Source organism: Macaca fascicularis, chromosome 4 (assembly GCF_037993035.2).
Source record: "Macaca fascicularis isolate 582-1 chromosome 4, T2T-MFA8v1.1".
Classification (NCBI taxonomy): domain Eukaryota; kingdom Metazoa; phylum Chordata; class Mammalia; order Primates; family Cercopithecidae; genus Macaca; species Macaca fascicularis.
This window is the reverse complement of record NC_088378.1, coordinates 31,064,625-31,208,803: the sequence shown is the minus strand read 5'-3', so window position 1 is coordinate 31,208,803 and position 144,179 is coordinate 31,064,625. Positions and strand designations below refer to the sequence as shown.

The 144,179-nt window shown below is 36.7% G+C and overlaps 1 protein-coding gene and 1 long non-coding RNA gene across 2 annotated transcripts; one reads left to right on the top strand and one right to left on the bottom strand.

Moving 5' to 3' along the window:
- Window positions 1–60,097: 60,097 nt before the first annotated feature.
- Window positions 60,098–136,070, bottom strand: RSPO3 (R-spondin 3). Its single transcript, XM_005551754.4, has 5 exons — window positions 135,447–136,070; window positions 106,133–106,324; window positions 104,367–104,513; window positions 99,451–99,648; window positions 60,098–61,324 (listed from the first exon to the last, which is right to left on the bottom strand). The coding sequence occupies exons 1-5, from the start codon at window positions 135,541–135,543 to the stop codon at window positions 61,137–61,139; spliced, it is 822 nt and encodes a 273-aa protein (XP_005551811.3). The 5' UTR covers window positions 135,544–136,070; the 3' UTR covers window positions 60,098–61,136.
- On the top strand, window positions 101,723–128,958 carry LOC135970534 (uncharacterized). The gene is made up of 3 exons (XR_010586228.2): window positions 101,723–101,852; window positions 104,356–104,441; window positions 128,820–128,958. It is a non-coding gene; the product is annotated as an uncharacterized lncRNA (long non-coding RNA).
- Window positions 136,071–144,179: the final 8,109 nt, after the last annotated feature.

The window sequence follows — 144,179 nt, the reverse complement described above, 5'->3', positions numbered from 1 at the left end:
TTTCTCTTGCCTGACTGTCCTAGCCAGAACTTCCAACACTGTGTTGAATAAGAATGGTGAGAGAGGGCATCCCTGTCTTGTGCCAGTTTTCCAAGGCAATGCTTCCAGTTTTTGCCCATTCAGGATGATATTGGCTGTGGGTTTGTCATAAATAGCTCTTATTATTTTGAGACACATTCTATCAATACCTAGTTTATTGAGAAATTTAGCCTGAAAGGCTGTTGAATTTTGTCAAAGGTCTTTTCTGCATCTATTGAGATAATCATGTGGTTTTTGTCATTGGTTCTGTTTATGTGATGGATTACATTTATTGATTTGCATGTGTTGAAACAGCCTTGCATCCCAGGGATGAAACCAACTTGATTGTGGTGGATAAGCTTTTTGATGTGCTGCTAGATTCGGTTTGCCAGTATTTTATTGGGGATTTTGCATCGATGTTCATCAGGGATATTGGTCTAAAATGCTCTTTTGTGTGTGTGTGTGTCTCTGCCAGGCTTTGGTATCAGGATGATGCTGGCTTCATAAAATGAGTTAGGGAGGAGTCCACTTTTTCTGTTGATTGGAATAGTTTCAGAAGGAATGGTATCAGCTCCTCTTTGTACCTCTGGTAGAATTCGGCTGTGAATCTGTCTGGTCATGGACTTTTTTTAGTTGGTAGGCTATTAATTATTGTCTCAACTTCAGAGCCTATTATTGGTCTATTCAGAGATTCATCTTCTTCCTGGTTTATTCTTAGGAGCATGTATGTGTCCAGGAATTTATCCATTTCTTCTAGATTTTCTAGTTTATTTGTGTAGAGGTGTTTATAGTATTCTTTGATGGTAGTTTGTATTTCTGTGGGATTGGTGGTGATATCCCCTTTATCATTTTTTATTGGACCTATTTGATTCTTCTCTCTTTTCTTCTTTATTAGTCTTGCTAGCAGTCTATCAATTTTGTTGATCTTTTCAAAAAACCAGCTCCTGGATTCATTGGTTTTTTTTTTTTTTTTTTTTTTTTGAAGGGTTTTTTGTGTCTCTATCTCCTTCAGTTCTGCTCTGATCTTAGTTATTTCTTGCCTTCTGCTAGCTTTTGAATGTGTTTGCTCTTGCTTCTCTAGTTCTTTTAATTGTGATGTTAGGGTATCAATTTTAAATCTTTCCTGCTTTCTCTTGTGGGCATTTAGTGCTCTAAATTTCCCTCTACACACTGCTTTAAATGTGTCCCAGAGATTCTGGTATGCTGTGTCTTTGTTCTCATTGGTTTCAAAGAACATCTTTATTTCTGCCTTCATTTCATTATTTACCCAGTAGTCACTCAGGAGCAGATTGTTTAGTTTCCGTGTACTTGTGTGGTTTCAAGTGAGTTTCTTAATCCTGAGTTCTAATTTGATTACACTGTGGTCTGACAGTTTGTTGTGATTTTTGTTCTTTTACATTTGCTGAGGAGTGCTTTACTTCCAACCATGTGGTCAATTTTGGAATAAGTGTGATGTGGTGCTGAGAAGAATGTATATTCTGTTGATTTGGGGTGGAGAGTTCTGTATATGTCTATTAGGTCTGCTTCATGCAGAGCTCAGTTCAAGTCCTGGATATCTTTGTTAACCTTCTGTCTCGTTGATCTGTGTGATATTGACAGTGGGTTGTTAAAGTCTCCAATTATTTTTGTTTGAGAGTCTCAGTCTCTTTGTAGGTCTCTAAGGACTTGCTTTATGAATCTGGGTCCTCCTGTATTGGGTGCATATATATTTAAGATAGTTAGCTCTTCTTGTTGAATTGATCCCTTTACCATTACATAATGGCCTTCTTTGTCTCTTTTGAACTTTGTTCGTTTAAAGTCTGTTTTATCAGAGACTAGGATTGCAACCCCTGCATTTTTTTTGCTTTCCATTTGCTTGGTAGATCTTCCTCCATCCCTTTATTTCGAGCCTATGTGTGTCTTTGCACATGAGGTGGGTCTCCTGAATACCGCACACTGATCGGTCTTGACTCTTTATCCAACTCGCCCATCTGTGTCTTTTAATTGGGGCATTTAGTCCATTTACATTTAAGTTTAATATTGTTATATGCTAATTTGATCCTGTCATCATGATGTTAGCTGATTATTTTGCCTGTTAGTTGATGCAGTTTCTTCCTAGCATCGATGGTCTTTATAATTTGGCATGTTTTTGCAGTGGCTGGTACCAGTTGTTGCTTTGCATGTTTAGTGCTTCCTTCAGGAGCTCTTGTAAGATAGGCCTGGTGGTGACAGAATCTCTCAGCATTTGCTTGTCTGTAAAGGATTTTATTTCTCCTTCACTTATGAAGCTTAGTTTGGCTGGTTACGAAATTCTGGGTTGTAAATTCTTTTCTTTAAGAATGTTGAATATTGGCCCCCACTCTCTTCTGACTTGTAGAGTTTCTGCCGAGAGATCTGCTGTTAGTCTGATGGGCTTCCCTTTGTGGTTAAGCTGACCTTTCTCTCTGGCTGCCCTTAAGATTTTTTCCTTTATTTCCAACCTTGGTGAATCTGACAATTACATGTCTTGGGGTTGCTCTTCTCAAGGAATATCTTTGTGATATTCTCTGTATTTCCTGAATTTGAATGTTGGCCTGCCTTGCTAGGTTGGGGAAGTTCTCCTGGATAATATTCTGAAGAGTGTTTTCCAACTTGGTTCCACTCTCCCTATCACTTTCAGGTACACCAATCAAATGTAGATTTGGTCTTTCACATAGTCCTATATTTCTTGGAGGCTTTGTTCATTTTTTTTCCTCTTTTTTCTCTAAACTTCTCTTCTCACTTTATTTCATTAAGTTGATCTTCAGTCACTGATACCCTTTCTTCCACTTGATCCAATCAGCTATTGAAGCTTGTGCATGCATCCCATAGTTCTCATGCCACGGTTTTCTGCTCCAGCAGGTCATTTAAGGTCTTCTCTACACTGTTTATTCTAGTTAGCCATTCGTCTAATCTTTTATCAAGGTTTTTAGCTTCCTTGCTATGGCTTCTAACATCATCCTTTAGCTTGGAGAAGTTTGTTATTACTAACCTTCTGAAGCCTACTTCTGTCAACTCGCCAAAGTCATTCTCCGTCCAGCTTTATTCCATTGCTGCCTAGGAGCTGCAATCCTTTGGAGAAGAAGAGGCACTCTGGTTTTTAGAATTTTCAACTTTTCTGCTCTAGTTTCTCCCCATCTTTGTGATTTTATCTACTTTTGGTCTTTGATGATGGTGACCTACAGGTAGGGTTTTGGTGTGGATGTTCTTTTTGTTGATGTTAATGCTATTCCTTTCTGTTTGTTAATTTTCCTTCTGTCAGTCAGGTCTCTCAGCTGCAGGTCTGTTGGAGTTTGCTGGAAGTCCACTTCAGACCCTGTTTGCCTGAGTATCACCAGTGGAGGCTGCAGAACAGCAAATATTGCAGAACAGCCAATATTGCTGCCTGATCCTTCCTCTGGAAGCTTCATCCCAGAGGGGCACCCGCTTGTATGAGTTGTCAGTCGGCCCCTACTGGGAGGTGTCTCCCATTTAGTCTACACAGGTGTCAAGGACCCACTTGAGGAGGCAGTGTGTCCATTCTCGGAGCTCAAACACTGTACTGGGATAACCACTGCTCTCTTCAGAGCTGTCAGACAGGGATGTTTAAGTCTGCAGAAGTTTCTGCTGCCTTTTGTTCAGCTATTCCCTGCCGCCAGAGTTGGAGTCTGCAGAGGCAGCAGGCCTTGCTGAGCTGCAGTGGGTTCTGCCCAGTTTGAGCTTCCCTGGCCACTTTGTTTACCTACTCAAGCCTCAACAATGGTGGATGCTCCTCCTCCTGCCAGGCTGCTGCCTTGCAGGTCAAGCTCAGACTGCTACACTGGCAGTGAGCAAGGCTCTGTGGGTGTGGGACCTGCTGAGCCAGGCATGGTATATAATCTCCTGGTGTGCCGTTTCTAAGACCATTGGAAAAGTGCAGTATTTGGGCAGGAATGTCCATTATTCCACGTACAGTCTGTCACAGCTTCCCTTGGCTAGGAAAGAGAAATCCCCCAACTCCTTGTGCTTCCCGGGTGAGGCGATGCTCCGCCCTGCTTAGGCTCACCCTCTGTGGGCTGCACCCACTGTCCAACCCGTCCCAGTGAGATGAACCAGGTACATCAGTTGAAAATGCAGAAATCACCCATCTTCTGCGTTGACCACGGTGGGAGCTGCAGACTGGAGCTGTTTCTATTCAGCCATCTTGGAATGGACAGGTAAATTATTTTCTAAACTGAAACATAATTTCCCAAGAAATATAAATTTAAAATCCGTATCTTTTTTTTTTGAGACAGAGCCTCACTGTGTTGTCTAGACGGGAATGCAATGGCACAATCTTGTTTCACTGCAACCTCTGCCTCGCGAGTTCAAGCGATTCTCCTTCCCCAGCCTCCCAAGTAGCTGGGATTACAAGTACCCTCCACCACACCTGGCTAATTTTTGTATTTTTTTTTTTTTTTTTTGAGACGGAGTCTCGCTCTGTCGCCCAGGCTGGAGTGCAGTGGCGCGATCTCGGCTCACTGCAAGCTCCGCCTCCTGGGTTTACGCCATTCTCCTGCCTCAGCCTCCTGAGTAGCTGGGACTACAGGCGCCCGCCACCGCGCCCGGCTAATTTTTTGTATTTTTAGTAGAGACGGGGTTTCACCGTGGTCTCGATCTCCTGACCTTGTGATCCGCCCGCCTCGGCCTCCCAAAGTGCTGGGATTACAGGCGTGAGCCACCGCGCCCGGCCTCTAATTTTTGTATTTTTACTAGAGACAGGTTTTGTCATGTCAGCCAGGCTAGTCTAGATCTCCTGGCCTCAGGTGATCTGCCTGACTCGGCCTCCCAAAGTGCTGGGATTACAGGCATGAGCCACGGAGCCCGGCCTTTTTCTTTTCTTTCTGTTCTCTCCTCCTTCTTTTTTTTTTTTTTTTTTTTTTTTTAGTAAAATCCATATCTAATTTCTTGACATTTTCAATAATATAGGTTATACATTTTAGTTTCATAAATAAGATTTCATAAATGAGATTTAAGCCTTAGGAATTATATTGTTTATGATGCATTTTCAATATAGAAAGTTTTAATTTTAATTCTGTTAATTCCAGTTTGGGGAAGATTCTTTAGGAGTAACTATTGTCTCTCTGCAGTCAGGGAAAACTAAAAATAAACTTTATTTTGCATAATATGGAATGCTCATAAACAGAATTGTCATGGTAATCCACCCTTAAACTTTGTCATTATTATTTTTAGACAACATTAGCTATTGTGACAGAATTAAGGAAATAATCACCTTTGATGTAATCTTGGCTCATGCTAGAGATTTTCAGATTTAACTTGTGCTATTGCTATTCTAGGGCAATATTTCCTTCCCCCACCCCTGGGAAAATATCTTTTTGAAATGCATGACTCAAGTAAATGTTGGACCTGATGCAATTATAGGACTGCACACATCCTTGTAGCAGGGAAGGTAATAGTGTATCATTAAATAACAAATATGTGTAACCTGCAGCTTTTGCTGTCTTCTTATTTTTTAAGATGCTCAAATTTTTGGATGAGTCAAGCTTTATTCCAAATTACTGCAGACTGGATATTATCAGTTTTCTTGAAGTAATAGGAAGATTTTTGTTGTTGTTGTTTTTGTTGTTTTTATTTTTTTGAGTCAGAGTCTCACTCTGTCACCCAGGCTGGAGTGCAACAGTGTGATCTCGGCTCACTGCAACCTCCGCCTCCTGGGTTCAAGCAATTCTGCTGCCTCAGCCTCCCGAGTAGCTGGGATTACAGGCATCTGCCACCACGCCTGGCTAATTTTTGTATTTTTAGTAGCGATGGGGTTTTACCATGTTGGCCAGGCTGGTCTTGAACTCCTGACCTCAGGTGATCCACCCCACTCAGCCTCCCAAAGTTCTGGGATTACAGGCGTGAGCCACCACGCCTGGCCAGTAATAGGTAGATTTAATTTTGCTCAACAGAGTCGGATCCTTAACAAGAAAAAAAAAAAAAAAAGCTTTTAAGTAGTATTGGTACTCTCTAGTTTCTGTCCTGGTCTGTTTCAGTTATGATCACCCTGCAATTTTTAACATCTATAGTATTCTAAATATGAAGTTCCTTAAAATTCAGGACTTTGATGACTTTCTTCTCTATTTAACTTCAGAGGCCCATGCCCAGGGATCTAGGAATTTTTTTTTTTTTTTTTTAAGACGGAGTCTTACTCTGTTGCCAGGCTCAGGCTGGAGTGCAGTGGCATGACCTTGTCTCACTGCAACCTCCACCTCCTCGGTTCAAGCAATTCTCCTCGCTTTGCCTCCATAGTAACTGGGACTACAGGCGTGCACTACCACATCCAGCTAATTTTTGTATCTTTATTAGAGACAGGGTTTCACCATGTTGGCCAAGATGGTCTCGATCTCCTGACCTGATAGTCCACCTGCCTTGGCCTCCCAAAGTACTTGGATTACAGGCCACCACACTCTGCCAGACCTAGGAATTTTCTATTCCTCTGACTAAAATTTGGTTTTTCCCTCTTCTCTTCCCTATTGTGAAAGTTAATTGAATATGTCAACTCTCCTGGCTAATGAATGACCACATAGCTGGTATAACATTATTTCTGAGTGTGTCTGTGAGGGTATTTCCAGAAGAGATTAGCATTTGGATCAGTAGATTGAATAAAGAAGATCACCCTCACCAATGCAGATGGGCATCATATAATCTGTTGTGGGCCTGAACAAAAAGGTGGAAGAAGGGCAAATCCACTCTCTCCTCTTGAGTGAGGACATTAATTTTCTCCTGCCTGATGGCATTGGTGCTTATGGTTCTTGGGCCTTCAGACATGACTGGGACTTACATCATTGGCTTTCCTGGTTCTCGGACTTTTGGGGTTAGATTGAAACTACACTGCTGGCTTCCAGGGCCTCCAGCTTGCAGATGGCAGATGGTGGGACTCATAATTGTATGAGCCACTCCCTCATAATAAATCTTTTTCTATATATGTATTTATAGCCATTTTGTTCTGTTTTCTGAAGAACCCTGACTAATGCACCAGTTGTCCCTGACTTCCATTGAGGGGCCATGACATTCTGGGAAACAGTACTTCATTCTTGTAAGTGGAGCATGTGAAATAGATGAAGCCAGTGAGTGCATACCAACCCCTGGGCTAGTGACTATAAAGATGTGACCATTTGACCTCTGTTACCATATGAAATTCCCGAACTTTTGTAAATAATTTGGGATACAGACTCTCTTCTCCTCTGGTTAGCAGCAAGTGCAGGTGTCACACCTGGAGCTGGCTCATTCGTATTGCTACTGTGAAGAACGCCACTTGAAGTTGAAACTGATACATGAAGAACAGCGGGACTAAGAGAATGGGGAGGCCTCAGTAAAGCACAATTAAAAGCTGTCTTTTCTCTGAACTTCTCAATTATGTGAGCTTATACAGCCTCAATATTGTTTAAGTCAGTTTGAGTTAGCTTTTCATGTAGTATTCACAACACAAAACATCCTTATACATGTTACAGGTCCTAGGTCTGGCTACAAATAGTTTCATACTCTAGCTACAAACTTTCACATTTCTGGCTTTCCTACTTTCTGAGTCCTAGCAGACTGTTAAAAATATAAAAAACATTTGAAGAAAAAAAATTTGGGGCAACTGATGCATCTCTCAACCTTTGTTAGATTAAATAAGTGATAAAAAAGATAATGACAAGAAGAAATTGCATGATTATATAAGGATAAATCAATAGATACATGAGAAGCTTTAAAGCTTTATATCCACAAGAGAAGACTATAACTTATTTAGATGCCCATGAAATACCAAAAAGAGACAGAAAAAAATAAACTCATGTACTTAGACTGAAAGAAATACTTCAATACATTTCTCAAATCAAAAATTCATATTTTCTGACCATGATAGAATTAACTGGATATTAATTTAAAAGTATTAGATGGGAATAAAATATCATTTAAACGTTCAAAGCAAAATCTCCTATCTTAGACAATGATAAAAATAATATAATCTGAGACAATTTTGAAACAAGAATAGAAAGAATACAAAGAATACAAGGCATTAGCCTTTTTTTTTTTTTTTTTTTTTTTTTTTGAGTGTGGACTAAACTTACCTCAGGGAATATTGGTAGTAAAAAAAAAAAGTTTATTACTAAAAATAAAAAGAGTTTTAAATAGGAAGCAAAAATAGAGGGAAAAAATCTAAATATAAAAATGAAAGTGGAATTGATAATCCAAAACTTTTAATTTAAAAATAAACGCGTAATGTAGCAGCTATATCATAGGCGCATTTTATTAAGAATGATGTCAAAGACAAGCATTATTAAGGATGGAAAAAAGAAAAGACATGGAGGAAGTTAACAGTATTAAATTATGTTGTACTAATAAGTCTGAAAATTCTGGTCACATGGGTAACTTGGAGCATGCCAATCTTTGTATACAAATAAATTTTTCCCGCAGTCTGGACTAACTGTGCTTTCTACATGGAATCTCTTTCCTTGGATTTTTGATGGTTCCTTCTTGTCAGTGATGTCTCAGCTTAAAAGTCACTTTCTCAGAGAGGTTTTTGTTTTGTCTACCCATAGCTTCTCAAAATCCCTCAGCCTGCCACTCAGCATAATATCACACTCTTTTAATTTCACCTGGGCATTTATCATTAGCTGATATTTTAAAATTTTATGTGTTAGTTTATTATCTGTCTTCTGAGAATATGTTTCTTTCATATATAAGGACATACAGAGGATTCTGTGTGTCTTTATTACCCAATGCACATAGAACAATGACACATAGTTGGTATCAATAAAGGTCTTAAGTAAATAGTTTTTTAGGAAAATAAACATGAGAAGAATCAAAAAAAAAATATATCCAATAATCATGGTATTACCTCAAAAAAATAGTTCCAGGCATGACAGTTTGCTGTCAAACACTTTCAAGCTTTCTATAACTCAAAACTCTTCATGTTATGTAAAATGTTCCATAGCCCAGAAAATGGGCTATCAATTGATCAGATAATTATATGCTTAGAAAACCTAAAATAATACATTTTAAAATTCTTAAAACCAGAAGAAATGTAAGTCAAACATTCAGATACAAAATAAATAAAAAGAAATTTATATATTAGCAATAACCATTTAGGAAATAAAATTTCAATTAACATATCAAAGGATATTGTTGAAGATGCACAAGATTATTCTTAAATTTACTTAAGTGTACGGGAAAGAAAAATTTGTAAAACAATACCAGTGGAGAGCTGCTGGTTTTTAAATGGATGAGGATTTTTTCGTAGTTTTAAAAATGCTTCCAAAAATAGTAATAGTTAAAATTGTGGAATTTGTTATGAAAATAATATGGAAGTGGTGGAAGAATATACTTATTAGTAGGACAGTTGCTAGTATACAAGTATACAGTGTTTGGTGGTGGAAGGATAAGATCTTAACGAGAAAGACTGTTTCCAACAATTTTGGGGAAATATTGCCTACTTGGAGATAAAAATATATCTGTTACATTCACCTCTTATACTGTAAACCAAAGATTGCAAACTGGTGACCACGCTTGTACTATAACTGGGCCACAAATGTATATGGTTTGTTGCATCGTATTATAACACTCAAAAAAATTTAACACAAACTATAAATTTTTTTTTTTTTGTTTTCTGTTTTTTAATGTGGGAGGAAAAAGTAAAACAGAAGATACAACAACACTGGACTCACATTCCCAGATGGCAGCATTTGGCAAGAACAGAGGAGTGACAGCTCCCCTGGTGCTCTGCAATTTGGCACAATTCTTCCCACCTCCTGTTTTATGCCGGTTTGCCTCACACATTTATGTGAATGGCTCCATTCCCATAGCCATTTGAGATTCAAAACTTCAGGTGGGTCAAGAGTTGGCTACAAAAGATAAAACTCAGAAATAAGTGAGAAGAAGATACAGGTGAATATTTAACTCATTCTCATGAAATGGTGTAAGCCAATTCAATCTTGTATAACTCTTAGGTTATTTTTTAAAAATTAGTAGTAGCCTCCAATGTTCAGAGGTGGATGAAGTTCAACTACTTCCCCACAACCTATCAGGTTATAAAGAAAGCAATTGCAGATCAAATTCTGCCACCCATACATCCATTAGAAAGCATGCAAAAAAATCTTACTAGGGATCACGGCTTGGTGCCATCCTTAAGTGAGTAGGATATGACTCTCTGAATGCTTGTGGAAGTGTCTCTGAAATCTTTTATTCAATATATGTATCTCCCATACCATTAATTTCATCAATAAGCACCAATTTCATCAAAGATAAATTAGATGCAGTACATATAGTCTTTGAAATGTGGCCTTTCTGATTAAATGCTAAATAATTACCTTTTGTATGAGCATTCCTGATTAGGGCAAATGATCTCATATAAAGCATAAGTTAAATCAATTGTCCCTTAAATAATAGCACATTACCTATGCCAAAGTTTAAAAAATAAATTATAGAGACCACAACATTGGTGTTTTGAACAAAAGTACTTTCTAAACATAGAAGAAATGGAAGAAATTACAAACGAAAAGGATAACGTTTTTGACGTCACAAAATTGGCAAGCTTTTGCACATCAAAAATACCTTAAACAAATAAAAAGGGAATAAAAAATTGTTTGAAAATATTAGTAGCAAATATTTCCTAAGCAAAATTTCTCTCTTGTTCTATTATATACAATAAAACACGATTCAAAACTTTATATATGTGTGTACATATATGTGTGTATGTATGTGTATATATAAACAAAAGATTGCAAACTGGCCACCACCCTTGTACTATTATTTATATATATATATACACACACACACACGCATATATGTATCTGTTTTCCTCTTAGTGTTTTTGTATGTTACCTTATTATACAAGAATGGTTAAATGGATTTTCACTGAATATGTAGAATTTAGAAGTTGCTCTGGAAGAAGTGCTTTCTTTCACTCTAGCACTCTCATCTTGCATCTATGCTGTGTTACTGTGGCTGCTGATTCTCTTGAAGGTTACTCTGCTGACCAGATTGTCCCCTGATCACCAGTAGTGAAAACTCATCTTGATCTTGGGCAACAGAAACTTTCTCCTGCAGTGCAAGTGACTATTTTTCTGTTTTGTTTTTTGATGGGAAGGGCAGTGTTTTTTGTTTTTCGTTTTTTCTTTTTTGGGGTGTGGGGAGCAGCATGCATCAGTTAGCCACCACTCACTGAGAGGCACCTTTTCTTGACATAGGAGGATGCCACAAACACTGGAATGAATACTGGAAGCTCCTAAAAGTAGCTTATCTTTCTTCATGGTTGGTGTTGTTGCTACTTGCACAGTGAACAGAGGTGCTCAGCAGCCACCATGGTCAGGGGTAGCTTTACAATAACATCTTGGTGTCAGCACAATGCCTCCAGCCCCAGAGAGTGAAGGAAGACCCTTCCTCCCCCAGAGAAAGACCCACCTCATTTCTTAATCTACTACTAACCACTTCCCAGAATGTTTCATCTTGAGAGAATTCTTTCTTTTATCAAAAAAGAGGGGTTCTGCACCAAGGTTCAACTGGTAATCATAAGATTGCTCTACATGGATGCATTTCCCAAAATCTGTGTTATTCAGTCATGCAGTGGACATCTGTTGTTTATGCCTGCCAAAAATTCATTTCCCTTTCTTTTGAAATGATGCCCTGAACTTGTACTGGAAAAGCTACTTCTTCACTATTGGCAGCCATAGAACTGCCAATCAAGATGTCCCCATTTCTCCCAGCCAAGGGATAGACATGTGACCCAAGTGATACCATCAGATGCTTTTCTCTCCTTGAAATTTGGAGCTCATGTGAAATGCAGAAAAAGATGGAAAAAGCAGTTTGTGATGATTAATCCCAGCTGGCCGTGACTGTCCATTAGTTTCTCCTCTCCCCAGAGATACTTTGGCTCATGACTTCTTCAAGACTGACCCTAAGACTGTGTAAAGGTGTCCTATATTCTCCACTCCTCTTATGCATTCCTATGTGCTTGTTAGGCCGAGGTGGTTTCTGTTTCTTTCACCTAAGGAATCCTAACTGATACAAGTTCTACCCATGATTGCACTTTTATGTAAGTATATTATTTTCCCAAATTTCCTGTTACTAGTTTTCACCTATCTACCAGGATAGAACTGTAAAATAATTCTACCATCTTACCAATATCATCTGTCTACCTGGTTTACTTTTCTCATGAGATGTTGGATGTAATACCAGCGTAGGGAATAGCACAGGATCACACCTGAAATGTGGTTATTGAGGTGAAATGACTGCCATGATTCGTTTTCAATCAAAATGAGTAGTTTTATTTTTGTATTTTATTGCATCAACTTGAAAGCACTCTGATTCCTTGACAGAAAGAGAAGAGAATATGAATTAAAGAAAGAACCAGTGACATGGGGGTTCTCCTTTCCCCTCTTGTTGCAACCTGGAAGGAATCAATAGGCCAATGCAGTTATAAACAGAGCTAAGGTTTCTGAGTTCTGGGGTAAAACATTGAATTTATCTTTGAGAAAGATACTCCTCTGTTTGGGGTTAGACTTCTTAGAAGTGTCTCTTTAAACATACAGGTCTAAGCCAAAAAACTACCCATTATTCTTGGAAAAGTAATTTTCATATTTTTACGTTACATGCCTTACTCTTCCATGTGAATTTTAGAATTATTTTTAAATTCTACAAAAAATTATGTTGGGATTGTACTGAATTGATAGATTAATTTAGCATAGAGTTGCCCAATAAAATACAGGATGCCCAGTTAAATTGAAGTACAGGTAAACACATTTTATATACACTCCTGTGCCACATAATGACATTTCAGTCAATGACATATTGCGTACACAAGAACAGTCCCATAAGATTATAATACCGTATTTTACTGTATCTTTTCTATGCTTAGACACACAAATACATACCACTGTGTTACAATTGCTGGCAATATTTAATACAGTGACATGCTGTGCAGACGTGTAGCCTAGAAGCAAAAGGTTATGTTGCATGGCTTATGTGTGTAGTAGGCTATACCATCTAGGTTCATGTAAGTACATTGTATGATGTCCACAAGATGATGTAATCACCTAATGATGCATTTCTCAGGATGTATCCCTGTTGTTATGTGACACGTGACTGTGTATCTGTATATTTATATCTAACTATCTCCATCTCTATTATCTATCTATCTATTTATCTATCTATCTATCTATCTGCCTGTTTATCCTATGTCATAATTTTTTATTCAACAGTATGCAGTAATGTTTGGGACACACTTATATCGAAAAATTATTATTCATGTATTTGAACTTAAGAGTTAACTGGCTTTTCTATATTTTTATTTGCCAAATATGGCAATTCTAGCTTAGGAAGAAATAACAGCTTTCAAATATTGAGTCATCCTTTTCACAAACATGATGTACTCTCTATTTATTTAGGGTTTATATCACTAAATAATTTGAATTATATATCTTGCTTATTTTGTTAGATTTATTCCCAAGTGACTTAACATTTCTAAAATTATTGTGAATGAGATCTATTGCTATTGCAAAGGAACCCTATTCATTTTTATAGTGATCTCATAGCAACCTTATTGTACTTAATTTGTTCATCAGGTCTTAAAATTTTTGTATTCACAACAATATAACAAAAATAATAAGTTTATATTTCTTCCTTCCTATTCCATATTCATTTTGTTTGTTTTTATTATTTTACTATACAGATTACAACCTTTAGTACAATGCTGAATACAAGTGGTAATGGCAGATATCTTGTCTTATTCTTAACTTAAAAGGAACATATTATAATTTCCTTAAAGATATTATATTTATTGAAAGTTTTAATATATAGTTTTGGTCAGACTAATACTTTTCTATTTCTAGTTTGCTAAGAGTTTACAATTGCTATTAGCATCATGAATGATTATTAAAACTTATCAAAAATACATTCTGTACCTATAGACGTTATCATATCATTTTTCTCTTTTAATTTGTTAATGTGGAAATTACAGTAATAGATTTACTGATACAAAAAAAAATCTTTTGATGTAGATGTTTCCAACTTAGTTATGGTATACTCAGATGGAGGCATACAGACAAACATTGAAGGTTCCATTTGCTGATTTTATTTAGAAGCCTTTGTGACATCAACTTAAAATTTTCCTTTCTTATAGTATTTACGTCTGATTCTGGGGTAAAGGCTACCTTGGCCTGACAAAATGAGATCACTACAGAGAAATTTCTTCTTTTCATATCCTCTAAATCATTTGTATAATTTGGGGTTGATCTTTTCTTTCAAATAGTAATTCCAGTACAAAAAAAGAGCAATAAATTAGCTGGGTGTGGTAGTGCATGGCTGTAGTTACAGCTACTTGGGAGGCTGAGGCAGGAGATTCGCTTGAACCCAGGAGGCGGAGGTTGCAGTGAGCTGAGAGTGCACCATTGCACTCTAGCCTGGGTGACAGACCAAGACTCCTTCTCAAAAATAAATAAATAAATAAATAAAATAAAATAAAATAAAAATTAGGTTACACTCATTTTAAAAATCTGGTGGGCCCATTTGTTTTGCTTGTTTTGTTATGTTAAGTAATTGATGTATTTTAAACTGTTAATTCACTATCTTTACTATTTAAGCTATTGATTCACTATCTTAATGATCTGGTTTTTTAAAACAGTTTTTTAAATTGGCACATATTTATGTGCCAATAGGTAATAATTGTACATATTTATAGGTACATAGCAATGTTGTGATACATATAATAAATAGTGACCAGATCAAGGTAATTAGCTTATCCATCATCTTAAACATTTATCATTTCTTTGTGTTGAGAACATTCAATATCCTCCTCCTAGCTATTTGAAACTATATAATATATTATTCTTAATTATAGTCATTCTACAGTGCTACAGGACACTAAAACTTATTCTTCCTATCTAGCTGTAATTTTGTTTTTGTCATGTTTCCTTTGGGGTCTATTTTGGTAAGTTACATTTCTCTAAGAAATTGTCCATTTTGTCCAAGTTTTCATTTATATTGACAGAGTTATTCAGAATATTCTTATAATATTTTAAATTTTTATTCCACTGGCTCCTGTTTTTCCATTCTAATATTTTTTCTTTGTGATCTTTCCAGTGGTGTGCTGGAGCTGACTTGTTCCAGCTGCCAAGAGCCAAGTGTCTATGAATCTCTTCCCAATTTGCATTCAGTGGCATCATGTTGGTAGATTAAAATCAGCATTGGTTGCAGGATCTACACCATGGAAATCAGAGACCCCTATGAATAGGAACCAATTCCCACCCTAGAGAGAGCTGGTTTACCAGCACAACTCTACTGCTCTCTATTTCTGTCCTTCCCTTCTTCTTGCATTGTCTTCCTCTCTTTCTCTTTCTCATCAAACGTGTTATAGATTTTTCTATTATATTACTTTGTTCAAAAACAATTTTTGGTTTATTTTATTCTTTGTTTTGTATCTTTGTTTTTAATATTAATTGATAATTGATTTTAGTTTTATTCTCTTTGTTCTATTTCTAGGATTTACTCTTATTATTTTTAGTTATTGGGTGAATTATTCATTAATTCTTAGTTTTTCTTATTTTGTAATATGTGCATTTTAAGACTATACATTTTTCTTTAAAAACTGTCTTAATTACATTGCACAAGTTTTGCTATTTGAGAGTTTAATTGTAATTCATGACTTAATGTTTAATAATAATCACTGTCCATATGATTTCTTCTTTGATTCATGGCCTGTCCAGAACTTTGCTCTTTTAAATGCCCACATGTTTTCCACTAAGATGTTGGTTTACTTGTTTTTTAAGGCTATCTTTTCATTAGTACTTTTATTTTAGAGCCAAGTACTTATAAAATGTGGTATATACCTTAATAGCTTTTCGGCATACACTGAGACTACTTTGTGGCTTAGAACCTGGTCAACTTTAAAAAATGTCTCATTTGAGCTCGAAAAGAATGTGCATTCCCTAATTGTTCTCTAAATTATAAATTTTGTTGCTCAAAACTTCTTATCCTTAAAAAATTTACCTGCTTTGACTATCACTTTGTGAGAGAAGTGTGTAAAGATTTTTCACTGTTTTGATACCTTGTCATACTTCAGTCAGCTTGTTTGACTTAGAATCCCAGGCCCTACTGAAATACCTGGTTGAATACTCCATGGGCCACGATATTAGCTTCATCTTCCTTCCCTATAATTGTTTTACTTCATTTATCGCTCCTGGAGTCTTTCAAGTTAAGAGTTGTATTAAGCCATTTAAAAAATTATTTCTTCCACAATTTTCTGTTTATAGTCAGAGAGAAGCACCTGTACCAGCTCTGCTGGCTGTATTTGCTCATGCTCTTCTCGTGTTTTCCAATTCTGCCATTTCATTCTTTTGCTGAGATAAAAATTCCAACTTTTAGCTTTCTTAATTCCTTTCATCTGTATCTTTATTTTCTTTTTATTTATTTTCTTATTTTCCCTATACTTAATGCTCAGCATCTTTCTTATTTTTCATTTGCTATTCCTTTTTTCTAATTTCTTAGATGTAAACCCTTATTTTCTTGTTCTTTGTTTATTTATTTATTTATTTATTTATGAGATGGAGTCTTGCTCTGTCACCTGGGGTAGAGTGCGGGGGCACGATCTCAGCTCACTGTAACCTCCGCCTCCCAGGTTGAAACGATTCTCCTGCCTCAGCCTCCTGAGTAGCTGGGATTACAGGCACACACCACCACACCAGGCTAATTTTTATATTTTTAGTAGAGACGAGGTTTTGCCATGTTGGCCAGGCTGGTCTGAAACTCCTGGTCTTAAATGATCTGCCCACCTCAGCTTCCCAAAGTGCTGGGATTACAGGTGTGAGCCACCATGCCCAACCTTGTATTTAACTTAATAAAGGCACTTAAGACTATTGATTTCTCTTTAAATAATTTTTTAAATGAGTGGCATATGTTTTGAATATCATTTGCTTAGTGTCACATTATTCTATGTCTATTCTGTACCAATTTTTCATTCTGTTAAGGTTTTGCTTATGCAAAATCCTGCATTCAAAATTTTTTTTCATATTACAAAGATACTTGAAAAGGCAGTGTAATTTCTGCAGAATTTAATCAATACATAGCTATTAAATGAGTCTTATTTATAAACTTATTCAGGTATACCCTATACTCATAATGTTTGATCTAATTGACCATTGATGACTTAAGAATGACATGATGCATTTATTAACTCCTTTTGTACTTCTAAAAATTTATTATTTAATTTTAACTATTTTTTGCATTATATATTTAATGGTACTTAAACAAACAGTATTTATTCAAATGGTAGTTAGATATATTAGTTAAAAAGTGGAATACCATGAAATACTATGCAGCCATAAACATGGATGGATCTGTTGGTCATTATCCTTAGAAAACTAATGCAGGAACAGAAAATCAAATACCACATGTTCTCACTTATAAGAGTGAGCAAAATGATGAGAACACATTACACGTAGAGGGGAATAGCAGACACGGGGGCCTATCAGAGGGTGGGAGGATGGAGAGGATCAGGAAAAATAACTAACAGTTACTAGGCTTAGTACTGCGTGATGAAATAATCTGTACAACAAACCCCCATGACACAAGTTTACCTGTATAACAAACCTGCATATGCACCCCTGAACTTAAAAGTTAAAAAAAAAGTGGTATGGTATGTAAGAGATGCAGTGGTATGTAAAGTTACATTACTATTAAGTAGTCATTGGAGCTTTTACTCTTTATCACATACATCACCCTTTTTCTATTTACTTTTTGTTGCTTGAATTATGATATAATTTATTTATAGAATTCAAGATTCTATAAATAAATAAAAATTGCATCCTTTATATTTTCTACATTACCCACTTACATATTCTATTTACATTGTCCATGCTGGTTAAGATGATCAATTCTGGAAACAGAGAAACCATATACACATATGAAGTACCGTGATATATTTATGGTGTATATTTGTGTATGCCTTTAACTGTCTATTTACTCAACTGTAAAATGGAGATGGATATAGAATCTACTATACAGAGTTGTATTAAAATTAACATTTTATTACATGTAAAGTACTGTAACATATATAACCTATATTATATGTGTAAGGTATAATATGCATATGTAATATATAGTGTTATATATATTACGTATGACATATACTATATATTACACATATATATTACAGATGCGTATTATAATATATAAAAGTGAGAAGAATTATCCCTTAAAGCAGCATTCAAATACTGACAAGTAGATGTTTAAAAATAGGAAGCTAATCATATTTTAGTTTAATACCATTAAATCTGTGACCTTCACTACTAGCAGAAATAAGTTAGAAACACATTCTGTAGGGTTTTGAATTGTAGGCAGAATGTAATACTAGTAGTAGATAACATTTGTTTTATGGTATAGGTTATAAGGCAGCTCAAATTTTTTAAAGTTTTGATTTAATGATGTAAGCATTAGAAAACTATCAGTTTTGAGCAGGATAGTATTATGGTGAAGATAGTGATAAATAACAATCTGTTTGGCATTGATGAGCAAGAGATTGAAAATAGGGTCGAGAACGGAAATAGATTAGATAATCCAGTGATATACGATGACAAAAGATCTGCAAGATGGAATTGAGAAAAAATGGGAAGCATTGCTCAGGAACAACAAATACATCTTAGTGAAAATTGAGTTTCTAGGGTTTCAAAGTAAACCTTTAAGACTAGGTCCTTCATACATCTATAAATATCTCAGCATTCCTTCAAAGGGAATTAGCTTTCATTTCTATTTGAAAAATAAACATTTAGAGGCCGGGAGCGGTGGCTCATGCCTGTAATCCCAGCACTTTGGGAGGCTGAGGCGGGAGGATCACGAGGTCAGGAGATCGAGACCACCCTGGCTAACACAGTGAAACCCCGTCTCTACTAAAAATACAAAAAATTAGCTGGGCATGGTGGCGGGCGCCTGTAGTCCCAGCTACTCGGGAGGCTGAGGCAGGAGAATGGCGTGAACCTGGTAGGCGGAGCTTGCAGTGAGCTGAGATCGTGCCACTGCACTCCAGCCTGGGGAGTGAGACTCCAGAGCGAGACTCCGTCTCGGAAAAAAAAAAAAAGAAAGAAAAAAGAAAGAAAAAACATTTAAAAAGATTTACGAGCAAACAAATATTTGTTTAAAAATGCACTTAAAATTTTTAATTTAGAACTTTTCTGGTGATTTGAATTTGTTCAATATTAACTAATAGGTACCAGATTTTACCCACATCTATTGCCTTAAACAACTACAAAAATAGATACACGGGGCACAGAAGTTTTTAGAAATTGGACAAGAAAACAGCACAGTACTGTGATTCCTGAAAGAAGGGAAATAAAGTGAGCCCTATGATTTTACCAAGAGGCAGTTTTCATGCTGTTGTGCAGGTATAGACACCGAAACAGAGCCTAGTGGTCTTGCTAAGTTGAAAAGAAAAAAAAAAAAAAAAATCTGAGCTTGGGGAGGGTGAGCTGGCTAGAATTTGCTAGTGAGATTACTAACAGAAAACTGCACAAAAAGAGTTCCAGAGATTTTTAGAGGGGTCCCTTGAGTCTTTAGCTAAGTGATCTACACATGAGTGAAAAGAAAACTACCTGAGGATCACAGAAAGATTTTCCATAAAGGGGTAGGCAGAATAATTTCTACAATTCATGCAGAATTGAGAGCTGTTCATGGTCCTAGCAGTGGATGTGTAAAGATCATGTAAAACGAAGTGCATCAGATAGAATTATTGAAAGGGTATCACTTTAGTGGTGCAGCATTGGTCTCAGATGGAGGGCTGCTTTTGACACTGTTTTGATGACCTTCTACTCACCCCACTGGTAAAGAAGGGATTTCTCACCCTAAATAGTATAAGATGACTGAACACAGGATACCTAACAATGGACAGAAAGAGCTTGGCAGTTTATTGGTCACATATACTCACAGCATGGGAGTGGATCCTGTGAGGCTCAAAGATATAAAGACAACACTTGAAACTTTAGTTTTTATACTACAGACACACTGTAATAAAGTTTAAAAGAAGACTCAAAATGATACAACTAATTATAAGTAACTTATCTCTTAGATAATTAAAATTTTCCAAGTAACATGCCAAAACAAAACTCAACATTATTTAAAGGAAAAATAACAAAACAGAGCAATTGATAATATAAAATCCACAATGCCCATTACCAATCAAAACTAAAATTAAAATGTTCAGCAAAAGAGCACAAAAATAAGACCGATAACTAACAGAAAAATCAATTAATAGAAATTGGTCCAGAAATAATAGCAATGATGAAATTATCAACAATGTATAAATACTCTTACAAACAAAATTCACATGTTTAACGATGTAGAGCAAAACATAAAATGATAAGAAAAAATAGATATAAAAACATTTCACATGGAACTTTTAGAGGTGAAAAATATAATAACTACAATAAAAAACACCATATGGAATTAAGAACACACTAGACATCATAAAAGAAAAGATTAATTATCTTGAAGACATAGCAATAGAAACTGTATACAATAAAGCAAACAGAGAGAACAAAATCCTGATTTATAAAAAAAACAAAAAGATTCAAGATCCTTGGGACAATATCTACTAGCTAATACATGTATAATTGAAATCTCAGAGGAAAGGGGGTGGAGGGAACTCACTGATCCAGGAAGTTCGGTAAAAATCATTAAGAAAGAATGCCAGGTCACATCATAATCAAATTATAGAAAATCAGAGAAAATCTTAATATCAGTCAGAGAAAAAGTCACATTACAAAGAATAAGTTTAAGAATAACAACAGACTTCTGTTAAGCCAGCAAAGAGTAGAGTAACAGCTTCAAATATTTGAAAGAAAATATGGTCAATATAGAATTCCTTATCCAGTGAAAAGATGTTTCAAATAACAAAGCAAAATAGAACTTTTTTTCAGACTAATAAACCTGAAAAAATTATTGCCAGCAGACATATACAACAGGAAATATTAAACAAACTCCTTTAAGCAGATGAAAAATGATATCAGAAGGAAATTTAAATGTAAACTAATCAATGAAAAGCATCTGAAAGAAAAGATAGATAAAAATGAATATCAGACTTTTAACTCATTTTTTAATTTTTAAAAAAGATGATGTTTTAAGCAAAAATAATATCAATGTGTTGTGAAGTTTAAAGTTCTCAGAAAAAACATTACAAAAATAGTAGAATAAAATATATGACAAGGAACAGGAGGGAGAAACGGAGGCATATAATTATATGGTTGCTAGACTATATACAAGTTTAAAAAATATTATTTGAAGGTGGATTGTGATGTTATTGAGGTATATTGCAAACTCTAAAGCAATCATTGAACAATGAAATAAAAAGGAGTAGATAATAAGTCAATAGTAGAAATAAAATGTAATAAAAATAATACTTAATCCAAAAGAAGGCAGAAAAAAACTAAGTTGCAGAAAAGACAATTAGAAAACAAATACCAAGATGGTAGATTTACATTAATATATACTAATGATTATATTAAATGTAAATAGCCTAACATGCCACATAAAAGGCAGAGATGGTCAGATGGAATTTTGTTTTTCTTCAAGGCAGACTCAACTGTATACTTAATATAAGAAATGAAGTTTAAATAGAAAAGACAAAGCAGATAGATTAAAAGTAAAAGCCTGGGAAAAGATATACCATACATCGGATAATATATACCATGCAAAGGCCAATGAAAGGCATGATGTATAACTTTCACTTTTAGTGAAAATTAAGAAGCAGGGATACCCATGCATATAAGACAAATTTAAAATGTATAAGTATTATGAAATAATAATTTTAATCCATTTTACATAAGGCAACAAGAACAATAATTTCTGAGAGATGGGAAACAAATGGGGCAGCCCTATAATCACCTTAGTTTAATGCCTTGAGAGAATTTCCAGGCCATGAATCATTGAAAGACATTAAATATCAAAGCTCACTCAAAAAGAAATAGGTAATCTGAATACACCTATATTTGTTAAAGAACTTGAAATTGTAGTATTGTAGTTATAAAACTTCCTATAGCAGAGGGGGTAGGGAGTGGGAAAAAAGCAAAAACAAAACAAACAAAAACTTCCCACAAAGATAACTCTAGGCTGATTGCTTACCTGGTGAGCTCTAACAAATATTTAATAGGAAAACAATATCAATTTCACATAGACTGTTTCAAAAATTAATAAATCAGGAATACTTTTCAGTTTGTTCTATGAGGCTACTATTAAACTAACATCAAAACCAGGCAAGGGAATTCCAAGGAAAAAACAAACAAACAAACAAAAAACCAAGAACATCGACTGATTTGTATTTCTCATAAACATTTGTACAAAAATTTCAAACATATTAGCAAATTGAGCACAAAATAGATTGAATGGATAATACATCATAAGCAAGTGGGCTTTATTCCAAAAATATAGGGTTGGTTTAGCAGAAAATATATCAATGTATTCACAATGTTACAAGCTAAAAAAGAAAAATCATATTAAAAAGTTATTGCAGTGAACTTGCAAAATTATCTCTTGTAGCACTTACAAAATCCTCCATCTATTCCAGAAAAAAATTCTCAGCAAAGAAAGAACACGAGGATACTCTCTCAATCTGATAAAGGGAATCTATAAAAGTCTATGGTAAGCATATTTCTTCATTGTAAAAGAACTAATGTTCTCCCTCTAAGGTCAGGAATAAGTCACATGTCTGATCTTCCCAAATTCATCATTGGCAGGAAGGACTTCCTCATAACAGACTTACACATCTGGAGTGAAATTTCCCTATGTATAGCTGTGTGTATGCGCAATGCCTACGTGCATCATGTGCTCAGTGATGGGGTGAAGAGAAAGGTCATACTCGGCATGATTTCTTCCCAGCAGCCAAAGACTACAAAATTTCCATTCTTCTTTTTAATTCAATAACTTTTGGTTAATTTGACAATTTGCAATATGTGATAACTATATTTTGGATCCCAAATTGCACCTAGTATTAACTCAAATTCCATTTAGTATTAATTCAAAATCATTTTGTTTCGACTATTGAAGGGAAGAGAGCCCAGGCTTGGGATCAGGAGTTCTAGTTGGGATCTCAGATCTGCCACGTAGACATGAACCTTATCCCTTTCTAATCTCAGTTTCTCATCCAGTTGAAAAAGGACTAGACTAAAAGACCCCCAGATTTTTTCTAGCTTCGAGATTTCATATGTATCTAGATTAATATCTCAACATTTAGCATACATCAGAATCACCTGGTGAGTTTGTTAAACGACACATTCCTAACTCCTGTGAGAGAGTCAGGAATTGTAGAGATTTGCATTCTGTAGATCTCAGGTGGAACCAGATGATTACATTTCTAAATAGCTCCCACATCCTAATGATGCTGCTGGTCCTCAGACTGTACTTGGAGTAGCACTGGTTTAAAAACTAAAGATTATACCAGTTGCAATTCTCTTTTAAGATACTAGATGATGTATTTTTCGATTAAAACTAGTTGGAAATACTCTAGTATGGCTAAATGATTTTAAAAGCCCAACATAAGAAATATTTGTGTTTGTATAAAAAGCTAGTATTTGTTGTTTCATCTATCTATCTATCTATCTATCTATCTATCTATCTATCTATCTATCTATCTATAATACTTTAAGTTCTGGGATACATGTGCAGGTTTGTTGCATAGATATACATGTGCCATGGTGGTTTGCTGTACCCATCAACCCGTCATCTACATTAGATATTTCTCCTAATGCTATCCCTCCCATAGTCTCTCACCCCCTGAGAGGTCCCAGTATGTAATGTTCCCCTCCCTGTGTCCATGTGTTCTCATTGTTCGACTCCCACTTATGAGTGAGAACATGTGGTGTGTGGTTTTCTGTTCTTGTATTAGTTTGCTGAGAATGATGGTTTCCAGCTTCATCCATGTCGCTGCAAAGGGCATGAACTCATCCTTTTTTATGGCTGCATAGTATTCCATGGTATATATGTGCCACATTTTCTTTATCCAGTCTATCATTGATTGGCATTTGGGTTGGTTCCAAGTCTTTGCTTTTGTGAACAGTGCTGCAGTGAACATATGTGTGCATGTGTCTTTATAGTAGAATTATTTTTAATCCTTCAGGTATACAACCAGTAATAGGATTGCTGGGTCAAATGGTATTTCTGGCTCTAGATCCTTGAGGAATCACCGCACCGTCTTCCACAATGGTTGAACTAATTTACACTCCCAAAAACAGTGTAAAAGTGTTCCCATTTCTCCACATCCTCTCCAGCATTTGTTGTTTCCTGATTTTTTAATGATCGCCATTCTAACTGGCATGAGATGGTATCTCATGGTGGTTTTGATTTGCATTTCTCTAATGACCAGTGATGATGAGCTTTTTTTTCATGTTTTTTGACTGCATAAATGTCTTCTTTTGATAAGTGTCTGCTCATATCCTTCTCCCACTTTTTAGTGGGGTTGTTTGTTTTTTTTCTTGTAAATTTATTTAAGTTCCTTGTAGATTCTGGATATTAGTCCTTTGTCAGATGGATAGACTACAAAATTTTTCTCCCATTCTATAGTTTGCTTGTTCACTCTGATGGTAGTTTCTTTTGCTGTGCAGAAGCTCTTTAGTTTAATTAGATCCCATTTGTCAATTTTGGCTTTTGTTGCCATTGCTTTTGCTGTTTTAGTCATGAAGTCTTTGCCCATGCCTATGTCCTGAATGGTATTGCCTAGGTTTTCTTCTAGGGTTTTTATGGTTTTAGGTCTTATGTTTAAGTCTTTAATCCATCTTGAGTTAATTTTTGTATAAGGTGTAAGGAAGGGGTCCAGTTTCAGTTTTCTGCATATGTCTAGTCAGTTTTTCCAACATCATTTATAAAATAGGGAATCCTTTCCACATTGCTTGTTTTTGTCAGGTTTATCAAAGATCAGATGGTTGTAGATGTGTGTCCTTATATCTGAGGCCTCTGTTCTGTTCCATTGGTCTATATATCTGTTTTGGTAGAAGTACCATGCTGTTTGGGTTACTGTAGCCTTGTAGTACAGTTTGAAGTCAGGTGGCGTGATGCCTACAGCTTTGTTCTTTTTGCTTAGGATTGTCTTGGCTATATGGGCTCTTTTTTGGTTCCATATGAAATGTCAAGTTTTTTTTTTTAATTCTGTGAAGAAAGCCAATGATGTCTTGATAAGGATAGCATTGAATCTATAAATTACTTTGGGCAGTATGGCCATTTTCACAATATTGATTCTTTCTATCCATGAGCATGGAATGTTTTCCATTTGTTTGTATCCTCTCTTATTTCCTTGAGCAGCGGTTTGTAGTTCTCCTTGAAAACGTCCTTCACATCCCTTATAAGTTGTATTCCTAGGTATTTTATTATCTTTGTAGCAATTGTGAATGGGAGTTCACTCATGATTTGGCTCTCTGTTTGGTCATTATTGGTGTATAGAAATGCTTGTGATTTTTGCACATTGATTTTGTATCCTGAGATTTACTGAAGTTGCTTATCAGCTTAAGGACATTTTGGGCTGAGATGATGGAGTTTTCTAAATATTCAATCATGTAATCTGCAGACAGAGACAATTTGGCTTTCTCTCTTCCTATTTGAATATGCTTTATATCTTTCTCTTGCTCAATTGCCCTGGCCAGAACTTCCAATACTGTGTTGAATAGGAGTGGTGAGAGAGGACATCCTTGTCTTGCACTGGTTTTCAAAGGCAATGCTTCCAGCTTTTGCCCATTCAGTATGATATTGGCTGTGAGTTTGTCATAAATAACTCTTATTATTTTGAGATATGTTCCATCAATACCTAGTTTATTGAGAGTTTTTAAACATGAAGTGGTGTTGAATTTTATTGAAGGCCTTTTCTGCATCTATTGAGATAATCATATATTTTTCATCATTGTTTCCCTTTATGTGATGGATTACATTTATTGATTTGTGTATATTGAACCAGCCTTGCATCCCAGGGATGAAGCCAACTTGATCGTGGTGGATAAACTTTTTGATGTGCTGCTGAATTGGGTTTGCCAGTATTTTATTGAGGATTTTCACACTGATATTCATCAGTGATATTGGCCTCAAATTCTCTTTTTTTGTTGTGTCTCTGGCAGGTTTGGTATCAGGATGATGCTGGCCTCTTAAAATGAGTTGGGGAGGAGGCTGTCTTTCTCTATTGTTTGGGAAAATTTCAGAAGGAATGGTACCTGCTCTTCTTTGTACTTCTTGTAGAATTTGGATGTGAATGTATCTGGTCCTGGGCTTTCTTTTTTTTTTTTTTTTGGTTGGTAGGCTGTTAATTACTGCCTGGATTTCAGAACTTGTTATTGGTCTATTCAGGGATTCTGCTTCTTCCTGATTTAGTCTTGGGAGTGTGTACATGTCCAGGAATTTATCCATTTCTTCTAGATTTTCTAGTTTATTTGCATAGAGGTGTTTATAGTATTCTCTGATGGTAGTTTGTATTTCTGTGGTATCAGTGGTGATATCTCCTTTATCATTTTTTATTGTGTCTATTTGATTCTTCTCTCTTTTCTTCTTTATTAGTCTGGCTAGTGGTCTATCTATTTTGTTAATCTTTTCAAAAAAACCATCTCCTGAATTCACTGATGTTTTGAAGGGGTTTTCATGCCTCTGTTTCCTTCATTTCTGCTCTGATCTTAGTTGTTTCTTGTCTTCCACTGGCATTTGAATTTGTTTGCTCTTGCTTTTTTGTTATTTTAATTGTGATGTTAGGGTGTCGATTTTAGATCTTTCCTGCTTTCTCCTGTGGGCATTTAATGCTATAAATTTCCCTGTAAACACTGCTTTAGCTGTGTCCCAGAGACTCTGGTATGTTGTATCTTTGTTCTCATTGATTTCAAATAACTTATCTATTTCTGCCTTAATTTCCTTATTTATCCAGTAGTCATTTGGTAGCAGGTTGTTCAGCTTCCATGTAGGTGTCCAGTTTTTAGTGAGTTTCTTAATCCTGAGTTCTAATTTGGTTGCATTGTGGTCTGAGACACTGTCTCTTTGTAGGTCTCTAAGAACTTGCTTTATGAATCTGGGTGCTCCTGTATTGGGTGCATATATATTTATAATAGTTAGCTCTTCTTGTTGCATTGATCCCTTTGCCATTATGTAATGCCCTTCTTTGTCTTTTTTGATCTTTGTTGGTTTAAAGTATGTTTTATCAGAGACTAGGATTTCAACCCCTGCTTACTTTTTTTTTTTTTTTGCTTTATTTGCTTGGTAAATATTCTTCCATCCCTTTCTTTTGAGCCTATGTCTGTCTTTGCACATGAGCTTGGTCTCCTGAATACAGCACACTGATGGGTCTTGACTCCTTATCCAACTTGCCAGTCTGTGTCTTTTAATGGGGGGATTTAGCCCATTTATATTTAAGGTTAATATTGTTATGTGTGAATTTGATCCTGTCGTTATGATGCTAGCTGGTTATTTTGCCCATTAGTTGATACAGTTTCTTCATAGAGTCAATGATCTTTACAATTTGGTATGTTTTTGCAGTGGCTGGTACCAGTTGTTACTTCCCATAGTTAGTGCTTCCTTCAGGAGCTCTTGTAAGATAGACCTGGTGTTGACAAAATCTCTCAGCATTTGTTGGTCCACAAAGGATTTTATATCTCTTTTGCTTATGAAGCTTATTTTAGCTGGACATGAAATTCTGGATTGAAAATTCTTTTCTTTAAGAATGTTGGATATTGTCCCCCACTGTCTTCTGGCTTGTGCGGTTTCTGCAGAGAGATTTGCTGTTAGTCTGATGGGCTTCCCTTTGTGGGTAACCCAACCTTTCTTCCTGGCTACCCTTAACATTTTTTTCCTTCTTTTCAACTTTGGTGAATCTAATGATTATGTGTTTTGGAGTTTCTATTCTCGAGGAGAATCTTTGTGGTGTTCCTGGTATTTCCTGAATTTGAATGTTGGCCTGCCTTGCTAGGCTGGGGATGTTCTCCTGGTTAATATCCTCAAGACTATTTTCCAACTTGGTTCCACTCTCCCCATCACTTTCAGGTACACCAATCAAACATAGGTTTGGTCTTTTCACATAGTCCCATATTTCTTGAAGGCTTTGTTCGTTCCTTTTCATTCTTTTTCTCTAATCTTGTCTTCATGCTTTATTTCATTAAATTGACCTTCAATCTCTGATATACTTTCTTTCGCTTGATCGATTTGGCCATTGATATTTGTGTATGCTTCATGAAGTTCCCATGCTGTGTTTTTTCAGCTTCATCAGGTCATTTATGTTCTTCTCTAAACTAGTTATTCTGGTTAGCAATTCCTTTAGCCTTTTTTTCAAGGTTCTTAGCTTCCCTGCATTGGGTTAAAACATACTCCTTTAGCTCAGAGGAGTTTGTTGTTACCCACCTTTTGAAGCCTGCTTCTGACAATTCGTCAAACTCATTCTCCATCCAGTTTCATTTCCTTGCTGGTGGGGAGCTGTGATCCTTTGCAGGAGAAGAGGCATTCTGGTTTTTGGAATTTTCAGCCCTTTTCCACTGTTTTTTTCTCATCTTTGTGGATTTATCTACCTTTGGTCTTTGATGTTGGTGACCTTCAGATGAGGTTTCTGTGTGAACATCCTTTTTGTTGATGTTGATCCTATTCCTTTCTGTTTGTTAATTTTCCTTCCAACAGTCAAGTACCTCTGCTGCAGGTCTGCTGGAGTTTGCTGGAGGTCCACTCCAGACCTTGCTTACCTGGGTGTCACCAATGGAGGCTGCAGAACAGCAAAGATTGCTCCCTGTTCCTTCATCTGGAAGCTTCGTCCTAGGGGGCACCCACCAGATGCCAGCTGGAGCTCTATTGTATGAGCTGTCTGTCGACCCCTGCTGGGAGGTATCTCCCAGTCAGGAGGCACAAGGGTCAGGGACCCACTTGAAGAGGCAGTCTGTCCCTTAGCAGAGCTCGAGCACCGTGCTGGGAGATCTGCTGCTCTCTTCAGAGCTGGCAGGCAGGAACTTTTAAGTCTGCTGAAGCTGCATCCACAGCCACCCCTTCCCCTAGGTGCTCTGTCCCAGGGAGATGGGAGTTTTATCTATAAGCCCCTGACTGGGGCTGCTGCCTATTTTTCAGCGATGCCCTTCCCAAAGAGGAGAAATCTAGAAAGTCTGGCTACAGTGACTTTGCCTACCTGCAGTGGGCTCCACCCAGTTTGAACTTCCTGGCAGCTTTGTTCACACTGCTCACTTTGTTCACACTACTCAAGCCTCAGTAATGGTGGTTGCCACTCTCCCTACCAACCTCGAGCATTCCAGATCAACCAGACTGCTGTTCTGGCAGCAAGAATTTCAAGCCAGTGGATCTTAGCTTGCTGGGCTCTGTAGGGGTTGGATCAGCTGAGCTAGACCACTTGGCTCCCTGGCTTTAGCCCCTCTTTCCAGGGGAGTGAATGGTTCTATCTCGCTGGCATTCCAGGCATCAGTGGGGTATGGAAAATAAAATTCTGCAGTTAGCTCAGTGTCTTCCCAAATGGCTGCCCAGTTTTGTGCTTGAAACCCAGGGCCCTGGTGGCGTAGGCTCCTGAGGGAATCTCCTGGTCTGCAGGTTGCAAGGAAAAGTGGAGTATCTGGGTTGGGGTGCACCATTCCTCATGGCGCAGTGCCTCATTGTTTCCCTTGGCTAGGGGAAGGAGTTCCCCTACCCCTTGCACTTCCTGGGTCAGGTGATGCCGCACCCTTCTTCGGCTTGCCCTCCCTGGGCTGCACCCACTGTCTAACCAGTCCCAGTGAGAGGAGCCAGGTACCTCAGTTGGAAATGCAGAAATCACCTGCCTTCTGCATTGATCTCGCTGGGAGCTGCAGACCAGACCTGTTCCTGTTTGGCCATCTTGCCAACCCTATTGTTTTATATTATTACCAGTGTCTGGTTGGGTAATGAAGTACATGATTGGTTTATGTGTGTGCATTAGTAAATTTAACCTTTTTTATTGAATATCTTTTATGTATAAAGCTTTCTGGTTTGTATTTTGGGGACATGCGGTTAGTTTTCTTCTTTTCATGAGTTCATAATCAAGTATGGGAGACAAACATAAACACAAACGACTCTTAAATAAAGCACCAAATTAAAATGCCAAAATAGTTCTTAAAGAAGACTAGGTGCCTTTGGGAGGCTGAGGCGGGAGGATCATTTGAGGTCAGGAGTTTGAGACCTGCCTGACCAACATGGTGAAACCCATCTCTATTAAAAATACAAAAATTAGCTGGATGTGGTGGCAGGTGCCTGTAATCCCAGTGACTTGGGAAGCCGAGGCAGGAGAATTGCTTGAACCTGGGAGGTGTAGGTTGCAGTGAGCCGAGATCACGCCACTGCACTCCAGCCTGGGTGACCAAGCTTTATTTCCGTCTTAAAAATAAATAAATAAATAAAAATAAAAAATAAAAAATTCTTACAGAAAAAAACACAACATACTCCCCTTAAAAACAAATAATTCTGAGGGAGAGATTAATTATACTTGCGTGGTCTACATGTAGAGTTTTGAGGATACCTGCAGAGAGAGAGAAGAAAAACAGAACTAGCAACCAAATTCTGGAGATATAGCAAAGAGAAAATGCCAGACTAAGGGAATATAAAAAAAGAGATATAAAGGTCATTTTTAAGTATTCTTCTGTTTTAGAAGACAACCAACTTATTGGAAACTTTCTTTTGTAGTACTACTTGCATTTTTAAGTAATATTAGTTTTATGTTGTGGAGAATCATTTAAAAATAATTATCTAAAGAATATGCTTAGTCACAAAAACTGTCATTGGAACCATAAAGTATTTTACTTTTCAATCTATTCTATTAACTTTTAAATTCTATTCATCTTTAAATTCATTCTATTTCTATTAACAATAATATCTTCTAATGTTCACGTACATGAAAAATGTGTAAGCAAACAGAAAATTTTCAAGTCAAACACTGGTCAAATCAAATCCACAAGAGAGCAAACACTACTTCTAAAACTAAATTTTGGTAAAAACCATAATGTAACATGTATCTTCATATTTAATGACAATATATAACCATATGAGTAACGTATGGATATTATATTATTATTTGTTTTAGAAATTAAAGTTCTGGAACACAGATATTTAACCAGATTCATGTGCTGTATATATGGGATTTTGTATTTTATTATAGTTCCCTACTTGCATTATATTATAGTTGAAATAATATTCATAATAATTATTATGATTTATTGAATAGCTCTTATGTGCTATCTACATGTTATACCTTTTCTCAGATGATCCTAACAACCCTAGAAAAGAAGTAGTACTAACTTCATATTAAGTATGACTTAAACAAGTTATGCACCTTGCAAATGGTATGGCAGATTTCTGCTTGACCACACAGTGAATGCTTTACCCATACCACCTATTTTGCTTTGAACTATTCTGTTTTGGCCTGGGAAGGGGAATTACTGATGATATGATTGTTTAATGGTTAGACCTACTACATGAGGCTTGTATCCATTGCTACCTTTTTGTATGTCTCTGAATTATCAGATAGAACAGGAGCCTCCTGATTGAGACTATGTACTATTAATGGATCATATGTATCCAGATATATTTACAGATGGGAGACATTTCAGAAACATAAAGGACAATAAAAAATAGCAGAATTTACAATCTTAAAAACATGGTTGCAGAAGCAGAATGGGAAAATCATGTAGGCAGTCAAGACAATACACACAATGGAAACATGTCATCTAGGACATGAAGAAAACGTTTTGGGCCAAGTAGTACAGCATGTTTCGTTAGATCTAAACAAATGTGCATGTCTACAACCCCAAATCTGTCATCTCATTTCTTTCCTTTTCCACAATTATCCAATCTTCAGTTTTGCCAGTAGTATCAGAGACATTTTCTGCTCTTAAACTCTAGCTTTCCGTGACACTTCCTTCTGGAAAGTGTCCAAAGCGTGATCCCTCTCTAGTTTCTCACACATCTGTGCATTATTAGCCTGTTTCTGGTTAAATCGTGTGGCAGATGAACTACAGCCACAAATTCTTTGACATTCTTCCTATAGGGAGGTGGGGCCTATTTGCCATCTCCTTTAATCTGGACTGCCATTAATCTGTTTCCACTAATGGAGTGCAGTGACAGGGATTATGACAGTTCTAGACCTTATTTCTATGAGGTTGGCAGCTTCTACTTCAGTCTCCTAAAGCCCCCAGGGACAGAATAAGAAGTCAGATCACACTGCTGGAGAGACCACATGGAGAGTATTGAGAATATGTGGAGAGAGACAGAAGAATCTAGCTGAGCCCAGTCTTCCAATTGACCACAGCAAGACATAATGCATGGAAGTAAAAGCACCTTGGATCCTTGAGCCCAGCCCAGCTTCCAGGTGAAAACTAGTGAGTCAGCACCCTGTGGAGCAAAACAATTGCCCAGCTGAGTATGCCATATATATATATGAATATTCTGCCTTGCTTTGCATGTTGGTCTATTTTTATAAAATATGCATGTCCTTTTTTGCATATGGATCTCTGTCTGTAATTATGTTACAATGAGACTCTCTTTATATCAGTTTCCCATTGCCTCTGTGGGATGTGTCTGTGTTTATCTCGTTGATTCCTTTCTGCCTGATCTTTATGTTTATATGAGTCAGTTTTGCCTATTTAGTTAACTTTCTATTTCCCTTTTCTTTCCTCTTCACTGTCTCTTTCTAATAATTTCTCTCACTTTCTCCCAGTACAGGTAGTGAATTAGAACACAGATACTGGAGCCCAATTGCCTGGGACCAGACTTCAGCTCTGCCATTTACTGTGGGATGACTTCGAGCAAACTTTTTCATATCTTAGTGTTGTTGGGGTTTTCTCATCAGAAATATGAAGGTATAATAGTCTTCACCTTATAGAATTGTTGTGTGGATAAATTAATATCTAGATAAATACATGTGTGTATATATGTACATGTATGTCTATGTACACACATATATATGCGTGTATTAGAATGATAGCCCTAAGCGTTAAATATCATTTATAAGTTCTAATTCTCACTGTGTTTCCTTGTCTCTATTCCTTGTCTTTTTCTCTTCTACTTCTCACATTTCTCTGGAAAGTAACTGACATGAAAATGTTATTTTCTGAGTAAATCAGTAGAATTCAACACTCCCATTATTAATTTTAAAAAATGAGTAGATTGTAATACACTTCTCTCTCTTAAAAAATTCCTCAATTTAGGCTGGGCACAGTGGCTCATGCCTGTAATCCCAGCACATTGGGAAACCGAGGTGGGCAGATCACCTGAGGTCGGGAGTTCAAGACCAGCCTGACCAACATGGAGAAACCCTGTCACTACTAAAAATGCTAAATTAGCTGGGCATGGTGTTGCATGCCTGTAATCCTAGCTACTCAGGAGGCTGAGGCAGGAGAATTTCTGGAATCTAGGAGGTGGAGGTTGCAGTGAGCCGAGATCATGCCGTTGCACTCCAGCCTGGAATTAGAACTTATAAATGATATTTAACGCTTAGGGCTATCATTCTAATACACACATATATATGTGTGTACATAGACATACATGTACATATATACACACATGTATTTATCTAGATATTTATTAATTTATCCACACAACAATTCTATAAGGTGAAGACTATTATACCTTCATATTGTACTCCAGCCTGGGCAACAAGAACAAAACTCTGTCTAAAAAAAAAAAAAAAAAAAAAAAAAAAAAAAATTCCACAGTTTATATAATAATCTTTAAACTTGTATAGACATTGACTTTAAAATTTTTCACTCCTGAAGTGCAATATATGAAAAGATTCCTCATCTAGGCTTAGTATAGGGAAGAATTTCAATCCTTTTTTTTCTGGAGTGGCACACCTGACAGATGACATTCTTAGGAGGGACAATTCTGAGTGAAATTGGGAGGTATAGTAGTCTGTTCTTATGTGGCTAATAAAGGCATGCTGGAGTCTGGGTAATTTATAAAGGAAAGGGGTTTAATTGACTCACAGATCATGATGGCTGGGGAGGTCTCAGCAAAGTTACCATCATGGCAGAAGGGGAACTAAACATGTTCTTCTTCATGTGATGGCAAGAAGGGGAAGTATCGATCAAAAGGGGGGAAAGCCCCTTATAAAACCATCAGATCTTGTAAGAACTCGCTATCGTGAGAACAGCATGGAAGTAACCACTCCCATGATTCAATTACCTCCCACCAAGTCCTTCCCATGACACGTGGGGATTATGAGAACTACAGTTCAAGATGATATGGTTTGGACACAGCCAAACCATATCAGGGTCTTGTGCAATTTCTGACAGAACATCTCTAAGTTTCTCATTTCTCTTCTATTCAAGACAATATATTGCCTTAGGTAAATTTTCTCAGCAACATATCAACCCTGAGACAAGAATGTGTGTGTGTACAAGTGATTTGTAAAGAAAGTACTTGCAGGAGATTCCAGGAAGGAAATAGTGTCAGCAGGACAATAATACAGGAGAAGTCAGGTAAGAGCCTCAACCTGATTTTGTGGAAACATTAAATTCTCTGAAATGTAAAATTCACCACAGCATTTTCCTGATTGAAGAAGGAAGAAGACCAAGCTTTCATATTTTTGCATCAGTAAGTAATCATCCAAGGACTGGGGATGTGGGAGGTACATAAGCTCCCAGGAACTTTCAGCTCCTTTGCTCTTAGCCTGTAGTCAAAATAGCTTCAGCTGTCTTCAGGCAGTTTTTGTAAGAGTCTGAGGTATAGGCCAGAAACTGGAGGAGGGCTGCTCAGGAATGGTAAGGTCAATCCAAAGAGATCTAGACAGAACGCTGAGACTCTCCTGGCCCTACATATGTCAAAATGCAAGAATGGGAGTAATAACAATTTAAGAATAAAATTTGAATCTGTTCAAGTTTACTTTCTAAAAACAAGTCACTCACAAGTGTTGGTACTTTAACATCTAGCAGGTGGCATCCTCCCTATCTGGTGGCTACCTTTTGTGTCACAACATGGTTATATCTAACTAGCTAGAACTTAATTTCTCTTTCTTTTTAGATTAGTAACATATTTATGCCTTAATTCAAACTCAGTTTTTCTGTGATTGTATTTGCAAGTTAGCACAAGTACCAATGACATAAGAGAATAAGAGTCATTTCAAAGTGAATACAATCACAGTTTAATTAACCTTTTCAGGTCAGCATGGCTTCTAAATTAGGTGTGAAGAGTTGACTTCTGATACTATTGGGCTATTCGAGGTGACCCAGGCCATCCTGAAAAAAATCAAGAGAGAGACAATTTCTTACGGATTCCCTGATTTCATAGGTGCCAAATGGACCCTTAAGTCCTCTCCTAAGCCCTGCAAAGCCTTTCCCTGAAGGGTGTCTAAAGCACAGAAAAGGCCAACTGAGGGCAAGGCATGAGGCACAGAAGTAGGGAAGCTCGTATTTGGCAGCCACGGTCTCTCTTTTGTTTGAGTCTCTTTTTGCCCCCTCTGGGTGTCTTGTAAATGTTTGCCTCACCTCTGTGCTTCTTCTCTACCAAAAAAGAAGAAAACTAATACGGAGTTTTAACTACGTTCACCATAAACTCTATGGTGCTATGTGTAAAATGGTTAAATAGATACACACTCAACTGCTGTAGTCAGTGTTGGCATAGGATGTGTCATACATGATATTCATACTTTAGTCAATGTAAAAGTTGTTATTACCCCTCCAGAGACAACTGCTCTTGCCCAAATTTGTGCAACATAATACCAATGCTCTCTTGAGAAGTTTCTTCTCTTCCTCCCTGCTTCCTTCCCTTCTTTCCTTTCTTCCACCCATCCATCCATCTTAGAAAGAAACAGATAAACAGGGAAAGGGAGGCGGGAGAGAGTAAAAGAGAGAGAGAGAGAGAGAGAGTGAGATCATGCACACACAAGCACACACGAACATTTCAAGGTTAAGAAATAAGGCAGGCTGAAATTATTTTGTGGCACAAATTAGAAGAGTCAACTCTCTGTAGAAATCAGATGATTAGTGAAATTTAAGCATTTGTAGATACAAAAATGAAAGCCAGTCTGAAAATAGTAATGAGGGCTTTTAAATAAGAAAGACACAAATCCCAGGGTAGGTGGCCTGATAAAAACTATCAGGGCAATAAATGTGAATATAAGAGGATTTCAGACAGGAGCAGTACAGATACCAGCTATCTTCATTCAAACTGGCTAAGGAGGTTTCATAAGCTCCTTAGTAAAATATAGCTAAAAGTCTATTTTAGAGCCCTGCTATATGAGTTCATCAACTTCCATATGTATATGTTTGTATTTAGTTATGACAAAATAGATGAATGTCTGATTATGTATACATATATACATGTAAACTGCAAGAGATTTTATGGAAAGAGATACGGCTATGACTAGTCAGGATAGGGCATCTCAATCACCTTAATTTGATTCTTAACAGGTACAATACCCACGAATCCAGGAAAAAATATATATAGAGAAAACAAAACCAAATAAAATAATATTTTATTACTATCTGGGGTTGGCTCCACACTCGCATGGAGATCTTGGGTGGGATGAGCTTAGATTAACCATTCACTGATTCTTTTGGCTTGGTTGATTGGACCTATGTAGTCTAGGATAAAAGTTGAGTGGAAGACCTACTTGCTTTCTTTGCTTCTACTCCAAAGTTTAAATCTGAATTCTCAATGTCAACACTCATCGAGTCAATGAAAGCACACCTCTAACAACAAGCAGTGGAGGAAAGCACTGAAGGCTAAGATAGTATTTGGCTCAAAGAGTAGGGCAGAGCTGGTTGGATTCCCATCCTCTGTGTTTTTTGGGTTGGCTATGAGGGGACCTCAGGGGAGCTTCTTTGGCTGTTCTTATGCAGCTGGGCGGAAAACTAGCCAGGGTTATACAACATGCACCAGACACAGCTTAGCTCAGTTATATAAGGCCAGAGATATAAAGTACATAAAGTTGATATTTTTTCTCTAAAACCGAACAAAATGAACCCCTCCTTTTAATCAAGAATGTCCTCTGTTCCCACAAAAGAAGTCCCTTAAATGGATTTTACCCTCAAATTATTCCTGACTAAACATTGAAATTCTATAATGGTACAGGAACATAGATTTTCTTTTTGCCTCTTTTCCTGCTGTTGGAACTGTTGTTCAGGACTTCCAAAGTGTTAGTATGTCAGCTCCAGATTTAGAAGAGCTCTGATGAATTTATTTGTTCAGTAGCTTTCCCCCTTCTTCATGTGCAGCTCTCATTCATTTGTATTTTCATCCACCTGGTTCAGATGGGAGCTGACAGTCATTTGCCCGTGGATGGGAATATTCCCCAAACTGAGCAAACCAGAATTTCTTTCCAGGAAGTGAATCTCTTTCTATTTCCAGGAAGTGAATCTCTTTCTATTTCTTCTCTAATCAAGAACCTTGGGATGTTCCCCTTGATTAGTTAGTTAGGAGGCATTCCACATATTTACTGTATTGCAAAATTTAGGAAAATAAAGCTGTCACCATCCAGTTCCCCAAAGTAATAGAAATGATGAGAGGTAGGGGGAACGTCCCAAGAATATTACCATATTTAGAAGATGCCTTCAATATCTGTTTTATCCCTGAGGCTAGTTCAATACTTGTTCTCCCAGAGTTTTGGTTGTTTGGTAATTTTCTAAGTTCTGAAAATGAGACAAATATCTTCGCAAAAAAAAAAAAAATCTTCCTTTTTTCTTAAGCTAGTTCAAGGTGGGTTTCTGTCACATATGTCAGATACCAAGACTTACATTTGTTTTATTTTATCCCATGAATACATTGCTACACCATTTCTAACTGGGGCTTCAGCTGCAAACTTTATATTGGGAATTCTAGTTGATGAGACTGGGCCTTCAGATTGGGTTAGAATGAGTGACCTATTTATAAAACTTGCCAAAAGTTGTGGACTTTTCTTACTCCACTAAAATCTACCTCGGGGTTTTTATTGCACGGCAGGGACTGCTAGTGGTTTGCCATAGTTTGCATTCTAATTTTCTTTCTTGTAATTAAAACTGTGGATTTTAGCTGGACATTTGGTTCCCTGGAAATAAGGCTTTCTTTTCTAATCTTCCTTGTGGCTAGGTATGGCCATGTGACTAAGTTCTGGTCAACAAGACATAAGCATAAGTTTTTGGATTTTTGTTTATAGTTTCACAAAACCCTCTGTAATGGTCATCTGACATATGCCTTTTGCTTCCTTGCTTTTTCAGCTGGCTGTAATGCAGTCCAGATGGAACTTGACCAGTTTTCTTAGGTCATGAGGTGGAAGTCATGAGCTAAGGTTGATGTAGCTGGGTCTACTCTTCTTTGCCTCATCAATTAAAATGCCGTATGCATACTCTCAACTCCTAAATATATATCTCTAGCCCAGACCTCTCTCAATGGATAGAATTTAATATCTGAATGCCATCAACATCTCCACTTGAATGTCTAAAATGTCTCAAACTGAACTCCTGATTCTTGCCCCAAATCTCTCTGTACTCATAGTTTTCTCCATCTTAGTGGATGACTACTCCCATTTTCTGGCTAGTTAGACCAAACACCTTAGAGTCACATTTCCACATTCACTCTATCAGGAAATCTTGTTGTCCCTACCCTTCAAAACAAATCTCAGTCTAACCACTTCTCACTGATACTGCAGCCACCATTTTAGTCTTAGCTGCAATGTCTCTTGCCTCAGTTACATGGTAGCCTTTTGAAATCTACATCAGGGCATGCCATGGCTCTACTCAAAACCCTCCAATGGTAGCCCATTGTCCTCAAAGGGAGAGCCTGACATAAGCTGGCTCCACTGTGACCTCTATGACCTCATTATCCTATTCCTCTACCCCAGCTCAGTCCTGAAGCATAGCTCAGTCCCATACAGGCCCTGTAGTGCATATCTTTAGGTTTTTTTTTTTTTTTTTTTTTTTTTTTACAAAAAACATGAGAATGAAATAAACTTCATTCTAGTTTAAGTCACTGTTACTTTGTTTATAGCCAAACTAACCATAAGTGATAAAATATTCTGGTTGGAAAAAATTCCAGTTGAAGTCACATCCAATAGCAAGAAGACTCAGAGAATAATTTAAGGGTCTTCAGTGACTAGAAAGCCCTACAATGACTGAAAGCTCTTAGCACAGTTAGCAAATATTGTGCCTATTTGTTTCTTTAGTTGTTTGGGGTTTTTTTTTTAGTCATCTTATTCTTCCTACTGAATTATATGCTCTGCAAAGGCTGAGACCATGACTATCTTATCATCAGTGTCTACCACTGTGCCTGGCACAGAGTAGAGAGCCAACACATATTTGTTAAGTGAATGAGAAGGATATGAATGAATTTAGGAAAAAAAAATCGAGAATTTGAGAAATCATTGAGGTAATACTATTTCATAATGGTTCCTAGACTGAATTGATTATTATAGTTAAGATTCTGATGTTCAAAAAAAGATTACACAAAGTAGCACTTCTTATAAAATCTTGTTTTAATTGTTCTATTTATAGAGCGTGGGTGGCATGGTATGCTACATATAATGAGCAGAATTCTACGATGACTCTCAATGATCTATTTCTTTGTATTACTCCCAACCATTGAGTGTGGGTAAAACTGTGAATATGATATCACTTGCATGATTAGATTACTAATTTGTTAATCTCAAAATGGAAGTTATCCTCAATGAGCTTGACCTGATTAGATAAGCTCTTAAATAAGAAGTATCAGCAGATACATTCCTGCTGGCCTGGAAGAAAGCAAAGAGCTAGATTGTGCACTGTCGGTGGAAAGCACATGATAAAGAACTGCGGGTGGTCTCTAGAAACTCAGAATGGTCACCAGCCAATAGTCGGAAAGAAAATTGGGGCCCCAGTTTTACAACTGCAAGGGACCAAATTCTTCCCGTCACCTGAATGATCTTGAAAGAGAACACTGAGCTTTGAAGAAGAACGACAGTATGGCCAACACCTTGATTGCAGGTTTGTGAGACCCTGAACAGAGGATCCAGCTAAGCCGTGACCAGACTGCTGACCCACAGAGATGATTTAGCCTCTAAGTTTGTGGTAGTATTGTTAAGTAGCAATAGAAAATGAATATGAACACTTTCACATACACTATATTATTTATTATTATTATAATATAAGACTTACATTTGAGTTTAGGAAGGTTAAACAACTTGCTAAAGTTTATCCACCTAGTAAGTTACATAGAAGAATAGGGAGGCCAGGCACGGTCACTCATGTCTGTAATCCCATAAATTTGGAAGGCCAAGGTGGGAGAATCACTGGAGCCCAGAAGTTTAAGACAAGCCTGGGTAACACAGTGAGACACTCACTTCTAAAAAAAATATAAATATTAGCCAAGGTGGCATGTGCCTGTAGTCTCAGCTGCTCAGGAGGCTGAGGCAGGAGGAATTGCTTGAGCCTAGGAATTTGAGGCTGCAGTAAGTTATGATTGTGCCACTACACTGCAGCAGCCTGGGAGACAGAACAAGATCTTTCTACTAAAAATACAAAAAGAATGAAAGAAAAAGGAGAGTAGAGAGACTTTTATGAAGACCATATTACAGGTGGTATAACTGTGTTCTCATGTGGTCAAAGGATGGAATAGACCAAGAAGTGAGACTGCAAACACTTCCATAATGTGGTACCATTGCTTTCTATTCAGCTAACAGTGGTGACTGGATACTATAATTCTAACCAAAATATGATAACCTAGGCTGAAATTTTCAACTTTTAATTGCCTAGAAATCTCCATAGGTGCTTTTAAGCCTATGTCTTTCTACTCTTGGCTTTCTACATCTACTTTTCAGGTTCTTATTATTTTATTGGATACATTCTTATTGAACTCTCTCAAATACTATGTGGCATAAGGTATAATGGAAGGAAGGGAGGAAGAAAAGAAGAAAAGGAGAGGGAAGAGGAGATGGAGGGAGGGAAAGGAAGAGAGAATGAAAGTAAAGATGAAAGGAAGGAAAATAAACAGGAAGAAAAGAAGGCAAAAACTACATAATGATGCCTTAGAAGTGAGGGAGCTATGATTCAGAGAGGTTATGTGACTTGCCCCAAATCACTCAGTTTGCAGGCTATAAAGCATAGTTTTCAAGTCTTCTGACTTTAAAATTTATGCAGCTTTTCAGGCTGACATAAATTTTTGATTATCTTTATCCTGAGGCTTTCTATTTTTAAAGCAATGTGTGTATTTCGTTCAGGCAAATCACGAGGCAAGCACCTACTCCACCTACGCACAATGAGAGATGCACCAGTGCCCTTCTGTTACCAATTAGGCTTCATAGTAGATTTGGGTCTTTTTGCAATGCTAATAGGAAGAGGCTGATTGAAATAAAACATGATGGATTTAGATGAGCTCTACTCCACACATGCTCCAGAAATCACACTTTAACTTCAGGAAAAAACTGATGTCTTAAAAATTTAATGGCCTACAGAGCAACTAAGAAAAAAAAATGCATTTTAGAAAGAAGAAAAAAGAATAAGCAGAAGGTAATAGAAAAAGAAGGAGGAGGAAAAGGAAAAGGAAGGTTATAAAACAAAAACTAAAGAAAAATAGAGTTTTCAAAAATAAACCTTAAAATCCACTCTGTTATTTTTATTGTACTTTTTCAAGTCTTAAACAGTCCATGTTTGGGACTCATTTATTATGGATGCAGTCTGAATTCTACTATTCTTTAGACCATATGGAATATCAGAGTATCTAGAATACACTGATCCATCCAACTTGTCATCACTATATTTCATAGTAAAATTTGATTGCTGGGTTCAGATTACTCTTTTCTCCAGGAATCAATATTTTTTTTTGAAGTTTTGATGTACACTAACAATTTCTGTTCATTGAGGAGGAAGGTTAAGCTTAAACAGAAATAATAAACCCTAAGACCTCACCAAAAGCCTTTCTATCACAGTTAATGGCCACTCCACCCTTTTAGTTGTTCAGACCAAAAAACATTGAAGTCATCCCTCATCCTTCTCTTTTGTTCACATCCTACTCATAACCTATGAGCAAATCTGGTAGCTTTATTTTCAAAATAGTTCCAGAATCTGACCTTCTATTACCAGTTCTACTGCATCCACTCTATTCTGTAATACCATCTTTCTTCAACTGCTTCCTTTGCTCTTTGTCCCCTAAAGTTGATTTTCAACCTGGAGGCTAGAGTGATTCGGTTAAATATTAGTCCAATCGTAGAATTCCTCTGCTCAAATTCTCTAATGGCTCCCCATCTACCTCAGAGCAAAATCTCAAACTCACTCAAGTGGCACCTCCCTAAAGTCTTCTCTGTCCACTCTGTTTAAAATTGCCACAACATTTTGGGGTCTTATAACCACAAGCCTCTATCTTATTAATGACCAGCAGATGTAGGATGAAGTTTCTAATGGTGTGCAAAGTAAGAAGGCGCTAATTGGTTAAAAATCTGGGTGTTTGGGCTATTCAAAAATAATTGGATATATACACATTTGAGTTTGGTGCTGGCGGACTTTTGATTTAATGGGTTTCAGCCTGCAGTGATGAAATAACCTAGAGACCAAGATACAGAGGCCGTCTTTGGCTCAGTTATATAATAGCCATTATGAGCACACTTTTGCTAGTCAGAAAGTCTCTTGGTCAAATTCTGGCTTTGCTACTTCTATTCATTATTTAATCTTGGGTATCAAATTATTCTGACCCCATTTATTTTTACTTTAAGGATTATTTTTAGCATTAATGTAAATGGCATATAAAAAGTTACTATACAGGGTAAGTACTGGATAATTTTGTTTAAAGTAATGGCAAACAATGGGGAAAATTTTTGATTGGGTGGATACCTGGCAGCAGTGGGATGATGAGTATTGCTCCAGTGGCTTTTAGCAGATACAAGGAGGAGGCTTTTGTAGAAAACTACACAGAGAGCCAAACTTGAAACAGTAATCATAGAATAATAATAACAAAAGACTGGATTTAAGGATTATTGAGGGAAAAACATAATAGGACTCAGTCAATAGATTGAATGCAATTTTTGGCTTGAGAAAACGGCTGGGAAGTAGTACTGGTTGCCAACATAGGAAAAACAGGAGATGAGCAAATTTCAAGGTACGAAAGAGATGGTGAGTTCAATTTAGGATATAATATGTTTGAAATGTGATATGACATTCAAGTCAAGAAGTAAGTTAGATGTTGGACTATTAAGGTTACTGGTAGTTAAAATCCTATAAATGAATGAGATTTTCTTTATGAAAGACAGAAGAGGCCTGACACAGTGGTTCATGCCTGTAATCTCAGCGCTTTGGGAGGCTGAGGTGGGCAGATCACCTGAGGCTAGGAGTTCAAGACCAGCCTGGCCAACATGGCAAAACCCATCTCTACTAAAAATACAAAAAATTAGCTGGGTATAGTGGCAGGCACCTGTAGTCTCAGCTACTTGGGAGGTTGAGGCAGGAGAATTGCTTGAACCCAGAAGGCAGAGGCTGCAGTGAGCTGAGATCATGCCATTGCACTCCAGCTTGGGCAACAAGAGGGAAACTCCATCTCCCATGCTCCCCTGCCCCCCCCAGAAAAAGAAAGAAGAAGAGGAAAATCAAGAGTAGATGATGGCTTAACAGTCATAGGAGGAAATAATTTCAATAAAGATGACAAGCAACATCATGAATAGAAGAAAGGTCATGTAAGGTAAGGACTGAAACATGCTTGTTGTTTTTAGTAATTACAAAGACATTTGCAAGATTGAATTTACTGTAGTAGAGAGAGAAAAACACAGATATGGTGGTTGACACAGTCCAAGGAAATGGAGTCATGGAGGTAAGTATATTCTGCTCTTTGGAGAAACATGGTTCTAAGGTGAATGAAAAACTAAGGTGTTCACTAGAAGGAAACAGAGCGACAAAATAGGATATGCTGAAAGAAAAAGAGAAGTTGAAATACAGAAGAGAAGAGATACACGCAATGTAAGGTTCCCAAAGAAATGAGAAGATGTGATTCAAAGAACAGATGGTAGATTTAACATTTGAAATGTAGGACAACAATTTAGCTAAAATAGAAAGGGAAGAGGTAAGGCTGACTCTGACTATATTTACACTTGTTTGTGTTGTGGGGAGAGAAAGGAAGTGGAGAACGTTCTTGCAAGATGATCTGTATTTTCTCTCTAAAGCAGAGTTCGTTTGCTGAGAATGATGGAGGAAATCAGGTTAGCGAAAGTTTGAAAATATTATTGTGGTGAATGGGAGAGGAAGTGGATTAGGGATAGTTAGAAGTTTTACTGTGTAGTGTTAATAGCCCAACTGATGTGGGAGACCATAAATTTGTAGTGGCATCAATCCATGTGGTTGTGGAATTTATTTTCAGCAGTGCTTGGCAGCCAGATATGTGACTGGAAAGGGAGTGACTGGTTGATCCAGGGTTTGAGTTTTGCTAATTAGGTGCAGAAGAAGGACAAAAGGCAAGGGAACTGATGGTAATGGCAAGAGAGATTTCTAAGTAAAATGTCATGAGCTTTATGGGGATTAAGGTTGGTAGCCATCACTTAATGTCTACTTTTAGCATGGAACAACGTTATGTTTTACAGAATTTATCTCTAATTCTCACATCAAATATGTAAGGTGGGTATTCCTACTCCCATTTACAAGTGAGGAAAATGAAGCCCAGCTGAAAAATTTAGTGAAGCCGGGTGGAGGATGAGAGATTAAGTAAAACGGAAGGGCCAAGATGTCCTTAAAGAGATTGAAGGATATTATCAGTATTATCAGTGGACCAAAAAGTTGAGGAAGCAGAAAGCACATGAGATTGTGGACAGAGTGTGGTAACCAAGAAGTTAGAAATCTGGAGCTAGATGAATTGGGATATGATATGGACTAGGGTATCCAGGCAGAGATATATAAAGAGTAAGGTTGGAGTGTTGGATATACTGTCCACACAGAAGTGGCAGTTGTCCAAGATTAGTATAGATAGGAGTGAAAGTGGATTGATCTGTTCAAGTAATTGATGAGTCTATCAGGAGTGGTAGAAGTAAAAAAGTGGTAATGGTACAGTAAGTGTAAGGCATGATTTTGCCAGATGTTCTGACCTTTAAGAGAAGTTAAGGTTTAGAAAAAGTAACATGAAGTCCCATTCTTTTTTTTTTTTTTTTTTTGGTCACAGAGTCTCACTCTGCCGCCAGGCTGGAGTGCAGTGTCACGATCTTGGCTCACTACAATCTTCGCCTCCTGGGTTCAAGCGATTCCCCTGCCTCAGCGTCCCAAGTAGCTGGGAATACAGGCGTGCATCACCACATCTGGCTAATTTTTTTGTGTGTTTTAGTAGAGATGAGGTTTTCCCATGTTGGCCAGGAAGGTCTCAATCTCCTGACCTAGTGGTCCGCCTGCCTCGGCCTCCCAAAGTGTTGGGATTACAGGCATGAGCCGCTGCGCCTGGCCAAAGTCCCATTCTTTTGGCTCTTCTTCCTTCATGTACATCTTTCTCATTCTTGGTCATTCCCCCCACCCCAAATTCTATGCTTTTCCTATTTATTTTGTGCTGCCTCAAGTCTGATTTAGCCATTTCTCACATCCATCTCTCTATCCATACCTAGAATCCAACAGGTAACTCTTCTAAATTGAGCTGTCTATTTCTTTCATTTAGTGGATATTTGAATAATTCCCTTAAAAACAGGAGTGGCCTTGAAAAATCCCACCTCATGTGTTGGAATTCCCTGGACTTACACTTCCTGATAGAGCTCATGGGTGAATTTGAACAGGCTGTGGTTTGAAGACATGAATGAATGGCCATTTTCAAGGCCCCAACTCAGTGTTATGGAGATTTTATTATGGTGCCTTTGAAGAAATTCTAGCCCAAGAATGCAGATGCTTAGATTAGCTTGTTCCCAGGACCTGACTTTGGGGGGTAGGGGCCGGAGTAGCAGCAGTTCCTGGGAATGGTGGGTTGTCCACAGCACCATTGCTTCTTTAGCTCCTTTGGGCACCATTATCAGCTTCTTAGCTCTTGGTAAGTTTGTGATCTAATAAAACCTCTGAGGGTTGACTTTTTCCATACCCAACTGCCATTAATTTCCTTGTACCATGTTTTTTGTTGTATTATAATGTAGGCCTATTCTTTCTTTTTTTACTGATTTTATCATTTTGGCCCAGCCTATCATTACACCTGCTATTTTACAGTTTTGAATTTCTCCTCCAAAGTATCAGTTATTTCCAAGAGCATTGTTCTATTTTTTTTTTTTTTCAAATTCAAGTAGGAATGATTTCTTTAGCTTAATCTAAGCTATTGAGATGAGGCTAACAGGGCAAGATGAAGGACAAAGAGATTGACATAGGTAATTTTATCAATGCTTCTTACATAGGGATGTTCAATCAGATATGGAGCCATCTAATTGTAGCTGCTTCTCTAAATCTTATATATAAATATATACAGAGAAGTTCCATCAAATCTCTTATTTAATTAAATACACATTCTGTAAAACTTCCATAATCGATTATTTTAAAAACTCTAAAAACAAACAAACTAAACCACAATAGAAAAATGGGATTAGTAAGGCAGAGAGCATGATGGAGAGGGGTTGTGATTCCATGTGTCCTGTCGTTTTCTCTGATGGTAAAGGCTGGTACTCTAGCTTCTTATCAATAGTTTAACATTATTTTTAGAATTTTATCAGATATCAACACACAACTTTAATGTAGTCTTCAAAATCCACAATTGTTTCTCAGGGCAAGCCCTGTTATTTAGGCAAAAAGGAAATATGTTTTGAAAATAAACAAATTTTTTAAAATGAACAGTTTTGGAGGGGTGCTGAAACATAATTGATTTTTTTCAAAAGGATTTACAATAGACGTAAGATAATTTCCTTTATTTTCTGGCCTTATATAATAAATTTTATGATTTAGACTCTAACTTGAAAGCAAGCATTTCTCTTTTGTTGGCTTGGGAGAAGTTGTGAAGATGTGTGATTTTTTTTTACAGATCATCTGAGTTTCTATAGGGTAGAAACTAGAATTCTATATTTAGTATTGGATCCATACGATAACCATTACATTAGGTTTCTATTTTTAAGGATTAAATAATAAGTTAATGGAAACAATATAGCCCTAATTTTGCTGAATATGCTAAGCACAAGATGTGTTATATCAGCAACTGAATACATTAATAAAAAAATCTCATTTTTAATTGAATAGCTGAAATGATGCCAATATGTGAAAGAGTTATAAACTGTTACAAAAAATAACTGCTTGCATTAAACAGGATTGCATATAGTAGACTGCTGCTGCATGTATTTGAAAAAAGAAATGCAAATATGGAACATATATATGTATTTAATTAAATAAAATATAAGTAACAGGTTTAAATTTTTTAAGGGAAATTTTTCTACTAGGCAGTGATGTCAACCTGAGCTATTTTTTTCTTGTCGATGATTTATATTCATGATTCAAATATTGGCTTACAACTTGATCAAGGGGGAGATAAGGCATCCTTAAATTGATATTAATAATATTATCAGACTTCGTATTTTACAGCATTTTACATTTTAAAATGTTTCTGACATCTACTTTTATTTGTAATTTATTTACAAAATAATGTACAAAAAGTAGAAAGTAATATAGTATACATGAGTTTGGGGCACAGAGTTGAATAGGGAATATTGCATAAAAGTTGAGAAATTTGACTTAGGTGTTAAGGAGGGCAGCAACCAAGATTGATTTTACATGAAAGAAAATCAGTTAAGATGAAGTAGCATTACCAAATGCATTTATATAGAAAAGGAGAAAGAGAAATAAAGGAGAAGGCAAAAAAATATCTTACTGAGAATTATGAAGTGATATGGGGAATCAAGAGAGAAAGTTGGAAAGATGTATTGGAGAAAACAAGTGTGAATGGAAATGCTGTTAAAATTGACATTTATCCCTCATACTTAATATTTATAGTTGGACTTTTAGTTTTATCACAGGTTTGGATAATTCTACTCTTTGTTAAGTTAGAACATTTACTTCTTTTTCTCCTTTGCCTCAATAAGTTAATGGCTGTAGTCTAATTTCTTCATAAAGCAGACCCAAATAAAATATATGTTGACTCTCTGTAGGCTCTACCTTGAGTTTCCTTCTTACCCACAGATGGAAGAGCTTCTCTATTGAGTTGCCTACATTCCGCATCTTCAATTCCCTACCTCTCATTCTTTCTTGGCACACTGAGACCTGGATTCTGTCCTCAGAACTTTGTTGAAATAAGTTCTAAAAGAACACCATATTGGCAAGTCCTGGGGACACCTGCAGGTCTTCAGATTGATTGATTTTGTTGCAATATTTGATATGATCATGCCCCATAATGTTTCTGTAACACTGCTTTCTTTATTCTTGACCTGTTTACCTCTGAGTCCATCTTTCTCAGTTTCCTTCATAACTCCCTGTTCCTCTACTCATGCTTTAAATATTGCTAATTGTATTCAATCTTATTTTCTTCTCTTTCACTGAATTCTCCTTAGGCTCACTCACATATGCCTTCTGATTTATTTATTAGACAATTACTTCTAAATCAATATCTCTACCTTTCATACAGTTTAGCCCAGGGACAGACCTATAATATTCCAGACTCCTAGGAGATTATCTCCATTGAATATCTGTCACACACCTCAATCTCAACAAAGCAAATAAGCAATCCCACTCTCAGCTGTGGATGATTCTCTGATTAATGACACTGCTTGCCCAGGGAGACATGGGACTCACTTTGCTCCCCTGCTTCTTGCTATTGGTTACATGTTTCATGGCTTCTACCTTCAAATGATCTCTGGTGTCTATTCCCTCCTCCCCTTCATCTTTTTCTGCATTAATTCAGGCTCTTTTTATTTTGAAGTTGACTATGCAATTTTATACTCCTATACTTAAAACTGTTACTCATCTGAGTGTTCTTCATTCTTAAAAATCCATCTTTTCATTGCCACCAAAGGCAACTTTTAAGGCAAATAGAATTATCTCATTGTTCCTCATAAAACCCTTGATAGACTCATCACTGTTTTCAAGATAAAGTATAGACTCTTTCGCATAACATATTAGGCCATTTATCATCTGTCTCCTAGTCACACCTCCCAAATCTCTTGCCAGACAACACAGAAACTACTTGTAATTCCCGAAACTGCATATTCTCATTTATGCCAGGCTTTTCTCATGGCCTGTGATAACCAACCTGACATTCATTTCCTATTTTGTTTCACTGCCAAAGAAGTGCTCATGATTGACGAATTAGCTCACGTTACTAAACACTCATCCTCTCCTGCTCCTGCATCCAAGCCTGAGTTAGGGCTCATTCCTCTTGACCTCCACACCAGGAGGCACAGGCTTGGGTAAAATACACTCATAGCATTTGGGTATCTTATGTGTTTCTTCTAGTAGGAAAGTTCAAAGACAAGAATTTTGTTTTGTGGATTTCTATTAGCAGTATCAAACATGTTGCCTGGTAAACAGTAGAAATACTGTAAATACCTATTGATTAAATTAAATATTATAGAAAGATGGGTTATTGAAGGAAATATATGTGTGTTTTCATGAGTGCATTTATATATATTTACATATAAGAAAATATCTATATTTCTGTTTCAGAGTGACTTGGAAATTCTATTTTAAGTAAAGCACATACATTTTAATTAGTAGCAGTTTACTGGGAACCCACTATGTACTTGGCATGCCAGTTACCTTTAATCTTCACAACTCCATACAGTCCGTAAAAAATATTATGTTTATTTTATATATGAATATATGGAGAATCAAATAACTTAAATTATTTTTCCAAGAGTGCACAGTCAATAATAAAGAGATTTAAATGCAAGTCTTTCTATCTGCAAAGCCTAAAATAGACAGAACTTTTAAAATTTTTCTTTGTTGAATTATTGTTTGTTGAAAGAGAGGACATACTAATCATGGAAGCCAAAGATGATTCTTTCATATTTATTACAACTTGTATGTTGGGTAAATTTGATCTTACTTTCAACCTTTGCAGTATCTGATGAAAGAGGGTCTGGAATTTAGAATATCCTTTATGTAGCCTGCCTACAACTAGCATTTTGGCTAATCAAAATAAGAAAAAAAGGAATGTTTAGTAAAATGCCTGTTATTTTCAAAAGGGCATTTTTTTTTTAAAAGGAAAGCTGAATTCCTCATTTTGCTGGTATAGTTTAGGCCATGAAAGAAACACAATAAATGTGTGCTATCAGGAGCAGACTGTGAGCAGATGAAACTCTCTCAGACATAGCTCAGCAGTTTTCCTCTGCCAGACATTACTTCCTATGGAAAGAGAGACAAGTATACTTTTAGAAAACACTTATATGAGATTAAATATCCTTACATATTTATTTGACTAAATGGAAGGCATTTACTATTCTACTGATAGTTAACAAGCTTATTTCATTTTATAAAAAATAAAGATTTACACATGGGGAACAAAAAATAAGTTAGGGTATACATATTTGGAATAATTTATTTTGCTATTATTAGTAGTAGTTATTGTAAATTAGGTATAATGATTTTTAGGAGGTATTATAATTTACTCATAAGTTACATATATTTCTTTCCTTTTATTGTTTTGAGATGGAGTTTCGCTCTTGTTGCCCAGGCTGGAGAGCAATGGTGCAATCTCGACTCACTTCAACCTCCACCTCCTGGGTTCAAGCGCTTCTCCTGCCTCAGCCTCCTGAGTAGCTAGGGTTACAGGTGTGTGCCACCACACTCAGCTAATTTTTTGTATTTTTGGTAGAGACGGGGTTTCACCATGTTGGCCAGGCTGGTCTGGAACTCCTGTCCTCAGGTGATCCACCCACCTCAGCCTCCCAAAGTGCTGGGATTACAGGCATGAGCCACGGCACCTGGCTGTAAGCTACATATATTTCTAAGGGTTTTTTTTTTTTCTTGGCATTGGAATACAATGCTTACTATGTCATCTCCAAAAATCTTATCAGAGCATTACACAAAATAAGAGAAGTAATTCCTAGGGCAATTATCTACATGATAACATTATAGTAAAATTTACTAGGAGCAACTCAGGCATTTGAGGTAATGATTTTGTACAGGTAGAGAGCTGGACCAGTTGCTGTTGGCCTACGGTAAATGTTAATTGAATGGGATAACTACACATAAGTTGGATGCCGATAGGAAGTGCATGAAACATGGTCTCTACCATTGCAGTGAGAAACAATGGTTGAATGCCATAATCATTATAATACACTCTTACAATGGAAGCATTATGTTTTTCTGGTATATTATATTGGAGAAATTGGTTTCCCAAGACAGAAAGAAAGAAGATTTTTATCTAACAGGACAATAATAATTAGACCTAAATATAAACCATTTTCATATCTAAATTAACTGCTTGGTAACTGAGTGCTAGTTTCATATAACAGAAAACAAGGGAATTAAAATATAACTAAGAAGATTAGCCCAACTTGCAAAAAGACGTTATGGACAGACAGTATTACATTCTTTGGATTTTAAAGTAAAATCAGTAAGTCTTTGATTTGTTTTTGGTTAATAATGGAAAGCATTTTCCAAACTAAAAGAAAATGAAATTAATACTTTACTAATGGTGCTAAGAAAAGCTAGCACACCCTTTCATCCCACTCCAAGCAAATCTTTGCCTCCGGATGTTATTTTGTATTTATTTTGCAGTGTTTATTATGGCAGTCCAAGATGTTTATGTCTTAAAGAGACATTGGTCAGTTTATTTACGGAGAGACAGCTTCTTGAAGTGAAGGCAGTTTACTCTGGGTTTGGGTTAAGCTACATAGCACTAGAGAGAATGAGTGTGGCTGGTTTCCTCTTGTGTGTTCTCTCATTATATCTTTAATTTCTTTTCATTACAAGCACTTTCTCTTTCTCTCTTTTTTAATCCTGTAAGGTTTCATATGATTTGTCCTGTGAGAAATAGTTGAGTTTTTCTGAGCAGTTACCCTGTACAGGAAATGAAAGAAACAAAAGGCAGAATGGATGGCAGGGCCTTGGCCCCTTGCTTACCACCTTTGCCTCCTGTCAAAGGTGACGCCGAAATAGCTGGAGAACTTCTCAAGGCACTCAGGATAGAGAGCAGTCTGTTGTATTTGACAGAATCACTGATACTTCTCAAAGAAGACTTAGGATTGACTAGCGAGAGAGAAGGGAGGCAGTAGTTGCTTGTGTTTGTGCAGTAGGGCTGGACCAAGGATTTTGAAAGATTCTGTCATTCCTTTTTTTTAATGTATTGCCAACTAACACAGAATTAAACTGTAAAACCAGCATAAGAAAGTTCAACCGGCCGGGCGCGGTGGCTCAAGCCTGTAATCCCAGCACTTTGGGAGGCCGAGACGGGCGGATCACAAGGTCAGGAGATCGAGACCATCCTGGCTAACATGGTGAAACCCCGTCTCTACTAAAAATACAAAAAACTAGCCGGGCGAGGTGGCGGGCGCCTGTAGTCCCAGCTACTTGGGAGGCTGAGGCAGGAGAATGGCGTAAACCCGGGAAGCGGAGCTTGCAGTGAGCTGAGATCCGGCCACTGCACTCCAGCCTGGGCGACAGAGCGAGACTCTGTCTCAAAAAAAAAAAAAAAAAAAAAAAAAAAGAAAGTTCAACCAAGTTCTCACTTTTCTCATTATGACTATTTCAGTGCCATTTCAGTAATATTGAATAACATTTATTTGAAATATTGCTTCATAATATAAAAACAATATTTTAAAAATTGTTTTTTCTTACCTCTGCTTTGTTGAGTTCATCAGAGTGTACTAACACTCTGATGGGAAATCCAGTTTACGGAAGTGCAAGAACATGACAAAAGAGAAGCTGGCAATGTGACATCTGGTGAAGGCTGGAGAAGGGCTGAGGATATGTTTTGGTTAGGACTGGTGTGGCGTCTTCATATCCGCAATGTAGTATTTTGCAGGAAGAGTGAAGCTTCATCTTGCAAATTAGAATATATATGGGGCATTCCACTTTTAATTATTTTCCTCCACTTTAGTATTATTTTTCTTCCCATGCTTTAAGGAGTGATTTGGGCATACATTTGTTTTCTGAAGTATTCTCAATACACTTTTAACTTAATATTCAAGTCTTGTATGTTTCAAGTGATACAAGGGAAAAGCAGGACCATCTGCCGCTTTTTCTTTGTGGATCTGAAATAATCTTACACCTCTTAAAGAGACTTTTTGTAAACACTGCCTGTGGCTAGTCCTTATAATTGGCTACTTCTCCAGTTAAAATGATCCTCAAAGGTATAGTTTAATTTATTCAATTTGAGTCATTTGAAAATAATGACTAAATACTGCTTGAGTGGCAGATCAAGACATTAATTTTGCTAACCAGTTCAGTAGTTCAGTTATGATTGTTGTTACAGATAAAGAAGTTTTCTTTCAAATTGATAATTAAATCACTCAATCTTTGTGAAGCTATACTTAGATAACCATCTGTATTTCACATTTTCTGGAACTTTTTTGGTATCAAAACATACAAAGTTACATAACTATAAAAGCACTAATATGTTTTCATATCATTTTTACAGAATGGAAAACATCAACATTTATTGTGGATGCTAGGCTTAGTATATCAGTTATTACAAAATAACACAAGGCCTTGAACCTCCATCTAGAAACCTGATAGAAAATTTTAGGAGAATGTTTTGTTACCTATACATATGAAGGTTCTCTAATCTGGTAACTGTACTGGTACAGCAAAGCACTGTTGCTAATTTCCTAATGGTGGACTTGATAGGTTGATTGATTATTTATTTATTTAAAAGATACTTTATTAATGGATGGAAAGGGCATCTGCTATTTTCATGTTCCATGTTTTATATTCCTGTCCCAAAGTGACTACATTAAACCTGAAACAAGTGATTTTTTTTTTACACGGTCATTTCTCTTTAAGCTTATTAATTTCTAATTATACTTTGCTTGTCAATATGGTGTTAATTTATCCATTATCTAATTGACTGGTTTCTTTTGGGGTGAAAGGGGTAGAGGCAAGGAAACTGATATAGGCCCTGAATTTCAAATTGCTTAGGCCTGCAAGGATGTTTATGGCCAATCTATTTTGACAAGTGTGGAAAGGATAATTCTCATAATAAATTTGAGAATTCTAGAGATACTAGAACAGCACATTCTAATGATCTCTTCTGTTCTATAAATAATACCATTTTGGATTTAATTGGATCATCTGGATATTCAAATAAAACTCTATTCTCTTGACCTTTCACATGTACATATTAAACTATCCTTTAAATATTCCACAGTTAACAAGTGGAAATATTGGTTTACCACAATAATTCATTTCCCCCGCCCCCCTCCTACCCTGAAACTCCAACATTAAAAGAAGACTGGTAATCAGGAAAGCTAGAACTGATTTGCATGAAACTGACTCACTTTCCTAAATTGACTCTGCATGTCTATGTCTTTTTTGGAATCATAAATTATTCTCACTGCTGGTTTGGATAAAACTAAAATCTATTTTCCTGTACCATTTGGTGTGTTCATAAAGTGAGTCATAATCATTTTTTTACTATGGGAAAAAGATCAGTAAGGGTGAACTTAGTGATAAATAGGACCTTCTTCTAAATAGTTACCACATGAGGAAAATCCCTTGTATGTGAAACACGAAGTGTTTTTATTTTTGTTTTCTAGTTTATTTTTATTGTTATTAAACTTCTTTTAAGAAGTATAAATGGGGCTGGGCGCAGTGGCTCACGCCTGTAATTCCAGCACTTTGGGAGGCCGAGGAGGGCGGATCACGAGGTCAGGAGATCGAGACCATCCTGGATAACACGGTGAAACCCCGTTCTCTACTAAAAATGCAAAAAATTAGCCGGGCGAGGTGGCGGGCGCCTGTAGTCCCAGCTACTCGGGAGGCTGAGGCAGGAGAATGGCGTGAACCCGGGAGGCGGAGCTTGCAGTGAACTGAGATGGCGCCACTGCACTCCAGCCTGGGAGACAGAGCGAGACTCCATCTCAAAAAAAAAAAAAAAAAGAAAAAAAAAAAAGAAGTGTAAATAATAGTCTTTCCATAGCTCTATATTTAGAGGAGTTTATTAAATTATGTCTTCTCCAGTTTATTCCTAGGTTAAATTTTACATAATTAGGTAGGGTTTATTTTCTTTCCCAAACTAGTCAATCAAAAAACATAAATAAGCGAAATGTAGAACGGAAGTAGGGAAGAAAGTCAAAAGGATGGAACGACTGCTGTCAGGGACAGCACAGTGCCTTGGGGCATGGCATTCATTTTTGGCATGTGGAGGGGCAGTATATGTCATGAGTAGCTGTAAGGATGAAAATAAGGGTCCCTTTCTTTTTGGGATCAGAATTCTTTTTACTTTTTTTCAGATCTTGAGATCATCATAGCCAGATAGTTGACTGAGTTTTCACTGAATTTTCTACCTCTTGGGAGATTGGGACCAACCTGGAATGTGCGTGTTCTGGGGAGACTGTATGTGGAAGCGTTAACTGACTCAGAAATGTCTCCAGTTCAAGATTCAACATTTAGTGATAGTTTATTTTATTGTATTTGGGTATCACACAGTGTACAAAGTAAAGTCGCACCTCTAGTTCTGTGTTTAATATAGCTCCATTGCCAGCAGCTACAGAAAAAAAAAAATGCAGATATACTAGAAGGAAGTAAAGTATGTCCTCACTCCCTTCTAGTAAGGAAGGGCTACATTGTTGCATTCTCAAATATATAGTCTCATCACATACTTCTATTGACTCCTTTTGGGGAAGAATATAGATAATTTCCTCTAAGACCGAAATCTCCAGTGTGGGCAGCAGTGTGAGCAATGGGGAAAGGAATGTCAAACTGTTGGTGTAGCTAGGGACTGGCTAGCAACAGTCGTAGCTTATATATTTATTGTGCTTTACAATCTCAAAGCACTTAAAATGCATTTGATTATTTTAGATTTTAGTATAAAGGTAGATTCCTCTTTAAAATGTTTAAGACGTTGTTACATTTGTTGAAAAAATCTGGCTCTTGCTTGAAATTCATTTGTGATAGAAATTTGGAGCAGCTAAAATAGTAACTGATGCTAATAGTACAAAAGTGAATACTTCGATTAAATCTCAGCCAGAACACTTTGGTAAAGTTATTATTTAACCTTGTTTAAAAACTTTTCTAATATGTATCTGCCAGTTTTCTTTTTAAAAATAAAACTTAATCTTTTGTAGGTGATTCAATATATTGGATTGCCTTGACATCATATTGAACAACAATTTTCATTGCACACAGCTATAGATATAGAAGTGTAACTGTAACAGTTTACAAACTGTTTATATGTCAGATTATTTTGTGGTCATGTAATTATGTCTTTTGAAATTATTATATAGCCAATTTTCCAATTAATGAAATATTTCCACTAGTTGGAGTTGTGTTACCACTGTATTTTAAGGACTATGAATAAAAATGATAACTATTTTTGCTTTCTTGCCTCCCCCCTCCCTCTGTCTCTCCTATGTTTCTTCCTCCCTTTCTTTGTTTCTTCTTTCATTTTTTGTGCCTGTGTATGTGATGGATATGTTAGCCTCAGAATTACTTGAGAGCCAGTATGGGCAAGAAAAGGTGTGTGGCAATTAAAATCCTGATATTGAATGTCTGAAAGTAGCTGGGAGAAAATGAAGTATCTTCTGAAGAAAGTTGTTTTGGTAGTTCCAACAGTGAAGAAGATCCGTTGCTATTTCTTCCTGGATCATTGTAATTCTGAACAAGGACTGAGGGGAAAGATGATCGTGCTGGTAAATACCCTGCTTATACCAGAAAAGAACTGAATTGAGGGCTGCTCCACGCACATAAAGGGCTGTAACAATCAAAGGCTTCCCGAGGAGCCAGACTTGCTGTTCTCTTTCTGAACTTTGGTCCTTTTCTGATAGTACATATTTCCCATTTCTCCTTTTTATTCCTCTTGCCTATCAATGCACTTGCGTCCCCCAATACACTGTTCCCCGCAAACCCCACATCCAGCCAGCCCATAGTCTTCTTACAGCTCTCTCTCTCTCTCTCACCATCGCACCCCGCCCCCCACCCCGCGACCGCCCACCACACACACACACAGTCACATTTCGAGTTCAGATTCAGAGTTAAGTCTTATTCCGGGTTGAGGCCTCTAGAACTTGACTTCTCAGGCTTCTTAATGGGGGATAATAGTTTTAGATCATGAGGAAATACTTCACTATTGCACATCATGGGCAATCTTGGAACTAATAATACATATGACATTAGAGGTTATGATGAAGGAGAAGGAAAGTGGGTTTTGGAGTCAGCCAGAGCTGAGTGTCACTTCCAAACTCACACGTTGCTAGTTGTGTGACTTTAGACACTTCTCTGTGCCTCAGTTTCCTCTTTTGCAAAACAAGGACATCAATGACTCCCTTACAGGGCTTTTGGGATAATTACATAATATAATATAGTCAGAGGGTAAGTGGGTAATATAAAGGAGGTACAGTCATTTGTTTTGTTTTGCTTTTCTTTTTCTGAGAACATTTAAAATAAAGTTACAATAATCTACTATGTTAGTAAGATGAAATGTTATTGCTTAAATTTGGAAAAAATCTCAATTGATTTGACCATGATACTTGTTTAATCTTACTTTTTCAGTGGAGGATGAATTCCGGACAAATTATCTTTGCATTACAAGAAGTTACACCCTGTTTGTAACAGATCAACCACGAATTTGACCAGAAATAGTTGCAGTTGTATTGAGAAAGAATCTAGTTAGTTCCTCTGCTATGAAAATATATCCATGGAAAATATATACTGTCTTTATTTATGCCCATTTATAAAAAATGTACTTTAAATAGTTTCCTAATTTTAAGAAGACTCAAGACAAAAATTACATTTTAATTACTAGTTAATAGTACTCATTTCATTTCTATGATTCTTATATATATACTTATTCCTTGAAATTATCATGCATGTACATTTTTATGGACACTATCACATATCATGAATGAAGAAATAAAATTTAGTTATGTGTCTGACTTGTAGAATTAGTCAAAAACTTTTAACTGATATTTATTTATATGCAAAATATTTATTATTATATTGAGTGAAGAACCTTTTAATTTTCATAACTACCTTGCAAAAGAGATGATGCTACTTCCATTTTGCAGATGTGGGATGGAGGCTCTGAGAGATCAAACAATGTGCCCAAGGTCACACAAGCTGCAACTAGTTAGTAGAGGAATTGAGACATTAACACAAGCTGTCTAATGCTGGCACCAGTGCATTTTCCATTTTCTTTACTGTCTCCTTTTGTGAGGATGAATATCTATTCTTGTTATTAGCTGTATATATATATTCTTTTTCTTCCCAGTGTTATTTATTTCAATATTTTAATAACCACTAATGTGAACAGCTTTTAATTCAATAACATTAGAGAAGCAGAGTTAAATTTGTCTCCTCTGAGAGCTTATACATTTTCACTTTTGAGAAAAGCAGGGTTGGGATAACTTCCACAGGACACAGTCACTAATGAGGACTCAGGGACATCACCTTGCAGTAAACAAAGTGTGAAATCTTCCCTTGTCTGGAACTACAGTGATCATCTCCAGTCTTCCTCTTTCTTGTTGCACATGAGAAATGGGGACCCAGAGAAGTTAAGTGACTCACCAGTGGTTACGCAACTGCTACTAGAACCTAAATCTGAGGATAGAAATGAGGCCTTCACTTAATTATGAAGCCGAATTTGGAGAATAAGGCAGGAGCTCGGATCAGACATTAACAGATTTATGTTGCTGCACTCTCTCGATTCTTCAAATCAATAATTTACCGACCATCTGTTGATGAGGTAAACTATCAACAGTTTACCCATTACAGAGACAGAATCAGAGTAGAAAGTTAACACCTTCTGTGACTAGTGTAGGAACTTTACCATAGGTTGATAAAGAGTTTTTGCTCAAATTTGAGAAGGCTGCTGGTTTGAATACTATATGATTCTATAGTCTGTCTTTACTGGTGGGTGGAGAATTACAGTTAAAATTGATGTTATTTTTTTCTTCATTTATATTTCATCCAATGTATGAAGATGAATGTTAGCTTTTATTTCTTTTTCCTTTGTAATAATTATACTTTTATTTAAGTTTTGCATCAAGGATTTAGACCTTCAGCCATTGTCAGAAGGACCACAGGGTAATAACTTTGAGTCAAACACATGGGAAGACCAGATAGTAATTTGCCACCATTGTCATGTCCTGGTTTACTTAACCCTTTTTCCAGCATTGCCTATGCAGGTGTAGACCTTCCCAGTGAGTGCTTGTTGAATAAATGGAAACATGAGAAACATAGAAAGATGTGCAAAAATAATTTGGCTACTTATACTTGACTGGGTAACACTCAGAAGAAAGATGGTATATGAAATCATCCGAAAGGTCTCAAACCTGGGGACATATTTCTACCTAACATCATTCTGTAGGATAAAGTTTGTTTCTTCTTGGTAATATATGTTTTAGCTGAAAATGGAATTAGAATTATTTTATACATTGGGAATAGATCTAGTGAGTTGAAACACTTATCTCATAGGGACAAGAAAGAAACACCAGAATAAGAAACAGGAATAAATCATTTAAAAGGTTTATATTTTGGAAGAGGAAGAGAGAAGTGGAAAATCAATTAAGCCAAGCAGACTACATGAACTGTACAATTGGTAGAGAAAGGGTGCCCGGAAATAGGCAGCCAGAAGCCAGAGCCATTGCAAATTCGTCAGAAAGCAGTGATCTTGAGAGGGCTAGGAATCACGGTGGGCAGAGCAGCCGTGCATCCTTCCATGACAACAGGAAGGTTAAGGTGGGTCATGAAATTCTGTGCTGCACGCTCAGAGGTACCTCCTCCTGCAAGGGGTGGGCTGTGTCCTCTGTGAAACACTGGTGAGGCCTTCAGCTAGGGTGACTTCAATCCCCTAAAGAGATCCACAGATAGAAAATATAGAGAAGAAAAGACTAAATGTTGAAGATTCAGGGGGATCTGACATACAAGAAATGATGCTCATTTCTAAGCAATGAAGGGGGAGCAGTGAAATCAGTGAGGCCCATGTGTCTATAATTAGAATGTTGATTAAAATAAGAAAGTGGAATAAATATCTCCTAGTACCCTATAAGTAAATCTCCATAGGCTCAGATAAAGGTGGATTCAAAAAACAAATATTACTGAGAAATGTAATATATTCTGAATTGAATAGGAACCAGGTTCTCTGAGTTAGCAGAATTCTCTTTCTTAATTCATAAGTCTCTAAGAATAAGAATTTCTCAATAAAACAAACAATAAAACAAAGGGAACAAAACTTTAAAAACTATTAACAAATATATTTATTGTGGTGGCTTTCTCCCCTACTAGATATACCTTGTTAGAAAGTAGTATCCCTTTTAGTTCCAGGTGGACAATTAAGCAGGTAATAAAATTGTTTTTCCCTCATTCAGAAAGAAAACACATGACTTTGCAAACATGTTATATTCTCCTTGCTCTATTTTTTGTTTTCTATAAAATCAGAATTTTCTTCTAATAAGTATGATTTTGTTTTTGGAAGTAAGTTACAGGCACATGTTTACAGGTTGATATTATATAATCCAAGGGGTAACAGAGGCTGAACCACATAGTGCTAACATAGATTGGAGACCTGTTCCAGGTGACCACAATCCTTCACAGTTTTGTAAAGCACAAAAGTAGTCTCCAGCTCTATGATTTCTTCCACATTTTGTCTTTCTCCAATCCCATATGGTATATTCAATTCTGGTATGCACTCTTGTGTTTCTCACAAAAATACATGATGAGGGTGATGGAACTAATCTTAAAACAGTTGTTTCTGTGATGATAAATCCTATGATTCCAAATGCCAGGCCCTAATTCTGAGCATTCTCTAGATCTCCCGGTCAAAACAACACTGTCCTTTGAAGGATGTTTCTCTTCCCTGATCTCCTATTTGTTTTGAAGGGATAGTGTGTCTTTGAATTTGCAGAATTATCTTTTGCTTCTTAAAACAACAGCTTGAAAACACATTTTTATAAGGAAAAGATGTTTCTTCTCCAGATGTTATCATTAGGCTGTTACATCTTATAGCCTATTGATAATATGTACAAAAATTTCTTGTCTTCTAAAAATGCAGAGAAGCACATAAGACAACCATCTGAAAGTATCCCTTCTTTGAACTTTTGGCTCTTTGTTGTTAACTATGCTTGTATGAAGAATATAGCAACTACTGGGAATGTTGTTTAGACAGAGCAATAACTGACATGTCCATTTGTGGTCCTAATGGCTAGAGCACCTGTCCTGGGCATCTGGTTGAGATAGCAGCATCATGAGTCTACAATAATCTCATGGAACCCTCTAGTGTACAGTGCTGACTGATACCGATTTCTGTTGTTTATCTTGGACTTTTCGCTTCTTCTGCTGCTGTTTGTTTTCTCGTTGCTCTGGGGTTTCTTTGCTGGATTCCAGACCTTTGCTGTCAGGTATTGCTTCTTTACTTTCTCCTTTATTAGGTTTTTTTCTTTTCCTCTCCCTTCCTTTTTTTCCTGAAATGAAAGGATAGTGTTTTAAAAATTACATTCAATTATGTTCTATTTTTTAAAAAATTAAATTAAAAAAAGACTTAAATTTCTTAGATTATATATCATAATGATAGATGTTAAATATCTACTATTTAAATAATTCAACCATTATTAAGTCCGTGGTGTATTCCAAACAATGTAAATGTGAAGCACATATATGATATAATAAGGCAACTAACATATGACAGTTTGAAATCCAAATAGTTTTGTTCTTCTAAGTTTGGAACTTATTTTACATGATAGTTATTTATGCATGTTTCATGGAAAGTTTTAGACAGATTTCTTGCTGTTGAAAACATTTATTCAAATGTATATTTTGGTCGGGCATGGTGGCTTACCCCTGTAATCCCAGGTCTTTGGGAGAGTGAGGTGGGAGGATTGCTTGAGCCCAAGAGTTCAAGACCAGTCTGGGAAACATGGTGAGACCTTATCTTTACAAAAAATTTAAAAAATCAGTGAGGCATGGTGGTGCATGCCCGTGTCCCAGCTATGCAGAAGGTTGAGGTAGGAGAATTGCTTGAGCCTGGGAAGTCAAGGCCACAGTGAGAGTGAGCCCTGATAGTGTCACTGCACTCCAGCCTGAGCAAGAGAGGGAGATTCTATCTCAAAAAAAAAAAAAAAAAAAAAAAAAAAAAAAAAAAAAAAGGAGAGATTTTTTTATCTGGCTCCTATTTTTAAGGCACCATTTTGTATTTAATGTTTTTCCAAGTAGCAGTTACATAGTTATAATTTGTCAAGATATTTGCCTGCTATCTAAGAGAAGAGAACTTATTTGCATAACAAATGCAGAAATAATAATTTAGGATGAATAACAAGATAATTGTATTTTAACACAAATATTTGTATGTTGAAATTAATTTGGATTGTAATTTCTCTACTTGCAGGGTGATGATGACTATAACTGATCAATAACCCTCTGGTACAAGCTACCAGGGCAGGTTGAGTCTCTATCCAGCAAATGAGTAGATATTTATCGCATGTATACTGGATTTCATGCAGGCCCCTGACCTGGAGCTGGGTTTGAAGCATAGATTTAACTGAGATTCACATTATGAGAGGAGAAATTTTTAAAAGTGGAATCAACATGACTTTAAAGGTTTGGATGTGAAAAGGTATTATTGTAGCCAACAGGGAGCCACTTGAAGAACTGGATTTTATTCTGTCGGCATTGGAGAACTGCTGGGAGTTTTAAAAGAAGAGAATAATTTGATCAAAGTAGATAAACCTGGCACTAAATTGGATGATTACTTTTATTTATTTCTAAATAGTGAATTAATTGGATGCTTTGTTATCGTGTACACCTTTTACATATGCAGTCTACAGTGTAGTCCAAGGGCGTGGTTTTAGTAACATCCATAAACAAACATATCCCAATGAGAAATTACTTAGATTCAAATCAATATTATAGTAAACAAAAACTAGGAATCAACTATTCCCTGAGGTATGACAAATTCTGAATATGGATCCCACATACTGGGCCATTTAAAATTTGAAATTAGACTTTCTAAAATAAGTCACTTTTGACAAAAATATTTTGAAGAAATTGTTTGCAAGAGAGAACCAAAATATTTTCATGTCCCAAAGTAGGCTGCAAATATTGAATTCAGTGGTTTGGCTTTCCTTTTCTTGGGCTCTGGTTACAGAATCCTAGGGAGTGGTATTATTAATACTGCATAGGTATACAACGCCAATACGGTCTCCTTGGATTAATGATTTTATGCCACATCTAGCTTTCTCATGAGATTGTATTTATAAAACCTTCCAGTTACATTATGAAAGCTTTCCTTGTTGGGTTTAGCACAATATACCTTCAAATTCTGGAATCTAAAAGGACAATTAACAAAAATCAGAATTCATCCAAGGGTGAAGCAAATTGTTTCAGACAGACAGAAAGGAACAAACAACATTAGAGTGAACTATTAGGCCTAAGCTGAACTACTTATATTCTGATTACTCGATTCCATTATTCTTTTCACTGAAAAGAATTTTGCTGGGTTGATAAGATTTCTACAGAAGGGATCAGGGCCTTCTTTCCATGCTGGATTTAATGAGTACACATTTGATGTGCTGACTTGAATATAATAACCAAACAGGGAAAACTGAAGAGTAAGTTTACCTTTCTGAACACGTAGCATAATATAAATTTTATAAAACTGTACAAACAGAAAGGGAAAAATACTAGTTTTCATGCTATGTGCTTAGTTTTCAGAAGGAGATGGCTGCAAAGGTTGGATTACATAATATTTCCATATTGAGGAGCATTTTGGAGGTGTTTGAGTTCAACTTGAAAAAATTGTCAGCGAAAACCATTCCAAAGTTCCATAAAAACTACTGACCCCAAGCAAAATGTTATTTTTATGGAAATCATCCAGAAGTTCAGTGTTTGACATTATTCTCTTGATGACAGTCCAACATCTTACAGCTGTGATCCCAACCATAATGTTTTGGACACATAAGAAATGTATTGTTTCTTCCTTGGTCACAGATTGATTTATATGTTTTTTAGTCACTTGTGACAACATCCTCAACTGGCAATGCATTTCTGCTTATTAGCAAACTGCTATGATTATTTCTTAAGACAGGCCTAAACATTTTTGGAAGTAGATTGAAACTCAGTATTATAACTTTATATCCAAAGAATAACTAGTCTGGGCAGTGAGTGGAAGGGAAGGCTCTAGTAAAGGAACAGGAAACTAACACATTGTACATTATTGCTGCTCAACAGAGGGCTATTGCACAACAGAAAAATGGTTTTTTTTTTTTTTTTACAGGCCATGTGTTAGTGGTTGGAAATGCTAACTACCCTTTGCATAAATATATTTTCTTCTTGTCCAATAAATAAAATAGAAATACAGAAGAGTGGCTGTAGTCCATTAAAAATCACGTGTAATTTGGGATAATTTTGTAAGGTTTTCATTAAAGGGGACTTCCTTTTTTATTCTGGTGACTTTTCATTGATGTGGTTAATATTTTTTCAACCTTTTTTTGGCAATTTTGCAAAGTAAGCATTCCAGTTATGACAATCTGACATATATATACTTATGTGTGTATATATATACATATATATGCACACATATATGTATATATACACACACGTATATATATACACACACGTGTGTGTGTATATATACACATATGTGTATGTGTATGTATATACATATACACGTGTGCTTTGCCATTCATTCAATATTCATGTATGTGTGCACGTGTACATGCACGTACATGCCTGAACTGGGTTTTGGAATATTCTAGTGATTAAAACAGCATTCATCTCCCCTTGATGTTCGAGCTATGAGGGTGTTTGGGTAGAAAACATCAAAGAGAACTTGCTATTAGCAGTCAATTACAATCTGAGCCCTTGCAGAGAAGCACTATGGTGTCACATTTAAGAACACTGTCCTTAGGGTCAGAAAAACGCTGTTTTCAAATTCTAGGTCTGCCACCAACTAGTTGTGTGACCTCTGGCAAGTTGTTAATATTTCTTAGGATTAACTCTCTGTTATATCTAAAATGTGAATAATCCTTAATTCTTGCTAAACTTCATAAGGATTAAATGTGATGCTGGTAGAACACTTAGCATGGTGCCTGGCATATGTTACTCATGGAACAAATGACAACTAATGTTATTAACCCCTTTCACAAACATGAACAAAGCCCCTACTCCGTGCCAAAAATGTGTGATAAAACCTGGGCATATAAGTGAGATATGGAGACTGCCAATAATCATAGTCACATGCCAATGCTAAAATAGAGGTGTGTACAAGGTCCTGTTGGGGATACAGTGGGAAAGCATTGAACTCCATGAAGAGAGACTGAAACTGATTTCAGAGACTGAAAATAACTCCCCTGATGTAATGATGTTTGAGGTGAGCCTGAAAGAATGACTGAGAGTTTACTAGGCTGATGAGGGAAGAAGTGCCTGCCAGGCAGTGAACATGTACTAAGGCATGCAAGGACATGGTGAATCTGGGGCATTGAAAGTCGACTTCCTTGGTTTGATCAGAGTCTATATATAGACTATTACCCAGAGAAGCTGGAAAGATATATGGGCTTCAATTGCCATGTTGGGAGTTTGTCCTGAGGACCAGCGTGCTGAAAACGAGAGAAGGGCAAGTATCGAATTCAGATAGCAGGCCAGAGTTTGGATGTTTTTGTGATGAGTTTAGAAAAGGCCAATAGGCTATTCTGACATGTGACCTTATTTCCTATTTCAGAAAATTGCTGTAAGTAATAAGATGCCATAGAGGGAATGTAGTCAGTGGTTGGTATTTGTTTTTGAACCTTAATTTTTGAAAGAGCAGCTAAAATCTCCATGTAGACCAAAAAACCATATTTATTTAAGATTTTGTCGCATACTAGTATCACATAATTGAATATATAATTGATATTTTTAAGATTCTGAAATTATTTTCTGTTAGTATAAACACATACAGTCTTTTACATAAACATTTCCTATGGCCTTCTGCAGACAATGTTCCCAAACATATTTTTTTAAAATACAGATTCCTAGATCCCACCCCTGGAGATTATGATTCAGTTGTTCTTATGAGGGGCTCAAGAACTTGTAATCAATAACAGGTTCACCTCCCCCTGCCAGTTTATTTTGATGTGCAACCACATATAAAGGCCAAAGCTGCAGAGCAATAGAAGACCCAATTTCTTTTAATATATACTCTCAAAACTTACTTCAAATCACATGGTTCCTCCTTTGTTTCTTTCATTTTTCCTAATGAATATCAAATAAGCTTTTGACTTACTGTAGCTACTAATTTTAAGGCAAGTTTTCTTACTAGATACATTTGGAATAGGCACCCAGATATAAATTAAATTAGTTGCAGGTTATCTTTTTAAAATCTGTTCAAGTGCATGTATGAACTAGAAAAAATAAACATGTAAAAAATGACAAAGAGAATGATCCTGAATTATTCTTCCTAACTTATATAGTACATATTTAAATTCCAAGTGAAAATGCAAACCGTAGAGCACGTTCAATATCCTTTAAACATAATGAGGTTATGAATAAAAGAGTTTATATCCCTAGAATCACAACTGTAATTCATTTATTGAGAACCACTTAAATTGTGAATATAAGCTATTTTCTTGATGTTTGGATAAAATCCGTCTATAGGTCTTCATAAAATCTGCTGCTTTGTGAATTTCTTGCAAAGTGTCACTAAGGGGAGCCATTGAGCTGTAAGTACTTCACTTCCCAAGACAAACTAGCTTATAATTTTTACCCAAATGCTAAAAATGTATTCCACATTCCAGACTGAGGGCTAAATATCACGAATTCTATGACTCAAACCAATTAAATAAGTATTACATTTTTCTTTTTATTTGGTGTGGAATGAAATTCAACCGGAAACCCATGGCTTTATGCCTTCCATAAAGCACTTACGGTGTAAAAGGGTTGATCTTATTATTTTTGAATCTAGAGTTGGACCTGATTTTGATGTATGGAGAATAAAAATTCCAGCTTGTGTTCTTTTCTGTTTTTGTTTTTTTTTTTTCTTTTGAGACAGAGTTTCGCTCTTCTTGCCCAGGCTGGAGTGCAATGGCACAATCTTGGCTCACTGCAATCTCCGCCTCCCCGGTTCAAGTAATTTTCCTGCCTCAGTCTCCCAAGTAGCTGGGATTACAGGCGCATGCCACCATGCCTGGCTAATTTTGTATTTTTAGTAGAGATGGGGTTTGGTTTTACCATGTTGGTCAGGCTGGTCTTGAACTCCTGACATCAGGTGATCCACTCGCCTCGGCCTCCCAAAGTGCTGGGATTACAGGAGTAAGTCACTGCACCCGGTCTGTTTTTTTAAATTAAGATATCACTGGGAAAATGTGCAAGGAAGAGGAATTGCTCTAGTATGACTTTTTTCTTTTTTGGGGGCAATTATAATGTATTGTGTAGATACATATTTATAGGCCTATATTATTACCAAGTAAATTGAGAAATGCATCGAAACCGTTTGTCTTTTGTTTGTTTTAATAAAATAGAAAACTTATTCTTCTTGCTGTAAATTTAACCTAGGAATTTACAACAAATATAGTAAAAATATCAAAGAACGAATGTCTTTTGCTTTTTGATAAATAGGCAGACACTTAATTTCTCCAAATTGAAATTTAAAGCTACCTGATTTACCTATGCTGTAGGTTACACATGAATTCTATTGCCTTTTCTATTTAATTTTCAAGATGCTTCTGATTAATTATTCAAAGAAAAATAATTTGATACATCATTACATACTTTACTAAATGCTGTTAATTTGGGTATTACCTTGAGCCCACTGTTACAAAGATAGCTCTGATCATTAAAATATATTGAGATTGGAATAACATGTTATATCAATTTCAAAGGACCAGTTTAAGAGATGCAATCTATTTGTATCATGTTGTTTTGGGAATTCAGAAACAAGAACATAATGATTGGAAGGCATTGAATATAAACTTTAAGAGGTGAAAGCAGATAAACCCAAGCTTCTTAACGTGACCCTCAGGGTCCTCGTCTGCTGTGATATCTACTTACTTATCTACTTTTATCTGCTTATTTATCTACTTTGCTGGGCTCACACTTGTCTTTTTAGTCACCCCTGCACTTTTCCCGCCATAATGTTTCCTGATCCCATATATTGGATACATTTATCTAAAATGCGGTTTCTAGATCCCTTGCCCTAACTCAGACTTACTGTTGAATTCTCTGGCCTTCAGGGAAACCTTCCTCACTCTCTTAACCTCTTCGTAGGCTAGACTATTTACATTTCTCCTCTCTGTATTCTCAGCTCCCAATTAGGACCCTGCTGCAGATCAAGATGAAGATGACCTGGATAGTTTGTTTTTTAAAATAGTAAAAATAATTGTAACTAAAATTCAACACACACTTTTATTAGGTTGGTGCAAAATAATTGTGGTTTGTGCCATTACTTTTAATATGTACCAGACCAACTTCTAAGTAAGAGTACGGTGCCTAGAAGCTCTATTCAACCCCTGTTCTACAGATGAGGACAAGGAGGGTTCCTAACCACAGCACCCTTCTGCTTCCACATTATTTCTCAGTAGAGCACAATGTGACATGCCATCCTTACTTATGTCACTTCAGCTACTGAGGCAAGGAAGGAATGCAGCTGTGGACTAACTTTTTAAAAGAGAGGAGTTTTATAAAAATAAAGATTTGGAGTGTACTTTCTTAATCTCTGGAAATTTGAATTTACTGGGCAAGAAAGAGCTGCTTATCAGAAATTAACTCAGAACTTAACAGCATTTGGAATAAACTTTTTGAGTCAGAACCATTCAGCACCATCTCATTCTCTATTCTCTTTTTATTTTTGCTACAAGCCTATATTTTAGTACTTCCACTCCCCCAACATATAGAGGTATGATATGTATATGTAACTTGAAAATTATATATCATTTATATCTAATTTAGAAATAATTTTCCATTAGACTACTACCATTACATTTTTGAAACTTTAATGAAATTATCACATATTTTCATATTTTGTTATACTTAATACTAAAAGAGAGAAAGAAAAATTATATAGCTTTAAAATTTTAAAATCCTACTGAGGTTTGAATGCAGTCCTATTATAAATCATTTCACCTTATAACAAACATCATAAATATCAGTAATCACAATTTTTTAGAATACGTGTTTTCATAGTCTGCTTTAAGCATAATAAACTCTCTTTTGCCAAATTAAATACCTTCCTTACAAATGGACCATTGCCAATAGGCCTTTACAGATTTTTTTCTCCATTGTTTAAATAATTTTATTATCCACTAAAGATTCAGAATCTGAAATTTTGAATTTTGACTCAATGTCCTGATAGAAGTTTCCATGACCCTTTCATTCAGGCTAACTCCATTCCACCTCATTGCTTCTGCTGCCTGAAACCCCAGCCTGGAATCCTTGCTTCCATTTAAAAGGCCCATTAGCTGGAGTCCAAAAGAAACTATTAAAGGTATTAGGTACTGCATACTAGGATGTCTTCCTGCTCTATATTAAAAGCAAAGTTAAAAGTGATCGGGGAGAAAGTACCCAAATATTTTTTAAAATATTGGCAATGTTTACAAATTTTACTTATTATAAAAGTAAAGGATATTCTGTATTTTATTGTATAATATTTTAAAAGCTAGCAGGCTATTATAATTTATATTAAGTATTTTAAATTTTGCATTCTTTTATATGTGGTTATTTCTCTTGAATCAACTACTTTTTGGTTAAAAGTTCATTTGCAGTAAGTAATTTTTTTCTTCAGTGCAGAAGTTCTTAAATTAACTTTGAAATCCTATCTGTCATCTTAGGTTAGATCTTACGTATTCCTTTCATGACTGAGCATAGTGAAAGTTAGTTTTTACGTAGAGTAAAATAAAACTTGTATTTGAATTTTCCCTATTTTTCTTTAGTTAAATGTGTAGGCTCACAGCTCATTCGTTCGTGCTTAAAATACATGTTCTGGAATCAGTTTATGATAAATATTCACCAAATGCCTTTTATTTTTTCTAAGAATCACTAAGCCAAAAGCATTGTCTTCATCTTTGATGGAATATAACTTTCCAATTAACAGAAAAGTCCTTCATTTCAAAAGGCTGAGCAGAATGCTACTTGAAAATTTATTCCAGCTGGTTAAATTAAAGAATTGAAAGAATTCCAAAGAAAGAATATTCTCTGGGCATTTATCATTTGATTTTCATTTGGATAAATTTCCATTTGTTCTAAGAGTTTGTCTTAGAATTTTGTTCTTTTGAGACAGAAAAAGAAGAAGTGTTGATAGCCGTGTTTGGCACTGCTATACTCACTCCGTTACTCAAATTGTCTACTGGGTTGTATGGACAGGAGCGGATGGCCTCATACTTGCTGACATGTTTGCTGTGATTGATTATACAAGAAATCTTGATATTATTCTACTCTTTCATCATGTTATGCACTAGTTGACTATGCTATCTAATTCTCATTCTAACACAGCCCACTATGTCTTTCTCTGAAGCTTTTTATTGGTCTATAGGGAAAAATGTACCTTTAATCTGGAATTGCATCATGTGGGGAAAAATGACTCCAGTTTCTTATTTGTACTACTCTATGTATCATGTGTCCCACTCCATGCAATTTTAGCCACAGATAATACACATGTTTATAGTGATGGTTTAATGTTTTCAGCTATTTATTAATTACATATGTAAAGATGATTTTCATGCATCTTCAAACACGTTCTTGAATAGTTTCACTATGCTTCAGGATTTTACTCATTCTTCTTTTGTTGCAGATTTTGCTTCAAACTAATGGTTTCTTAACTAGTTTGAAAAACATAGAAAACCCCACTCAACCTCTACTACATTAAAATCTGTGATAAATTTTACCCATAATATATGATAAGAGAAGTATTTCATCTATAGCAGGTAATGCAGATTGTTCGAAGTACTTTTCCTCCCATTCTATTTGTTGAAGCAAATGTCTATTAATCAGAAATACTTTCAACATCCATTTCCACAATCATCAAGGTAGCTCCTTATAATTACTTCATCAACAGTGGTTACATATAGTACTTGGAAGGGAATACAACTGATTTAATCATCTTTAAAATTTGTTTGGAGGTTAAGTGTTAACTAATCTAGAAATATCCACCCTGTAATTTAGCAAGATTAGTAAGATTTTATTGTATCTATTTTACAGCTTTTCCCTGTGCTTTCTCTATCATGATTGATGAGGGTAGGTTTGGAAGTATAGACATGGGCAACAAAAGTGTATGTATGTTTGTGTGTGTATATATTTTCATATATAAATGTATATGCACATATTTATTTATAGGTCCCTTTCCACCACTGACAGAAAAGTTCTATTTTTTGGGGGTGAACTCTAAGTATCAATTCTAAGACAGCCTGTTTTCTAATGTAATTTTTAATGATTCTGAAAAGAGTGTCATCCTTTTACAAGAGCTCTTTAGAAGTCTGAATCTTTCAATTTAGTGATTTCTGTAAGTTATATGACTTTTAACTTTTTCTTTTCAACCATATTTTCCATGTAGCATATTAAGACTTGTACCCTATCTACTTTTTCCCTTCACAAACTCTCAGAATGTCCTGAGGAAAATAGAATATGGCTTTCTAATAAGCATCTGATTAATGCAGAAGAGATCAAAGAATTACTTTCATTCTTTGGATAATCAACCTCCTATGCCTAGACTTTCCCTCCCAACGTTAACATTATCATTAGTAGATTTCACTCCTCTTTCTTTGCTACTAACTAGTGTGTTTCCTTCTCTCGTTTGATTGGGTCCCTATGTGCAACCCAATATATTATCTACTAATTTTAATTGATATTTCTAGGCCCTTTTGCAATTTGTCAAGGTGATATTGAATTTTGTTTCCAGTTTTCATAGTATTAGGAAGAACAATTAATGTAGTAACAACTGCAAATATAAAGAACTTACTCTTTATAGAAATTCAACCTTAATTTTGATTTACCTATTATTGAAAAGGAAATGCAATTCACAGGACTGGTTATTTTGGAGTAGGATGGTTATATGATTTGGCTGCTTCCCTTCCCAAATCTCACCTTGAATTATAGTTCCTGTAATCCCCATGTGTCGTGGGATGCACCCAGTGGGAGGTAATTGAATCCCGGGGGTGGTTACCCTCATGCTGTTCTCATAATAGTTAGTGAATTCTCATGAGAGCTGATGGTTTTATAAGGGGCTTTTCCCCCTTTTGCTCGGCACTTCTCTTCCTGCCACTATATGAAGAAGGATGCATTTGCTTCCCTTTCCATCATGATTGTAAGTTTCTTGAGGCCATGCTGAACTGTGAGTCAATTAAACCTGTTTCCTTTATAAATTACCCAGTCTCAGTTATGTCTTTATTAGCAGTGTGAGAATGCACTAATACAGGTGGGATGGATAGTATTGGGAGATTCCAGCAGTGATTCCCTGATCTATTAGCATAATTTTGTGCACAAGGGGAGACATATGAGGCCCATATTCCTGGTACATTAATAAGCACTGCTACTCTTGCTGTAAGGACTGTGGTAGCTCCACCTTTCTCTTTGGCAAGAGCCTGAGAACAGTAGTGAGTCTATAAATATTCGTCGAATGAATTAAATGAACAAGATAAATATTGTTCCCTTTTCTTGATTTCTTGACCATGACTTAATTTGAGTTAAAGTTGGAGAAGGACAGGCATAGACAGACATGCTTTGGTGTTACTCTGTCATATGCAGGCATGCTGTGATTACCCAGTGTCCCAAACAACCTGTCTTAATAAGTCCCACTTATTGGGGAGTACTCGGCCAGTTAGCTACTTCTGTTCCAATATCAGCTTCAAGAGATTACAGTGAACTTCAGAGAGCTATATCATGTTTTCAGGAATATCATTTTGATTTGTCCTGTTTGGTCCTTTGGGACCAAGTCAATGATGAATAACTAGAGTATCCCTAAAGCTGTTTTAAGAAATGGCATTAGGAAGTCCAGGTTGGAACAGATAAGTTAGGAAGAATTCCATTCTCTTCTCTTGTTTCCCGAAAGCATTTGAGTTCTAAGACAGTTTTAGTGATTTGAAGACTTCAAAGTTTCCCTGAGGTTGGGAATGTGGACCAGAGTCTATCTCTTAGACCAGAGCTGGAAACAGTGGCCTACCAAAAAGTTTTTGAGATTGTTTGGAGAAAAAGAAGTGGTAAGGAAGAGGAACAAATAAAAGAGAAATAGAGGAAGAGAGGAAAGGACTTGGGATGGTTGTCAAAAGTTGAAAGATGACAAAACAGCCTTGTCTTCCTTAATTATCTTCTATAGCAAGCATAAATGATGCTTTATTTGGTGGAGTTGAGAATGTAGTCTTCCTTTAAAGTCATGAAATATGATTCTAGCCCATCTCGCCTGATCTTGGGGCTTTTGTATCCTCTTTTGAAGTGGTACTACACAGTCTCAAAAGCCTGACTTCCCCTTGAGTTTCGAATAACTGTGGCTTTTGTTGTAATCCATTGAATTTTGCTTTCAGTGGAATGCCACCAAAATGAAGGACCATTGGGTAGTATGATGAAACTTTCCATTTAAGAGGGTGTGGCAAGGACAGCAGATGTTATGTGCAATGCAATTAATGGGAAGAGAAAGTCTTAGGAAAGGCTTAAGCAAATGAGCTGAAAATTAAAGGAAATGTGACAATTCCTGAAAGAATGAACACTGTCTTACTCAATCTCTAAGAACACTGTCTTAATCTCTAAAATAAATATTTCTCATTTAATTGAAGTATTTAAGAATCAAATAAAGTGACCCTGGAAATAAGAAGGCCAGACGAAATAGATAGAAAAAAAGTTTTAAAGGGGTAAAGAGCTTGAAATATCCCATATTTTTTATTTTGTGAGTAAAGTAAACTTCCTGTGTACCATAAGACCTAGTTAAGGTAATGCTATAGTTTAGATATTTGACCCTGCAAACCTTATGTTAAAATTTGAGCCCAAATGTTTGGGGTGGGGCCAAATGGGAAGTGTTTGGGAGTCATGGGAGTGGGTCCCTCATGAATGACTTGGTACCATTCTCATGGTAATGAGTGAGTTCTCACTCTATATTAGTTCCTATGAGAGAGTTTCCCAGAGAGCTGCTTCTTAAAAAGAGCCTGGTGCCTTCTCTCTCTCTCTCTCTCTGTTGTCTCACACATTCTCTCTTTTCTCCTCTAGTCATATGATCTGCATGTGCCAGTTCCCTTTTTTCTTCTGTCATGAGTGGAAGCATCCTGAGGCCCTCACCAGTCAGATACTAGTGCTATGCTTCTTGTACAGTTGGCAGAACTGTGAGCCAAATAAACCTCTTTTTTTGAATGAATTACTCAGCCTTAGGTATTCTGTTATAGCAACACAAAAATGGACTGAGACAGGTAGAAACGGGGATATGTGATCAATGACTGTATATAAGCCATTCCCTTATCTCCAGAGAATATTTAGAAGAAAGAGTAGTAGTCAGGGAGTGACTACAAATAATGGGGAGTGAAAATACTGAAGGAAAGCAGAAGTAAGATTGACTTACTTGTTTATCTGTTATGCCAGAATTTGGGGAGAGGAAGGTGAATCCCTTTTTTGTCCATTACATCTTGCCCACCCTTAATCAAGCACACTTTTGGATCCTACAAACTCTGCTGGAACTTTTAAACTGCAGAGGATTTAAGGAGTTAAGCACAAAATGTCTCTGAGGAAGCCTTCCTTGAGTATGAATGGGTCTGGGTGTGGGCGTGTGAATCAACCCTAACAAACCGAAAACAATACCAGGTGATTTCTAAAAATCAGTAACTCTTTTCAGGCGTCACTGAATAACCTCACAAATGATTTGCACTACTGCTAACAACACCTGGTAAGCAGTTGTATTATCTATGTATGATAATATATTTAACACATTTATATATGGGTTACTATATTTATATATTTTACTGTAGTAGTTGTTAAGTATCTTGAAGATCCCCCCTTACCTACCTATGTACTTCAAGATACATTTTCAAGGCTACTTCTCTATTAATTCTTCCCTGATCTTCTCCAGCAGGTGAGGAGGGATGTAGTAATGTATAGCTGCTATGACCTTGGGCTTTGAAGTTAGAAAGATCCAAGTTTGATTTTCTGCCAAGCTATTTAGTCATTGTCTATCCTTGGGGGATATTACTTAAACTCTCAGGACCTCATCTTTTAAAATGTGTGCTTAAAAAAAGTGGGGCATTAAATTTTAAATATCTGAAATACGTATCAGGAAATATGCATTTTAAACTTGGCTATATTACTCATCAGCAATGTGACCTTAAGTATAGCACTTTCTGTGCTTTGTTTGCCTCATTTATAAAATAGAATCAATAATTCCTACTATTTTCACTATTTGGGGTAGGTATGAGAAACAAATGATATATAAGTAGTTGAAAATGAAAAGAATTCTAAAATTATAATCCCTAAAATAAAAATCATTAGTAATGATAATAAATGGTCTCTATGAAACTATAAAACAGCTGAGTGAGTCAAGTCACCTTTAAAATTAGAACAGCCTTAATCTGGTTTGGGTAAAATCTGAGGAGCACTTAATCCCTTTAAGATGTTTGGTGAAAGTTGTTAACCCACTTAGTTCTTGCATATCTCTCAAATGTGTCATTCCTTCTTTATCCTCATTCAGTTCAAACCTCTGTCATCTCTAGAACCTCTAGAATGATTTTTGCAAAGATCAGGTTTTTTGTTTGTTTGTTTGTTTTCTTCCAGATATTTTCCACTTTGCTGTCAGGTTACCTTCTTACAGTGCAGAGGGCTGGTCTTTTATTCCTGTTTGATTTTGTTTGTTTTTAAATCTGCCCGGTGCCTGTACTCCCAAAGTTCTCAGCGTGGCTCAGAAGGCCCTTCCAAATCTGACTCTTGGTTATGTTATTGAGCAGCACCTCCTTCCCTAATTTGCCTTTGCTCAGTCACACTACATAGCTCACTATAATTTGATCACATCATGCTCTTTCTTGTTTTTGTGATTTTATTGATGCTATTTCTCAATGGAAAGTTCCTCTCTCTCTCTTTAGCTGGAAAATTCTACTTGGCCTTTAAGAGCCAATAATAATTTATCTCCTCTATTTCCAGAGGACATATCTGTCAATTTTGCATTTATTTGTTTACAACCAACTCTCCCATGAAATTATGAACTTCCAAAGGAGTCTCATAGATATTTGTATATCTTTGTAACGAATCTGTTGACCTTGAGATGCACAGATTATCTGAAATTATACAGATTGGTCCATTTAATTATGAGTCCTTAAAAGTGGAAAGTGGAAGAAGAGGCAGAAGAGTGTCAGAGAGATGCTGTGTGAAAAGGACTCAACCTGCCACTTGAGGTTTTGAGGCTGGAGAAAGGGGCCATGAACCAAGGTTTGTGAGTTGCCTGTAAAACCTGGAAAAGACAAGTAAGTGGATTCTACCCTAGAGTCTCCAAAAAGGAAGACAGCCTTGTTGATGCCTTGATTTTAGCATGGTAAAACTTATGTCAGCCTTCTCACCTACAGAATTGTAAGATAATAAATTTGTGTCGTTTAGGACATTAAGTTTTTGGTAATTTGTGATGACAGCAACAGAAAACTAATACAAACCCAACTTTGTAATGGTTTTCTTATATTTCAGATCACATATGTCCAAAACAGTTTTAAAGACCCTCATCCCACTATTCAAATGTTCTAGGGTAAACTAAATGAGATCATTTTGGTTATGAGCAGCATCTAATTTGTCTACACAGAATATTAGTACATAAAAGCTTTAATTTCCTTTCTGAAAACGTTGTTCCACCAAATTTGGATAAATTGAATTTATTGATAAGATGCAAACTAATAAATCAAAGGAAGTGGAGCATCAGAAGGAAACCACATTATAATTTTTATTACAAGTTTATACCTCTACTCTCAATCTAATTCTCTACTCTCAATCTAATTCTTACAGGAAGCAAAAATTTCCTTTTCCTAAACATGATTTGATAGATTATTAGTTGAATTATGAGAAAGGTATTATGTTATGCTTGGGTATTCTCCACTTTATTTTTACATATATGGTTGGCATATTTTTCTGTCCATTTGTGAACAAGAATTCCTATTAAGCAGAAATTCATCTGGACTCTATCATCTGCAAAATCAACTTTAAGACAAATGAAAGAATGTGAAAACAGGGACATTCTTTAAGAATGAAATTATGTCTTCCTCCATGCACCCACATCACTGTGGTTACAGAACTTTGGGGAATTTATTCCCATGTTTTCTCTCCTCTGGGTGTTCACTGCTTCAGTTCTTCCTATCAGAACCTCCTGAGGTCAGAGAGTTTTGCCCTTTTCAGAGACTTCTTTCGGCGGGTAAAGCCTTCTGAGCTAACCAGAAATCAAAATGGGATGCTGTATTATGTCAGAACCGTATGTTTAGTCTGCTTTCCTAGAAATAATCAAGAAAAGTTATATGTGAGAAGACACAGATGGTCCTTTCTCAGCAATATTTTCATATTTTTGAAGTATAATATAAAAGTATAGTTGATATCTACAACAATATTTTTTATATACACATATTTTTATTGATTCCATTTATAAAAGTTCACAAAGCCTGTGTGTGTGTGTGTGTGTATAATGTAATACAAGGCAATAAATGTTATATCATGTTGGCCCTTAACCCAGCATGTTTTTCTTTGAAAATCCATAGAAATTGATATTCTACTTCTGATTTATTACTGAGCATATTTATGGCGTGGAGAATATTTTTATTTGCCAGATTACAAATCATTTTAGGAAAATCTTTGAAGGGATACCTAAAACCATTTTGCGCCAATATTAATCATTTTAACCTGTCTTTTATTTTTACAATTATATAAAAAATAGGAAGCATGTTAAAGCTGCTTCAAGACACGTATTCTGTTATGAGTTTAGTAATTAAGAAGCTTATGTGTAGAACTTAGAGAATCTCAAGGAGTTGTCTGTGATATCATTAGCTGTCGTCCAGCCAAATAATACAATGTTTCCCCTTGCCAACTATAATATATAATCTACTATTTAAAAATCTATAAAGTGAAATATAATTAGTTAACATTTCAATATTTAAATTCAAGATGACTAGTAAAGGATTTCTCATATACTGCACAGTCCTAGACATGCAGCTAAATGTATCTATTAATATTCAATGAATACCAGGCTCATTTCATGCTCATTTCTATTTCAGGAAAGACTCAAAAAAGGACTGTGTTCCATTGATTATGAGACTAATACTAACGTGACAAAAGTTATTTCACCATTCTGTTTTTGCAAAAACAACAAGAAAACTATAATAACACAAACAAAACTCTAAGACCACTATTTGGCTCTCTCTGACTCCCTTCCCTGAAGAGCATTTACAACTGACTTTTGAGGAAAAACAAACACATTCATAAAAAAAAAATTGGCTTCTTGCAAGTCCTTTTCTCCTTTGTCTTCCAACTCTTTTACTCAAGCTATAAAAATAAAGTAAACAAATATTTTCAATTTACCTATTTTAAAACTTCTGTTCTTGTTTTGCCATTTCAGTTTTTCACTCTGCTCTTATTCATTCCTATAGTTTGGGACATACTATGCTCATACCTTATCATTAATTCTAATAGCATACGAAATTAAGTCTTATGATCAGTGCTTATTACTGGCATGGAGCATCTGGTGCTAATCTCAAATTGATTCCAGATTACATTGCATCCCTGTTGTCTTCCCGACAGGGCAATACCCTCTGCTGTCTCAGGGTCAAACATGCTACTCCTGCCTGCTTGTATGGCCAGCTGGGCTCAAGAAGGAAGAAACCTCATTGTTGACAGTTACCAGATGAATGTGCCCCTTCTGTGCAACTAAGAAATGGAATAGACGTTGGTGAGTGTTGGATACAGTTTACAAGCTTGAAATGCTGGGAATTCACATTTGTGATACTTAAGCAGATTTTAGTCTCATTGGCTTATGCCCAAGAATTGGGTAACATGTTATAGTTTTTGATGATTTGTTGGTTATTTGTTATTCTTTGAAATTCCCAAGGAATGAGCAAAATATCCAGCGGGAATATTGATGTGAGCAATAGACTTAACAGTCTCTTTCATGGGCCATCAGCTGTGGCACTTCACATCATAAACTCCAAAGGCAGGCTCACCACGGGTCAAAATTCACCCTCGTTGGAGGAAGTCCTCGCAGTAAGGAACGATCAAGTTCAAAATTATTCTTGGTTTAAAATACAAGGTTTAGGAATCTCAATAAGGTGAAGGAAAAAACAAGTTGTGTTTACCAGAAATAAAAATTTGCTGCCACAGGGAATTGTAGAGATTATCAAGCAAGGGTATAAAGATTCAGCTTCACGGAATGACAGCCAAACATTTTCCTCAATAGTTTGCAACAGGTGTCACCTGAGTTAAATGAAGATAATTTTGACTTTTATTTGAATTTAAATAATTATAAAACTCTGGAGTATAATATGTCTTCCTTAAAGTGTATCTTGAACTTTTTCATTGTCCAAATACTGGATTATTATACATTCATCCTAAATTACTTTCTGTTGACAATAAAATGAAGTGTCATGTTTCCCTAGACATGAAAACCCATTGTAGTTTTTTTAAAACTTATTCTTTGTATTTGTTTGACCATATCAAAAATAGTCATGGAAAATAGCTGACCCAACCAAGCAGAATTTTAGGACCCAAAGAAACCAGTAGTAAGGAATGAGTGTTTTAGGTCTATTCAAAAAAATAATAAATAAATAAAATAAAAAGGAAATAACAAGTTCCTTGATGTTGGAGCCCCAGCTCCTTTTGTTACAAACTTGTATTCGGCTTCCTTTTCTGCTTAGTCATTGCTTTAACTCCCACTCTGAGATTAATTGCGTGACCTCTGGAGATGAATGATCTTTCACTTAATCTTAGTCAATGCAATCTGGACAACCTCAGGTTTGGTGAGGTTCCTCTTGGGTGGTTTTCATTTGTTTTAGAACATTAAAGTATCTCATAAATCTATATTTATTATATTGGTGAGTAATCTACTGTAATTAAATATGAAATGCTGAAGACAATGTTACGGTAACATTAGGGTCAAAAACCCCTTTTTATGGTGATTCCACAGCTACAAAAATACCCTGGAATTTACTTTTGTCTTTATGTCTGGGTCTGTTTAACATTACAGAGCATCCAAAGGCATATCATTTTCAGATAGTCACTTTCTAAGTGTTTTAAAATAATAGTGATTTTTAAAATGATAAATACACAATTCTTATAAGAAAACAATTTAAGATGAATCTTAGAGAGAATTTGGCTAACGATACCCTTATTCAATATAATGTGTCCACATTTACTGGTATTATAAAATTTGGTGAACCAGTCTTAAAGAATCCAGGCTTTAAGAATATCCAGGTTTGATATTAGATCTCTTCTTACTAGTTTTCAAAATGAGACTAGTCTTAAGATGCAGAAATGAGGCTGAGTAATAACAAAATCAGTTTAAGCCCATCAATTTGTAATTTATGAGTTGGAAGGAACTGCCACAACTGTGCTAAAATTGGCCACTGCAATATTGACAGGGAGAAAAAGGATTTCTTAAGCAAATTAATATTGAAACAAACTATGATTTTTAGATGTACTTAAATGATCCAAAAGTATAAAGTTTTCCAGTAATTTATGCTCATATATGAACAAAATCGATATGGCCAGGTAGTATTATTTGATAACTGAAGTAGTCACCTATTCAGCAAGATGCTGAATATTGAAACACAAACTGAATAATATGCTTTGGGACTTTGTATTCAATAAGGGAATTCTATTTTCTAAGTTAGACAAATAACCAAAATAAAACAAATGGGCAAACTTAAGACAGACAAAAGAGCAAATATAGGAAAAAATATAAACGAATAAATTACTTTTAATTTGGGAAAATGTATACATTAGGAGACACATGAATTATTGAATGTAAAGAGAATGAGCATTGAAAGCTTTTGATGAGCTGGGGAAAATCACCTTTTTGCACTGAAGCAAGGTTGAAAACCTATTCACTAAGAAGTCTTAAAATCAAATAGATCTTCATGCATCTATGCTTAAAGTCAGGGATATAAATGAAAGAAGTCTAAGAGTTCCTCACTCATATGATTCCATGGTTAGCGTAAAGTTTAAGAGAAAGCTGCCCAAGGGTAGAAAGCTTCTCCATCAACCTAAACACTGTTTCTGTTAGACTTCCCTTTGAACTGCCCTAAGAAAACTTTCTTGGGTAATTCAAATGTAAATCTCTTATATCACTGAAAAGAAACACAAATAGACCATAAAATACTTAAAAAAAAAAATGTGTTGGTGACTATGTTCAATTCTATGACTCCGTACAATTACTTTCAATTATTTTATTATTGAAGTGATAAATAACTGTGTATCATACACATACTTAAATCTTTGAGGAAACAGAGGAAGACTAGTTCCATTCTAGTGGCTCTAGAGAATACGGTAGCAAGGAGATCAACTAGAAAAGTTATAGTCCTATAACTTTCGAGTTCAACTCGAAAAGATAGTCCTATCTTCCCATAGGACAATGGTAACAAAATAAAAGCTAGCACAGAAGCAGTTTCTTAACGGATCTATTATCCTGATTTTTAAAACATGTTTCTTTTGCTCTCTTCATACTTCTTAGTCCTCTGATAAGAACATATCCACCATTTCAAAATTATGCTAAATGAACTGTTTGTAAAAATACTCAAGCAATGCTAAAATGCAAACACAAATTTGTTCTTTTTTCTATTAGGCCAACCTTGAATTTGCAAAGCTCTAGTTCTGTTGCAAGTGCCTTAGAAGGCTTAATAGACTGCTAGTAGGTTTTACCACATCTTAATTCTGAAAATCTGTATACAATTTAAACGAAACATATCCATGTGTTCCTGACTAATTTGCCATCGAGCTTATTTTGTGAGCTCAATTTCATGCCTAAAAAGTATTTAAAAGCCTCTTTGAATTTTTAAGCCTTTGCCACGAGCAAGGTATCACAAATACACATGCTATTAGAAGTGGATTGATGTTTGACAACCCAACTAAACTGTAAATAGATATCAAGCAATACTGCTAAAGGAAATCAATGCTCCCATGCTTTTATAAAGAAATAGCTTAACGCCCACTGTGTGTCCACATGAATGAACATGTTGTGCAATTTTCATGTCAGAATGAAACTCATATTCTGTTAACAGCCAGTTCCCCTTGCTTCCAAAGTTAAACTACAATACTCTAGGAGAAATTCTGCACCATTCCCTAGTCTCAATCTCACGTGCCATCAGCAGATGTCTACAGCAATTGGGAGCAGCATGTATTTTTCCATATAGTTGTGTGTTCCCAAAGAACAAACCCAAAGTCATGCTGCATCTGCTTTCCTCGTACATGCATGTTGTATTCCCTCTTGGAACTCTACTCACTTTCAGCTTGCTTCGGGCTGAGAAGCCTCCTGGGGTGGGGAGTTTGCTTCGTGTCTGACATGTCCAATGATTCACACAGCATTTAGGAGACCATATATGCTTCATAAGTTGAGTAGAAAATGCAAACCTTTGAAATACATTTTTTAGTAAATTTTATTTTGTGTCTTCAATATTATTTTATAGAAATTGGATTAGGTATTAATTTTTACAACCTTTTAAAAAGCTAAATGAGATTCTTTATTAGGATTTATATTTAAACATAATCCTGTGAAAATTGCACAAACCACTTAACAACCTGAAGGTCACTGACTCTACTGACTGACAGCGCCTTTGTTTAGACAACATAATAGCACTAACATAACCATTTAGTGCATTTGAATATGATGTTGGCAATTTGTGAAAACTATTTGGCTTTAAAACATCAGTATGATTTGAAGCAAAAGAGGAAATCACTGGCCTATTTGCTAGTTAAGTTTGTTCTTTGAATAACAAAATGGTTGTCAACAGAAAGATGAAGCAGATTTGGTGGTAAAAAAGGTTTTCAATTTTTTCAACAATGATAGTATCTTTAACAAGAAATAATGGTTGATGCAAAGCCTCATGTGTGATAAGTATAGTTAGAAAAGAGCAGATGATTAGAAATAAATGATCATCTTGAACATGGGGCAAAAGTGTTGAAAAAGATAGAATGGAAAGATCAGATTGACAAAAGATTTAGGTTCTAGTACTGACTAACTTACTTATTAACTGGCATTCTTAAGGTAGTTATATACTCTTTTCATCAGCCTCAAATACTTGAAATATCAGTGGACTCAGAATTAGGTCTGGGTGTGAGTCCTGGTCTTTGAGTGTGAAATTCACTACTCACACTCAAAGTCTCAATTTCCTCATCTTTAAAATGCAGTCGATAACAATAATGCATATATGCCTGGAATATTTAAAGAATTAAGTGAGATAATTATGTAAAATTGCCAACAATTAAACAAATAATATTATTAAATCACAGTCCAATCGGAAAGAATTTATGTTAATATGCTTATGGTAATGGATATGGTTGAATAAGGACATATAACCCAAGTGAATGAATTTTTCTGTCTTTTGGCTTTTTGTAAGGTAATTTTGAGTCCAAGTGTAATTCCCCTGGAAAACCATTTTACCTTCATTGCAATAACTGGAGGTCTCATTTCCATTTTAATCATCATATGGATTCCCAGAATTATATAACCAGGTAACTGAACTACTGTGCCCTAACTCCTTAGTGTCTAGAGATGAATAAATCCCTGCCAGCTGTTATATTATTTAGTGGGGCTCTATGGAACATTAGGATTTAAAGCAACTCAGCATTTGGATATTATTTTTTTCTTTCTGATTATAAAAACCATATATATTAAACAATTTGGTTTTAGACTAGGAGATTAACAGTTAGGTGTGTGTATGTGTGAATGTGTGTGAGTGTATATATATATTTATATCTGTATATCTATAATGATTCATAAGTGTATTGTCCAGATTAATATAGGCTTGTGAAACAGGCATTTTAGTGTAAAGGTCTAGAGGTTCATGGCAATACAATGTTTAATATGATGAGTTAAAAATACTTCTGTTTCCTCTGTAATTTTAGGTGCTTGTAGTTAGAAGATACTAGATCACATGTTGATAGTTTTGTTCTTTTCATTATTCCGATACATATATTCAAGTCCTTAAGGTCTTAACTAACTTTTTAAAAATTTGCTATTACACACACATTTTTAGTTAAGCAATATACATGTGTCATCTGCCATTTATTAATATTAATTATAAATGACCAGTGGTTAATGGGATCCAAGTCCAGCAGCTGAGATTTTTCTAAATTTGACTTCCTTAGAGTTTATATAAAAAGTTTTCAGAGTAGTTCTCCCAAGCTTCTAGCCAATTTGAGGCTAGTTTGCAATCTAATGTTTTAGATTATATATTTAGCAATCAAAAAGAGGAAGGATAAGTGACAGAAATCATGAAAAAAAAAACATTATGTGAGAGGATTCGATGGGACAAATAAGAGGAAGATATATTGTTTAAAGTGATACAGTGTCATGTGTTAAACATTACAAGTTAAAGGCTATGTATACAGTATATGTTTTAGGAATGTTACAGTTTTATCTTTGTTTTCCATAGTTTTACTATAGTCATAATGACAAATGTGGAAGGGATGTTTCTATAAGTTGGTATAAATGAATATGAACTTGAGGAGAAAACCTAGAAAGAAAGAAATACAAAGCCCAGCATGTTAGTATATCATTAGAGAGCCACTTCTCAAAGCTACTTATTGCATGCTACCCTACAACATCCTACAGCTACAGCATAATGGACTCCAAGACATCTGATATAACCTCTGCACAATGCCTTGGGGAGCACACTGATATATTTTTCCTTCTGAGAGTCAAGCAATTTTCCTAAGAAAAACGTTTTGTGCTTTTCTGTAGGAAAAAGTCCACAGGAATGTCAAATACAGATTTTACCATGATTAAAACTGAAAAATGTAAAAGAGGTTTTAGAAAACATCTTGTTCAACAGTTTTAAAATACAGTACTTTGGTACAGAGCTACTGGTTGGCTAGACCTTACTTCAATAGAAGCACTTAGTTTGTTTTTATTTTATTTTAAATTGGGGTAAAAAACACATAACCATCTTAACCATGTTTAAGTGTACAGTTCAATGGCATTAAGTAAATTCACACTGTTGTATATCCATCACCATCATCCATCTTCAGAACTCTTTTCATCTTGCAAAATTTGAAAAGTCTGTATTCATTAAACAATCACTCGCCATTTAACCTTCCCTACTTCCTGGCAACTATCATTCTACTTTTTATTCTATTAACTTGCTACTTTAGGTACTTCATATAAGTAAAATCATATAGTATTTGCCATTTGTAACTGGTTTAAGTTACTTAGTATAAGGTCTTTAAGGTTTATCTATGCTGTGGCATGAGTTAGAATTTTCTTCCTTCTTAAAGACAATAGTATCTCATTGTCTGTCTATATCACAGTTTGTTTAATCTATTCATCCATCAATGAACACTTTAGTTGCTGCCATCCCAACTTTTAGCTATTGTAAATAATGCTGCTATGAACATGGGTGTAAAACTATCTCTTTGAGATTCTATTTTCAATTCATTTGGGTGTATACTCAAATGAAATTGCTGAATTATATGGTAATTATACATATATATATGTGTGTGTGTGTGTGTGTGTGTGTGAAACCAACATACTGTTTTCATAGTGGCTGACTGTACTATTTTACATTCCCATCAATAGTGCAAGACAGTTCCAACTTTTCCCACATCTTTGCAAATAATAAGGCACATCTATTTTTTATCATTGTATAAATTGGGCTCTACATACAATTTTAACTGAGCAGAGGGTTCTGTTGCTAAAATCCATTTTAAAACAATTCTTTTCTACTTCAATTTTCTCATCTTGTAAGCATCTGTAGATAGCCAAGCAATCTATTACCAGGAGGAAAGCAAGACCCAGTCAAATGCCCGCTAAAAGTTGCCCACTAAAAGTCTCCTCTTACTACTCCTACTTACATTTTTTTAAGCCTCAACTTTTTTGGCAGCCCTTCTCAGAACACCTTTCTGAGGATAACTCTCTTAGTCTAATGCTGAAATCTGCTTTACAGAATACCTGGCCCCAAGCCACATCGTTCAGCGAGAACAAACTGCTAGAACAGCCATTTTATTGAAGGGAGACTGTTTTCCATTGCAGCAGGGGAGAGTGGCTCAAGTAAGTGGCTCCCCTTGGTGCTTAAAAATAAGGCTCTAAGAAGTGATTAAAAAAACAAAAGAAGCAAGTAAGCAGTTAGTATGGTGATACATTATTAAATATCTGGATAGCTCCACAAATTGAATTAACAACGTCAACACAGTTCATGGTAAACAATACTACGCAAAACATTGTGTCCATAAAGTCTTATGATACAGTGGAAACCATAATGCACTAGGATTCACATTTGTTTTCTGTCATTACCAGCCCTGTGATAAGGTCACTTAGGCAAAATCACTTCAACTCTTTGGTGTTGCTTATTGCAAAAAAGAATGATGAAGTGTGCATCTCCAAGGTAACTTTTGACTTATTCTGATGTTTTATGTTTTGTTATTCCTACACAAGAGGAGGAAATCTAGAATTAGTTCTAACATAAGTCTTCTTAATTACATCAGCAGAGGCAGAAGAGTTTATGAGGGATACAAGGCAAGATAGCTTACATATACCTATGATCATAAGTACACACAAAAATATTTACACTAGTGTGCCTAGCACTATGTCTGGCACACAACTGTCACCTGTAATGCTTGTGAATTAATACCCACACATGTAAGATTGCAGTACCTAACAAATTTTATTAAAATCAGCATCCGAGAAGGAGAAGTTGTAATTACAAAAACAAAACAAAGTAAAACAAAAAACAAAACAAAAAACAGAAAACAGATAAAAAAAAAACCACCAAAAACAGATGCTGGTGAGGTTGTGGAGAAATAGACACACTTTTACATGGTTAGTGGGAGTGTAAATTAGTTTAACCATTGTGGAAGTAAGTTGGCAATTCCTCAAAGATCTGAAGGCAGAAATACCATTTGACCCAGTAATCCCATTACTGGGTGTATACCCAAAGGAATATAAATCATTCTACTGTAAAGATACATGCATTCATATGTTTACTGCAGCACTATTCACAATAGCAAAGACATGGAATCAACCCAAATGGTGATCAATGATAGACTGGATAAAGAAAATGTGGCACGTATACACCATGGAATATTATGCAGCCATAAAAAGGAATCAGATCATGCCCTTTATGAATGGAGCTGGAAGCTGTTATCCTCAGCAAACTAACACAGGACCAGAAAACAAAACACTGCATGCTCTCACTTACAAATGGGAGCTGAACAATGAGAACGCATGGACACATGAGGGAAAACAACATACACTGGCACCTGTTGTGGCCGAGGGGAGGGAGAGCATCAGGAAGAATAATTAATGGATGCTGGGCTTAATACCTAGGTGACGGGACGATCTGTGCAGCAAACCACCCTGGCACACGTTTGCCTATGTAACAAACCTGCACATCCTGCACATGTACCCCGGAACTTAAAATGAAAGTTGAGGGAAAAAAATAAACTAACTCAAGTATATCAGTAATATAAAAAAAGATAATCAAAACTCATTATAGTCAAATAAATACTAGAATAAGAAAAATATTTGCTATGCACATGACAAAAGGTTAATCTCTAATATACAAACAATTCCTATTAAGTGGTGTTTTGCTCAATAGAAAAATCAGAAAATTGGACAAAACATACAAATAGGCATCCTGTGGAAATTTGAATAGCCTCTAAACATGAGATTAGCCTTATAAATAGGAAAATGTCAATAAAACAATAGAATAGCATTTGTCAATCTATCATATTTGCAAGAGTTTAAAGGACTAATAACATACAGTTAGAGTCAGGATATGAGGAAACAGGTATTTTTGATGTATTCCACATGTGAACAGAAACACCTTTTTGAAAAATAATCTGGCAGAATATATTAATATTTAAAATGTTCACATCCTTTGGTTTATCCATCCAATGTTTGGGACTACATTTAATATTAGATCTCAGGATTATTGAGTGCTTACTCTGCGCCAGGCACAAGTCTGAGAGTTTTATACATACTCATAACTTCTCCCTACAATTTTGTAACATAGTTACTGTTATTATCCCATTGTACAGATGGGGAAAAATGGGATATATAAAGGCTAAAGAATTTGCTGAAAGTCATAGAGCTAGTTAAAAGCACAAATGAAATTTGAAACCACATGGTTCCAAAGCCTGTGTTCTAAATTCCATGATGCATCACCTCCTTTTCCTCTGATAGAAAGTGAATGCATCAGTTCATTAACATGATAGAGATTTTTGTTATAGTAAGAAGAGCAAAAAAATGGGAAACAATTTTACTATCCATCAATGGCAGAATGGTTGAACACATTATGTGATATTCATAGAATGTAACATTCTGCAGCTATTAAAAAGATGAATTAGAAAGACGTCCATGATATACAAATTTTAAAATGACACAGTAAACACACACACTATTGAGCTACCAAGGTGCACAATTTACTCTTTTTCTGTAGACATAGAAAGAAAAGTCAAAAGCATTTTATAAAGAAAATAATATATTCATTCTCTATGGAACTTTTATATGTCTATTTCTATAAACAGAAGATTAATGTGGAAGAATATACAGCCCACTTTCATATTGTTTTTCTCAGGGGAAGAACTGGACTGAGGGAGAGTGAGATTATTAATTTTTTATTTATGTATCTTTTAGGCTTTTGTGTTTTCACAAGAGCATGCACATCATTATTGATATTAAAAATATAGCTTTTGGGTAAACCAAACAAAGAAATGAATAAAACAAATAACAAACCCGTAGCTTAACTGAGATGGTTCTGGTTTTTAAATTATTTCAGTACTTTTATAGTTCACTAGGTTGACATTGCAAATATTAAACATTAGCTTTTGAAGATCATGAACATGAGAAGAAACAGTTATTCTATGAGCAGATAATTTTAATTAAAATAGAAGAAATCTGCCGAGATGGAAGGAAAGGGTGACAAGGTAGAAGGAAGGGTATAAAACATGGTAGAAAGCCAAGGGGCTGATGGAGAGAAATTAAATTTAAAAACTCCCTTGTCTTATACATTTCAAGACCCTGACAAACTAGACAAATGTGAAGCCACTACAGGTTTGCCAATGAAATACTTTAGTAACTGTATCTTAGCTGTTGAAACAGACCAAATTTGAAATAAAACAAAATCCCTTCATGATTTTGCTGTTGGCTGGAAAACAGATAAGCAGCATAGCAGATGTTTACAATTGTATTTATTACTGTGAGAAATATTTTACTATCATATTTACATGTTCCATAAAAAATAATTAGCCATCCAATTAGTTACATTATGAAAACTACTAATTACATTATGAAAGCCTAGGTTCTTATTTCTGTCAATTAAGACAATAATTTTTGTTCATGAGTTTTAATTAATTAGATATTAACTCATGATCCTAAGTATGCACATATTTTCTATATCTTTTATTTTTGGAATTAGCAACTATTCATCCTTTCTGCATGTGAATTTAGTATATTGATATTACCTAAAATGTGCTTTACTCAAAAAAGTGAATAGTAAGTGGCATTGTGCCTTCAGATATTACATTTTATGTAATGCAAAAGTAAAAGGAATGTCTCATTTACAGATGTACATGTTTTGCGTTGAGATGTAAAATGTAATTAAACTGTACTCAGAAACTCTTCCCTACATCTGATTCTTTGCAAAAATGGGAAAAGCAAGCTCTTCCAGCAGAAACAACAAGTAAACAAAACAACCATTTGCAAGACATATTTCTCAATTATGGCAGCTGGGGCTCACAGAGGCTAGAGCTATGACCTGGTGGTGTATACACAGTATAAACACCGGAGTTCAGTAATTAGGTTAGAGTTAATTTTAACGTTTCAGTGGCCTTGTGCATAATCAAGTAAAAGGTCATTGCCCACACTGGTGCATTTCACAAAGAACCCTCAGCAACTAGAAATGGACATGGACATGTCTTTACTTAAGCCTGCACAATTCAAATCCAGAAACCATTCATATGCATAGTAGATTATTTTTTCTATTCATTTAAAGCAGTTTACTTCCATAAAAAAGTTTCTAGCAAATGCAGAGAAACTAGAAAAAAATAGTTAAATTGAAATATTCTTAACATTATCCTAAACGTGTGTTTAGTCTGAAATAGATGGAAAAAAAACTTTGGTTACTCTTCCTCACTTAAAATTATTTTCAAAACCAGTATTGAAAAGGGATTATCTTGTAAAAGAACATACGTTTCTAGATTTGGTAAATTTTGTTTCTTGTTTGGTGGGGAGAGATGGGGGATGATTTACATCTGTTGTGTTTTTGTCAGTACCCTTGTTTCTAAACAGAGGCAGCAATCAAAATGGTTCACTTGACCCTGGCTTCAACTGCTGGCATTTTACTTAGACAGACCAATCTCAGGACCCTAATTCCTCTGCCACAGTGATTCAAAGCAGGGTCCACTGGAATCCTTTCATGAGATTGGGTGCAGGGATACTGAAAGGGAGAGTAAGAACACTATCCTTTTTTATTTGGAGCAATGTGGATATATAGACTTGGAGCTGCCGGGAGCCAGTTTTCCTCCCAAAAGGAGAAAGACTCTGCAGCAGAGGAGAATAAGGCCAACAAACAATGAGGAATGAAGGCAATGTGAGCTGAAATGGTGAGAAAGGGTGAGAGCAGAAGGCGATGGACCCAGTGATACTGTTTGAGGACTTAGTGCAGTCTGTGGTTAAGCCAATAATTTTCTTCTTGCCTAAGATAATTTGAGATCTGTCATTTTCAATTAAAATGTCCTGCAGAATGGCAGAACAGTGAGCTTGGTGAAAAAAGGACTATCATTGAGCGATACATGCTAATATATTGTTTTGCTATTAAAGTAATAAGTATGTCATGTAAATATTTTTTTTACAGAAACTGAAAAACAGAAAAATTTTAGAAAGGTATTTCTGATTTGGGACGTGAGAAACGGGATGCTTTAAATGAAAGGTAAGGAACTGAGTAGGACATTAAATAGAAAGAGAAGGGCATGTAGAAGAGAGTGAGAAAAAGTGGATTAAGAGGTTTTGAAGAATTTTCCATTCCTATCCATTTTGTCATGCCAATGATAGCCTACTTAGTCACATCTCTTGAGAGGCCCAAGGATAAGGCATCTACTCCTTTCTGCAGACTATGACATCTACAAAGTTAGTCTGTAATGCTTCTATGAAGAAGTTGCTGGAGGAGATAAAAAGCAAGATGATGATCTATGGAAAGAATAATTCTTTGTGCCTTCAAATGTGGGGTGTCTCCTATGCCAAAGAGGTTTCGGCAACACTAGCAGTTTTAAGGAGAGACTCTATTAAGGAGATGGGAAGGAGAACAGGAGAGAAAGGAGGGAGTGTCTTTTTGCTGGAGAAATGTTTACTTTGCAATTAGCAAAGGACAAGAAGCTTCTTTTGGAAACTATATTTGGGGGTCCAGAATTTAAATTTATGCTGATGCTCTCCGAGTCTCTCTCTAGGGAACCCTCCTAATTGGCAGGGATCTCAGTTGGCTAGAACAGGCTGTAAAGGAAGCCAAGGTCTTGGGGTCATTTCTCCAAAGGGCCGGTTAACTCAGCCTTGTTCCACAACCACAAGCTGTACCTTTAACCCTACTTAGCCATCTTACAAAAGCATATTAGCACATCAACATGGTGGTCACAGAAAAAATAGATGTATTAACATTGAGACCAAAATGAAATGTAAGCAGAGAAATTTCATTTTTGCCAGCATTAACAAATGTCTTTGTAATGTGTTAGGAAAATCTAATGAAGACAGTAGCTACTGGAGGTACAAATCACAAAGGTGAAAACTGTTAACAAAGGTATATGCTTACGAAAGGGCTGATCCTCTATGGTCATTACCATATGGACTGATATAAACCATTTAGAATATAAGATCTATGATGAAAAGAATTTTGTCTTTTTTTGTGTACTGCTTTATCCTCAGCACCTACGAGTGCCCAGCATGTGGTGGAAGTTTAATAAATATTTGTTGAGCGTATGAAGGTATCTTGGCCTCACATTTTATTTGTTCTTCCTATTCTGCCCTTTACAAATTAGAAAGTACAATAGAAATAATATCCAACGCAACATGTCCTGCATCAACAGTTGACTGTTTTTACAAAGGAAGGAAGGAAATTTACAAAGGAAATACAAATCTCTTACTGCATTTCAGACAGTAAGAGCTTGTTAAATGAATGAGCAATCACACTAATCTAACTACAAACAAGAGAAAGACCTCTAGGGTAGATTGCAAAAACGGCTATAATTCTCCTCTCCCACCCTATGTATGCATGCCACCCTGCAAAGTAAGTTTGCACTTTTTCCTGCCAAGAGATAAAATCTGTTTCTTCAACTCTTGAATCAGGAATAGGCTTATAACTAGTATAGGCTGACAGAATGTGGTGGAAGTAAAAACTATGGCAGGTTCTGTGCCTAGCCTCAAGAGGAATGACTTCACTTTTTCTACTTTGGAAGGCTGTAGGACCTCCTGCCATCTTGATGATAATAGAAACATGGCAATTTCCTCATTCTCCAGCCATCCAACAATGTGATGGAGCCCAGCCAAGATCAAAATTGCCCAATAGGTTTCAGCCTTAATTGCCCAGCCACAAATTGTTAAGTGGTTGTTGTTTTAAGCCTCTATGTTTTGAGGTTATTTGTTATGCAGCAAAAGCTAGCTGAAACAATCCTCATGCAGCTGATCTAAACAATGGCAAGATCATTGTTTGCTTAGGAGCTGAAGAATGCTAACACTCTATTCAATAATCTGACCACTGTGTGTTATGTCACACTCACCAATGGGTCACAAAGCACTAGATATTTATAAATATCACTAAGTGAAATCTCAGAGAATATGGACATTTTCAAGGATCATTTATTACAAAGTCTGTTTTAAAATAGGAATGCTGAGGTACACACCAATTAGCAGAAAAGCCTACAAATAATTTTTATGCTATCATAGGAATGAAGGAATTACATGGATAATAATAACAATTAAGTATTTCCCACCACGAATAATGTCCACCATGATTTTTGACCACTGTTAATAAAATCCCCAAAATCTCAGGGAGTCTACAAAAATGGTATGGAGCAAACTTGGTCTGAATTGTAACTGCTGGTTGAGTTCTAAAAACTGATATATCAAGGATTGCAAGTCATGAACTAAAGGCTTTTTATTTTCTGCAGAGCTTTTTCTTTAATGTTGAGAAGTTTAAGAACATATAATAGGATGTAAAATGTGTTAGAGGCAAGAAACTTAATAACTGTTATTTCATTTTTTTTTTCTACATTGATCCAGGTGTTGGCTGTGATTCTGCTGCTTCATTATGACACAGGCGAGTCAACTGTGCATATAAAGCCTGTCAGTTCAGTCTTAAACCCAAAAACCTAGGCAACAAAGAATCCTCACAAAGATCCTGCTATTATAATGTCAATGGCAGAGGAAACAATAAGAGATTGGGGCCTGTCACTGAGGTTATAAAATGTTTTCACCTATATGGATAATACATTCTGATACTTGTCCACTGAATTTACAAGGTGATGTGATGTTTCAGCGATTAAATTGGAGGTGGTGGGAAAGAAAAAAAAAGGAATAAGGATTGAGTAATATAGCTAAGGAGAAAAAAAATCATATAAAAACAAATAATAGGTCATATGTGACCATGGTTAAAGAGCATCTGAAGACCAAACATGTTTTTATGAGAGATTTTAAAGATTAGTAGTGAGGTAGGAGGTAGGGCTTGACTCATGAGGTGAGACTTGACTCTGGAGGTGGAGTTCAGACACCAGATCAAACTGAGGACTAATTAAAACAGGCATGGGGTGGAAGCACCTTTCTAAAAGACATACCCACCAATGTGCCATGTCAGTTTGCCATTGCCATGGCAACACCCAGAAATTACCACCCCTTTTCATAGCAACAACTCAACGACCTAGAAGTTACCACCCTTTTCCTAGAAATTTCTGCATAATGTGCTGCTTAATTTGCATCTAATTAAAGTTCAGGGGTTGAGTTCAGGGGTTCAAGACCAGCCTGACCAACACAGTGAAACCCCGGGTTTACTAAAATACAAAAAATTAGGCAGGCATGGCAGCATGTGCCTGTAATCCCAGCTTCTCAGGAGGCTGAGACAGGAGAATCACTTGAACTCAGGAGGCGGAGGTTGCAGTGAGTCGAGATCGCGCCACTGCACTCCAGCCTGGACGACAGAGTGAGACTCCATCTCAAAAAAAAAAAAAAAAAGGAGAATACATTCATTTACATTAAGGAATATCTCTCTGAAAACAAGGCTTGTTATTTATTACAATAGTCTACCTTTCTTGGAGGTTTTAAATATAGTAGAATATTTTTGTGTGGCTCTGGAATATTTTAAATTAAAAGAATATTAACTTTGAGTAAAATTGATTTTTGCCTTTATAGTGGGGAGCAAAATATACCAACGGTTTTCATTGGTAGCAATTGATCCTCCCCAGAATCTGAACAAGCAACCCATTTAGGTAGGGAATGGCTAGGCCCCAAGAAGGATAAAAAGAGACACAAGAGAGACCATTGAGTTTACACCAAGATTTCTCATCCTTGGTCCTCTTAGCAAATAATAATGTGTCTTGGGGAGCAAAGTTGTCCACAGTTGAGAACCACATTCTCTAATGCCATTATTATCTCAGCTCTGTACTTTGTTAATTTTTTTCTCAGAACTATGTCAAGAGACTAGTGCACTAACAGGTGTAGGGAAAGAGTAGAAAGATCCCACTCCCCAGTGCTTAACCAGGATGACTGTCTTCAGGTCAGCTGGTCTTCATGAGGTTAAAGTAGGGAGAGGACATGAAATAAATACTCAAAGCCAGTTGGCATCCACAATTTTGAGCTAATAAATCCATCTATATGGATTTGATGAATTGTACTGGGAATCTTAGCTAAATATCTTGTTTTAAATCTGAATTAATATTTAATATAATAAATCCTTTCCATAGAACTCAATGATACAGCAGTGGAGTAGTTATTTTTTAAGGCATAAACTAAAGGACAGCAGAGGAAACACAACAGACTCACTGCCATTTTGGCTTAGATTTTTAAAAACTGATCTTATTGTAATTTAAATATAGTACTTACAATAAACATAATATGTATTTATAATATTGGTATTAGAGGGCATGATTCATAACACTTTATAAGTTAACACATAAGACATTTCCTTTATGTAATGCCTGGTAGACTTTTATTATACTTAATTTTGAGAAAGTATGTAAGGCAACCTAGAGTATACACAAATAGTACAATAATACAATGATTCCCACATTTGTTTCTTCCGTGGAGTGTCCCTAAACATTTTATTTCTTTCTATTTTAAAGGGTTCCTTTTCTGTTTCTCTGGTGGAATGAATGCTAGCTTATCTTTATACCAGGAAGGTAGATCTCCACCTCACTTCCTCCAGCAACGTACTCTTCTCTCTCCTTCCTATCCCAAGATCTTACACTAACGTGACTAATAAGAATCTTTTTCATAAAATTAACCAAAGAACAAAATTTCTTTTATTCTTGGTGTGTTGCCTTAAAAACCATCTATAGGAAATTCTCTTTAGTTAATTAGAGGAAGGTACAAATGAATGAAAAATGTGTTTGTTGACTCTGCTTCCACCACCACATACACAAAACTACCTTTTTACATCAAGTGCAGGTATACACACGTCTTCCTGAGCTGTTTCAGTTTTCCTTATCTGAGATGGTTACACACTGTATGTCCAAAAAGTCAATAAATAAAATCTGGCAATCACTGGAAATGCATTTTCTCCTTGTTTACTTCTACTTAAATATGATGTTTCAATACACATGTGATAATAGTTTATATACTAGTCTGTATAATCTCTTAAAATCTATATTTTTGATATTTCAAATATATAATTCAATTAAGTTCAAGCTAGAAAGAATTCTATTGGTAATAACCTCTTACTAAAGTTAGTAATTGATGGAGAAATTCAGGCTGATTAAAAGGTAGCATGTCAAGTAAAGGGGAATAATCTGAAATACTGTAAACAAATACATGAGATAATTTAAATGTAAGGATACAACAATTAAATTTATCTCCTCGGGTTAACTTATTCTAAGCATGAGAAAATGGTAGTGAAGAAAAAATGTGTGTAAGATTTTGCAACACATACATATTTGAAAAGCATCTCCCAACTAGATGAATCCACTCTGTTCCTACAAACTATTTTCTTCTATTCAACTTCTTATTTGTGTACATTTTGAAAAGTCATTTCTGGATCTTATCATTCTTCCCTGGAGATCTTGCCTTTGGCAATTTCAATGGAGCAGAAAAAATCCTGAACACATGCTTCCTACCTTTTTCAGATATGAGTTATCTACCTCTGTCTATTGTTAACCTCTTAGGCAGGGATCACAGACCTAACTTTAAATTCAAGCTTTAATTTTATAAGAAAAGCTTTATCTTTTAGTATGCTCATCTAGAAATGCTCAAGCTATGAACCTAAAAGAATCTTCTGATTTTTTTAATCTATAAGCATCTGGGAGCAACTCAAATAATAGCTATCCTAAGTGTGAGGGGAAGTCATGTCTGTACCGTACCACTTATGGTGTTTATCTTTGAAGTTGATTAAATGTTTCTAATGCTTACTCTACTTAAAATAAGAAATGTCAACTTATATAGAAAAATATAAAGATAAAGTCCTCTACTAAATTTGCTCTGATGATATGCTTCTCTCTATGTATATGTGGGGATCTTATCCTTTAGGTTATAAATTCAAGACGAGTAATTGTCAAGATATTTTTATTATATATTATACATAATATATAAATATATAGTAGAGCCTAAATGAAGACCCTGGATAATGTTATTATTTTGATATGATGCTTGATAGAGAGGATAGGGTGGGATGTCCAGAGGTCATTATTACTTTTCTATCTGGTTTGTGTTCAAATAGGATACTGGCTAACTAAACCTTAAGAGAAGTTAAGAAAACTGGAGGATTAGAGAGATAAACAACAAAGAGAGAAGTGATTTTCTTCCTACCTTAAGTTTCTAGGCTACTTAAAAAAAGTATTTGATAAACACCTTGAAAAATAAATGAAGAAAAATAAAAGTAGGACTAAATCTGGAAAGTAAATTGTAAATATGATTCGTATTTGCCACTTGTTAGTCTATATTTTATAAAATTTGAAAAAATAAAACACCTAAATTTTTCTAGCTGTATAAACTTCTCTTTGTAAATGTAAAATGTCACTGTATCCTCAGAGGGGAAGAAAACAAACCAGAAAGACAGTTTTGAGCAAAATCTTATGTCACAGGTTACTGTTTCAAACTTCTTGTGGTATTATTTATTTTATCTTTTTCTAGATGAGATAAATGCCAGTTTTAACAGCTGACATTTTCAATGTTAATGTTTAAGTCAAGTGCTACTAAAATATACTCTATTGAAAGATCACATTCTCAAGTAAAAGTAGTAAAATGTAATTAGAATTGTGATTTAATTCTGCTATTGGATAACTTTCTTCACTTATATTTTAAAAGGAATGCATACTGAATACTGATTAATAATATACAATCTTTGTGAAAAGAATGATATGAGCAAAGACCACCTACCTGTAAGTCATTAAATTTTAAAGAAATTTAGTAAACATAAGTAAATGTATGGCAATGGGAGCATACCAACAAGTAGAATGATGAAATATTTGACTTCCAAATCCAACTTTTAAAATCTAAGATGTTTTAAATTAATTGGTAACAAATGCCAAAAGGCTTTTTCACTAGCCAGCTTTCATTCCTTAAACTAAATTTTAATCAAAACCTCCTACAAATTTACAAAAGTTTGAAGTTCTCTTTAAATAGCCCATGTCTTCAAGAATTTTTTCACATTAACTACTTGATTAGAATGGCAGAAGCAGGTTTTATAGCTTTTGGTGAGGGCCAATTCTTTTGGCATAATGGATGTTTCTTTGCAATGTACAGGTGACCCAAATTCTCTCTTGTATAAGCAATGTTCAAGTTTGCAGTGTCCTCTTCCGTGTTCTCTTTAAACTAGTTCACATGTCTATAATCTCCCTTACTCTATGATGTTGTGATTATCTGTTCAAACATCTCAACCTTTCACGGTGTACCTTCACAATAGAGAGACAGTACGCCATTCAGTTGTGAATCCTTAGGCCCTAGTACTGTGCATAGCCATAAAGTAAGAATATAATAAAACCAGGTTGAATGAATAAATGAATGAAATAAGCTAGTAAATGAATGAAATAGCCTAATAAACGTCAACTATGGAGAAATAAGCTAAGAAAGGTCAACTACAGAGGCAATCAAACCCCTTTGGAATTAATTGAGAAGATCATTTATAGACTCACCAGATAACTGCCAATAGTTACATAAAACTACACAACGTATTATTTGTAGGAAGTGGTGCTAAAGATGTTAATGAGAAAGATAGAAAAATGATATTTTAAAGATCGGCAACTGAGGGTCTTCTAGCTGGAAGTTTATTCACCCTAATGGATCATATTATTAAATGGTATATTTCTCCTTGTTGATTTCATAGCAAATTCTAATAGTTAATACTGATGGAATAGGTTCTGTAATCTGGTCTATAAAGTTAGTGTGATATGAAAAGAAATCTGGAGACAAGTATCTTTAATGATTTTGCTATATTCATAAAATGTGGCCTTGATCATTTTATTCAAAATAAAGTCAGTATTAACTGTACTGACCAGGTATGGTGGCTCACGCTTATAATCCCAGCATTTTGAGAAGCTGAGGTGGGATAATTGCTTGAGCCTGGGAGTTTGAGGTTGCAGTGAACTATGATGACACCACTGTAATACAGCCTGGATGACAGAATGATATTCTGTCTTTAATTAATTTTATATATATATATATAAAATTATATATATATATATATGCTTTTGTAGCTAAGCATATATTATATATTATATACATTATATGCTTGTATATAATACATAATACATTATATATTTATATATAATATATTTATATAATATAAATATTAATATATTTACATATTATATAATATAAAATAATATATAATTATATATAATATATAATATTATATATTATATATATATATGCTTAGCTACAAAAGCTTACCACTAAATTTCCCTACTTTGGTTTGCAGGCAGTGAGGAAAGGAATGTTTGATGGCAGTGTTTCTTTGTCTTGTTCTTATACCAAAAGTCATTAGACTTTGTATTTATGAGACTTCCCAAAAATTTTCTAAGTACTAGGAAAGCAGATTATATTAAAGATAATGCCCTAAATGCTTACAATACAACGCAGTTCATCAAAGTTCAATTACCACACTTCTATAGTAGTTTAAAGTTCTGACATCAGGCTCCATATTTTGGAATTACCACATCTATATTCTGTAATTTATAAGCAACGTTCTTGTTTGGTACACATTTTAGGATATTAGGCATGAGAGATAATGCCAAATGTTTCCTAAGAAACAAAATGAAAAGTGCAACAGATTATGAGGATTCAAACAAGCACATTTTGTTATTATGATTGTACCTCGTTCTCCCTTCTGACACTTCTTCCTTTGCACTGTACACTTTCTTGTCTCATTTGTGGGGGGACACAGGTTACCCTTTGCTGAAGGATGCTGCATTATTTCTCGGACCCGTGTTTCAGTCCCTCTTTTGAAGCCACATGTTTTTCCCTTCTTCGTGCATGGACTCCAAGGATTCCATTCACTGACCTCACAGTGCACTGAAAGAGAACAGAAGAAACAGACTCAGTTGGCTCACAACCACTTTCACTATTGTTGAGTTAAAAAAAAAATTTGCTTCAATCAAAACTTGCTCAAATTTGAGCAGAAATCTTGCACATCAAAGTCGGGCAAGATGACCTAAATATAAAAACAAGAGAATGGGAAAGGCAGAAATTGAATGTTTTCAGTTTGGTACTCATTATCAGGTAAACTCATTTTTGCATTGGATTTCCTTTTTCTTTAGATTGATTAGCACAGGCACTAACCTTAATATAATCACTAAAATTGATCAATTCTTTATAATTTCCAGAGCACTGCTGCAATTGTTGATTGATCCTGACCTGAATTTGAAGAACAGTTGTTATACTATGTGTTAGAGAATTGATTCTCAAACTTTAGCATGCATCAGAATCACTTGGAGGGCTTGCTAAAACAAAAAATGCTGGAGCTTTCCCCACCAGCCCCCACCAGAGTTTCTGATTCAGTTAACTGGGGTAGGACTGTGAATTTGCTTAACAATACAGGTAATGTTGATTTGCAGGTACTGGGAACACCGTTTGAGAAACTCTGTGTTAGAGAACGCTTGAGCAGAAAATGAATCCAGGTCTTTGGCCTACTATTTACTGCCTTTTCTTACTTCATGTGCTGTTGTATGCTTAAATATTGATATCTGTTACTGAGTATGGTTCAGACATAGCGGTGTCTATTGTATGTGAATTCTGGGTCAATTTCAGCTGATAACCTGCTTCTAAAATTAACCTGATCAAGTGATTCCTAAGATGACCTGATGTACTTTTTCTGAAGCTTCTTTTGGAGATTTGGTTCCTTTTTCGGTGTTAGTTTCTTTTTTTTCAATAATGGCTTTCTCAGGTTGTAACAGATTTTTGCACTTCTAAAGAAAAGAAACATCTACAAGGTGCTATTATATTTATGTCCCTAAAACTTTCTAATGTATAAAAACAGCTAGCAACAGTAACTCTTTCAGATGATTTAAGACTGTCTTTCCACAAGAAGAAGTTTCCAGTAACCTCCCTTATTGCCTTCTGATTTAATGATTCCTTACTTTAGAGCAGAATACTATCTCTCACAACAGCCTCAAGAAAGAAAACTTAAATGTTTTAGAAATTTAAATCCATTTATGATACATTTTTCACAGGCCTTTTCAGGCAGTTTTAGGTCCCTGAGTGCAACACGGAATTAAATGGAATTGATTAAATACATGACTTTAGGTTTCTGTTAAGTGAAATGAACTCTATTGAACCATTTTAAAATAGTCCTCATGCTCGGTTATACCATTACAATTTTCATTCAAGAGTAGAGTAACTAAGTCAATTAATAATATTATAATCTCTTGTTGGTTATGGATATTATCTTGCAGCATGCCATGCTGATATTAACCATTAAAAACTAGCGTATCCTTAGCATTCCAAAAAAAAAAGCACCTCCAAAAAAGCAAATGAGAAGAGGAAAGTCAATGTTTGTGAGCTGTCGCTTTGTCCAGTATTCATTTAATTCCAGAATTAAGAGGACTGAATTAGAAAAAATTATCTGATGTGCAAGTGACCAGAACTTCGGTGCTCTTTCGTAATAGCAAAAGTGGTCTAGGCAAATGTATACTTGGACTTAAGAAAAACATATTTAAAAAAATACAGCTTAGGTAATTATTAGTTTACAGTCAGAAGATGAATGGTTTTAAAAATTAAATTCTAAGGACAACCTTAGATAGTTTCATTGGTGGAGGGCACATATTCAAAACTAATGAGTTTAGGTAGTAAAAAGCTCTAATGAGACCAGAGAGCTAAAGCACCATGAGATGAGGCAAATTTATCTTAGAGAAATACTGTAGAATAAACCTACAATGTTAGCATCCAAATAATATTTCCAGAAAAAGAATGAAAACTGAAAAAAAGTGCTAAAGACAACACAAAAGGTGATTTAAGTTCTCTTCAGATCATTTAATGAATAATGTGGAATCGAAGCACTCCTTGGTTAAGAGGTAGTTAAGAAAAAACAGAATATTCACCTTCTGTGTTCCTTCTAGCTTCTGTATTAAGAACAATCTGAAAACTGGAAATCTTTAGCTATTCACTAATGAAGCAAATGAAGCACATGTCTCATAAAGGCAATGAGCTCCAGTTCCTGGGAATGATTGTGCTGTGGTTGATCATCAGTGCGAGATGCTGTAAAAGCGATTCCCGAATTGGTAAGAAAGCTGAATACGATGTCCTACTAGTAATGTCCTACTAGTAATGACTTTACTTGTCATTTTGCTCTAACTCTTGTTGACTAGTTGCATGGTTACCTGTAGAACACAGCAAGAGAATGTCCCTTACTACTCAGTGCTTGGCGTGAGACATATTCTCTCTGTGATTTCTTGAACAAATCCAACTCTCTAAGAGAGGCAATGAGGGTGACAAAATGACAGTGCAGAAAGGAAGCAAATATCTGGAGCACAAAGTGAAAAGAATATGTTCTCTTATAAAATTTGGTTCAGTGGATGTTTCTGTTCCATTTGACCTGCAAACCGTGGAAAGCGGATATATTGTGGCATACCTCTTTCATCCCAGCTCTGTATCAGGGTAGCATTTCCTCTGTTTATGACCTTTCCTCTCAATTTAAAATCTCGATAGAAAACTAGAAATATGGTGTGGATTTTAGCAATGAGAAAGACACATTCTTTCTGTTGGGTGAGTAGTGGGAAGCTGAAGTTAAGTTACTAATGACAGCACTGAAAATAACTTAAAATGTTTCTTTGGGGTCATCATTTTGGCTCTCCGGATCCTAGTTTTCACATTTGTAAAAGGAACAGGCTTTAATATTCCTTCATGATATAGAAGCAGGTCATTGTCATCTTCCCTGAAATTCTGGACTGTACTAAAGGCATGGCAGATGTAGTACCTGTAGGCTAGGCACCATATGATGGGAGACATATCTTATCGAGCAAACAACAGGAGCCAGCCCTGAACGAAAGTTGGTGATTTGTGTTACTACAGTGTTCCAGGTCACTTGCATCTGTTAAATGAACCAAATTCAGTAACTGGCCTTTGGACTGCTAAACTCTCTTCCAAAATATATAAACTTAAATGTAGTTGCGTTAAGAAATAAGTAGTCTTAGTCTTACTAGTAGTATAAATTATCAGTAAGCTTTAAAGACAAATCCAATAGTGCCAAGTGTGAAATGATCTCCCTGACAGAAAAGCATTAATACATTTCAGGTAAATAGCCTTTCCAGAACTGAATGTTACAACTTCAACAGCTGAAAAAATCTAACTATGTGCCTTTTTTTTCCGGGTAGAGAAATGTTGCAAACATTCTGCAACTCATCCTGAATTTCTGCTCTTGAATATTCCACAGACGTGTTTTCTATTTTTTCCAGTGTTTGGAACTTATTACCTCTAATCATCAGTCCTCAGGACCTATAAGAAAAAGAACTTGTAGTGCTTTTCTTTTGTACTTTTTACCCTATTCCTAGGTTGCTTTTTTTCCATGTGTTTTGAAGAAAAAATGTAACCAAAATGAGCCATGAACTATTTCAAGACCGTTGTTTTCCAGATGCTTCTAAAATTATCTTTAAAATATCTATTTATTGTATTCTATCAAAAACATTGTTTAGAAATAAAAGTGCTGCGGTGGACTTGAAGTGGTTAACCCACCACTTTAGAGTTATTACTCCAGCACTTTAGATTCTAAGGGACTCCTAAGATGGGGACCCCAGGGGAGTCCTGGAGACTATCTTGTACTGAATCAGGAGGGCAGTTGTGTGGATATGCCAACATCACCGCAGCATCAAAGGTTCTTATAATTCTTGCCCAGAGGATTTTGAGATTTCCTAGGCTATTTTCCCATTTGGTTTAGCATCTGCTTCCCAAGTGTTCATCAAAGTTGTAGCTGTAGTAGCTGCACAACGTTTAAAAGAGGGAAAATATAGCCTGACAGTGATCTGTTATTTAGACAAACAACTTGTCTGAGGGACCTCCCCTTCAGGAAATTCAGCCTGCAATTAATCAGACCCAGGGACTGTCTTAATCTGTCAGTGTGAGTAAGTCCACAATCCTCTTTATTATATATCAATACCCGTGGAAGCAGAATATTTCAGCATAGCAGTGTGAGAGAAAAAGAGTGAGATTTCAACTAAATCACTTCCAGTTCCTAGGTCTTTGATCCACTTACTGAGCATTAATGGGCTGTGTCAAGAGAGTATATGTTCCCTCCTTGGAAAATAACTTTGGTCATTAGTTGAGATCAGACTTAGGTGTTTTATGAAACTGTTGCTTTAAGGTAAAAATTAAGTTCAAGACATATATGTATGTCACATAACAGATCACTGTCAGATATATATATATATGTGTGTGTGTGTGTGTGTGTGTGTGTGTCTTGACTGAATTTTTACTTAAATAAAATTCATTAAATAATAATTTAAATAAAAAGTCATTAAATAATAATAAAAATAAATCTATCATAAACAGAACAGTTGAAACAATTATTGATAGTCCTTAAGTAATAAGGAAGCACCCACTGTATTAAATTGTACTATAATACATACTAGATAAGGTTATAAAAAACACCTTTAAGAGAGTATCTTTATAAAGAAGGATAGAGACAGTCTTAAGAGAACTCAGCCCAAGAACCTTCAAGTTCTTTTGACAAAGGACTTTGAAAAGCACTTCCATGGAGACTGACATTATCACTTCTTCAAATTATTCCAGGTTCTCCTTACCAATATTGACACACTCCATAGTATGGTTGTTGGCTTCCAACCCTTCTGGGCAATTGTCAAGGCACTTTCCAAGGTGTAAGTAAAATCCACTTTTACATTTTGTGCAGAAATTTTTGTTGAAACAGGTATCACAGTCAGCTTTGCATTCTGAAAGAGAAAAAAGAAAGAGAAATATGCCTGCATTATGTTCTCTTAACATAAAACTATCTTTAAAACATAAAGTTTTATGTTCTGCATGTGTCAAACACAGGCACACACAACTTTAGTATCAAATAAACACCTGAAGTCCAAAATTATTTTGCCAGACTGAATTCAGGATTCCTCCACAGTGATTTAGTTGGTGTACATTGGTTGTTGATTTTAAAATCATTATACTGATTGCCCTATGAAAAAATCTTTGTTTTGTATATATATATAGCCAAGAATATTTATAAGATGAAATATCTGTTTATATTAAGTGATAGTGAAAATGTTTCATCAGAACCTTAAGAAAATATACAAAGGATATTGCCTTCGTGTTGTTCTTGAGGGCTATTGATTCTTACAACAAATATTTGATTGCCTACTATGTGCCAGGCATTGTTTTCTATATTGGTTGACAGCAATGCACAAGAGAGGTAAGAGTCAGGCTTCAGAAAGTTTACATCTGGGAGAGGACATATGGTAAACAGTAACAATAGTTCACCCTTATATGGCGCTTACTGTAAGCCAGGATTGCTACAATGTTTTACAATATTATTAAGTCATTTAAAGTTTGAAACAATCCAATGAGGTAGTCATTGGTATAATTTCATTTTACACATAAGGAAACTCAGGCTAACAAAGGGTATGAAACTAACCCAGGACAACAGATCAGACTGCTTTTTGAAACCAAGCAGTCTAGTTCCAAAGTGATAGGTGCTCTGGAAAACAAACAAACAACAACAACAACAACAAAAACAACAGCAAATGGTGGGAAAAAGAGATGGAGAACGGTTGACAGGGGAACAGGCTGATTATTTTGGATAAGATGATCATGGAATGTCTCTCTGAGAAGGTGACATATGAGCAAAATCATCAATGAAATAAGACAGCCAGCCATGCAAAGATGTGGGCAAAAAGCTTTCCAACTGCTAGAACAGCCAGTGTAGAACATAATTGCAAAGGCTTGAGGTGAGAAGATCTTACAAGAAGGCAAGTGAGGCTGGTGCAAAATGGCTGAGGGGGAGTTGTAGGAGATGAGTTTGGAGAGATTGATGGAACTACATATGATATTTGAATAGAGTGGTATTTCCTAATTTACATTTTTGAGAAAGCACACTTGGTCTGCAGTGTGAAAAACAGGTTTTCAGGGTCCAGATGACAGTACTCCCAACATTTATTTCCCATTGATAAATAAATGTTTCAGTTGCTCTGGAATCTCTCTTGAAGTCAAAATAGCTGAAATGATTCGACAAGTTAGTTAATACTTGGATTTTGTGTTGATAATGGAAACTCAGATGGAATTGAGACTTACAGTACTTTTCTATAGGTTCAATGAGCAATAATCACATTCCCAGCTTTTGCTTTCAGAATTAAAAAGAAAACCAAAACATGAGTGCTTTTTTGTAAGTTAGTGATAAAAATTTTCTGGTTCTGATGGTTAAGTCCAAATATGGTTTAGCCTAATTATCAGATAAACATTATTGTTTACTTAACATTGAATATCACAAATATATTAGAGGCCATTTCAATCTGGAAAAGTCACCAAGGATGAGATAAAAATACAATTTCGTGTAGGCACTTACTTGTACACTTATTTATATCTGGATATCGAGTTCCATAATATCCACTTGGACATGAAGAGAGACACACTCCAATCTGCTTCATGCCAATTCTTTCCAGAACAAAAAATAGTCTGGGCTTACATGACAAACATCCATTGTAATCTGAACATGTTGCACAGCCTCCTTGGCAGCCTTGACTGACGTTAGGATGCACTGCGGAGACAAATGTAGAAAGACATTACAAAGGTTAAACCACAGATATAAAAGTTAGATGACATTTTCTGGGCAGGATATACGTTTTCTTTCATTAGGTTTCAATTTGTTGGTAATGAGTAAATGAGGTGGGATTTTTTTCCTACCAGTTTTTGTGATCTTTTATTTCCCTTTAGCACATATATTGTTTTTAATTTCAAAGTTCTTAAAATTGAGCATTTGAAAAATAAGAATATACTGCCTCAAAGGACTTATCTATGTATGTGTGTGTATACATATTCTCTTTATATGTAATATATACTGTATAATTATGTATAACTAATTATACATATATTCTCTCTCTATATATAATATCCTCACTGAACTAGCACCCTGGGAGATTGGGGACTGGTAATTTTGTGCTCATTTACACAGTGAAATTAATACACATTTGCTTTGCTTTTCATTTACGTAATGGAGGATAAGCATATATTTCTAATTTCTTCAGTAAGTAAAATAATGTACACTAGGGCTTAACTTGAGTAAGGACACTAAGTTTTATAATATCTGTTTTGAACTGTGGTGTATTAGAGAACACAATTTTACTTTTTGATCCAATGCAAACTGATGTTGGAACTATGTTAGCTGTTGAGCACCCCACAATTCCTTCATGAAATATTTCTTCTCACACGAGCTTAATCATTGCCAGTTCAAATAGATATAATGGTGAAAATGTGATGCTTATCTCACCAGTATTTCCATGTGGATCTGTGACTACTTATGGTAATTTATGTTCAATATTTTCTCTTTTGGGACTGGAGTCTTACAGTTTCTGTGCCCTCATCTTCTACTTACTTGAGTGAAATGTATATTTGGTGAGAATGGGCCAGTCTACCTTAAGAATCACTGTTACACACATTCCAGGGTTTTCAAGAGTTACCAATGTGTGAGTTAAGAGTGTTCGTTAGCAAGTCTGAACAAAGAGAAACAAATATTTGGGAGACTTATGTTTACTTAAGATCATCACAACTTTAAATCTTCTTTTGACTATTAACTAGTCATCATTACCTCTGCATGAGCTGATAAAAACTGCTAAGGGGCGTTTCTCATATAGCTGGTGTTTAGGATTATTTCTTTTCCTATTGTGTTCTTCACTCAAGTATATTGCTAATAGCTTTATCGTCCTTTGAAGATGCCAGAGGAAAAAAAAATCATAATCCTTAGAGAAAGAAAGATTCATGCACAGGAATCTAAAGGCATCCCAGTGTATTTCTGGCTTCTTTTGTTGGTAGTAGAAGGAGTAGACTCTGATGGACCTTAGCATAGTTAAGTCTGTCTTTACAGTGACGTTTGGTTATTGCTAAGTTCTTTACCACAAAAACAAATCCCTCCAGGCTTAGTTAGAAGAGGTACCCATAAGACCAAACAGCCTTACCACAGGAGTGCACGGGTTAGTTACAGAGAGGTCATTCGGTTGACCAGCATCCTCTGCCTGTAGGAAACCATCCCCAAATCAGCCACAGGAACCACAAGCAGCTCATTCTCATTCCAAGACGTTTTGTAAATAAACTAAGGAAATGTGTGGGGGAAGGGAAGTCTGCTTTTCCTGTGCATGCTCCTCTGTGGGGGTGGGGCAGTCACATAAAGTGGCACAGGAGGTTTAGACATTACAGGGCCTGGGGGACTTGTAAGTAAAACTACTTTCCAAGTAACACGGTCATTTTTCATGCCAGTAACTCAGCATTTGGTGACTACACAAAACGTGTACATATTGTAAGCTTGCAAATATCCTAGAAGGGAAAAGGGGCAAGAGATTTCCATGTGTTCAGACACGTGTTCAGAATCTATCATTATCCATTTCAAGAAGCAAGAGGTGTAGATAAAAACTTGTAAGACCTTTTCATAGAATTGTCTATGGAAGAGTGGACCTCAACTTGAAAGAAAAGTGCTTCACACTCAGGGCACTAAGAGACTCTGGGTTTAAGGAAGATGGACCATATTGGTTCATGCCAATCCATCCCTATCTCTGAAATGTGGCTGCTGAAAGAAAACACACAGTTCTAATTTTATGTATTCTGAAACTTTTGCCAATTATGATATAATTTTAAATATATCAATTATTAATGTAAACATGATTTACATATTCAGAGCTTCAAAAAGTGACATTCCTTAAGATAAATTTTATTTTTAAAACTAGGTTTTGAATGTTTGGAATGTTCTCCAGGAGAGAGCTTTGAGTAAGTCTCATGATTGTAACCGTATCCACTGAAATTATGAGATGTGCCAAAATACCTTGCTTGATTCCCTCTGTCTCTAAAACTTTTACTGATGAAATGCAGCACAGTCAACATTGTGCTACAATAATTCTTTTTGCTTTTGTTTTCATATTTTGATTTCCTAGGCAAAGGTTTTTTAAAAAATTGATTTTTGGAAAAGCAAGAAAGACCTAGTTGTCCCAACTTGCAATAAAATTTTGTGTCTTAATCAATGAATTTTGAATATGGGCAATGAATTTTGAATATCAAATGATGGCAAACCTTATTCCTTCAGGGAGATTTAAATGTTGGCTGTGGGAAGAGAGAGAAATGGAGACTATGAAGCTCAGATTCAATGAGTCTAGACTTTTTTATGGTTATGTAGTATAGTGACAGCTTTCTTGAATGCCGTATAAGGATCACACAAATTACACAGTCAGTATTACACAACTAGGTACAAATTTCCCAAACTTCATTTTAAGGCAAGAGATTTTACTTTTTATATGGAAACCACAAAAACTTTGGTCTATATTGACTGTAACAACACTTTCAGCCATAAAATCTTGTGATTCTGAGACAGAAAATAGAATTTTACTTTCTCATGTGTCTTTCTTTTTATTACCCATTCAATATTAACTTCATTTTGCATTTCTAAATCACCTTTTTCAAACAATATTTTCCTACTATTATTTGAAATTGTTGGTGGAGAGGTAGGGAATGTTTCACAGAATCTCAATGTTTGAACTTAATCTTAGAAAACGAGTTGAAGTTTATCAGTACCTAAGTGGCCATGTGTGGCTAGAGAAGGAAACACTACAATGACCCAAGCTGGGAAGGAGACTGGCATGAGTTTGATGCAACTGGTGCATAAGTAGTGGGGAATGAAGATATGGGGAATAACAAGAAGATTGGAAGCATAAAATAGATCTAGATTACAGAAACTTTTTTGAGATAGGCCAGTGAAATTCTTCCGTAAATACAGGGTGTTTCAATCACACTAGTGATTGAAATATAAGATTTGAATTGGAAAGGAAATTTCCCTGGCAGTGTGGCAGGCATGCAAACTAGGAAAAGAATAATGCAGTGGTCAAGGTAAGAGGCTGATGATAACTTAAAACACGGCAGAGGCAATATAATGTAGTGAGGAAGGGATGTATGTTTCAAGGATATTTAGGAGGTTGTATCAATCAAATATAGTGGCCAATGGCATGTAGGCTGAACAAGAAAGAGGATTTGAAAAGGTGTGTTTCTAGGTCCAGCCTGTGAATAGAGAGGGGAAGGGCTACCAAGCGAGTAAAAGTCTGCAGCTGGAGAGTAGAGCATGGTGCATAGAATACCGATGTTTAAAAAGATAAACCTGGCTTGGAATCATTAATTTTGCAGATTTTGTGAAATATCCAGAGAGTGATGCTTAATAGATGGAGCTTACTTTGGAGTGGCTGTTGGAGATGTTCACATGAGTCTCTGACAGTGGTTACTTAATTAGAAAAGGCATGGGAGCTACTGGGCCTGGCACAGTGGCTCACGCCTCTAATCCCTGGCGGGCTGATCACATGAGACCAGGAGTTTGAGACCAGCCTGGCTAACATGGAGAAACTCCATCTCTACTAACAATACGAAAATTAGCCCAGTGTGGTGGTGCACATCTGTAATCCCAGCGACTGTAACTGCTTGAGCCTAGGAGTTGGAGATTGAAGTGAGCGCATATCGCACCATTGCACTCCAGCCTGGGCGACAGTGAGACTGCCTAAAAAAAAAAAAAAGAAGGAGAGGGGGGAACTAATGAAAACTTAAAGAAAAAGAGGGCATCATGCAAAATAGGGGACATTTGGTAAGAGAACAAAATGTATTATCAGCAGCTTTAAACAATACTTTGAATTTCTAGGTGACTCACTGTTGCTTTCAAAGCATACTCAAATGCTAAATTAACTGTGGTAATTGCCTTATGATATAAGTAAGTAGAAGCTATCATAATCATTTATTTCGAAACTTCAAACTTGGACTCAAATGAATGCTGTAATCTGCTGGAAAAATAGTGAGTTTAGATCAGAGGTGAAAATAGAGATCTTTGATATCTGGTAACTATATCTTTATATATAAGTACACTTTAGATGTGTAATGGGGGTAGATATGAATGGGAAAATGGGCATAATTCATGGAAACTTTAAATTGGGACTTTCTACTAAAAATGTGTCACATACACAATGAAATTAATATGTCTATCCTTAAAATTAAGACAGAGGGAAGTATTATTTCTTGTTTATTATGGTTAGTTGTACGAAAAGGGTATACACTGATACATAACTTAAACCTACTTTCAGTGTCTGAATTGTCAACACTCCCTGAGTAGGAAACTTGAATTTCACTATCTGTTAAAGAAGGCTTCCTACTATTTGATAACCTTTAACTTGTGATACATAACTAATGCAACCATTCCTAAGGGACTTGCTATTATCATAAGAGTTAATTCAACTTTGATAAAACATCCAGAATATAGAATTTTAAATGGAACCAGAACATTTGGTCAATATACAGCCTTTTGCTACTTGTTTTCAATGTTTATGATGAATCAACTAATACATTATTGGGAACAAAAATTCTGTTTCTGTGACAATTTAAGTGCAAGCTTCAAGCATTTGCTTTACTTTAATTTACTTCTAAAGCTCAGTTACAAATGTACTAACAGCTACTGTAAGTTGTTATGTGAAAAAAATCCACTATTGCATGCTGTTAATTACTGCTGATGATCATTTATTTGTAGCTAATTTCCAGAAATGTAAATTTTAGTAGACTTTAGACTAATAAAACAGGCTTGACTGAGTTGAAAAGAAGTGCCAGATAATAAAAGCAACATTGATTTTATAATCTAATTAAAAATTAATAAACTCACAAATTTGATCTAAGTTAGTTTTAACAACATCAAAAACATCATATACAAAGTCTCTCCAAAGCATACTTGTCTGCACAACATTCGCTGCCTGTTTTTCTGCATGCAGTGGCCTTAAGAGACAGGGTAGAGAGAAGAGACCAACTGAATTCTACAATCAAAGGTTTTTTTACATCTGTCCTTTCCTCCATGCCTTCTCTTTTTAGAAGTGTGCTCACATTGACTGTATACTTCCTAAGGGAAGAGGTCTCATGGTTTGATAATTTCTTCTTCTTTTTTCCTCTATAGTTTCAGGAATTTGAGATAATTCCCACCTTCCATTCAAGGCAGCTATTTATTGAATACGTTCTCAATAAAGTGATTTTGATTATTGAAGGAATGAACACAATACATATAAAAAAGCTACATTTAAAAAAATAATAATAAACATGTTGTTAGGCGCAGTGGCTCACACCTGTAATCCCCGCACTTTCCTTGAGCCAAGGAGTTTGAGACTAGCCTGGGCAACATAGCAAAACCCTGTTTCTACCAAAAAAAAAAAAAAAAAAATTAGCTGAGCACGGTGACGCACACCTGTGGTCCCAGCTACTCAGGAGGCTGAGGTGGGAGGATCCTTTGAGCACAGAAGGCCCAGGCTCCAGTGAGCCAAGATTGTACCACTGCACTTCAGCCTGGATGAGAGAGCGAGACCTTGTCTAAAAAAAAAAAAAAAAAGTTAAAGTAGTAAATATTTAACAGAAAGTATCTATAATAATTTAAGTGGGCTATGCCTATGAATATCTGGCAGAGAAATCAAGTTCCAATTACATAAACTTTGAATGCCTAATTATGAAATCAATCATTCAAAGTGAAGCCACATAACAGCTTTTTTATGTGTCATTTACTTCAGTAATTCATTCCCTTAGAGAAAGTGTGGCGCTTTTTCTTGCCTAAGTTAGGACAATGCATTTCTACCATATCTTGGGACTTGATTATTACAGAGTCACATTTAACTTTGGAGTAATATTATACTTATTGAAAATTAAGAGATGTTTCCCGATTCCTCTGGAATGTTTGGCAATGTTCACTTTAAGAAAAGTCTAATGTTAAAAATTTGAATTATTTGGCTGTCTCTCTAAACTTCTGCCCAGTCAACCCAAGAAAATATTCAGAGTCAAAGTTTCTTATTTGTTCATGTGTTAAAGCTTCTAAAGTAGAGCTGACAATGGTGGGATCTCTATAACCATTTAGGCAACTTGAGAAATTTAGGTATAGATAGCAAATTACGTACAAAAGGTTTTTTGAATAAATATAATTACTTATTGGGATACAACACTCCTTTTGGATCATGAAACTATGATATTTGGGTGAATACAGGTTTATTCATTATTATATTTTATTGATAACTTATTGAAAGAACCACATGTTTATATGTCCAAATATATACAGACCCTGCCATTTTTGAAATACTGTTTATCATCTGATGGTTTTAGGGTTTTAATATACCAACGTTTTGACCATTAAGTCAATTAAAATTCACCTATGCTATTTAAATACACATATTTAAATATGTGCACATATGTGTTTATATGTATGTGTGTGCATGTGTATATACATATACATATGCATGCATACGTGCCCATGCATGCACACACACACCAACATACAAATTCTATTGGTCTTTCATCAAACTCAAAAGTACAGACATTAATTGAACTGTAACAGCTAGGATAATAGAGTCTGCTGTATATTTTGCCCTACTAAATCAACATTTAATCTGAAAGTTTGTGCCTACACCAAAGATTGAAAGAATTCCTAAGAGTCTCAGAGAGGAATGTCTTCACCAGCTGCTGAATATAGCCCAGTTGGTGCGCCACCATTATTATGTGGGGAAACGTACTGTTTTTAATGGAAATGGTTTCTTTGAGAACTTGGAAAATCTTTCTTTTTCTCTTACTGAATAATAATTTCCTGAAGGGAGTCTAATATTTATATTCTATAAATACTTTAAAATAAAACCACAGCAATAAGACAAACCTAACATTAAACAGCAAATAGCTGGGCTTTCCACTAAAATCAAGTCAGCCCAAAATATTAAGAAAATGGCTAGCAAATGATGGTAGCTGTAGAATTCATGAAATCTAAGATATGATGAATATTTGGGAGCTCAGTGCCAACCTGCTAACTGAAGGCTATGCTTTGCCTAACCACATCTAGTACAGAATCAGGACTAGAAATGAAAGATAGATGCAAGTAGGCTTCACTGTATATGGATACACTGTGGAAACTATGATTAAGGTTTTCAACAAAAATTTCACCCACAGTGTGCTCAACATTTCACGTGATGCAGGAAAGGCAGGAATGAATAAGAAATCTAGTTCCTGAAGACATGATGTTCATCAGGTAATAAGTAAGTAAACAAGGAATCAAATGGTTAAAGATTGTAATGAGTGTTGTTAAGGCAACAAACAGGTGGATAAGGCAGAGAATAACTCTGGGATGCTTCCTTAAATACATGTCAGGGAAGACCCTTTAAGGCTACTCTTTAGCCAAGGCCTGCAGAATAAGAAGGAGTCATAACGTAAACCCAGGAAGAGTATTTCAGGTAGAGCACCAGCAATGCAAACAGTATAAAGCCGTGGGAGAAGGTGGGCACCAGGAGTAACAACACAGGAACCAATGAGGCTGCAGTGTGGTGAGTGCTATAAAATGAGTTACAAAGGGTGGTTGGAGCCAGATCCTCCCATCCCTTGAGGGCCAAAGTAAAGAACCTAAGTACATGTAGCCTCTGCATTTCTAAGTAAATATTAGAAGGAAAGGAAAGAACACATTTTGCCTGATATAGTTACTTTAATTTGTGTTAATTTTATGGATCTTGGAACTGAACCAGCATCTTGTATTCCATGAAAATATGTTCTCTTATTAACTTTTATATTAGAGGAGAATGTTCTAACTAGCAACAAACTTGGGAATTTACATCCAGATTCCAATCTTTGAAGACGCTGTGCATCAATCTACATGTGTTTTGCTCTTGGGACTATCTCATTTCCCCTCTGTTCCTCCCATCTTTCTCTAGTAGTAATTTTAGTTTGCTTTGGGGTTTTAATTTTCATTCTGTGTATGTGTGTGTGTGGGAATAAGTGGGGAGAAGTAAAAAAGTTATCAAATACATAAAAGGTCATAAGAACAAAGAAAGAATAAAAGGCAAAAAGATTACAGTCTTGCATATACTCTTTCCTTGTATTTTTCTAAATTCTTACCATTAGCAATGCGTATTGAAACAGTCTAAATAATTTAGAGTAACAACACTGTGCTTTTTACTTCTAATTTAATATTTCTATTAGTATCTTAATATTATGACCTTTAATTCCTTAAATTAATTCAAAATCTATGGACTAATTTCAAATTTGATACTTCAAAAGTAGTAAAAATCATATGAACTTTCCTGTGACCAACTGACGAGCTACAGTTGATGCTGCTGTTGAAACTGTTACAAACTACTCACAGAACCAAAATAAAGAGATATTTGTTTTTTTTTCCTAACTGCAAGTAGAAAAATCCATTGTGAAGTGAAAGCACTCTGCTATGAGTGTAAAATGTAAGGTACTGAATCAACATCCCCAGCTGTTGCTAAGAGAGGGAAAGCTTCCCCTTCTCCAAGTGGCCATGTTCCCAAGTGGAGGTGAATAGAGGACAAGAGGGGGTGGATGGGGGTGATGAGACCCAGATTCTGTAGAGAGCCAGGACCTGTTGATGAGTTAGTGGGTGGTAATAACAGCGTTTTTCATGAGACAGATCCAACAGTGTTCATCCAACAGTGGGAATCATTATGTGCTGTGGTCTGGCTGAGAGAGGCATTCCTTTTTTTTTTAAGGGAAGAAATAATTAGAAATCAACATAAACAGAAAATGTGATAGTTTAATGGTAATGAATCCGCATGAGTGAGTCCATAACTACTAACTTCACATTCTTGAAGGAAACAAACTTCAGTTTGTGCTAAAAACAAACTCCACTTTGTTATATTATAAATAAACTTGGATATTCGTGCTACATAGCATGCTAAAGTAGCATATCTGATGGCTGAGGCCTTAGCATAAGCAAACAGCAAGTGAGAGACTTTTGGTATTTCAACAGGCACTAGAAGATGTACAAATAGTGAGTATACCATTTTAAAAAAATCCAGCTTTATGTATCACATATAAAATTCTGAGCAAAGGAAATAAGTGCATTTTTTTCCCTAGATTTACAAAATTGCTAACAGAATTGAAGAGGAATATACATGCACCTTTGTAAGTATGATGTATGTTTATACTTACATGCATAGCTCCCTGCATTGTGACCTCATTCAGAAATGGATCCCACACACTTCCTAGAAGAGCACAGGGACAGGGTGAAGAGGTACTGGCTCTGCACTCATCTAGAGTCTGATTTTGAACCCTAGTTCTCATGTTTTCTAGCTCAGTTACCAATATTTTTTTTCATCCAGTTATTCATTTAAAAAATTAAATTATTTGACATCCACACAGTGTTCTAGTAGGTAAGCATACAAAGATGAATATAACCAATTATCTGTGTCAATGAATTTCCAGTCTGATTATATATTTAGGCAAAAGTTGTTTAATTTCTTTGAGCCTAGGCTTCCTCATCTGTAACACCGGAATATCTGCTTGATATATATTTAAGAGGATTAAGTGAGATGCTGTGTAAAGTGCCTAGCACTCTCATAGACAATCATCAAAATCATAGGTATAAGACACTTTAACTCAAGAGGCACTAAACCCATCCTATATTATCATCATCCATATTTGAAGCAGCTGGCAGTTTTATCCAATAATAACTCTTAGAAACCTCTAAGCAAGGAGGCTGAAAAGAGGGCACATTCTGAGGCTTCTAATACAGGAGCTGTGAGAAGCTTGGGGAACCAGGAACTCACTAACAGTCATAGAGAGTGGCTACTTTTTAAGGACCATAGACACAGACTTTAACAGGAGTCACAAACAACTCGGGCAAAAACACCTCTGAGGCACTAGCTGCTCACTGAAGACAAACACCTACTTAAACAGACTGAAAAAGGTAAGATATGGCATAGAAATGATATCAATATGGTACTAAGAAACCGAAGGTCTATATGGTATAGAGAAACCAAAGGTCTAAAGATTCTAAAACTTTACTGTGTGTAAAAATGGCCTGGATTACTTGTTTACAATGAAGAGGTACAGACGCCACTCCCAAATATTTTGATTTGGAAGTGAATCCAGTGGATTTGGGTAAGTGCATTGATAAGAAGCATCCCAGGTGAATCTGATGAAGGTGATATAAATACCGCACTTTCAGTATTACGTTATCATTATCTTCACAAATAATTGTTTATTCAGTGATTACTGGAAGCAGTCTTCTAGGTACTGATCATACTGAGAGACAAAACATAGTCTCTGACTCAAGAAGCCTACAATACAATTAATAAAATAATACTTTTATATTCTAAAAACCATAAATGTATAGACTAGAAATTTGTTGCAACAAATTAAAAGGCAGTAGCAATTACTGATAATTGAGATATTTAAAGACTACAGAGAGCAATTAGAAATGGTTATGGGACTTGAAGAAAAAGAAAAACTGAGACAAATGGAAAGAGGGAAAATGTTATGAACAAAATGCTTTATGTAGGAATACATACACAATATCTGAGAGGATGGTGAATTTACCTACGGAATTTAAAGGGCTCTTGAAGCTCTTCCTTCTGCCTTAAATTTGCAGATGAGAATATTAAGATCCATATAGTCAGCTTCCAGCCAATAGAATCATAAACTTTGGTAACTTTAGAGGTATCTAGTTCAAACTACTTCCCTGCAACAGTCCACTTGATTATGTCTAGTAAAACAAATATCATGATACTTTGGGAAAGCCCATACAAATTTCTTATAATGATATTTATTTATTTATTGAGACGGAGTCTCTCTGTGTCACCCAGGCTGGAGTGCAGTGACACCAACTCCGCTCACTGCAACCTCTGCCTCCTGGGTTCAAGCGATTCTCCTGCCTCAGCCTCCCAAGTAGCTGGGACTACAGGTTCACACCAACATGCCTGTCTAATTTTTATATTTTTAGGAAAGACGGGGTTTCACCATTTGGCCAGTCTGGTCTTGAACTCCTGACCTCAAGTGATCCACCCGCCTCATCCTCCCAAAGTGCTGGATTACAGGCATGAGCCGTGCCCAGCCTGTAACAACATTTATTAATAAACATCCCATCACATCAAAACTCAACTATTTCTCTCAGAAAGTTCTACTACCATAGAGAACACCCAGCAAGTTTTCTGCTTTTTCCTGAAGACAGTTTGTGAAACAATGCTTGATGCTCTTGCTTCGTATCTCCTTCTCCCCACAATAAGCTCATTCATGGGTATTCAAATGGGACAGGATGTTAAAGATCTGCCAGTTCACTTTGTCATCTAGTAAGAATCTCATCTATAATAAAGATTTCCTCTAATCTACATGCATTTCTTGTCAAATCCAAAGGAATTATACTAATAATAGGAAATTCAGGGTAGATATAAGAGAACTGTGGTAGTGCGGGAAAAGTCATAGAACTGTGAAAAAACAAAACAACTATCCCCCTACAAGAAATTTGAGGCTAAGTTTTGCAACTTCCTAGCCTATGATACCATATAAATCACTTACCACCTTTGAGCTTTAGTTGTGAAATGAGTATGACAAAACCTGTTCTGCCCATTCCAAAAGGGTGTTGAGAAAAAAATCAAATAAGATGATGAGAAAGTGTCTATATGCTGTACAAAATCATATTAATATAAGTTATTGCTAATAATGGGCAAAATGATACTTTTCCAGTTCAGGGTCAGATTTGAACTTTCCTCCTTCCCAGGAATAGAATATGTTTGATGAGAAAACGGATAACTGTGTTTGATGAGAGTATGGTATGTGTAATTGGTTTGTTTTTAAAAATTTTGCCTTGTCATGAGTCATCTTAGTTTAGGGCAACAGGTTATTGTAACTTTTTAAAGTTTGGCATATCTTGGTGTAATGAAATAAAGAGACTGTGAAGCAACTCTTCAGTCAATGAACAGATAATTCTCTCCAAAAAGGCCATTATTAAACACATAAGAAATCAGATTGGCAGAGGATCCATAGAGCCTTTCTCTGGAATGTCAACCCTTGGAACCATCTGCTGTGTAGCATTTGGTATTACAGAATGGCCACAGGCGTTATTTCTACACTTGGCTCCACTGCAAAGTGACTTCAGTGAAGTCACTTACTTCTCTGGTCTCTCTTTATCTTCTTCAGTAACACGAGTGGTTTATGCTGCATATAGAATTCACAAAAATCTTCCTAGCTATTACAACTCTTGTACACTTAATTGACATGTTCATTTATTTATTTATTTATTTTGAGGTAGGGTCTCAGTTTGTTGCTTAGGTTGGAGTGCAGAGGCATGATTACTGCTTACTCCAGCCTTGAACTCCAGGGTTCAAGTGATACTCTCATTTCAGCCCCACAGTAGCTGAGACTACAGGTGTGAGCCACCATGCCTGGCTAATTTTGGTATTTTTTGTACAGATAGTGTTTAGCCATGTTGCCCAAGCTGGTCTTGAACTCCTGGGCTCAGGAGATTTGCCCTTCTTGGCCTCCCAAAATGCTGGGATTACCTGTGAGAGCCACCACATCTAGTCAACGTGTGCTTTTCTGTTGCAGCAAATGGCTGCATGAAGATGCTACAATCAGAAATCTAGGAGCCCTCCTCATCCTCATCTCCAATCACCTTTCTTACAGATTCTACCTTTCTGATTAATAGAGTTCACATCTTCCCATTTCCTACTACTACTACTGCTACCATTACCAATCAGAGGGATCTTTTAAGAACAATAGTGGTGATTTTTTTTTTTTTTTTAATGGAGTCTCACTCTGTCGCCAGGCTGGAGTGCAATGGCACGATCTTGGCTCACTGCAACCTCTGCCTGCCGGGTTCAAGCAATTCTCCTGCCTTAGCCTACTGAGTACCTGGGACTACAGGCATGCGCCACCATGCCTGGCTAATTTTTTGTATTTTTAGTAGAGATGGGGTTTCACCATGTTGTCTAAGATGGTCTTGATCTCTTGACCTCGTAATCCACCTGCCTCGGCCTCCCAGAGTGCTGGGATTACAGGAGTGAGCCACCGTGCCCAGCCAAAAGTTGTGATCTTATTGGGCCTCTGATTTAAAAACAGTTTAAGAGCTTGACCTGGCACTTCCTAAGTAACCACTCTGTCAAGTAGTCTGGTTTATTTTCTCACACCCTTACATTTTGTCTAATGAGGTATTATTAGTTCCATCTCAGTTGCAAAGGTAACTATTTCTCATTTAAACCTCCTCTGGCATTCTCTTTTACAGGCTTAATGCAAAGCAGAGTGTATTGGGGAAAGCTATTCATTAGGTCAGAAGATCTAGATGTACATTTTAGGTTTACCATCTCTGGCTATGTCATTTTGACCTGTTCCTTAGCTGTTTTCAGCCTCAATTTCTTTACTTATAAAATGAAATAATATCTCATGAAATTGTTGTGAAGGTTGCATAAGATAAACATGTGGAAGTAGCTGGTAGTGGCCTTTCTTTACTCAAAGACCTTTACAAGTCAGTGATCACATACAGAAAAGAATTGAATCAAATTACTTTCAAGACTGAATTTTGGTAACTGATATATTTAAAGCTATCAACTGAGGTTAGGAAAGGTCATAACAAAGTTATATAAGAATCCAAATAACTTGTTGACATGTGTTTGCCAAACTGGTGCTTTAAGTAGATTGACTTGTATGTTTTATGTGGTGGTCATGGGGTTACCATAAAAGGTTTGAAAATGCTTCAGAGAGATGGACAAAAAATGCACTATTTTTAAACATACAATATGTTAGTGTTTGGTAAAAGTAATTCCAGTTAATGAACTAGTGTGAAAGTTCAGCTATAGAATTAGTCAATGTGCCGAAAACGGAAATTCACTCAGCCAAGCTATGCCACTCCATTACAAGGCTTACTTAAAAATGCTAACTACATTTAAAGTGGACAATAGCATACTTCCTATGATTGTCACAAACGGCATGCTAAGTAATGACTCCTATTCATTGCTCATAAATTTTAAGACAAGAAAATACCAGAAGGCCTAATAAATTCCCATGTTTTCAGTTAATCTTCCTTCCACCTTCCTGCTTCATCCCCATATGCTGTTTTGTTCAGCTTTGTCTCTATTTCCCAGAGAAAAATCTGGATAGGCATTAGGTTTATTGTAAACTAATTAATTTCCAGTGCTATTAAACAAATAAAAAAGGAGGTACTATATGGCTTAGAAATGATATCTAAAGTGCTCGAATTCATCTTTAGCCAAATATTGTTTTTTAATTCTGAATTAATATTTTCTTTCCTTAACCACTGTGAAATACTACAAGGGCAAGTTCCAGGTGTGTTTTGCTCATTTTCATAATTTTGGCACATAATAACTGTTTAATAAATAAATAAATGTATGATATTGTAGTTAGTGTTAAGTTCAATTTTGATTTTTCTGTATTTTTCCCCTAACAAGATTCCTTTTTTGGCTTGTTAGCTTTTTAAAAATATGGTCTAAAACTTCCATGAACATGCAAAAAGAACCTTAAACTTTTGAATTCTAGCCCTAACTCAGCAATCTAGACATTTGGATGGACAACTCTCTAAGGTTAGAGCATGTTACAAAAATGAAAAGGGAAAGCTCATTGATCCTACTGTTGGAGGGATGGCCTTTAAGATCAGTTTTCTGTTTTCAGATAAATGAAAGATTATGAATTCATTTATACAGTAGATGCAATCAAATCACAGACTAAATGATTTGTCTAAATTATATAGCAGTATATAAACTAAAATCAATGTCCCTGCCTCCTAAGGTGGGATTTTTCTCACTAGAGTCAAATCAAGAACATCTAGACTCTAAGAAGGTAATTAGAAAGGTAATTAGAAAGACACGATTATCTTCCAATTAAATTTATAAAGTTTCTATTTCATATGCCATAGATCCATTTTGATTATTTTCCTTGCTCATTTATAGCAAATACAGTATTTAAATAGGATTCATTTGGAAACTTAGCAGTGAATGACCGCCATTATGTTTGAAGCAAAACAAAAAGGAGTAAAATTCCATTGCATATGTTTTAACATCATTTACATTGAACTTTTACTAAAATGGTTTTTCACAAAAAAATCTTAAAATTTAAAAAATCCTATGTCTGCAGTGAGGAAAAAAAAATCTAGATATTAAGAAGAAATCTCATATTGTGACTTATCAACAAAGAAATGAAATTAAGATTAATGGGTTCTTAAATTTTAATGTAGGCCTTAAATCATCAAGGGAAGGAGGAAACATTAGTTAGTCTAAATGACATATGCCTTTCCTAGTCAAGTATCACAGGAATCATTAATGCTGTAGCATTAATTTGAAATTCAGTCAGTGAAGTTTCTGAGGTTTTAAATTGCTTAGCTGTGTAATCCCCTAGTATATAATAAACACTTGAAAATGCTGTGCAAACAGGAAAGCACAGAAAGGGAATACTGGTTTGCTTTCACCTCTTGAGGTCTAGGGTACTACCCTGTTTTAATAAATAATATTCAATATAAGGCTTAGAGCTCAGCAGTTATCCCTTTTAGTAGTTTTTGAATAATAATAATGTGGATATCAGAGTTTATATCAGATCAGATCTCAGATATGTTACTTCATTTTGGTGAGAATTTGGAGAACTAGCCAAGAATTGCATTTGAACTGGCATGATGATAAGATTTGTAAATGCCTCCACTTTTTTTTAAACCATTAAAGCTCCAGTAGTCAGTTTTTACTATTTTTCAATTTAAATGAACTCATTTCCCTTATATCCTGTGCACATTTAAAAAACTCATCTGTATAGTGATAACATAATATGTTGCAGTTCGATTACATACAGTTCATACTAACTCCTCTCTTGATTCTTTTTCTTTTAGCATTTTCTCCATTATACAGTATCAGAATCTTTGCATCAGATAGCATCAGACCTGCTGTTGCAAACACTACTGAGATCTATGATTTAGGAACAGTTACTTAAACTTTGTTTAATCTCTAATGGAAAGGATTTCTATAAACATTTACACCAGAACAGTTTGTCAGAATGAATCCTGCAAAATTGCTGGCATACTCCCAGGATCAGGGGGCTGGTGTTGGGGGAGAGGGGAGATTCCTGGTTATATAATTTTAAGCAACCCTAGAATTTCAGGGGTCTTCCTGCTAGAATATGAAGGGTTTGTATTAACAAAAAGGTATTTCAGTGCCCAGAGCAATTCAATTAAAGTATTTGAACAGCCACTTTAGTTTATTGCTCTTGTAAAAATGACTCTCCATTTGCTTCAGGTTTAAAGTAAAGGGATTATTTAGGTTTCAGAGACCCAGTAAATGAATTGTCTATGAGGAAAGAAATTTGTACAAGAAGTGTGAAGAAACACACCAAATTTATTCTGTGCAATGGTTCTTAAGGTGCTTAATACGTAGAAATGACTTGATCTTCCCATGAGTTGCTAGGAAGTCAGCATGAAAGAGTTAGTGGGGGGAAAACTGAAATCTGCCAAGATAAATGCAGCACTGTTTATAAATTAACTCGGCTGTCTGTGTCTTTGTTTTTTCTTTGGAAGATTATAAAATTAAGACTGTTCAACTCATCTTAGTAGGGGTTTAGAATTTGGGGAGTGGATGAGGAAGTGAATTTGAGCTAGGAAGGGTGACGAAAATATCCTGCACTGGGAAATCTTGGCAATTTTCATTTGAATGTGTTCTTATCTGATGACCTACAGCACTTCAGCCCAACAGCTTGTGAATTAAGTAGTATGGGTAAAAACTATTACATAACGTTTTCTTGGATTGTAGACTCTCCTTAGAGTATATACTAAGTTCAGAGGCAAACAGTTTAAAATGAATTCCTGGAATGTCAATGGGATGCCCACATGGATACTGAAGATGGTAGTGATAGCATGAAATGGTTTGGAGCTTCTCTTGCTGCAACTCTCCCTTATTCTGTTAGAAACTAAACTTTGGGGTATGGTCACATAATGCCCACAAGTTTAAAAACACAGGCTGGGTATGATAGCAAATGTTATTGATTGTGCTAGGGCCAAGTATGCATCTACGTGATACTGCAAGCCTAATTGGCCTCCAAGGAAATCCCACTGATCTATGTTAAAAGCTTGCATCTACATCAAGCTCTGGACAGAACTGGAAGGTTGGCTGGATGTCTTAGAAATGTGCTATATGAAAGAGAGACTGGCCTTTAAAAATTACATTCAGTCTTTGTGGAGGGGGCTGAGAGTTACCATCTTGAGGATGGCATGAAATGAGAGTGTGTGAATTAAAGTCAGAGGGGCTAAGGTTACCATGTTTGGACCTTGTTCCTTAACAAACAAGTAATGAGGGTCCTTTTGGACTCCAAATGAAAAAAAAAACTCATCATAAATTGAAAAAAAAACTAAATTCTATAAGAAACAAATATGTAGCTTCTCAGTATGTCCTCAGTTTCTGGCCAAGCAGCATTTGTCCGTACCATTTGTATTTTATGGCAGAAACTACATGACCAGTGGTACAAGTAAACACAGCAAAAAAATTTTGCTAAGTTTTTAAAAAATTAGAATTCTTCTATTCTTTGGTTATCTTATTGTCAATCTAAGACTAAAGAAAATCAAATACATTGTTCCACAATATTGGCCATAGTGACAATCAGGTAATTATAACTATTAGATGTGTGCAGTGCACAAGGACAGGGTTTATTTGCCTACCAAATGATACCCGGAGATTTCTAGTTGCCAGAAAAAGCTGGCCAGAAAAAGAGTTTGACTTCCTGTCTGTAGATTTAACATAAGCAATATCACTCATCCATATATTTAAACAGAGAACTGGTAGTCTAACCTCAAAAGAATATTGAAATATACTGAAGTCATTCTGAACCATAAAGGAATTTGAAATTTACCACTGTAAGGACAGTGTCTTTGTTCAGTTAAAGATCCATCACATGAAGTGATGGAGTATGTTTTCTGGGTATCCAAGCCAATGGTTTCAAAGGCAAACTTTTACTTTGGCTATTGAGCAAGAATACTTTTGTGCTACTTGAGTATTTTCCTAGGGAAAGGTTTAACAATCTTTTAATTTCTCAAATATTGAAAGCTTGGAATTATAGCACCACTTACTTGTTGATCATTTCTACTTAGATACTTACATCAGCATGTTTCTAAAGTGAATTGTTTTCAGTACAAGAAATCGTAAGTTTGTTCTAGCTCCAGATATTTTAGAATTGCTTGCCTGATATAATGTATTACCATTTTCTTGTTGCCAAACGTTACTTCAATAATATGATATTTAAGTTGACCTAAGGATGTTTACAAGAATTCCTTCCCTTCCATTTCCATGCTAGTCAGACACCTTCTTTTATGAACTTAGATTAAATTCTTTTGAGTTCTTTATCTACTCAGGAAGGGAGGAGGAGAACTTGCAGTGATGAATCAGGAGTTCTCTTTGTGGGCATGTACATTCACACAGGCAAACATAAACACAGGTTTATGAGGATAGTGACATAAACTGCACATACTGATGACGTATTTCCATCTCTTGCATGCTTAGGGTAAATAACCTATTGAGAAAAAAATTAGTGAAAAAGCATTGTTTTCTGGTATATTTCCTACTCTCTGGAACTCATGATTACTCTCCATCCTTAGGGACAAGTAACTAGGTCTGACGTTGGAGCAATGGCTAAAGCTTGCTGTGATGACCTTCCTCCCAAGGAGCCTGGCTTTCTTCAGTCTAATTACTTTTGGCAATTGCGGTTATTGGGATTTGGCCTAGTGACTCATTGGAACCCATATTATCCCAAAGAGCCACCTTAACTAGCAGGATTAAGTCTGTCAGGAAGCCCAGACTTCCACCCCACTTTTACATGGAGCTTTCCCCAGTTTATGGCAAGATTTGAAAATCCTTCACGGACTAAAAAAGACTCATAAACAAGATTTAATGGAGATAACTACCCAAAGAAGAGCACATTAGGAGTGAAGTAGAAATGATAAGTTCATGAATAAATGACCTACTGCAAAACGGAACTGATTAAGGTAGAGTTAAAACTATGCTATTTATAGTCGTTTTACTGATCACCAGTAGTCAATCTAAAGTGAGTCAGGAACTGTAGAAACTATAAAAGAAAAGGACGTTTATTTATCGTTAGGCATTTCCTAACCATTAAATTTTCCCTAAAAACAAGGAGGACTCTAGGGCACATTAGCAGTCATCTGGTAAGACATAAAAACAGTTGTTTATTATTAAGTAGCTTTGAAAAAAAAGTTGAGTATGGCTGATAACCATTTTCTACAACTGTCCTATTTATACCCCCTCCACACAGTATAGCTTAGCAGCAAGCACACTCCCCCATGGTTTGTACCTCTCCTAGTAGCTGTGTTTTTATTTTATGAAGCCAGCATCTGTTACATTCACTAGTGTGTCCTACTGTGTGCATTTTGCTGTGTTCTTTTGACTGAGATAATTCTCTATCAGACAGTCTTGTCTGTACCAATCAGGGCTACAAGTTTAATAACACTCTTGATCAACAATACAGATCAATAGAGTATTGATCAATAATATCAGAACACTTTATATTTTACACTACTATTTGTTCAAATGACATCTATCTCATTTGTAATCACACTCCACATATGCCTATTTTGTCCATCTAGCCTTCCTGAAACTGGCATGGTTTTCAATGGTTGCTTAGCTGCAATAGTGATTCCTGAATTAAGGCTCTTACAATATTCCTCCGTCTTGGCTGCACATTAGAATCACCAGAACTACTTTAATAAATACAGATATTCAGGTCCGATCCCCAAAGATTGTTTCATTTGTTCGAGGGTGGAGTCTGGGCATTAGTATCTTTTTAAAGATCCCCAGGAGATTCTAGTGTGAACTCAGGGCTGAAAATCATTGTACAAAGACCCATAAAGCAAGAATTCAGAGTGGAGGTTACTGTTAATGCTCATGGTAAAAGTAATATAAATAACAGACCTTATGAAGTGCCATAAAGATAACTTTTTCTGGATAACAATAACCAGCCAGTAAAATATCTTTTGTGGTTGTAAATTACATAGAAGGATTCTGATTTTTAACTGCAAAATTATAGACTTTTCCCACATCCTCATGCCTACATTAATCTTTTCTTGGTTACGCACACCATAGATGGAAATAATAATCATAGAGTCTTTCATATAAACTGCAATCCCATTGTTTTTAATGAAAAAAAAATCAGCAAATTTTTATGTGTAAAAGCCATCAATAAGACAAGTTTAAAGAAAGAGGACAAAGGGTAAAGGAAAGAAAGCGAGGTAGAGGAGGGTACTTTAATATCAGAAGCAACCTTTATAGTAAATGTTTGAAAAAAGACTTACGGTTTGTTAAATGATGATAAAGAGAGAAAGAGGAAAGAAGAGAGTAAGAGAAAGAAAAAGTGAGGTGGAATTTAGAAAATGCACCATGAATGCCTCAAGTACCAACCCTAATAGTTAAGGTGGAGTGAAGAATCAAAGAAGGACCTTGGCTTTGGAGTCAAGCCTAGATTGGAATCCGAGGGGCACCTCACTTCCTTGAGTGATCAACAAAAGTGGGACTATTGGCACATTCCTTACAGGTGGATATGAAGATCAAATGAGATAATTTTTGCAAAAGCATCAAGCAAAGGGTCTGGCACTTACTGGTGATTACAACATGGGAGCTATTGAGCAATAACTATTATCATAATATTCACTTTAGTAAGTATACATGCATATTAAGATAAGATGTATATAAATATAACAGTGGCTCTGAGAGCTAAAAAGCTGTTGTTTGCCATGTAACATTTATGCATATTTTGGCATATTATTTATTCTTGGCAAAATGTGATTGATATTTCCCTGGTGTATATGACAGTCTTTGTTGAGATGACAGTGTTCTTACCTTTGATTTCTCTTTGTAGAACAAGGGAACAAAACAATGAGAAAGGACTGCTCTTTTTCTTACCAACTTATTGAGCATATGTTAAGAAAACAGTGTTCTAAAATAAGCAGCTCACAAATTCTGTTATTTTATATTGTGTGGTAGTGGTTTGTATTATGTGGTTATAAAATGGGGGCTGCTTTACCACTTACTCTCAGGAATGTGCTTTGTATTGGGGTATAATTATAAATATGCTTACCAGCTAGTTTTCTAAGGACAATTTTTGGGAGTGAATATAGCACACTGCATTACTGTGTGTTCATTTTAGAAAGGTGTTTTAAGGTAACTAGATCTAATCCTATGTCCATGCCAAGTGCTCAGAAGAGGACTAGTAGAATAAACTGCTTCTGATACAGAAGCCCTAAAAATAGGAGGAAAAGGGGGGAGAGCTTAGGGGGCTGACTGTTACTGAGGCTAGACAATCACTCAGTGGGAATGTTGTAGAAGTGATCCCACACTGTGTAGATGGACTGGATTCTTTCAAGTTTTATCCCTTCCAGAGATTCTCTTATATTAAGAGAGCACACTTTGTAGAGAAATCTACTTAAAAGTAGAACGCTACTGTGATGAACAGATACTGGACCCAAATTCAATGGTTCAAAATTTTACTTTTATACCTTATGTAAACTTGCCTTTCATTATCATAGTTTTCCAGGTCTCCTTGTGATATGTGGCAAAGTTCCACAGGTAAGAAGACTTCTAAGTACAATTTTCAGCTGCAAGATTTGGCAACAAAAACTACAGCTCATGATACCAGTGACCATCCTCTTATGTAACACAGAGAATATTATTTAAAAAACATTAAAAACCACAGTTGAAAATGATATATTAAACTACTTAAAATAAACAAGGTACCTTAATGTAATTAATCTTATTTTGACATTACCAAGAAGAGTGAGTCTCAATGTCAGCACAGCACACATTTTTTACACCCCCATATCAGTAGGAGATCACACACTTTTGATAATAATAAACATCATTTTCATGTAAGAGACTCTAAAGTACTTGTGTTCAGCCCTAATACTCTAATCCCAGGTGTTTTGAGTTTTGAGTTCCTAAACGTCCTACTGGCTCCTCAGAAGAGAAACAGATTTCCAACAAGACCTGCTTCTCCTATTTTTCTTTTTGTTGATCGTCATCATTTTTCCATTCACCCAGACCTGAGTCCTTACACTCCAAAGTTTATTGCCAGATATGAGCCTACATCTCTTTCCCTTTCATATCCAATTAATTGCCAAGAACTACTGATTTGGTTAAAAGAAATTATCTGCTATATATACTCTCCTGTGCAATCATTCACTGTTGTAGCATAGGGCCTTATTTTCTTAAACCTGGACTATTGTAATCATCTCTTCCTCATCATTACAGGCCACCTCTGAAAGCCTGCTGCGCTAGGGAAGCTCTGAAGTGACCCTTGAGTCAGTATTCAGAACCAGCTCCCTAACCCTGAGCCTAAGGACAAGATGGACCTGCTATAGACTGAGTATGATGATTGTTGCTGTAACTATGGTTTTCAGACAAAAAAAATTTGAATGATGAGGTATATCATAATTAATTCATTATCCACATTGATCACTTACCTATTAACCTTTATGTGATGAATTTACTTATACTAAATGAATGTTTATTTTTGTTTGTACTCAATCTTTATCTGTTAAATTTAGTTGATTAAGATAAGCTATTATTTAACTCCCTAGTTGTGACTTATATTCTCTTACCAAAAGATTAAATGTTGCGAAGACCATAGGGATCACTAGATCTAAGTTTTTGATCCACCTCCTCATTTTGCTGATGAAAAGCTTCAGCTTGGTACAGTAAAAGGACTTTCTTGGGTTATTCAGGCATCAGCAGTAATGCTGGATCTAGAACCCAGGTCTTCAACTTCTCAGTCTACTTTTTCTCAACATACACTAAGGAACCTTCCTTCTCAGATTCTACCACAAACTTATGATACTTGCAATTAATTAAATTCTAAAGGTCAGATGAAACATTAATAAGGCAGTGTTTTGAAGAGTAGATTAGATGTTTGCATAAAACATAAGGACAGTTAAAAGCCATTAAATATTTATTTAATTGGACAATCTATTCTTTAGTACCAATGAATTTTCTCTAAAAAAATTCAAGAAAAATTTTAGCTACAGCAGATAGCACCTAGGTCCCTTGCTGAGATGACAAATGAAGCAGAAATGCTCTTGTCGGAGGCACCTGCAACCCCGTTTTTTAAAAATAAAATTTAAAAATTATTCCAAGAGTTCAAATGTGAAAAGAATTCAGTTATTTTGCTTAAAAGATCTATGTTATTGAAACTTTAGAGCAGAAAATGGATTCTTAGCAATCGATGACATTTAGATATTTAGCATTCTCAGCACCCCCACAGTCTTTGAGAATGGAACACCCCCATTCTTTTCAGTATTGCTGGATGACTACTTTAATCAGAATGTCAGTAATATTCCTAAATGGAAAGATCTGATGGGCAGAATTGGAGAAAGAGAAAAGATGGCTAACACCTTTACATATGTATATGGTATACTTCATGTGTTTAGTTATAGTTGCAAAGCATTTCAAATTTACTAGGTTGTCAAACAGATATCAAATTTTAAGGTAATTCAACCATGTGAAACCCTGAGAAAAATCTCTAATTAAGAAAGCAATCTACATTTTCCCTTAAAATCAAAGGCGAAGCAAAAAAAAAAAAAAAAAAAAACTATGCAATTTATGATGCAACATTTTTTCAAATTATTATTCTAAAAAAAAAAAAAATGCCAGCACAGAATGCACTGTTAGAAGAAATAGTCCTAACCAAGTTAAACACATAATTTCAACACACTGTCTTGCACGATCCTTACCGTGCTCTTAAAACTGAATAATGTTTTCCTAATGGTTACCAAAGTTTTTTCTTACATTTCATGAAACACAATATCCACTCTGATGGCATTTCAAGAATTCACTACTTGGAAAAGAATTTTTTGGGGTGGGGATGGGATATGTGAATGAATAGTGAAGAAGTAGGAAGAGAGAGATCAAGACATGTCTAAAATGAAACATTTGGATGGAGACAAAGGGGAAAAGACAATTTGGTAAATCAGTATATCGAGAACAGTTTTATTTTTTGATAGCTCATTCTTATAGTTGCGGAGGTGTTTTTTGGTCTTAACTCTACATAGGGCTCTGACAACTCTACATAGTACTCTGCCAACATTGCATAGGATTCAAAAGAATTATCACAACTAAAAAAAGATTAACCATTTAACTCGAAAATATTTTAGACATTTAGTAGCAATCTGGAGATCTCTGTCCAGATTCAAATCAGCTAAAATAATCCAATGTCTAATAAATTCATTTTGCAGCAAGGGTTTCCCCAAATAACTTGAAAATAAAATTTTACTACACGTTGTAATTTCCATTCATTGCTTTCTGGGGACCTAATTTGTACAATATCAAATGCCAGGGAATTATTTAATGGAGAAATGACTTAGTAAAGCTTATCTACTTACAAGTTCAAATACTCTTCATATTTCATGTTTAAAGGAATATTGAAATAACATTAAATCAGTTTCATACTCATTCTTATATTCTCATTATTTGAATAACTTGGGGCTAAAAAGACAATGTTTTAAAATAATCATTTCTAACATTCTTGTTAAAATACTTCTATTCAAGTAATAAACGGAGAATTAAAATAGCATCACCATGGGATATTTTGAGAAACAGCCCTCACAATGTAATGATGATTAAATTTGAATTCACAAAGACGTTTTTCCTTGCATTTAGATGTTGCCACTACTGCACATGAGTTTGCGTTTGTCTTGATTTATACAGCTATTACATGATGTATCAAAGAATACACTTCAGCAAATTCTACTCATATCTCTATCTTTAAAACACTGTTACTCTAAAAAATAAGGTAGACTGATGACAAATGTAGACAAGTGTGAAAAATACATTGTAGTCAATATCCAAACCAAACTTTCATTTGAAATTAATATTACAAAATGTTTAGTAGAATTAAAGGTTTTTTCTGTTTTATCAGTTAACTTGTTATTTTCCAGGATTCACAACATAATCACAAAGAGTGTGTCATAATTTCAAAGACTGGCTCAACATCTGAAACAATGTCATGGGCAATGACCAGTATATTCCAATAGTCTGTTTTTATTTTATTACCATGAAAATTATTTCCTTTGTGTTCTTTCTTTCTTTCTTTCTTCAGACTTCTTTATGAAAGACTTGTGAAGTTTTACAGATTATGCAATGAATGCTTTTAAATTATTATGCATATAATGGCTTTTCAAAACTTGCATTTATCTAGAGTCAGAACAATTAAAACCCAGCTACTAGATGGCATCAAATAAAAAGGATGCTAAATGCCATCTGATGTTTCTAACAATAACCTTCTGGCATAATATAATCCTACAGCATCTTCTAGATGATCAAATAATATATACTATTTAGGAAGCTTTACTATTAGGTATTTAATTATTTGACATTGATCATCATTTTGTAATAAATAATAATATCAGTTCAAAAATTTCCACTCAAGGAGAGCAGTTTATTTTCTAAACCTATTGAATAAATCATGGCCTTGAGACCATCTAATTTATTTCTTAATAAACCTAACATCTTCTCTGTGGCCAGAATATAGAATACATGTGTACATAACTGTGAGATTCATGGCAGGAGACAAGTTCCAGTTGCTAGATATATGACATTATGTAGGTTACTAAGCTTCTAGTTCTCAGGCCTTTTCTTTGTAAGAAGGGAAGGCTAATCGTACCTGCCTCTACACTTCAGTGTCTTTTTCAGGGCCCAAATAACTAATCCAAGGGAAAATGTGAGGACTCACTAAGATATTGCGGCTATCATTGTGTCAATAACAAATGCTTCTTAATGTTATTAGCACACAATCTGGAATTCAAAGGTTGAGTCCTTTTTAAGATCTATATACCAATTCAAATAGACAAAAATTTATTGTGTATTTATTCACCCATAACTAAATAGACATTTTAAAGTACAAGAGTCTTGTTTAAAACATTGTTTCTTTTATGAGAAGAAACAATAGTTTGTAATAACTAGGATCAGCATTTATATCAAAGTAGAGACAAATGGGATTACAGTTGTTTTAGGGAAACAGGAGAATACTGATACGGCTTTATTTGCTATTTCCGAGGATAATGCATGGTTCTTTGGACATGACAATATTCAACACTTCAAATGAATGTTCTTGTTTACAAAAAACTTTCCTACTAAAACAATCAAGAGAGACCACTAAAATTTTTTTAAAACAGTTTTTAACACCTTAATTTTCTATCTGTCATACCTTTACTGATAATTTTAAGCTTAGGAAATTGAAACTATTTAACTACAGGCCAAAAGATTCCTTAAATATTCACTTAATTGTCTCTTGAAGAAACAGTTAGGATAGCCAGCCTCTTTTGAAAACACATTTGACCACATGTTTTCGTTTTAAAAATGTTTCCTAGTCCTTACCTGAGAAACAGGAACTGTGAATTGAGTCTTTTTATTCGTTTATTTTTTTCCCCCAGAGATTTCAAAACAAACGATATATCTGAGTTTGTGCATATGCAGTTTGACCTTGAGTTTCTGGGCATTTAAAGAGGACGTCTCTACCCTCCACTCCTTCCTCATTTAAGTCATACTGCACCTGCCGAGAGTCTAGTCTGTCTCCTCCAAGGACGCAAGGGGTCGCCCCTCTACCAGGATTGCACCAGCAAACCAAGCCGCAAACGCAGACTCAAGTGCGAAGGAGCAAGAGCATCGCTGCGGGAGCTGTCTGCCAGTCCCACTCCCAAAGAATAACCGGAATTGCAACCCAGTTCCACCCATTCCCTCTTTCATTCCCGCAACACAAACAGAGTTCGCCTTTGACTTGGCCTTGAGATGATTAAGGCAGGTCGAAAAGCTGTTTGCCTTTGACTCCTCTCGGCCCAACTTAGAGGTGCATTATCCCACAGCTCCCTGAGACAGCGCCCCGGGAAAGCTTCCTGCGCCGTGGTCCTCGCTGGGGGAGGTGGGCACAAATGGACTACAAGCTTTCTTTCCTGTTTCTTCCTTCGGAATCAGGGGCCCCAAAACTGCAAAGCGAGACGCCTCTGACACTCATTACCCTGTTTCTCCTTGGCAAGTGTGTGGCTCCCAGCCCAGGGGGCCTCGGTGGGGCTAAAGGAGGGAGCGTGCTCTGGGACGCCCAATGGGCACGGGCTGGAAGAGCGGATGGAAAGCAGAGTGGGCTGCGTTTCAGCTCGGGCTCTCTATGCCCATTGACCCCGAGCCTCAATTCCCCAAGTCAGACCCTGGGAGGAGAGGAGGCGGGGACCGCCAGGCGCGTGGACACCGCTGAGCCCCAGGCAGCCCCTTCCGCGTCCGGGCCGGAATGAAAGAGTGGGTGGGGAGTTACCAGAGTACACACCATTTGGAGGCCAAGAATAATAAATCGGATGCCCTGACATGTTTAGTTTGGGTTCTCCTGCCCCCTGCTAGGCGATCCTAAAGGCGGTGAGGCCCGGCCAGGGCCCCTGTCGCTCTGGCCCTGCCACCTTTTTTAAAGGCAATTTTCAGGTGAATCAAACCTTGTCTGGCTGAAGCCAGCAATACAAAGGGAGCTTTCAGGGGACCCTCATGCCCAGGGGCAGGGCAGGGACAAACAACGGCCGAGAACCGATTACTAAATTTCCATCTCACACAAGCCCGTGTTGTGTCCTCCGCGCTGCCCCGACGCCTGCCCAGAAAGACTTCCCGGGCGGGACGCTGGGAGAGGGATCCCCTTGGGGAACCAGGTAGGGCCGCTGGGCATGGGCTGCACGCTGCGGAGGTGCGAGGGGCCAGAGCAGCAGCATCGCTTCCTGCCCCTCGCGAGCTCCAGGAGAGGTTTCCTCCTCCCTCTCCCCACCAGCGCCCCCAGCCATAGAGCCCAGGTCACCCCTGCTTTGCGATCTGCGAAAGGACTCCTCATGGAAACACAGACACTAGAGCAGCGAGGGCGCCAGGATGCCCTGGAGCGAGGAGAGGTGACATCTTCGCATCTGTCCCTTCATCTCGGGAAGATTCCACCTTTCAGACAGACCAACCCGAGCTGAGGCTGCCCTGGTGGTGTCCGCTTAATTCCAGCTACGGCACTGTCTTAAGAAGCCACCACAATCCAACCTTCCAAATAACAGCATTAAGGGCAGCGAGGAGGCGAATCTTTAGGGGGACCCCACTCTCTGTACGCGTGTGTCTCAGGGGACACACTTGAAAGGGCCAGAGATGGTACAGATGCTCACATGTGACAGTCAACTCTGCACCTCCGGCTCCCCACAGCTGGGTTTCTGCTGTCTTCAACCCTCGGACGTGGGACGTCCGGCAGCTCTGCAAACGCGCAGACACGCGAACCCCAGCGCCTCGCGCGCCCTTTGGCTCCGCTGGTGCGTGTCGGGGATGCGGCCGCTCAGGGGCTCGCTCCCTGGCTTCCTGGCCGGGTAGCGGGCGCTCGGCTACCGGAGTCTAGCCTAAGGGCCCAGCCGAGGTCTCCCTGCACCAGGCGGTTGCGCGAGGTGAGCGAGTGCCGCGGCCGCGCCTCCCTCGGCATTTACTTAGGGGTCAGGGGCATTCTGTGTCTGGGCGTCCCAATTGCCTAGGGCTGGGTGCCCCTGGCCGATCCTCAAAAGGAAAGCACAAATCCCGGGTGCGAGTCTAACCCAGGACCGAACTTTCCCGCGAACCTGAAGTTACCAGGGGGCGGGAGCCACCTTAGCGCCGCGTCCGCCCGCCCCTCGCACCGGCTAGGATGCTGCGGGAGGCAGTGGCGCCGAGAGGCAGGGGTGAAAGACGCCGTCCATACCCCCAGAGCCCAAACCCGCATCTCCTCTGGGAGGCGCAGGGCGCAGGGCGCAGGGCGGGAGGACCGCTGCCGTTGGGAGCCGGCTCCGGACAGGCAAAGCGACCCGACAGGTGAACGCGGCGGGAGGGAGCAAACGCGTAAAAAAACCCTGCACTTACTTCTTCGCTGGCGCCTTCCCCGGGAGGCGTTTTGGCTGCCGATGTATTCCATAAAGTTCAAAATGATAAAAAACCAAGAAATCAGTCGCAAGTGCATAGTAACCCAGTAATGCTTCCCTTCCTTTTCTCCTTTTTCTTTTGATTGTTAATTATATTTAATGTTTTTAAAATATATGTAGGTGTTAGGCGTATATAGAGAGTGCCCGAGCAGCGGGACTTCTCCTCTCACATCCGATAGGCGTGCTGTGATGGCAAGCGAAGCGGGGCGGGTGGACGGGGAAACCAACTATTGTACTTTCAAATTATCCAAGCACTGAACTGCGGGGCTTCGCTGGGGTGGCTGGCATCGCCGCGAACCGGGGTTCCAGGAGCCGCCGAGGCGGCCGCAGGTAGCATGTTGTGCGGCAACTGCCGCAGGCGGGATCCGGGCGGGCGAGCGGCGGCGGCGGCGGCAGCGGCGGCCCTTTGGGCTCAGAAGCTGCGGCGGCAGCGGCTGCAGTGGCGGGGGCCCCGGGAGCGCAGTGGAGCGGGCGCCGTCGGCACAGCGGCCATGGCCAAGGGGCGGCGGAGAGACCCCGAGCTGCTTCTGGCGTGCGCGAGCAGGAGACGCTCCAGTGTTGGGCTGGGCTCCCGGGAGCACCACATAGGGGAGGAGGAGGAGGGCAGGGAGGGGGGAAGGGAGAGGAGGGCAGGGAGGGGGAGAAGAGGGGGAATGGCTGTGGGGGGCGGGGGGAGCTCGGGGGCGGGGAAGGAAACTGCTGGAGCAACAACCCTGAGCGACCTCAATAACTTTCAATTTCAAGAGGGAAAGAGGGAGCTGGAAAAGTACAGGCGTTGGGATTTGGCAGAGGGACGGGAAGAGGCGCCTAAGGGGTCCCGGGTCTACAGCGCAGCATCTCTGGACACTGCAGTGACGGCGGGAGAACTCGAGCCAGGAGAATGGGAAAAGCAGTGCGTGCGAAGAGCCCCTCAGAAGGGCAGCTCCGGCGGGGAGACTTGGGCGCACTGGGGCTGGCAGGCAGTGTTGAGGTCGAAGACCCCCCACCCGTTCAAGTTCGGCTTCTCTCCGCGGCCTCAAGCTAGGCGCACCCGGCTGTCGGTGGCCGTGCGCCCCTGCGCCCCTGTGCCCCGGCGCCCCCACCCCACTCCCAGCGCCGGCGCGCAACTACCCTCTCCCCTTTGGCAGATCGCTGGAGAGTTTCTGGCTGCTGACTTGTTCCCGGCTTTCCTGACCTTCTCCTCTGTTGCCTTTCTCCCTTTCTCCCTTTCTTTCTTTCTTCCTTTCCTCTCTCTCTCTCTCTCTCTCTCTCTCTCTCTCTCTCTCTCTCTCTCTCCTCTCTCTTTCTTTCAATAAAAGTGGCTGCAGTTGGTCGCCAGGCGGGTGGTCGGGAGGAAACTCTGTGGGTGCTGCCGGTCAGCTACTCTGAGGTTTACCTGCTCTGAGCGGGGAGGACCCAGAAGTGTGTGCGCTCAGGATCTTCCCATTGGAAATGCAGTTGTGCTACGGCCTTTTTTTTTTTTTTTTTTCCCAACCAAGCCTTTTCTGTGGCTTTGGAAGATTCCTTTCCCTCTCAGCAATTCCCTCTATAGTCAACTCGCCCCCTCTTGGAGCTTTCTCTCCCATCCTCGGTCTCCCAGTGTTCTTGAGAGGATCTGCTGTACATATTGATATCTCATCTGGAAGAGTGGGAATAAGATTTGGAAAGATTTTCCCAGTCTTGGAGAAGGAAAGGGAAGGTCCACTACTTTCTTATCTTCCCAGCCCAAATGGAGGCCCAAGGCAGCAGGGAGTAAGATGCCCTGGCCCACCCAGGGATGGGAGAACAGAGGGCTGGCACCCCTGAGTGGGGCACACCCTGGCTGTCGGTAGTAAATGGTGAGCTTTCCTCGTCTTTTCTCTGGTAGCACTAGCCGGTGAACTTTTTAGTAATTACTGAAGAAGTATGTAGTCGAAAGTCACAAGCCTCAAGTGATTTTAACGTAAGCCTGACTTATGTATTATATTTAACAGAATATCTGGAGGACTGCACTAGCACTACAGGTTAACACAGCAGCAAACTTCTGGGAGGTCACTTTGAAAGAGTCCCTGATTCATAGGTGCCTTGCTAATTTTTGTGCTCAGCTCAAATAATTCAATCTAAGTAAATTGCTAAAGCCTTGCAGAGAAACAAGTGACACTTGTACTTCTATCTCCTTCCTCCATTTGTAATCCCTATTACTGGATTTCCTTTCATTTATGTAAATTAGGTAAATTTACATGAATTAGAGCATTTTGTAAGTTTGCAATGCTACGAATTTTATGTCTCTGGAGTCCTTTACTGGTATATTTGTTATACATCCCAAAAGTAGGATAGAGGCAATAAAGTGGCCTGGATGCAAAAGGAAAGGAACTTGAAATATGCATTATTTTCAAGATGCTAAAAATTAGAATCTCAGAGATCGTCTTTTGATGTTAATTCTTTAGTTAAATATCACTTATTATACTGCATGCTTGTGTTGGAATTTTGAAAGTATGCATAGCTTCCTTTAGGTTTGATATTATGAGGAAGGCAACACCCCAACAAGATTATGATTTTTGCCTTCTTTTTAAGAGTTCCCATTTACAACACCTCTCTTTCAGTGGTGGAACTTTTTCTGTACATTGTATGCACATGTGTGTGCACACCCCCACACGCAGCTTTTCCACCCTTTATCTGTTGCAAAATGTCTAGTTATAAATGACTGAGTTTATCACTTTGAACCAGCAAAGTTACAGATAACAGGACAATTCCAATAATGATTATCCAAAAAAGAAGCCACTCTATTTTACTATGCCTGTCCCCATCTGCTTTGCTTTCCTTCTTGCTTAATACCTCAAGTCCGAATATCTGCACCATAAAACATGGGGGATTTAAAGACTATGGGAGGCTCCCTTTGAAAAGAACTCCAGAGACAGCCTTTCTAATCCGGGATACTTGAGCCGGATGGGATGAGATTGCAAAAGGGATGTGAAAAAGCAATTTGATGAACAACTTCAGGGAAAGAAACATGAAGAAAGACACTTACTTTTCACTGTGCGGTTGTGCAGACATATGTTAGTTTGGAAGAGAACAGGAATGGCAGTGTAAGTAAATAAACAAACCCGATGAGAAGCTACGGTTCTTGAGCCATCCCAGAAAAGAAGTGCTAGATGCAGTGGGAAGGAAAAACTTGTCAAGGAATAAGCTCTGCTCAGAGGAAACATAAGGAAAACATTAAATAAAAGAGGAGAGTATTCTTTCTCTCTTGATGCTGTGCTTTAGAATAACTTTTTCCTGATCCGTGTTACCATCATATTAAATGTGTGTTTACTTGCCTGGCTGAGTTTTACGTTCCCTCAACTGTCTTAGAAGCTTATGGAAAGCATGCCATGGCATATTTTCTGCAACATAGTACTTTTTTTTTTCTTCAAACAAGAAAGCAGCACTTACAGAAGCCTGTGGCTGCCAGTGGATTTCAGAACTCAAGCCTAAAGAAAGTTAAAAACCATAGGCTCAGCATAGAGGTCAACGTTTGCTTATTTTTCTCTAAAACACATTAGTTCCAGGGAGTTTTGGATAACCAGGAGACTGGGAGGCTTGGGCCAGGAGAATAGAATAGCTTTGAACAAGGGTAGGAGGCTAAGCATATCCAGACTAGTTACTGCAACTTCTCATCTCTCCTTCCACTTATTCCAACCAGGCAGTGACAACAGTAACAAGTTATTTTTATCCATTGCAGCAGTGGCACTCTAAGGAAAGAAAATGATTGTCATATTGTTGAATCTATACTGCAAATATGTGAAAAGGGGGTGTGCTCCAGAAAGAGAGAGCAAGCCCAATAGGTTGGAAAGGGATATAACTAGTAGTGATGAGAGATGTTTGGCAAAGTTGGGGCTGACATCAGTCATTATACCACAGAGCGAATATGCAGATTCTGAAAATGCGCAGCTCTCCAGTTACTCAGATCGTGAGGCATCTGAGTCAGTAAGTCAAACAGGGTACTGCTGGCGGGGTGTGTGTAACTGATGCAGCTAGAAGTCATCCCTGAAATACAGAGTGGGGAGCAGCATTTAAACGCCATTGAAATTAGTACATGAAGGAAAACTACTATTTTTAGAGAGAGAAAGAAAGGAGACAGAATTATTGTAGCAATTTAGAAAGTGATTATATGGTTATATAGCATTAAGAAAATGAGTAAATCAAGACCCATGATGGATTACTTTCTGTCAACAAGAAAGAATGTTCTTCCTCCCAGATGAAGTTATGGGACATTTATGTAATTGTGGCAAGCACCATCTGGTATGCCTATGTTTAAAACTTCTTTCACAAATCAGTTGATTGCTGGGCTTACTTAAAATGTGAATATCCAATAGTACTCAATATGAAGAATTTAACAGCTCAGAAAACATTGCATGATCATGGAGGTTTAATAGAAAGAGGCTGTATGTTGTAGTAAGAGAGCACTAAATTGTGGATCTGGGGATCAAGGTGAGTCCTTGTTTTGTACTTACATTGTTGTGTATCAGATTTCTTCATCTGAAAAATGAGGAAATTGAACTAAACTATTTCCAAAGTCCCTTCAGCTCTGACAGTAATGGAACTATTTCTAAGAAAGAAAGACAGACTTGTAATTGCAAATGTCAGAGCTATTTCTAGTTGTGTGACATCACAGCTTTTACTTACAGAATTGTGTTTAATTGAATAGGTCCAGATTTAGAAATCTGCTTTCAAACTTGTTGATTTTCTGGAAATGCCTAACCCATTACAAGAATCCTAGATGACTCTGGCCCAGCAAAGATAAATTCAGGACAAGTTCAATCTGTCTAGATGTCTGCAGACTTTGGGACAACAAGAAAGAACAAATTATAAACTCGAGATTCTAGGCAGAGTCCTACAGAGTGTAGGGAAAAGGACTTCTGCATCTCATAAAGAGAGCACTCATTTAGACCTGTTTGTAGGAATCACAGATGAGGGAGGAATGTGGATCTCACTAAGAGCCATTCTTTTTATGTTTGTATTATTACTTTCTTTTTTTTGGAATAAAAAGTTGTAAATAAAAGTCAAATTTTATTTTTCCTATTCTTATCTTTGGATGAGGATTTATATCCATGTACCCTTCATCCCAGGAACCTCTTCTGAAGGTCAGCAGTGAAGCTTGAGTGGTTGTGGTCATAGATTTAGGTTGAAGGGTTACTATCAAAGACATGAAAGTATAGGATGTAGGCCGGGCATGGTAGCTCACGCCTGTAATTCCAGCACTTTGGGAGGCTGAGGTGGGCGGATCGTGAGGTCAGGAGATTGAGACCATCCTGGCGAACACGGTGAAACCCCATCTCTGGTAAAAATACAAAAAATTAGCCAGGTGTGGTGGCACATGCCTGTCATCACAGCTACTTAGGAGGCTGAGGCAGGAGAATCGCTTGAACCTGGGAGGTAGAGGTTGCAGTGAGCCAAGATTGCGCCACTGCACTCCAGCCTGGGCAACAGAGCGAGATTCCATCTAAAAAAAAAAAATGTATAAGATGTAGAGTGCCAGATGAGGGATAATACCAATGAGTAATTTTTGTAGCTTCTTTTACATGTATTATCTCAAAACTTCCTCAAAACATGGTCTCATAGATGAGACAACTGAATCCAGAAAGATAGTTATTTGCTTAAGCTTATAAGATTCTGGCTATTTCGTATTACCCCCAAATCTGTTTTCTCTGCCCTCCCTGTCCCCCAGGAAGTTGACTTCCATAAACTAAATCACCAGAACTCCTTTCCCCTGCTTTCCAGTTAAGTTCAGGCCTAGGCGGGGGTACCTGAGGGTGATCAGATCATGGGAAGGAAAAGTGATGCCACTCCTTCCCTGCTTTGGCATCATTTGCCACATCCTTCAGGAGGCTACAGCCCTGTCATGCAGTCCTTTTTCTGTGGCTCTAGCACTCAAGTAGGTTTCAGAATCACCATTTACCCTCCCTGACTCCTTGGGCTTAGGGATAGAAATAGCTTCCCCGTCTTCTTAGTTCCTTGGTGACCCAACATCTCCTCTTGGTTTCTTCAACCCTGTCTGCACTATAGAAAATGGCCATTTTATAAAAGTATCTTTCAAAAATTCTTGTTGGGTCCCTAAGTGACACAGAAGTGTTAGTGCTTGGACTTGTGACCAGGTTGTCTGATTTAATGCCAGTGCCCTTCCTACTATGTGGTCCTGCCTTTCCAGAGGGATGCACTCTGATTAAAACTAAGTTGCATGAAGGGAGAGGGTCAGGGTATGTTACAAGCCAGGAAGGCTTGTAAAGTATGGAAGTGGGCACACAACAAACATCAGAGCAAGGTCATGGGCTAAATCGCCATGAATAACTAGAATCAGAATGGCAGAGAGTAAAGCAAACTTCATGTTCAAACTTATAGCCAAGCACTCAGAAACAAGAAGTCACAGGAAAAGAAAGAGCAAGGGAGTCAAGAAACAGCAGCAACAAAAGCTGGCATTGATGTTAAAGCATGGTTTGACTAAGTCACTTTTTACTTATTTTTTCCTGGTAGGTCCAAAATGAGCCTTGCACAATCCACGGTAAGGGTAGTTTATTGGAAAGCATAGTGAAAGATGGAGCTAACCTCAATGTGCCATCCATTCATCCCATGAATATTTGTTGATGGTGCCTACTATGGGTAACTCCAGGCTACACACTGAAGCAGAGTTTTATGCGTGGCCTTTAAGGCAAGAACAGTGAAGGAATTACATGAGGGGTTGTATTGGTGCTCAGATGAAAAGCAATGCTATGGTTTATGACAGAAATGAACTGGACACACCCAGCAACAAGCTTTAGGAAGTACTTCTTCAAAGCTGCCATATTCATAAACAAAACAGAACAAAAACCTCCTCCACCTGTATTCGTACTATCATTTATGGTTCATGTTTGTTACTGCTGGTGCCAACTTTGGGTAGCTACTTTTGGTCATCTGGCTACTTTTATTTCAGCACTCACTGAACATGTGACAACCTCCATGCTAGGTCCAAGATACAAAACTAGGGACACTAGGCCCCTGCCCTCAAGGTGAATACCCTCAGTGAAGGAAGCAGGCACATAAACCATATGGTAACTGCTGTGTCATAAGGGCTCTGCAATGTGTTGTGGGGAAAGGAAGAGGAACAATACTTGAGGGGCAGTGATGGTGGTGAGGAAAGAGATAAATTCTGCATCTAAGATAATGCAGATTTTAAAGAACTAATGGTGAATCTTAATGGGGATAAGGAAGGATCCCTCCTTTTGCTTTAGACTGGCCCTGATTCAGAGGCAGGGGGGCAAGCTCCTTTTCTGCCTTGCTTTGAGGAGGTCAGTGGTCATGGTTGGCTACATGTTTGCTAGGGAGGCAGCCAGACTCCAAGAGCTGCATCAGGCTTCCTCCTTCTCCAGCAATTCCTGTGGCTCAGTGGCGATCCTGTGGGAGTGTAGTTCATGGCTGATACCTGTGTGGGGGTTTGTGTGGGTTAATGATTTGACCGGTTTACTGTAGTGAGAATGTGGACAGATTCCTCTCCTGTGAGAAAGATGACATTTCATTTCCCCTATTCCTACAAGTGTTTGAGAACGTTTAGGATAACTACCAAAGAAATGGGGGTTGGCCTTTGTAAGTGTCTGGCTGTTCCCATTCTCTTGCCCCAACTCCATGCCAAGCACTCTCCATACATTCTGGTATTCTTTTGGAACATGTTCTCCCCACACAGTGTTTTGTGCACCCATCCTTATCAAAAATCTCCTGCTGAGGCTCATCCCTTCTTCTTTCCAGCTCTCCCCACCCTAGAATTTCCGTACTTTGAACTCTAATCCTTGCTCACTAATGATAAAGGACTGGTTTAGCTCTGCCCCTCTCTCCTTCTCTTCCCCCATATAATCTTTTCTTCCCAGAAACATATTTTGATTTCACTTTGGCCTGTAGGGTATGTCACAGTTGTGGGGGGTTTCAAGCCATTATGAAAAAGCTTCGGGTGGCTCGTGGTCATGATATTTTTCCAATTTGGCAGGTGGTATTCTGTATTTGTAGATAACATTGTCTCACTGAGAAGTATTCTGCAGGAAGATAGAGGACAACAAAGGACTTTCTTTCCAGGGAGCTTGTATCAGTTATGCATTGCTGTATAACGAATCACTTCTAAACTTAGTGGCTTAAACTATCAACTGTTTATGGCTTCTCGCAATTTTGTGTGTTGACTGACTCTCCTGCTGGTCTCTCTTGGGCTCTCTCATATGCTACATCTGGCTGTCAGGTCAGCTGACACGGCAGAGATAGCAGGCCTCTCTTCCCAGGTAGTATTACATCCCAACAACATGGAGCTCTCTGGGTTCCAGAAATGTGAGACAGGAAGCTGCAAGGCCCCTTGGAAGTCCTACAAATATCACTTCTACTGCATTTTATTGACCAAAGCAAGTCAAAAGACCAACCTAGATTCTAGAATTTACCCAATAGACTTTATCTCTTGATAGGAGGAACTGCAAAGAATTGTAGGCTATTTTAAATCCACCCCAGAGCTAATGGGCAGGTTATTAACCTCTGTATAAAGTCAAGCGTGGAGCTCTTTGGTCAGTCAGAAAGTTGATACCTAATGGAAGCAAGAAAGCAAAACTGAGGTTTACCCTATACCCTATCTGACCACCTATACAGAGTGTTTGGTTCTAGATCAGTTCTTTCTCTGAATTGAGTTTTAATTCTAGACTTGAAGCCTCACAATATCAAAGCAGTACAAAGGTCC

Bases quoted from the DNA above. Each gene is read 5' to 3' on its own strand.
- RSPO3 (XM_005551754.4), bottom strand. From the start codon at position 135,543: ATGCACTTGCGACTGATTTCTTGGTTTTTTATCATTTTGAACTTTATG. The intron at 104,514-106,132 runs GTAAGTGCCTAC...TTTCTCTTTCAG, and splicing joins AGATATAAATAAGTGTACAA to AATGCAAAGCTGACTGTGAT. The intron at 61,325-99,450 runs GTACAATCATAA...CTTTCATTTCAG, and splicing joins GTGTCAGAAGGGAGAACGAG to GAAAAAAAGGAAGGGAGAGG.